Source organism: Acomys russatus, chromosome 3 (assembly GCF_903995435.1).
Source record: "Acomys russatus chromosome 3, mAcoRus1.1, whole genome shotgun sequence".
Lineage (NCBI taxonomy): Eukaryota > Metazoa > Chordata > Mammalia > Rodentia > Muridae > Acomys > Acomys russatus.
In genome coordinates, this window is record NC_067139.1 from 24,950,003 (window position 1) to 25,094,181 (window position 144,179).

Sequence of the window (144,179 nt, forward strand, 5' to 3'; positions counted from 1 at the left end):
TTCTAAAGTACAAGGCTCTAAAAGAACAATGGAGTCTGGTTTTGGGGGTTCGTTTCGTTTTGTTTTGTTTTGTTTTGCAAATTGAGCCCATGTATGTTCAGACAGTAGTGTGATGGGAGAGTTAATAGCCCGCCCCATCATTTCAGAGATGCACTGCCTCCCTGGTGCTGGGATTATAAGCATGTACCACAAGTCTCGCTTGTTCTGGAGACTGAATTCAGCTCCTCTTGTTTGCTCGGCAAACACCATATTGCTTCAGCTATCTGGAAGGGCGAACACCAGCTTTCAGAAACTGCCAGAGGTTACGTTCAGGGCACACTGATGGGAGGGGCCAGTGCCAAGTAGAAGATAGCTACTGAGACATCTTTTAGATCCTATGTGACCATGTCTCAGGAAACTGCCTCCCTTACTTGACTACGCATGCTCTGATGGCCACAGGAATGCTGGGAATTATTTACTTGTTTGCAGCACATATATCCCAAAACCAAGCAGCCAGGGGTGTCTTCTTTGTCACTAAGAACTTGGATTACTGTAGAGCAGATATGTAAGGGTGTTTCCTAAATTGCGACAGGTACCATGAATGTGGAGCATCATCCAACAAGTTGTTTGCTTTCACTCCGCTGCATACCCGTAGGTGCATCCTTAGACCCTTTCTGAGCTATTCCTTCCTGGTGCCATTGTCTGTGCTGATGGTCCCAGATAAATACATGTATGTAAATAAATAGAAACAGCTTGCAAATCTGTGTGAAAGTGAAAACTCATTAGTGACCAGATGAATCAGAACATTTAGAAGCCAGTGGAGGACCATTTCCTGGAACTTTAAAGGGCTTATTTAGATTCAAAGTGCTTGTCTTCAGTTGAACTCCTAGGTCAAATGGAGAAACCCCTGTGACACCTACAACTCACACATCTGCTACTGAAGTGTCTCCTTCTCCAGGGAAGATGGCTCGCCGACCACTCTCTGTCGTGAACTGGAGTCTCATGGATGTGCGTTCTGACAGTTGACGACTCACATCTTCCCCTGCAATAATCGTGAACTGAGGGCAGCACATATGTTCGCAAACTCTTGCATCACTGCTGTGAAAGGCACAGGCTGGGACTGCACAGCATAGGAAGCATCACCTGGGGAAACAAACAAACCACCGAGCACTGCTTTTTAAGAAGCCCACTGTGTTTGTCAGAGCCATCTCATCTACGGCAGGGTTAAGTGGGGGGGGGAAGGGCTGAAGCACTTTAGGCACTTGACTTCGCACAATCCTCACTATTAACACCCCTAGATTTTTATGGTGAGGTTTTGTGGACATCAAAGTTTGGCCTCAGATCTGGTTAGTCCTGATTTGAATTAATAACACCTTATAGCTTTTGTGATTTCCCATAAAAATGATGCTTCCAGTGAAGGATTATGTAGTTTCACTATTTAGGGACACAAACGAAAACGGAATGTAGCCAAGAGGAGGTCAAAATGTACTCCCTGGTTAATGTGAAAATGATGAGACTCTAAGTAAGGTGCTTTATGTTTAGAAGCATTGATCAGTATGTGTGGTTTATTGATTCACGGTACTGGAAAGTCGAGGCTGTAGCTTCTAAACTGGGGTCTTAAGGTTCCAAGAGGGGAAAGGATACTGGTGTTTGACTTACTGCTAGCAGCGAAAATGACCGCTGCCAGGGGCCTCTCTGATGGACATCCCGGCTGCTTAATGACCTGTGGCTGAGAATAGAACGGTGAAGTCTGATTATGGAAAATCACTCACCTACCCAGGAGTGACTAGTCACCCAGGGCAACGTTACTGATAATTGTCAACTTGAAAACATCTTGAAGCACTAAGGGGATGGGCCTCTGGACGCACCTGTGGGAGGTTATCTTGATTGCAGGAAGTGAAGTGGGAAGACAACACTCATCCCATCCTTTCTGGACCACAGGAGCTGCGAAAGTGCTGAGGAGCAGCACGCTTGCATCGCTCTCTGCTTCCTGCTTGTGGATGCAATGGGACCAGTTGTCTCCAGCTCCTGCCACTTTCGATTCCCCACTACGTGAGGCTGTCTTTGTAAACTGTGGGCCAGAATGAACTCTTTTCCTCGTAAGTTGCTTTTCCCCTTAAGTGCTTCATCACAGCAATGGGAAAAGAAGCTCAGATACCCAGGAAAGAAAATACAAACAAGAGGCATGACTTGAACAGTCAGGAGAAGCAGCAGTAGCTCTGTATTGAGCATTGATTTACCGCTAACTCCAGTGGGAAAGCTTAAGACACCTACAAGCTTTCACTCTTCAGAATACGGTAGAACGGCACTGTCATTCCACAGGTTCACAGCATCCTACTCGCGGTCACACTATAAGTGGCCAAATGGTGCCACTAACTGATTATGTTGGTGGTAATAGCAATGCTCATGAGATACCACCTTGCATCAAGCTTTTCTGTTAACAGAATAAATTACAATCAGTAACTATATAGTAAGAAATGTGGGTCCTGCTATTACTGCTTTCATCTTTGGTGTGTGTGTGTGGGGGGGGGAACTTGGATTGAAAATTCCTTTCGAGAGCAATAATTACTAAAAGAAAAACTCAGAGTGCCTTCTTTATATCTGCTATGGGCACACCGACTGTTACTTATTTGTTATTTGTGTGTGTGTGTGCGTGCGTGAGTTTATATGCAGCACACATGTTCAGGAGCGCATGAGGGCCAGTGGAGGGCACTGGGTCCCCTGGCACTGCCGTTAAGGGCAGTTAGGAGGTGCTGTATGAGTGACGGAAACCGAACACTGGTTCTCTGCAAGAGCAGTGAGCACTTTTAGCCACTGGGCTTTCTCTCTGCTTCTATCAAAACCCCAAAAAGGTGACGCTTTGTTTGCAAAGTACTTATCTGCTGCAAGACTTGTCTCCTCTTATTAGTTACTAATGATACAAGAATGAGAGCAGTGATTATTAAAACAATTTCATAGTGTGAGGATTCTACAAACACCAGCCAATCCTGCTACTAGTGTAAGAGTTCATGTTTTTGTAACCATTTCCTTGTTTTTATATTATTTTGAGACAGCTTCTTGTTATGCACCCTGGGGCTGACCTCACATTCATCATAGTGTGTACCACAATGTCCAACCTTTCTTGAGTCTTTCTTTAATATATATATATATATATATATATATATATATATATATATAATATATATATATATATATAATGTCTTTTTAAAGTACTGCCATATATAACCAAGGACAAACTGAATTAAATAGGCAGTCTGCTTTTTGTCTTTAAAAAATTATCCTAACTCTATTGACTTAATTCGTAAGTGCTATTGCTATCTGTGTGCATTTCACTGTGCAAGGCATCAGAGATAAGCTGATGACCCACACCTGTTCTCTATTTTCAAAGGCTGATAGTCCAAGGGGTTAGCACTTATGTGGATGATTCAAAAGTGTGGTGAGCACAAGCTGGCTTGTTGTTTCACCCCTAGGTACATCAAGAAAAGAGGAAAACATCCATCTTCCAAAGGACTTGTACAGAAGAGTTCATGGCCACATTCTTTATAATAGCTTGAACTGAAACTGACCTGAATGTCTAGTGAGAACATAATCGGTTTGTGATGTACTCGTACATATGAAAAGTAATAAAAATGATGAAATGTGGATGGGTGAGCCTTCGAGAATATCAGGCCTGTGCCAAGACAAAGCCGCCAAGTAGCCCTTGCACCTCTATAGTGATGTAACTCATATCTGTCCTCAGCTGCAGATGGAAATCTGCCTTCAGGCTGCCTGGGGCTGGAAGTGAACCTTAGGAGGAGTCTGAGGAGGCTGCCTGGAGTAAGGCAGATGGTGAAAGGTTTTACTTCTTGACTAGGCAAGGGGGTTTCAGGGCAGAACATAGGGCATAATCTGGCAAGGATCAAACTAACACTTAAGACCTAGGCACTTATCACGTACAAATTGTACCACAGTAAATGCCTTCTAAGTATTTTGCTTTTGTACCATTAGAAATTGCTTTTAAATTTTTATCTTTGCTTTTAATGATTTTAATCTTCCAGATGTTTATATTAACATATAACAATGCATTTGATTTTAAATAGTGACCATATATTGATTCACTAATCAATTCTAGTAGTTTACACACACACACACGGTTCTAACCTCATGTATCCCTTAGTGTTCTCTTTGACCACATTTTTCACCTTTTGTCTCTCTCTGTCCTGCAGTTGGAATCATTTCTTTGGGTCATTCTTTTAGTCCATGGTAATTTTATCCATTCCCCCTTTACAAACACCTACAGGGCTTTTAATTATTGTATCTTTTAGTTCTGATTCTACAAGTCTCATTCTGTTTTGTTTTTGTTTTTAATATCAGCAAGGTCTTTTCTTTTTATTTTTACCATTCTCTGTTCACTTTAGATAATTTTTGTTTTTGTTTGTTTGTTTGTTTCTTTGTTTGAGACAGGGTTTCTCTGAGTAGCCCTGGCTGTCCTTGAACTTGTTTTGTAGACCAGGCTAGTCTCGAACTCACAGAGCTCTGTGCCACCACTATCTAGCCAGTCTGTTCTTTAAATACTGTTTTCTAGATCTCATCAGCTTCCCTCCGAACTGAAGTCTTCAGGGTCTGTTAATAGTGCCTGTCACTGCTTCTGTTTCTCCATCCTGATCACTCACTTCCTTACAGCCACATATTTGTGTGCTAACCATGCAGTGTACACTCTACAGGAAGCATGTACTTGGTGATGCCTTGTTGAGCTAGCCAGAGGGAGTAAGGCAGAAAGCAGTGTTCCTCTGTGGGTTCTGTTTGAAGCTTGTGCCTTGTCTTCCCTCAGTGGTAGGCTATACAGTCTGTAAGGTGAACAAGTCCTTTGCTCCTCCAACTTAGTGTTGATTAGTGGCTTATCACAGCAACAAAAGACAAACTAGAACATATGCTATTTTGTCTTAGTTTAGAAAATGATTTTTTTCTATTATTTTTAGTTGATTTTAGCAGGAAGGTTGTCTCAATTCTTGGAAGTGGGGTAATTTTGAAATAGTTTTTCCAAATATCTTTTTCGTCATTTCCAAGTAGAGAAGTAATCCCAAATCGGTGTTTTATTATGTAAAATGTAAATAAACATCTTTGGGGCAGGCAAGGAAGGAAAAAGGAAAAACTATATACAAAGGAAACCCATAGCCACTCAACAGATGAGGAACCTCAAAGTTTCATCAGTAAGCTGAAGCATAAGAAAAATGACTGTTTTTTCAATATATTGAGAAATAATATTAATTGACCATTATGTATATATATATATATATATACTAATACATAAACTGATATATAAATACATATACATATTTATATATCAGTCAAGACCGGCAAGCATTTTTTATCTCACAGGACCAAGGGCAGAATCTGGACACTGCATGGCTGGATGGTCCTAGGTCTAACGGAGAACAGCTCATGAGCCCAGAGGACCACTCACTTCTGGGGTCATCTGTGTGAGATGTGGCTGAAGGCCTCCTCTGTTCATCACTGGAGACTCTTCACATGCCTCCTCATCTGTCTGCTCATGTCAGGCTTGCTGAGTATCCAAAGCACTGTCTCAACACAGCCACCAAGGTATAAACCAAACACTTTTTATAAGCTAACCTTGAAAGTTACACACCATCATTCTTGCTATGACTTATTGGTCACGCACCACGGTACAATGTGGGAGGATATCACATATGTGTGTCAGTACCTGGGTTTTGGGGGATCATCTGGGCACATCTAGGAGCCTACTACCTGCTAGAAGCTTATGGGGGACCATGAGGATGCATCATTTCTGTTCCTGTAATAGAACATTTTGGTCAAATATAACTTAGGAGAGGAAAGGGTTTGTTCGGCTTACAGTTCCAGGCCATAGTCCACCACTGTCGGGGCGTCCAGGCATGTTCACAGTCAAGAGCAGAGAACAAATAAATATGTGACTATTTCTTGCCTGTTGCATTCTCAGCTGGTCCTTCCTACTCCCATCCAGCCTGGAGCCCAGGCCATGGAATGGTGCTATCCACATTCAGAGTGGGTCTTCCCATATTGATTAACAATCGGGACAACCCCCCACAGACATGCATACTGGGCAGCCCGGTCAAGATAATTTCCCATTAAGACGCTCTTCCCAGGTTATTGTAGGCTATGCCAAGGGAAGGAGGGAGGGAGGGCAGGGGAGAAACATATAGAGAAAGCCTGTTTACAGAAAACTCATACATGTCTGATGTGTATGTAACTCAGTGGCAGGGCTTTTGATATGTGCTTGCCTTGCATATGTGAAGCCCTGGATTATTTTTCCAGCACTGCCAAAAAATGATTATAAATAAATATGAAGACATAGCTTAATACTTTAAAAATATTCTTATGTGATGTTTAACTTCAAAATCAAAATAAGAATAATTTAAGTTAAAACTCTATTGGGATTCTGTTTCCTCCCATGGGATTGGTAAAGATAAAGCAGACTTACAACTATATTGCTGTTGATTTTTGAAATCAGAACCCCACATTCTGTCAGGACGGCTAGACTCTGATAAAGCCTCTCTGAAGGATAATTTGGCAGTAACTGTCAAAAGTAAAAATATACACATCCCTCTGCTCCAGCAATCCCACTTCTAGGAATTATTCTAAGTATATTCTGGCTTGTGTGCAAAATGATGTCAGTATGAAAATATTCACTGCTGTGCCAACTTGTAATAGTAAACAATTGAAGATGGTCTAATTTCCACCAACAGGGAACTGATTAAATAAATTATGGTAGTAAATAATAGACTTCTATATAGTTCTTTTAAAAGGAAGAAATAGCCTGTTTTACACTGAGTTAGAATTTTCAGCAATGTACATTGAAAGAAAAAGGTTAGACCAAAACGACAACATGTTATCATTTTTAAAAGAGCCTACGAGTACCTCTTTCAGTACACTCAACTCATGTGAACATATAGTTGCTTGGAAGAAGGGAACTGGGTGAACTATGGTTTATGGAGGTAAAACAAACAAGCAAGAAAACAAAAAGCATTTCTAATGTAGTCACTATTATACATTCTGAGTTCTACAGTGTGTGCTGTACTGACCACGGGGCTCCAGGTGCGTGGTGTCTGCTCAGCTTCTGACCAGGCTTTTCGCTGGGTCACAATGTGAAAGAGTGGAAGGACAAGCATGCCTGTGCCAAGAGGAGGCATGCCAGCAAGATAAAACAGAAGGATGATGAGATCTGCACACAGGAACTAGCCTAGTTCTCTACAGAAGGACACCGGTCCGTTAGCCCCCACGGCTTCACTTCCCATCAGACCGCATGTTTTTATGGTCCCATTACTTCTTAGTATCATTAGACAAGGGACATTTCCAAACATGAATCTCTGGGGAACAGTCCATTGCAGATACTCAAAACTAATGTCAAAACCCAAAAGTTAAAGGTATATGTTGGAAGGATCTGAAATGGTGGTGCTTGGAGTAAATTAAGCCTATGTCAACTGGGATGGAAGTAAGTAACTTACAAGTTGTAAACCGTGCATAGTTAGATTGGAGAGTAGGAAAATGATGGAAGGCAGAGATCCTGGAAGCGTAGCTCTGATAAAAATATTTACTTGGGATGGGAGAGAGAGGGCTTAGTGGTTAAGAGCACTGACAGCTTTCCCACAGGACCCAGCTTCAATTCCCACAACCCACATGGCAGCTCACAACTGTCTGCAACTCCAGCTGGAGGAATCTGACAGCCTCACATAGTCATTCACGTAGGCACAACACCAATGCACATAAGATAAATAAAAATATTCTTTAAAAAAGGAATATTTACTCACTTGATAAACAGGTTGGTTTTATAGAAAAACCATATCTTTTAAAACCTCAGGGCCGTTCTTTTCTGTCGTCCTCTAACATAAGGTTCTCAAGGGCAGATGTTACTTAAAGTTCCTCATATTTTTTTCCTATACCTAGTTGGTGTCAGACTTTTTACAAATACCCAATAAATATTGTTAGATAAACATCTGGGAATTCATTACTAAAATGGCAGTTTTACTTTTTCGGAAGGTGCCTCGACTATTTGCCTATGCAGAGGATGGGCATCAAACAAATCAAAGGTGTGATACCACTGAATCAACCACTAACAAAGTAGATTTGCTAATGAAAGCAAGGTATAGGAATTTCACAACTCAAGATAATGTCTTGCTACGCTTCTAAGAAATGAAGTTAATTCAGCCACCAGAGGGCTCTCATCTTCTCATGTAGGCTTGGAAAGAAAAGAAAAGAAAAACACAATTGAAGCCCAGAAGGAGACACACACACATACACACACACACACACACACACACACACACGAAGGTGGAGAGGCAACTTCCCTCCTCCTTGTTAAATTTATGCAACAATTTAAAAAACATCCTGCCAGGGCATCTTCATATAAAATGAGAGATTGAAGCTAAACGAACGTGCTGTAAATATTCCATCTCCAAAGGCTGGGCAAGGGGGGGCCTCCTCCTTGTCTTTTGTTAATTGCTGTTTGAATTTATTTCTGGAGCACTGTGATGCAGGAGCCGCCTGGAAACTTTGTCCATATGTTGGGTGGGAAGAGGCAGGATGTGGCAGTGAGCTACTTCCCTTTAGGTAAGCCTACTAGAGCTGTGTTAATTACTGAAAATTTAGTGCTCGGTGAAAACCCACTAGAATCTCAGACTGCTGGAGCCCATAATATTTGTTGTTTCCATCTTTCCTTATTTTTATCCAATTTGGATATATGATGTGATGCGATCTGAGATCTTGCTGATTTGATGAATGGGGGATAATACTAAGCGAGGTTTCTTTCCTCCCATCCACATATTACTCCTGGTGTCAACAGTTGTTCCTTCGTGTACTGGGATTTAACACCAAATCTACCAGGCTTGCAAGTTACAACCAATAAAATCCCTTATTGCATTGATGGAGCCCTTGGATGAGGAGCATGGAGTAGGAACTAAATGTAATCGTGCGAGTTCTGAGAGTGGGTCTCCTGTTACTGTTATCCATCTCCCAGTGACCAGCAGAAAGCAGGCACCATGCTCCCAATTTGCATAAGAAACCAAACCCTGCAGAGCTGAGTCACCCAGAGCTCTAAGTGCTGTAGAGATGGAACTAATTGGATTTAGAGTGCTTAGAAAGTCTACATTCTTTCACCTTGGCATTTTAGGAGCCTGCATAAAGTGAACTGAGTAATTCTGGCTTTTTTTTTTTTTTTTTTTTTTTTTTTTTTTTTTTTTTTTTGACATCACTCTTTCCTCAAGCCATTCGGGATGGTCAGGACAGTAGCTCCTTGGAGGGGCCCCAAGGTCACATGCTCTGCAGCATGGCTACCTTCTGAGAGTGTGCCTCTTTGATGGCTGCTGCACTACAAGAGCTCCTCCTGGTGTTTGAGAGGAAGGGGAGGTGTCCAAGTCCCTCACAATCTACAGCATCTGGTTGGTCATCTTTTGCAGTGTCTGCAGTGCTTCGGCCATAGCTACTCTTCTCCCTCCAACTACTAACGTCCTCTGAACTGAGTTTCCTGACTATGAACACAGGTCAGGTTCATGGACCTCCAGACACAACTGTGCTCCTTGCTGTGGATGTTAGGAAGTGCTCACACTGAGCTTATCATAGGCCCCGGATCCTATGGTGAAGCCACCATGGTGATGGCCCACCATCAAAAGGATTTGCATTTCTTCAGAGTTTTCTCTGACTCTCCCTGGCTGCCTCACTCAAAGGTAAGCAGTCCTGTGAGTAGGGTGGTGGCAGACGCTTGTCTTTGCAGCCCATCATCTTTACAGAACAATGGCTTTTAGCACTCCTTTCCGAAAGCCATGCCCAGGACCACAGGCTTATGAGTGGCATTAGCCACTATGGACGAAAAGACTGACACAAGGCTGTGGGGCAGGGACAAAGTGTCTTGTGAAGCAAGCAGTCTCTATGGCTTTTTGGAACTCAAAATTCTCTTACGGTCACGTGTGGGACCGTCTCAGAAATTAATTTCCAGAAAGCACCTGTGTAGTCACTTTCTCTTTGTTAACTCTGTTCCGCTGATTGGGTTCATTCTAGGAAGGACAGACTGCTCTTCCCTTGATTGGATGATGTGGAATCTGGGTAGACTCTTGAATGGAGAGAGAGAGAGAGAGAGAGAGAGAGAGAGAGAGAGAGACACGGAGCTTGGCAAGCGAAAGCTGGAGGATTATTATAGGCCTATGAGTCACAGGGACTGCAGGCAAATGATAGTGAGTGGGATGAGAGAGGGAGTGTGGGTACAGAGCAGGCATGAAGCAGACTGAGAGGAGGGGGGTAGGCCAAGGAGCAAAGCTTCTGGAGTGTATTAGTCAGGGCTCTGCGGAGAAATGGGGCCAATCAGATTCGTGCACGTCTCCAGGCAGGTTCATTCAAGAAATAGGCTCGTGTGATGGCTGAGTCTGGCAAATCTCAAATATGCAGGCTGGAGGCCCAGGGAAGTGTTGATGGAAGCCAGATGTATTCGTATTCCCACAGGTGACACCACCATGGCGCCCGCAGCCTGGCACTCGCCACTAGGAAAGCATATTGGTTCGTGCCTATAGGGAGGTGTGAGATGTCTTGACCAAGAATCTCTATCGATGCTTCCAAACCTCTGCCAGGGCTTGGACCCATGCTATGCCTCACACTCACCTCTACTGTGTACCCAAAGAGGCTGGGTAGCCAGTTCTGCCACCTGCTCTCTCAATTGCTCATCCAGCTTGCCACTGGCTGCTCAAGGCTGCAAGGAAAGCAGCCAGTGGCTTGGGGACTTAGTTGCTGCCTTTTAAAGGACAGCTACAGCAGGACTCTCATCCATCAGGGGGAGTCTAACCTTGAGTGCATATTAGAGCTATGTGATAGGGTTTGAAAATACCCAGTTCAGGATTCATAGTGCAGACAAACTCAGAATCCCAGAACTTGGGCCAGCGTGTGTGTCTGGGAAGTTGCATTTCTGTAAGCTCCTTACTGGCTGCTCATATGCAAGGAAGGCTGGGAGAAGTGTCCACTACAGGGCTGCCGTGACAGGATAACACACTGGCTCAGGTCTAAAGGAGAATTGGCGTCAAGGTTCTGGAGTCTGGGAAATCTCGAAATGTAGCATTTTTACATCTTTACAGCCTCTGGGGAGGGCCCTGTGCCACATCTTAATATGGCGGCGTACGTCCACTAGTGAGCTCACAGACATGGGCTTTTCAGTCTTAATCTAACTATAAAGTCATCATGAAGGCTGTGTGACTCATGACCTCATCCTGTCCAATTACCTGCCAAAAGACTGCCATTAGCATGGACATCTTGGGGTTCATTTTCTAACACATGAACTCTTGGGGGACACATTCAAACCATAGGCAGTCTCAGGAGCTCTGAGTTTCCTTTTCCAGGCTGTCCTTGATGTCCGTTTAGCCCACTTTTTCTCTTTGATGGCACTGAGGTCTCACACAGGTGAGACACACACAAGAGTGCCTTGCTGAGTTGTATCACTGGCCCTAACTTACTTGTTAAGATTGCTTGGGTTCAGAAAAGCAGTCTTCCACAATGGTACTGTTTCCACTAAAGGAGCAGCTGTCACATATTGGCTTAAAAGATTTGAAAGGAAAAAAAAAAGGTCTAATTACATTGAGCTGGATAGTATCCTCCTGTGTTTACAGTCTCCTAGACCACCAGAAAGGGAGCTTGGTCGGAATTAAGACTTCTCAGGTGAAGTGAATCATGGTGGGCTTGGAGTAAACATCACATTCATCCAACGACTGGAATTTTTATGGGAAAAGAGAGGGACACTTGGGCCTGGAGTCCAGATTCTCTGTAAGGTAAGGAAGCAGAGATCGTACTGTTGCTATGATTAAACAAGAGCCACTGGGAGCCACCAGAAGGAAGGGTTCTTCTTCACAGCCTTCCAAAGGGACTCAAAACTGATGTCACTGACACATAAAACCACTAACCTCCACAACTGTGAGGGAATACACCTCCGTGGTGTTTAAGGTACCCAGTGAGAGGCAGTTTGCTACAGTAGCTCTAAAGACCTGAAACAGTCAACAGCCATGCTCTTCTAAGGTATTGTGACTGTAAGTAACTCATACTGCAAATGGGATCGGACTTAGGGATGATAACATTTTAATGAAATATTTGCCAGGACCATTCGATGCTAATATAATGACAGCCACCAAGCCCACTGACTGGTACTTAACAGGTCTTTCAAGAATGACTCTATGAGGAGGGCACAGTGAAATGATGGGTGTTGAAAGCGGCAGGCAAGGGGCAGTCAGGCAACATCCAAGAGCTGCAGACCCTCCGCATCAACCACAGAAGGAGAGTGAGTTGTCCTTTTTTTGCATGTAACACACTAGACCATGAATAATTCAGAGTTCTTGGTGCCCCCCCCCCAGGGACTTACACTTTCAATCTCTTCATCAGTAAGCACTTACAGAGCCAAGGTTTGTGTGCGTGAGAAATTTCCATTAAGCCCCGCTTAGGGCGTGTGTGAGTTCCTTTCAGCATAGTACATTGGTCTTCTCTTGCCTTTGTTTCACTTCTAAAGTTTCATTTATTTAGCCATAACTACCATCCCAAACCAGAAAACAGAAAGTTCCAGAAATAAACAACCTAGCCTATAAGGTTTTAGTGAATCTTACTATAGTCCATTTCTACATTGTCCTATTTTATTAGTATTATGATGGTTGATCACCCACTGTGGCTGATTTATTAAACTTCACCACAAGTGTGCATGCACAGAAGAAAACAGTGTGTCTATTTGGGTAGTAGTAGCCCAAATGTTTCAGATATCCACTGCAGGCCTTGGAACACATTTCTCAAGAGAGAGCAACTGTGCTGTCAGAGGACTGGTTCTTGTCTTACATGGCTCCCCATGGACTGAGAGTTCTCTGTATGCCCCAAAGCCATTTTGCCATGGGTCCTTTCTTTCTCTTGATTTGACCGCTACACCGAAATGCATACTTCTCAGTAGGGAAAGTGATGGCAGTCTTGGTGGCCTGTGGTTTTCTTGTCTTATTCCCTTTTAGTGTGGCAATGTAAGGAGGGGACAGTCAAAGGTTGCAGTGGCAGAAAGCACCTGGCAGAGGCAAACACCAACACACTCTATTGTACAACAGAGAGAATTGGATTTAACCAAGTGGATTTTGTAAGTTGACAATGTTAAGTTAGTACCATACATAAAATGACAACACAATTGCCTTTTAGGTATACTTAGAAGTTTTTACATGCAAAAGCATGTCTCAATCTCTCCTCCCCCCTCACCCACCCCCCAATTCCCCCAAGATCACATAGCAGATTCCCAGCCGAGTAAAACCCAGGCGGTTTATTTTCCTAACTTAACATCATCTAATTTCATCATTCAGTTCTTCATAAAATTTCATGCTGAATGTGAACAAATCCCCGAAGTGTAATAGAATCTGTCTGCTTGGGCCGGGCTGAGGCTTCAGCGTGCAGTCCCGAGGTTCTTGTGTGGAAGCAGACATGGAGAGCCTGTCAACATCTCGGAGGTGCCGGAGTGCTAGAGCAGCTGCAGGTGCAAGGTAGGCAACCCAGACTGAGCTCCGCCTCTTCCTGGAGGAACTGATGTGAACCTTCAACCCCAATGCACATGGCTCAGGGAGAGGACACCGAGTCCCTAAGCAACCACGAGAGGCAGTCAGCCATGGCTATAAATAGAACAGGCATTTCATAATGAGTTGATGAATGAGTGAGTGCATGAGAGAGCAGTAGAGTGCCAGGTGGCTCAACACTGAACTAAGTTGAACCCTATCACTGCAATTAGTGTTGTATTGTAAAATACATTATTTCTATAACACTGATTGGATTAGAAAACCAGCAATGGTTGCAGAGTTTAAATAACAGAAGATAAAAAACTGATGGAAAATATAGGGGGCGCCACATACGTTTTACAGAGAATATGACTTTATGAAAGTTCTATTTCAGTTATGTACGGGCATGTTTGCTTTTGTTGCATGTGCATTTCTTCTGAGACCTGATGGAAAAACTTATTTCGGAGAGTATCTCTCAGGAGCGATTGAACGATGCTGTTGGAAACTACTGGAGCATGTGGGCCAGATGGACCTAGAGCTGAATTTTAATGCCTTTATGAGTCAATGAACATGCTACTTAAATTTGACTGGGTACCAAACATGTATTCCACAGGTGCCACGCAGAAGGCTGTAGGCTTTGAAGGAATTTGTGATGATAACCCCCTTCCCTACAAGAAGCACAGTGTCCATCCTTCATATCTGATTGGTCAATAAGGTGGGTATTTGGGAAGAACGACCATGGGAAAGTCCAGTGTTGCCTCGGGATCCACAGAAGCCAATGGAGTCAGCTTTCTTTGCTCTGTGTCTCTTCTCCCTAAGAATGCTGATAAGCCAACACCAATTCTCTCTCTAGCCATGATGCAAGGTTAAATCCCTATAAACTAAGCCAGATCATCAACACTTGGGACTCCAACAGCATAAGACAGTTTTGCCTTTTCTGTCTACACTTCTAAGAGGACGCATTATTCTGTTGACCCATCAGCTGCCAAGGCTACAGGCCAGTGCCATTTTTGGGTACTGTAATTATCACTCAGCTCTCTTGGGAAGAGGAGGGTATACGTAGGCTACCATATCTTGGCAATTACTATGATGAAGAGTTGTAAGGTTTGCCCTTGGAATTTACAGCTTATTTCTTTCATGCCCTCCTTTCCCCCCCTCCCTCACAAATGGCCATTTTCACTCTCTAAAGTTTTGCTCCCCTGTGTTGCAACTTACTCGGGAACCAGGTAACAATTAACCAGGCATGACTTTAAATCAATAGGACACAGTTGCAAACTCAAGTTGTTTCTCCATAGAGAATGGAAGGCTTCACCTCTGGTAAAGGTTTTTATTTTCTTCTCTTAACATTAGCAAGATATATGGTCTGGCAGTAAGAACAGAGGCCTTTCATCCTCAACTCCCATAGAATCAGACCATGCTAATGAGATCCTGCTGGAAACGATGCAACAGAACCACACTAGATATGGCCTAAGCAATAGACGTGAACAGCCACGTACATGAAATGAGCTCTTTTGTGTTTGTGTGTGAATGTATGTGGAGGTCAGAGGTTGACATGAGGAGTCTCTTGCAGTCACTCTCTTTCATTTGAGATAGTCTCTCACTGAACCTGGAGCTTGTGGATTTGGGAGCTGACCTGGTCAACATGCTCCGAGATCCTTCTGTTTCCCTGTCCCCTGGGCTTTGATTATAGGCGTGTGCCGCCACACGCAGATTTCTATATGGGAACTAGGGATCTAAATTCAGGTTCTTGTGCCTGCATGGCAGGAGCTTAACTGAGGCATTTCTCTATCCCAGTTCGTACATAAAAAGATTTGTCTTTGATCTTCTCTTTCTATCTCTTCTTAAGAAATCTTGCACTCTACAGGATCCTCTGTGTAAGCAAGACCATCTAGTTGTTCTGGTGCATTCCACCTGCAAGCAATCCTGTTGGGTAGCCATTTCCTCTGAATTTAAAGGTCACAAAGTTCTGAATTGGGGAAGGCTCATTAAGAGGAGGCATTCTGTCTGCATGTGATCCAGCAGGCCAGAAGAGGGCACCAGATCTCATTATAGATGGTTATGAGCCACCAGGTGGTTGCTGGGAATTGAACTCAGGATCTTTGGAAGAACAGCCAGTACTCTTAAACTCTGAGCTGGACAGTAAGTGGCACATGCCTGTAATCAGGGAGGCAGAGGCAGGTGAATCTCTGTGAGTTCGAGGTCATCCTGGTCTACAAGCATCCAGGACAACCAGGGCTATACAGAGAAGCCCTATCTTAAAAAAACAAAACAAACAACAAACAAAAGAAAGAGGAGGTAAACAAAACTCACAAGGCTAAGGAGTCCCTGAAATTTACAAGACCCCTGAAGTCTTTCCTCAAAGTTACACAAGCAATAAGAACTGCTGGAGAGAGAGACTCTCCAACCTATTGTACTGCCTGCACACCATCCAGGGGGCTCCAAAGTTGTAGCTTTCATGAGTTGTTGTCCTTGCTGGGGTGGGCTTTTCTGTGATGCTGCTGCTGCCTTTGAGTCTTCTATGCTGCTGTAAGTAACTCCAGTAAATTCCTTGGTTCACCAAGCTAGTGTAAAAGCATCTTTTATTTGCCTGATTTAGATGCCACCTCAGAGGAGTACTGCCTCCATCTGCTAACCTAGGCCTAGTCCTGGAAGCCTCTAGCCTCTGTACAATCTAATCTAGGCCTAGAGTGTGTTCAGCCTCTGAGACTTACTGTTTAATAAGCTCACCCTTTCTTGTTCTTTCTGAGCTCTTGCTGGCTGGTTCAACTCAGCTGTTCTGGCTCAAACTCCTCTCTCAGCTGACTTACTCAATCTGGCTCCACCCAGCCCAACCTCAGCCTCTGAATTGCTCTGCTTGGCCTCAAACTAACTTGAGCAATCTGTTCTAATCTTCTTGCTCCTTCTCTTTATCTGGCTTGTTCTGTCTTCACCTGTGTCTAGTTTGTTTTCTCTTCAATCTGTCTGTAAAACTGCTTCCTCTCCTCCTCATTTTCTGTGCTTCTCCCTTAAGTAGCTACCTTTTCCTCTTTCTTCTCCTGAGAGTTGGACATATCTTATTCTGTCAAAATTTTCTCTGATTTGTCACTTTGCCACTCAATTAGACATGACTTTCAAAAATAAGGGTGCTTTCTCTACAAACTAACTTTACCTTCATTGTCTGGGATTAAAGTTGTGTACCACCACACCTGGACCTAAGCTTTTCTTTACCTGAAACTTACTCTTTACCAGGCTGGCCTTGAACCCAGATATCTGCTTACTTCTGTCTTCTGGATTAAAGGTGTATGCCACTACCACCCAGCATGCCTGCATTCCAGATGGATCACATGGATCTAGAAGGTCTTTGGATCTCTTGCCATGTTCTGAATTAAAATTCCTCTACCAGCTAGACTTTGGTGGAGTTGTTTCCTTGGCTTATCCTTGGTTCCCTCTCTGGGTGAGAGGACATTTGTTCACATCTCCCCAGAAAAAAAAAAAAAGTCACACAAGAAATCCTTATGGTGAAGGCCCTTCATGTTTTTAAAAATAAAAATCCATCTTGCATCCCATCCTCTCCTTGACCCCCTCCATTTGTAACCAGGTCACAGGAAATTGTAATTTGTTCATTGGTTTGAAAGAAATACCGGAAGGTCACTGATGAAGAGTATCTTACAGATCTTACATGAGGTGGTTGTCTGTAGTGCCAGGGAGTGGTCACAGCTTTTGGGGAGGCATTGGGTAGAGAAGACAATGAGATGAAGAAATTCTGTGTGACCCTCAATCTGTTTATAGAGCCACTGTTTTATGCTGGTATAAAGCTAGGCTTTGTTGGGAACAAATGTAGACATGGACCTTTTCCTCAGATATTTGCCATGAGTGGGGCAGGATGGGATCTTAAAAGATTTATTTTATTTATTATGTATACATCACTCTGCCTGCATGTGTGATTGCCCACTAGAAGAGAGCACCAGGTCTCATTATAGATGGTTGTGAGCCACCATATGGTTGCTGGGAATTGAACTCAGGACCTCTGGAAAAGCAGTCAGTACTCTTAACCTGTGAGTCATCTCTCCAGCCCCACAATGGGATCTTAGAGACCAGGTACTTGGACCCACCATTTAAAGCTTGCTAATATATATATATATATATATATATATATATATATATATATATATATATATATAAAACTTTTTTTTTGAGAGAGAGAAGGGGGAGGCTCACTATGTAGTCATGGCTGGCCTAGAACTCCTTATATAGGTCAGATTGACCTTAAACTCAAATCTGCCTATTTATGCCTCCAGTGCTGGGATTAAAAGTGTGACAAGATGTTATAATCTTATTTTATCTAATCTTGGAAGGTATTACACTATTATCTGCACAGACAAGGAATAAAGGCTCAGGGAAGCAAATTGTTTTCTTTAGCTTCAATACAGACTGTAATCATGGAGTCGGAATTGAGATTCAGTTCTTGTCAGTGTTATAATAATTTGCCACCACAACAGATTTGCTATAAAGGAGGTCTATTGTGGGGAAAGGGGAAGGGGAGAGAGAGGATGGCACCCATGACAGAGAGAGAGAAAGAGACTGAGAGACAGAGAGACTGAGAGAAACTGAGAGACTAAGAGAAATAGAGTGACAGAGTGCTAGGTGGACTGGTCCTTAATATCCAGCACACATCTGGCAGCTCATCTGGCAGTGGTGGCTGGTGATGTCAGAAGTTGCTGGCACCCTGAAATGAGGCGAGTGGGACCGCCTGTATGCTAACAGTCAGGGCCCGAGGTAGAGTTGTTTTCAGTACCCTATCCTATTTTCCACCAAGTAGAAAAAGCCATGGAACACTGTGTGTGACTGGCTGGGACTACACGTATTCAGAGGGCCAGAAGCCTGGAAGGCTCATCCAAAGAGTCTTCAGGAAAGCCTAGGAATGGCCCTCTGAGAGATCAGTGGTGGCTCCAGATGAATTAGCTAAAGAGAAGGCCGAGAAAGGGACAACTGGAAAGTAGAGGCTGAAGAGAAGGAAGTAGCTATCACCAACTACCAGACAAAAGTCAATTCTAGGGAGGAAGGCTTTATTTTGTCTTATAAGAAGGTAGGGGGAATGGCCATGACCAGAGTGTGGTGCACCAGTAGTCAGGAAACAGATTTCCAACAGGAAGTGGGACCAGGCCATCAAACCCCGAAGTCCACCCCCCCCACCCCCCCCACATGACTCACTTCCTCCAGCAAGTTTCCCGGTAAAGGTTTCACAGCCTTCCAAAGCAGAACCAGCCGCTGGAGACCAAGTGTTCAAATGCAGGAGCTTATGGGGACATTTTACATGCTACCCAAACAGGAGAGGTGTCTGTGGGCCTCTTGGACTTCATCACTGTTTCATTGTCAGAGGGAGTCAAAGGTAGGACACGTCTCCTTAAAGAGACAGAAGTAAATTCACACACACACACACACACACACACACACACACACACACACACACACACACACACACACCCCAGAGCCCCAGTCTTCAGGGGAATGGGTGTTCATTCCTTGCCCCTGGTCTGGGGTCATTCCTCAGAAATCCCTAGTAGTAACAGGGCTGCTTGCAGGCCTCTAGGGCCTGAGGGAGGCCCTGGAGCCAGGTGGTTCTTCTTTCTTGTTTTAGAATCCTGGCCCACTGCAATTTACATAACACAGCTTAATCCATGAAAACAGGAGCTGCAAGGCAGGTTCTTTCCCCCTCTCTCTTTCTTTTTCCTCTCCAAGACACGGAAACCTTTATTTTCTCCATATACCACAAGCCGGTGCTGTTAAATAATATTGGATAATTGCACCTGTCGTACCTCCCATATTGTGCCAAGGAAAAATAATTGCTGGTTTTCTGCTTCGCCGTTTAGCTGTGACTCTGTCATTTGACTCGGAGCATGTCATTTTCTCCCGTTTTAGACTGTGTACAGTCAAACTGTGTGAGAGGACTCACAGATAGGGGCCCTGCGCGTGTGAGTGGGCGCGGGCCTCATTCAGCAATGATTTCTAATTTATACAGCATTGAAAATCTGCAGCTATAAATAAACAGCTGACTGGCTTAGCTGCCTACTCAAAATCCTTTATCAAAAAAAAAAAAAAAAAAATTAAAAAGGCACCACCAACTGCATGAGGAAGGAAAACAAGGCCGCTTGGCTATGAAATAAGTTGAGATTCTGAGTCTCAGCCTTGGAATGGGACCAAAGGCTCAGGTCTCAGGGATTTGGGGGTGACCTGGCATCCCCGCTTTTCCCTCAGCCGATTCACGGTCCTCACATGTACCTCAACGTGCTTGAGGATTACTGTATATGAAACTGGCTTCCTGTTATGAGAAATACATCAGGCGAGTAGGTGCAGAGTTGCTTAAAATAGCTTGTGGAACGTATGACTGTTTGGAAGGAAGAGGGGGTGAATGTGATGCTTAGAAGGGAAGGGTAGCATTTCCTGGATGGCAGAAAAGGTTTCCCTGTGAAAGTGACCTGGAGACATAGCTTGGGTATGGGCCAATCAGCTGTGGGTCTGGGGGATGAGAGGGTGGTGTTCTCTCTCAGCCTGGATAAAGGTCCCTAACCACTCTGGGGGCCACTTGAGCACTTTATCCTGTCTAGCACTGCAAGGTGAGATCAGTCTTCTCTTTAATAGCATTGCCATTTTGCTCGGCAATGAAAAGGGAAGGAAGCAGGCTGGGAAATTGGCTATCTGTGTGAACTTGGACCTGCAGTCTACCCTTTCTGTCCCACCCAACCCCCTCTGGATGCAGAAGCCTGCTGGAAACAGGCCCTCTGGGACCAAAGGGTTGAGCACATCTCTTGCCAATTTTGGTAGCACCTTGGGAGCTTAAACAGGATGGCTGAGGGGAGTGTTTATCCCACAGAAAGGAGCCAACATCATGAAGCAGGAGCTTAATTTGTTGTTGGTCATTAAACATATACCAGCACACCACTAGCAGGAGGTCAGTTTAATTTATTGTAAAATGGGACCCAATACACTTTCCATATATCTAGTATTGTAAGGCTAAAATGGGATTGATTAAGAATTTCACTGTTCAAATGTGACTGCTGGCATCACTTGGCTAGTTATTATCCTATTGTACCCACTAAGGCCCCTAACATAGCACTGCAGGCAGCAAATGCTCTATGTCTTCTCGTGAATGTTTACTCAGCATTCAGTATAAGTGTCTTTGCTGCTCGTAATTTAACTACACCAGCTCCAAGGAGCACCTGTCTGCTTATTATGCATGTGCCCAGTGGGATACCCGGCTGAGGTATTTCTGGTGTCAGAACAGAATTGCACAGTGGCCCGCCACACTGCTGTCAAGGTTTAATCTGGTGCCAGGACAGTAAAGCCACAAATAGAGCTGGGCTCCACTGGGACAGAAGTGTGCATGCTATATGCCCTGAGAAGAATGCAGCACAGGTCATTTTCAGGGTGTGGAAAATGTGGGCGATCCCCTGTGAGCTTCACATTCGGGGAGTTTCGCCCTGACAACTGCTCCTGGGCTGGTGCCCCCAGGGAGTTAAGAACAGCAACAAGTGTGAGCGGGAGACAGAACTCCCATTCCAAGAGGGGGAAAAAGAAAAAGAAAAAGAAAAGAAGAAGAAGAAAAAGAAAAAGGCTGGAAGCTCATAGTCCTCCCTCAGTGAGAAAGAAAACACAAAACAGGATCCTTGGTACTTGCCCTTCTCTGGTAGTCTTTCCTTGGGATGCGTGCTCAAAATACAGACGACTTCCCTCATCTGTACTTCTCTAACCCTGGTGGTCTTTTTGGTGTCCGTTTTTATCCAGCCTCTACTATATAACCTTAGGTCGGGAAGCCAAGGTACACTCCACCAGCGTGCCACAGCCCAAACCACGTGAGCTTAGAAGACTCAGTCATGCTTTCCCACCAGACACTGATCAGTCTGTTCTCAGAAGGTGACCCTAAAAGGACAGTGGCAGATAACAGCCATGGCTAGAAACTCCAAGAGGTAAAATGAGCATAATGGTGAGAGCTGTTTGGTTGGAGCCCCTGCGCATCTTCTGCACAAGCTAAGACACTCCGCTTGCTCTTCTTCCCCCAACTCCGCCCACAAGGAGAAACCTCCAGACTAACATCTCTCCCCACCTCTGCGTTTCCAGCTACTGACCCACGAGTGGCCTCTCAGGGGCTCAGCTTTTTAATCTTATACGGGCATAATCCCAGCTCCCAGCTCCTGTGTCATCACCCTGTGCCCAAAACCCATAGAACGCCCTTGCTTTAGCCCAGGCTCATGTCTTTATTGACCTCCACCTGTGAGATCGGTGAACTTGCCGGGAGCTGCCTCTCAATAAACCTGCCTTTATACTTTAGCCTTGGCCTGAATTGCTTCATTTCGTTGGCGGAAAAACTTCTTAAGAGCAATCATGGTACGAGATGGGTGCTGGGATGGCGCAGTGGTTGGTTAGGAGCATACACTTCGCTTGCAGAAGGCTCAAGTTCAGTTTTCAGTCAGGTGGGTTCTAGCCACTCCTAACTCCAACTCCATCCCCCCTCTGCTGACACTTCACTTATTTGCACTCGTGATCGCACGCGCATGCGCACGCGCACGCGCACGCACACGCACACGCACACACACAATTTTAAAAACTATAAAGAGAGAAACTCAGAAAATTCACATCAAACCATCCACAATAGCAGTAGATATTTAAACACCAGACAGGGGAGAGGCATGCAGTAGCTACAATAGTGGGAAAGGGAGAGGGAGGGTTTGCCAACAAAATCCTCTCCTCTTGGCACCTGACAGGACCTGAGGCAAAATGCCATTTTAAAAAGCTACTAGGCAGCTTTAGAGGTGACAGTCCCTCCATGCATAGCTCAACTGGGAAGTGAGTGTAACAAATCTACTGTGACTTGGCCCTCGGGACACCTACACAGAAGACTTGTATGAGGCAGAAGCCTTGTCTTAGCTACAGTCTGGCGTGGTCTGTATAACAACAAGCCTCGGTCCGCTCACATAAGGGCTACTACAGAGGTGGCCCCAGTACTCACAGACCCACAAAGGACAACATGGAGGCAGGCTTAGTGCTCACTGTCTGCCCTCCTGAGGGACTGCACAGAGGCAGGCTTGGCACAGGGTTTGATCGCATATGGCTATATTTTCATAGGAGCCTGTCTACTAATTGTGGCCATTCTGAATATGATGGTCTTCTCTCCTGGTCTTAAGGCTTCTACTGCTGTGATAAAACACCATGACCAAAAGCGACATGGGGAGGAAAGGGTTTATTTTGCTTCTACTTCCAGGTAAAGGTCCATTGTTTCCTGGAAATCAGGTACTGAGGGAGTCAGTGTAGAATTCAAGGCAGGGCCGGAACCCGGAGGCAGGAACTGGAGCAAAGGCCACAGAGGAATGCAGTTTATGTGGATTCTAGATTACATGTAGATACATGGAGCCATGCACATGTGGGGGTGGGGGGGGGGAGATGATATCAGAGGGGAAGCTGGTGGAAGGAGAAGGAGTTGCACAAGTGAAAGAGAGGGGAGGTTCTTGGGAGGTAAATATGTTTAAAATACATGATCTACTTTTAGGAGGAATTGCTCTTATAAGGCCCAGTTCTATGTAAAGTGAGCATGCAGCAATGACAGAAATGGACGTAAAAACCCCAGGAACGTGAAAGGGTTCATGAGTTCTTGCGAGTCGAGGTACCCTATCACAGTTGTATAGTACAGTAGTTTGTATAGGAGCAAGCTCAGCCCTTTCACGTTTACCCTTGTCCCCAGCTATGTCTCCTTTGCATATGGTACACACATTGATTTCTCAAGAACTCATCCATGCCTCCATCCAAATCTGTGTTCAAATGGAAGAGCCACTCACAGCTCGTTATGTTCCATCTTAACTGCTAATCCCTGCCCCAAACGTTAGCACCGAAAAAGCGTGGGTGGACTTACCACCCTCTGTTATGTTAGTCTAGCTGCCCTAGTGAATTTGGGGTTGTACCTGCAGACAGACAGACAGACAACTTCAGTAGCTTTTATTTCATTATACTTCTAAATCAAGGGAAAATAGGCGAGATATCACTGAAAACAACTAGCTTATTAAAGGTACTTAGTTTCTAGAAAAGCTGGCACTATTGAAAAATGGGCCAGTACTGGGTATTGGGAAATCTGCGAGTAGAGGCCATGGTGTTCATTGTGACAGCAACTTTTCTTTCTTTCCTTTGCTTTTTTCTCACTCTGCAGCCCAAGCCATCTTCCTGGGAATGCCCCTGTGCCTGGCTACTCCAACTTGGCAATGATTTTGAGATATGCAACATGTCATCTGGGTCTTCACTCTACCCATTGAGGGTTATGTGATTGTCTGTCTCTATGTTCCTGTCCCCACATCCATCCTCCAAATGATCCAGCAGTGAGTTTACACAAGCTTCTTTCTTTGTTCTTGGTCAAAAACAAAATCCTCATGGAGGTCAGACAACTGCAACAGATTCTGAGATGTCAGGAATTGTCTGTCAGCCTCTCAGAAAACCAACCGATCCCAAGGGAAGCTCCCTTCATACCCTGTATTAAATTATGCATAAATTCTCCATCTTTCCTATCTTCCCATGCCATTCCAGCACTGATCAAAAAAGAAATAATTCTGAGAATAATAGAAATATAACTAGTTCTATGTTTTTTCTTCCATGGCTCTTGGAAAATAGTGTGAGGTCACTTCTTCTTCACCCATGGCTTCACTGTGGCACCTGTACAAACAGACAAAGAGACATATCAGACACAGGTCTTCCTAACTGGAGTTCTTGAGTGGGTAGAGAACTCACCCTGATGGGCAGTGGGTAGTCAAACTTTTTCTCAACAAGAGAAGAACTCTGATAAACAGCCATTACTGCCACAAAGACAAGAAGCAAGCTAGTCTCCTATCTTGGAGGTCAGTATGTGGTTAGGCAGTGATGCTATCAATCTTGGAGGGTCAGTATATGGTTAGTCAATGGTGCTATCGGTTTTAGGGGTTAGTATGTGGTTAGCCAATGATGCTATGGTCTGCCTGTCACTCTCAAACCAGCCACCAATTGCTGCTGCTTTGGATGAGTGCTATGTGCTGCTAACATTCCCAGGAAAATGCAGAGATTTGAAGACAGAGACAAAGAGACTGCATCAAATTAGAGAGGAAGTAGAGGAGTGAACATCCCCTAAATTGGAGCCTTCCATGGCTTCTCCCAAACCAGTTTATATCAGAACTGGCACAGGATTTGTTTTGGGTAAGCACATTATAGGATCATTGTTCTGTTGAAACCCTAGTGTGACATTTCTAGAATGTGTTCCATTCAGCCAACAAGCTGTTATCTCCATATTTCACGACCACTGATGCTGGCACAAGCCTTCACATTGATAGCCTCTCCGTAGCTCCTTATCCATCATGCCATTGCCAAATGTTATCAGCTCTTTTTGAATTTTTCTCTTAGCGTAGTCTCTTCCTCCCTGTGGGAATCAGAGCTGGCGTAGTTCTGGTCTGCTTCTGCAGAGCTCTCATGCTCCAGACTCCAGCACACAGCAGCAGATAGCAAGTAAGTGAGCAGACAGCCCACAGAGTGGGAGAAAGCCATGGCTGGCCATGCTTCGGCTGGGTTAGTATCTGGAATATATAAAGAACTCAAAAAATTAACTCCCCCATCCAGAAACAGAGCTATCAATTCACAAGTAGGCTAATGAACCAGACAGTTCTCAATTTTAAAAATTGCTCAACATCCTTAGCCATGAAGGAAAAAGAAAAATAAACTACAATTCTATTTCATTCCAGCCAGAATGACTATGGTCAAAGAAACAACTGACAACAAATGCTGGTTAGAATGCAGGGGAAAGGAACCCTCGTTCACCTCTAATGGGAGTATGAACTGGTGTCACCATTATGAAAACCAGTATGGTGCCTTCTCAGTAACAACAAAACAATTCTAAAAATATAACTATCATATGATCCACTGTACCACATCTGGGCGTTTACAAAAAAGACCCTATTTTATCATTGTAATACTTGGGTACCCATGCTGGTTGACATTCTCATCACAAGTTAGAAAATGGGAGCATTTAGCTGCTCATCAACAGATGAATTGATAATGAAAATGTGGTGCAAATGCACAATGGAATGCTATTCAGTTGTTATAAAAGAAAAGAAGAGAAGAAAACTTCCAGAAAATAGGTGGATCTGTAAATTATATTGAGTGAGGTGACCTCCACTCAGAAATACAAGCCCACATTTTCATGTGTAGATCCTAGTCTCTAGTCTTATACACGTGTGGGGTGTTTGAGAGTGGGCATAGGTGTTGAAATCAGAAGAGGGATGATGAAAAGGGAAAGGAAGGTTCTAAGAAAGGGAAGAGAGTAATAGAACACGCATGACATGGAAGCCGGAAGTGGAATGCTGGTGAGGGAAGGGTGCAGCCAGGGGTGACAGAGGGTGGCAAGGAAGTGACAAGGAGGATCAACACAAACAAGGATGTATGAAAATGCCACAGTGAAACATAGGGCATTGTATGCTAATTCAAACACAAACAAATACATTAAAAAAATTCCAGGCTGAGTCCATCCTTCAGACTGCTGCCTCCAACACTTCTATTTTTGACCAATATACATTATATCTGGGAATATAGCTCAGAGGTAGGGTGTGCCAGTCCCTGCCTTCAATTCCAGCTCTGCTAAAAGTAAACTCAAACAAACATATGAAAAATAGTATAAATTATGGATCTCCTATTTGCTTTAGTCTTCAGAGCCTATGGTGACTGGGCTTTGTTTTCTATTTTTAAGTTTTTATTTATTTTTATTTTATGCATACTGTATACCATGTGTGTACAGTGCTCCCAGAAGCCAGAAGAGGGTACTGGATTTCCTGGGGCAGGTATCACAGCTGCACCATGTGGGTGCTGGGAATCGAACCTTGGTCCTCTGGAAAAGCAGGGAGTGCTCTTAGCCACAGAGCCATCTCTCTGCCCTGGTGACTGGTATCTTGAAGTCCTGCTTGTGGTCTCTCAGTCACCTTAATTTCCTTAAGATACCATCTCCTGATCCCAAGGCCCTTATGACATCCTTGCATGCATCCTTCTCCTCAGCCCAGATTGTTGCCATCACTTCAGCAACACTTTAGTATCTACTGAGCCCTGCAGGCTTCCTAGTGCATTCTTTAATTCTCTTCATTTTTCATTTTTATGTGAATCACACCAACTCCCAGTAAATCTTCTCTGGTTGTTGTTGCTTTTTCTGTTTAACTTTCTCTTCTTTCTTCTTCCTTCCTTCCTCTTTCTTTCCTCCTCTTCCTTCTCTTTTTCCATCTTCCTCTCTCTCTCTCTCTGATATTTTTGAGACAAAGTCTCACTGTGTAGCATTGGCTGGCCTGCCTATTTATGCTCACAGTGCTGGGATAGAAAAGTGTACACCACCATGCCCTGCCTAGTAAGTCTTCTCCTTGCTCTGAGTTCAATCGCAGCTTTAACCTTTTAATGTTCCTCTGTCAACTAAGTAGCAAGCTGCTTCCTTCACGTTCAAAGACTTGATCAATATACATTTCTCAAATGTGTTTGCTCTGCGCTCTCTTGGCATTCTAAAGTTCTCCCTATCCGTGTGTTTCCCAAGCTTCACTTCGTGCTTATGACCATAATCATAACCTCTCTCCTCAGGTCCAGTGCCCCCATTTTTGTTTAGGAAACAGAAGGATATGAAGACTCAGAGAGACATAGAAATGATGGCTAGAGCTCTGTTGGGAGAGGAGGATGTCTCCTTCCTCTACATCAGACTGGTCTCCATACAAACTTAAGCAGCTAGGTGGAGTGTTAGGAAATTGTTCTGGGGTGGGAGTGGCTTGAATTAGTACCAAGCATCCACTGTGATTACATGCTTAACCTCAGGGTGGTGTTGTTGGGAGGTCAAGGGACTTTTGGGAGGTGGAGCATAGTGGGAGATTTTTAGGTTATTGGGGTTATGGAGAAATTCTCGTAGGGCTGGTAGTTGCCTTGGCTTTGAGCCCATCAATTACTTCCTTTGTAGTGTGAGATGTGTTAACTTCCCTGATCTTTAAAAAGATGCCTATGATCTGCAACCTTCTACCTTCACTTGAAGCCAAATCAATAGAGCCTCCTCCCAAATTGTGAGGTACATAAAAATTTTCTGCTTCTTAACATTAACAGTCTTAGGTGTTTCATTACAGCAATGAAGAGCTGACTAATATACTCACCAACATGGAGAAAGCATCATCCTACACAGTTCTGTGTGGAAGACTCAAGAGTCATCACATAATATAATTACATGCTGTGAATAGCTCAGAAGTAGTGTTTTTCTTCTTGCTTCTAGCACATAGAGACATGAGATGGCTTTTTAGTTCTGCATTCTCACAGAGTTGAGCACTTCCCAGGCTTGCTGTGTCTTTAAAATTTATCTCTGACCATGTTTCTATTGCATAGAAACTGCCAACATATGAATAGGCCATCTATCCTATATAAATGAAGTCTACAAAGTGGATTTCAAACTCTGGCTGGGAAGCAGTGTCTACTATAGTGCTTTTTGGTTGACAGGAATGCTTCACTGTGGAGAAAGTCTGCTAGTTGTCAGCCAGAGAGTTAGATTCGACCCGGATTTACTCTAGTCTTTTCTTCATCCTCTTTCATATATGAGAGAGTTTAAGACTAATATGTAATTTTCATCTTCTGGTGTGGCAAAGACAGTGCTTTAATCTACATGGTTTTATGACTCCTATAATCAGAATACAAGACAAAGTATTAAAAACAAATGTGTTCCCAAATACTGACAATTGTATATCTACAACTACATTCATCTGAGATGTGGAGTTGAGATTGTGAAGAGTATTTGCTGGGTTTCAATGGACATTCTTGGAAAAGCGCAAATCAAAGTGGCTATTTCAGTGTTCTTGACTGCTTTCCATTACTTGCCTCAACATGCACCCCTTTCTCCAACAGTTCTTCAACGGGCACACCACCTCTTCACCCTGCCTATACATCAAACTCCTGGTCTGATGTCTCATTCTACAACTGTTAGAGCTACTTTCTTGACTGCTATTTCCAGGACACCTTGGTAAGAATTCTCACTTCCTACCTAGAAAAAAAAACACCCCCTTACCCCTTATATGAAACCATCTGCTCTGATAGGGTCATTGGGAGAGCTAGCAGAAATGAGAATTCGAAGATAGCTAAGGCATCTTAACCCTTAAGAAGCTCAAGGCCTCCTGCAAAGACAAATCCCTAAAGCTATAGCAAAAGTAGTAATGCCAAAATGATAGGTCTAGTAGTTAAAAGATAGAGGAAGGCCATGGACAAGTTGGAAAGGACACTGAGTCCAACCTGGACAGATCAGCACAGCCATCTTAGAGGAGGTAAGTTGAAATAAATGAGTAAATATTGAGCCAGGCAAAGGCTGGGAATAGGGTAGGGGCATAAGTCCATGGAGGCCAGAAGCAATGCTAATGTAGAGGGAGGGGAAGGAAGAAGCTCGGAAGAGGATGAAAACACATCAAGATAGGAGTCGAGTACTGGAATCTGTGTATTTTGAGGACCCGGCCATTCTTCTGTAAGCTTGGGAAAGCCATAGAGTATAAGAAGAGAATAAGGGTCTGGGTGCACATAGATGGTTCTGTTGGGCTTTAGTCACTTAAAAGCATAAGCTGTCACTGAAATTCTGAGGGATCTAGTTTCTCCTCTTTGAGACAGTAGCTTGGGTTGGCCCTTGACTTGCGATTCATCTCGCCTCAGCATCTCAAGCAGGAGCATTGTTAGGTGTGTGTCAACCATGGCTCACCCACATTGCATTCCCTGCCTCCTCTAATCATTTGGTTCTTTGCAATGAATGATAATTTGTTCAGGACGTAACTCCTAATCTATTCTGCTGCAATGTGAGGCTTTTCATCTGTTTTCTTTTCTTTTTCTCAGAAATGCAGACCTGGGGAAGTATCATTGTCTGTACTAAGCTCCATCTTGCACATTATACGTACTCTCTTGGTAATTACGAACTTGTATATTGATGTTGTCTTGCTTACTCACTGAGACCCAGCTGTGAGAAAAATTGGACACAGTGGGCAGTGGTGGGGCCTATTAGTAGCTTGCTGCTGTGGGCATTTGAAGAATAATAAGTACAAAAAGATTTTATTTTATTAAAATGTATTTGTTATTTGTACTTATATGTGTATGGTTATGTGTAACCTTGTGTGTACCATGTGTTTGCAAATGCTCTTAGAGGCAAGAGGGTGTTGGATTCCCTAGAATTGGGGAGTGACTTTTTGTTTTGTTTTGTTTTAATTCAAGGTGTTTAACATTCACTCTTGTAAAGAAATAACTTAAAACATCAATCAGCATCAAACTTAACACAGCTGATTTAAAAATCCACTGTTCTTGATAATCTCCGTAATTGAGTTTTCTTTATCTGCACTTCTACCCAACGGATTAGTTCCCTTTCCTTCCCTTCCTCCCACCTGTTTTCCTTAAAAAAAAAAAAAAAAAAAAAAAAAACTCAGATTTTTGAAAGTCATCAGAAATCTTAACCATGTGTGGTGGCACACACCTTTAATCCCAACACTGGGGAGACACAGGTGGGGGGATCTCTTAAGTTTGAGACCAGCCCTGTCTACAGAGTGAGTCCCAGGACAACCGGGGCTACACAGAGAAGCCCTATCTTTAAAAAAGACAATAAATAGATGATAGATAGATAGATAGATAGATAGATAGATAGATAGATAGATGATAAATAGAGGAAAAAAAAGGAAATCTTTACCCAGAAATTCAGGTACCCACAACATTTGACATCTACCCCCTGCCCCATGTGAATTCCCTGTGGATTGGAATCCTGGGTTTGAAATATTGATTTTAAAAGATTGGCTTTTTTGTTTTTGTTTTTGTTTTTGTTTAGATTTAAGTTAGTTTGCTTATAGCATCTCATTTTAAATATTTGCTTTCCCAGAAAATGCCTCCTTAAGATTTTCATGAACTAAAGCTTCCAAGAGAAGTAAGTGTGACAAATCCAAGTTGAACATCTTTCTCTGAAGTGTCTGCCTCTCCTCACTCTGGGCCCCTGGGGACTGACTGCCTGCTTTTTGCACCCACAAATTTATGCTTTCTATGAACTCACAGGATGGCCTAGAGATGCCCTTTCTGTTTCAATGGCACAAAACTGCTGGTGGCTGAATGGAGGGAGATGTTTATATACAAACCAAGGTGGAATTTCTGTGTGTCTCTTTGCAGAGTTAAAACATAAGACATCACCCCCAAATTCCAGGAATGTTGTACCAAAATTATCCTGGGATGTCTTCACTCCCTTTAATAGCCGTTTGTGCCGACATTGGTATCTGGTCTATCCTCATCCTTTCTATTGTCACACAGAACCTTCAGATTGGATTAACTTAGCAGACTATTGCCTCCCACTATCCCCAAAGCTAAACATCATCAGATAATATCTGAAACCTAAAGCGGAGTTTTCCCCATTTTGCTGTAGCTCATGCCCCTCCCCCACCTGCTGTCTCCATCAGTGTGTAAGTATTTGGTTAAATGCATTGCTTTTTGATTGCCCTTTGTTCTGTGACTATGTGTATATGTCATTTGGGGCAACCTGAATCCATGTTTCTGGGGTCATGTTCATTCATATTTGTCACAGAATAAACTATGTCTTATAGCTTAGAGTGAGAGTCACTTTTTTGGGGAGGGGGTTTCAAGATAGGGTTTCTCTGTGTAGTCTTGGCTGTCCTGGACTCACTCTGAAGACCAGAAGACCAGGCTGGCCTCGAGCTCACAGCAATCCACCTGCCTCTGCCTCCTGAGCGCTGGGATTAAAGGCGTGCGCCACCACCACCTGGCTAGAGAGTCACATTTTTGTGTGGGCAAAAGGAATACATTTTTAAGAGTTCATGTTCCTTAAGCCCTCACTGGAGTGAGTAAAGTCCTTCATGAAACCTCCCGTCATGCTGGGGGAATACCACTTTGTTCTTTGAGTCCTAAAGTTTTTTGAGACAGAGTTTCTCTTTGTAGCCTTGGCTGTCCTGGACTCACTTTGTAGACCAGGCTGGCCTCGAACTCACAGCGATCCGCCTGCCTCTGCCTCCCGAGTGCTGATGTATTATTTGAAGGAAGAGGGGAGTTACTTGGAGTTCTCTGAGGGAATGCTGGTTTGCATCAGGCTTTTGTTCTGCCGGCTTTCACAGGACCCACTTTAGCCCTATGAACAAAGGCAGTTGGCCGTGTGGTCTTCTGATCTGGATTAAGTTTTCCTTCGGTTTTGGGGGTTAGTGGAGGACAGATAAGAAAGAAGGGGCTCTGTGAACTGAGGGGGACCCACTGACCCCATCTCCACTGATTGATCTTCTCTCCGAGCAGGTAGATGCCGACAACCAGGAGGGAATTGGCCGAGAGGAAGACGGTGATACCCAGTGGGCTGAGGGCGGCAAACACAGGGTATACCCAGTTTCCAGTCTTAGCGTAGCGCCACAGGATGCTGCACGGACAAGAGGTCAAGATGATTAGAATCACAGAGGCCAGCAAGCTGTTTTCACCTCAGGTTCAGTGGGACACTGGAAGACAGCAGGGGAACGTTTGTAACACCTGAAGTGTTCCCCCAGATCTACAGAAGGGAGTCAGTCTTCTGCTTGTGCCGTTTCTTATCTTAATAGGACATCTTTTCTCATGGACCAAGTGGGCTTTCTCCCTATCTCAGTGATCCATCTTGGTGAAAGGGTAGGAGACCCATAACACAGCATCAGTGAAGGCGGGTGTGTGAGTATATGACTGACTTACTGCTTTCTTTGAGATTAGCAGCCCGCTGAGACACTGGGCCTGTGAAGATGGGGTCCGTTTGGCTGCTGCAGCTGAAGGAGTGACACGCGCTGCCGCTGGCTTTGGTACCTAAGCAGGCAGTACAGCGTTTGTCAGCTCTCTGAGTCTTGTTGATATGGGAGGGGGGAGAGATGGCGCACTGTCACTCTAAGACAGGATGCCCTGTTGTCCAGGCCTTTAGCTCCCAGGAATCCTTAGGGACAGAGCACTAGGTAGGAGTGGATGAATTGGTAGGAAGGCTCAGAACGTACTCACGCCAGGCTAGACTGTAAGTTGTTTCTGTGAGCCAAAGGAAAGGAAAGAAACTCTGGGAGAGAAGCCGTGACATCTAAGCAAAGCCTAAAAATGCGGTTTGCTGGAAGCCAACTGCACCAAAGATGCCCAAGTCTGGAAAAACTTAAAACACAGAACCCATGGTAAGGAATGATGTCGCCTCAGCTGAAGCTTACAACTGTTAAGTATGTGGGATCAGGAAGAAGAGTCTGTGACTTAAGTGTTCAATCAGCCATCTATTAACTGTGTGATTTTCAGCAATTTATTAACTCCGCTCGTGTAGACCGGGGATCCAAAACACATACACCGCATCAGGATGCTGCAAGGATTATTGGAGTGAAACATGTGTTTGTTGCCTATCTATGTCATGTGTAAGATGCACAAGATACTGCCTGGCGTGTAGGAGTTTGACAGGACTTCCTGAGAGGCCATGTTCACAGAGAGACTGCACAGCAGAGCTCTCTTGTAAGAGGGAGCATAGGCCAGGTCTGAGAAACAGAACTCTGGTGTGGCTGTCTATCGACGGAGTTCAGGCAGAAAAAATGAAGCCTGGTACCGAGCGTTTCGTGGACAAGGGCTAATGTTTGGAGCCAGGACGAGGGTGAAACAAAGGGAGATTGGGAGTACGGAATTCACAGGCTCATCACTGGGCATCAAAGGATACTTACTGTCAACTGTGTAGAGGACTATCTATGGGATGCCGGGAAATATGTGCAAATCACATGTATATTAATAGCTAACATTTAGAATATACAAATAATTTGCCTAATTCAAAAATACTCCCAAACAACCTAATTAGAAACAGACGAGTGACTCAGATAGACATCCCACCAAAAAAAAAAAAAAAAAAAGTAACAGGACCGCATCAAAAGATGATCACATGTCACTAATGTCACTAGTATCTGGAGAAAACAGATCAAAATCATGAGTATCACATCATTACACAGAATGGCTACTATTAAAACAAAACCCCAAACAAAATCAAACCGCAGAACATACATGTTTGTGTGGATATGGAGATCTTAGATCTCTTCTATGTCGTTTGGGTAGGAAAACTGTATGGGAGTTCTTCAGGGAGTTAAGACAGGTTATCACCAGCTCCAGAAATTCTACCTCAGTGTAATACACTCAGAGACTAGAAATCAGGGACCCAAAGGTATCTGCGCATTGGGATTTATGGCTCAAAGGTGGGAACAGCTCAAGAGTCCATTGATGAATGAATGGCAGGCTGAGTAGGGTCGGTCACATGGCAGCTGGAATCCTTTCTTCGTGGCTTTCTTAAATATAGTGAGAAAAGAAGGAAGTAGAGGGAGGCGTGTGTGTGTGTGTGTGTGTGTGTGTGTGTGTGTGTGTGTGTGTGATGATAGTACACCTTCCTCGCATCTCCCTCTGTCTCCTGCGTGGGCTGAATTTTGAAACACCATCTTTCAACGTCAACTTTGGATGTGAGGCGTTCTCCTTGTTAGAAGACCATAGGGATTCTTGTTTGCCTGGTCTCAGAGGTCTGCTCCCTCAGCTGCCCTCATGCCTCATCTGATCATGAGAACAAGAGCATCCCCACCCCCTGTATTTGCTTCCTGATTCTTTTCCTTATCTTCCCCTCAGACTCCAGAAATCTCATCCTGAGAGATCAGCTACCTGCATCTTCCAGCACCCATCTCTCCAGAATGCATACAGTGAGATTCCTCTTTGTGGGTGGGTCTCACCCTTCTCTGTAGAGAGGAACTGTTGTGTGGGGTGGGGGTGGGATGTGGGGGGTGAGAATTACTTTCCTAAAGCCTAAGATGTATCCTAAACAAACTGAACCGGCATTAGATTTTACTAGAACCTAAATATGGTCTTTTAAACAGGCTATTTTTAAAAACTATATTCTAAGCTATTTCTTTCACAATCCATCTCTCTTAGTGAAAGCATCATCTTTCCTGGCCACTGTGTGACACTTCTTAAAAGTATCCCTCATGTGTCCTTACCATTTGCCCATTACATGCCAATCAATCCATAAACCTATTCCATTCCTTCAACAATACATTTCTGGTAGATTCTTCATTTCAAAAGAATATGGTACCTTCCTTATGCTGTTGTTATATCTAGTTTCTGTTATGAGCATTGAAATTGCTTTTTAATCCCCCCATCAGAGCCCCACCCGTAAATGCTGATAGTAGAAGTGCATTGTGTGACACCTTGGTAGTTATTTTCATGCATCCGCATGAAGGCTGGTGAGTGTGGCTATGGGAAATGGGGCGGGCATTCTCACTCTTGCTAAGACTTGAGTTTAAAACCCATGTTTGACCATGATGGTTCTAGATGAAGGATGCATTTCAGAAACAGCAAACAGGCTCTTGCAAAGACTTTAGCATGGTGCACTAATTGAAGAAGGAGAGACCTTTCAGTGCGGGGGATGGCCGGCTGCTCTGAACTCAGATTGACTCAGTCTTTAGCAACATAAAATATATTCTTGGGATAGGATTTATGACTGTGTGCATATATGAGGAGCGGATTTAGATATTGTTATTCTTGAGGAATAAGGTGATTAATGCTGACTTAGAGAATCTGGAATTATCCAGGAGGCAAGCCTTTGATGGATTTTCCTGACTTGCTGATTGTCTTAGGGTTTTCTTGCTGTAAATAGAAGCCATGGCTACAGAAACTCTTATAAAGGACAACATTTCATTGGGATTGGCTTACAGTTCAGAGGTTTAGTCCTTTGTCATTGTGGTGGGAAGCGTGGTGGCATGCAGGCAGACATGGTGCTGCAGAGGTAGCGACGAGTTCTACATCCTGATCCACAGGCAGCGAGAGACTGCCACAGTAGGCCTGGCTTGAGCATCTGAGACCTCAAAGCCTGCCCCCAGTGACACACTTCCTCCCACAAGGCCACACCTATTAATAGTGCCACTCCCTGTGAGACTATGGAGCATGGGGCCATTTTCAGTCACATCACCACTGTTAGTTAACTTCTTGGGCATGGTTATGAGGGATTGTGTTGATCAGGTTAACTGAAGTGGGAAAACCCACCCTAAAAGTGAGTAGCACCACTTACTAGTCTGGGGTGCTAGACTGCAAAAAGGGGGTTAGCTGACTTAGAAGCACTCACTATCCTCTTCTTGTTGACTGTGGATGCAGTCAGCTTGTCCCACTTCTAAACCTGCTTGGTCTTTGGTCCAAGATGCCGTCCCATGCCAACTCCTTCCTTCTCTGTGTTCTTGCCGCTCTTTGTGCTTTGGTCACATTTTATCACGCTCCAGCCCAGGCTCCTGTAGTTCATACATGGCCCTCACTTCCACTTAGTAAGAAGCCCCTGGAGGATGGAGCCTAGCCTTATATGACTTCACTTTTCCTAGCAGGACCAGGTCTGTATTAGGGCAAATATGTGTTCAAATGCTCCTTTTAAGAAGGAATAAGGCCAGGCAGTGGTAGTGCACACCTTTATTCCCTGTGCTTGGGAGGCAGAGGCAGGCAGATCTCTGAGTTAGAGGCCAGCCTGGTCAACAGAGTGAGCTCCAGGACAGCCAAGGCTACACAGAGACACTCTGCCTCTAATAACCAAACAAAGGAAGAGGAGGAGGAGAAACAGAAGGAGGAGGAGGAGGGGAGGAAGAGGCGGAGGAAGAGGAATACAGCCAGCAGTAGGAACTTTCCTTTGCCTACCCACCACCATTGCTTCAGACAGAGTAGGGTGAGGTGTTTCAGGGGTGAGAGAGTAGGAAGGAATGAGAAAGCCACCAGATAGAAGTATAGGTGACTAAAGCTTGCCAAAGGAAATGAAAGGGTTTTAGTCATTACTCCTCCACGGGGCTTTGTTTCCCCTCTGCAGGGCCAGATCTCTAAGTTCACAATCTGAAAAGTAGCAGAAAGAGAACAGCACAGGGGAGACAGTCCCCAGAACGTGGCTATTCTTAGGCCACTGTGCTATGGCTTCATTGGGATGATTTGTCTCTGGTGCAGAGTATGCAGCTCCTTGCAGACTCATGGTTGTTTCTCAGGGTCCCTGTGGTCCAGCCTGTGTTCAGAACCTCATTCTTGCTATGTTATCTCCCCATTGGACCATCCCAATTGGCATACCCCAAGGGCTGACCTACAGCACTTGTCCTTGAGTGTCTAACCCTATGGCCTCAAGTTCTCATGAGGGTCTGGGGGTACAGTTTGGTTAACAGGGCAGGGCTAGCCCACAGATAAGAGTCTCAAGTCCTCTTAATAGGGACTAGACTGAACTATGGGTGTGGCTACCCTCGGACAGGAACAAAATGCCCCCAGGAATACTTGTATTCTACTTATTGCAGTACAAAGCTGAGTCTAAAGCCACCTTCAACTGGGGTCTCTTATTTCTGAACCTAATTCTTTCTTCATATGCGCATATGGCCACACGTCTGCTCAGTTCCCAGTGTGTACAAAAGCGCCATGCTGGGGACTGGGTGAGGGAAAAGGTGGGCATAAACCTTACCTTAGTCTCAGCACTTTACAATCTTTAAGGTTTTGTTCCCAACTTTGTTCCTTCTCCCAGTAGGTCCCTCTGCCTTATGACCTCATAACCTGGAACATGCCATCTAACCACTGGAATGCCAGTGTTTACAGGCCAGTTGATAATCTGTTTAAGTCACCATCCTCCATTCATGATCTGAGATTAGTTTTTTGAGCATTTGGCTGGCAACAACACTCCTGAGTCTTGACCTCTCTTCTCCCTCAATCCAACTGCCACACTTTAGCCCTGGCCACCTTGCCTTCCTTTGTACTTAACTCATGGTACTTTCTGTGGCTCTGCTTAAAACTTAAAAAAAAAAAAAAAAAAAAAAAAAAAAAAGAGATTTATTTATTTAATGAGTATGAATGCTCTAACTGCATGTACACCTGCAGGCCAGAAGAGGACATCAGGTCGCAGTCTAGATGGTTGTGAGCCACCATTTGGTTGCTGGGAATTGAACTCAAGGACCTGTGGAAGAGCAGACAGTGCTCTGAGCCATTTCCCCAACCCCTGCTTTTTAAAGCAGAAAAGCACTCAGTCTGTAAGTACAAGTTTGCTGAGATGTATTCATGACCTAACTTCTCCCTGTCCTCCAAATCTCCTGTGCTCTTGGCTCCGTTTCTGCTTCAGAGCTCTTATTCCTGCTCTTACTCTTTCTCTGGATAACAGCCTAAAAGAATCTTCCCCTTAAAAAGCTATCCCTAACTGGGCGTGGCAGCACACGCCTTTAACCCCAGCACATAGGAGGCAGAGGCAGGCAGATCAATGTGAGTTCGAGGCCAGCCTGGTCTACAAATGAGTCTAGGACAGCCAGGGCTACACAGAGAAACACTGTCTTGAAAAAAACAGAACAAAACAAAGCCAGCCCTGTCCATCAGCCCACAGCATCCCAGTCTCCCTGCCATCAGTTTTATTACTGTGTCTTCCTTGTTCCGTGGCCCTTCTCATTTGCAGACAGTCCCTAAGAGCCACAGGCTTCTTGTACCACCTGTGTCCTCAGTATCTAAATCAATAGGGCTTCAGGATCCTTCTTAGCACAGCAATCCTACACGTGGTCCCCGGCGACAGCTTTGTTCTCTTAAAGTGTCCCTTTGCTAAAAGTCAAAGATCCTCAGGGGTGGAGAACAGTGCAGAACACTTAATTCTTGTGGAAATTATATTATGCAAGAACTTTCTAGAGAAAAGCAAGAAAGACTTTAGCACTGAGGGCAGGGGATGAGGAAGGGTAGGGAGAAGACAGGAAGATTATGGGAGAGAAAGAGAGTTCATGGAGTTCTGGGTACCAAACTGGTGACTTCTATGACAACTGTGCTGCTAAAGGGCTTGGGATGTTCCCTCCCCCATGTCCTTTGAAATGTCATCTTCTGCTTTGCTCTCATCACTAACAGAGTACTGCACTAAATGGCTTCCCATATAGATACTGAGGTGATGATGCAGATTGCTGCATGGGTTCAGTATTCAGGTCCTGTGCATGGATGATTTGGCCCTTTCAGGCATGAAATGCTGTCATAGCAGAAGGCAGTGGAAGGTATGGCTGTGGGTACAGCACATTGGTGGGGTGCTTGCCTACCATGCATGGATCCTCAGTTCAATCCCAGCACCATAAAACTGAGCAAGGTGACTGGGATGGTTTGAGTGAAAACGGCCTCCATAGGCTCCTGGAGAGTAACACTATTGGGAGGTGTGGCCTTCTTGAAATAGGTGTGGCCTTGTTGGAGAAAGTATGCCACTAGTGGTGGGCTTTGAGGCTTCAGATGCTTGAGTCAGGCCCAGTGTCGCTCTCTTCCTACTTCCTGCAGATCCAGATGTAGAACTCTAGGCTCCTCCAGCACCGTGTCTGCCTGCGTGCCTCCATGCTTCCCGCCACGATGATACTGGACTAAACCTCTGACCCTGTAAGCCAGCCGCAGTGAAGTGTTTTCCTTATAAGAGTTGCCATGGCCGTGGTGCTTCTTTAATGCCACAGAAACTGACTAAGACAGTAGCACGCTTCTGTAATTCTACCACTTGGGAAGTAAAGACAGAAGGATCAAAAAAGATCATTGGGTTATTCTCAGCTATACAGAGAGTTTGGGGCTAGCATGAACTACATAAGATGTTGTCTCAGAAACAAACAAACAAACAAGAAAAGAAGGAAAGAAGGGAATCGGTCGTTCTCAAGCACCAGACAATCTGATTGCAGACCACTGGGCAGCATTACAAAGAGTGAATCATCAAGTGATTGAATGAAGAAGTCAAGGCCAGTTACTTGATTCATTTCCCATCTTCTGCAGGTCTCTGGCGACTGACCTCTAGGTGCTCATGTCTGAGGCGTACACTTATGAAGGACAGTAACAAATGCCTTTTGAGATGGAGTGCATATGGATGCCTTGGATCATTCATTCATTCATTCATTCATTCATTCATTTACTCTTTGTTCATTCAAACATTCTAATTGCAAATAAAATTGAAAGCAATATATCCTTGGAAACACATGCTTGTGTGCTATTTAGCAATAATTACTTTTTATAAAGGGGAACAAAGAGGTTGTGGCTTACTGTGTGTGTGTGTGTGTGTTCAGTTATGTTTGTGTGCCCTTTGACTATGATATTTTCATGAATATTAAAATAAAACAATAAGAACCCTTCTCCCCTGGAAATTTACAGATGGGTTAGATCACCAATTAAAGCAACAAAAGGACCAATCTAATGGTACTTTTTTGGAATGTCCCTTTGGGTCACGATGACAAGTTTCAATTGTCAGTTTTTACCTGGAGATGTAGGCAAGAATACAAGTCACCAGCAGGGTAAGTCCTAGCTTCTTTGATGGAGGCCGGTGTGGTCTGAGAATGAGTTCAGCAAGTGACAAGGGAAATATGAAGGTATGCTGTAGAAGAAAATATGACAAACTGTAAGGCGGGGTTCTCCAGCTGCTCACAGTGCCCACAGTGCCCTGTCTCTTTCCAGTCTATGCACTTGTATGCTGCCAGGTTGACCTCCAAAAACTTGAGTTAGATCATTCTCCTTGGATGCCCAGGGTCCTCTTGTGATGCCCTGTTACCTGCTATGTTGCTCTAAACGCCTCTGCCTGGGTTCTGAGGCTCTTTGAAATGTCCTTCCTACCTCTCTGGCCTTGCACGCTGCCTTCTGTGCCCTTATAACACACACACACACACACACACACGTGTACACATGTCAGACATGCACTCACACACACATGTGCACACACTACAAGCATGCACACTCACACACACTCACATACACTCTCATCCACAAACATAAGCTCTTTCTTGTGTTTTCCTTGTGTATACCTTCTTTTTCCACTTGGACAGGGAAGTGTCCCCCATTCTCCTTTGTACTCTGCATGTTGCTCTCCACCCAGATGCTTCCTCATTGTGTGTGGATCCTCTGTGCCCTTCAGAACTAAGGCAACCTTCTGTGGTCCTTTCTGTAAAATTTCCCTATTGCTAATTTCTCTTAGATCGCTGCCATTATATTTGGTGCCATGTAGTCTCACACATATAGTGTGCATCCATAAGTGGGGGTGGGGCAGAGAACACATCCCACATTCTCTATGTTCCCCACTACAGTCAGCACTGAGCTCAGTCCTGCCCGGGGATGGTGGGCACTGCGGAGTATGCACAAGGCTCCCTCCGAGACTCCCTAAGCTCACTCCCATCTTCCCCTCATCTTCCTTCTTTATAACCATCTGCTTTGCCATATCTTTCAAATACTTAAAACTCCATTAAAAATAATGCAGTCAAAGAAGGTGACTTTATGGAATGGGGCTGTCATTACAGAGTGCTGGGGTCACTCCCCTCTGCATTTTAGAAGCTGCCTAGGATAGGTTCCTGGGGATCTCCACACCACGTTCCCCTCGTTTGCTGGAGACATTACAAAGCTTGCCATTCTATCCTCTGATTTACACAGTTCTTCACAGTGCCTTGCTTCCAAAGCCTCCTGCTTCTGAGTCACAGTGGCTGTCGGCATCCAAGTCACAAAATTCTTAGGCTTTGAGAGGGTCTGTGTGCTCCTACCCAGTCTGTGGTGCTGGAGCCCAGGGCACTTCTTATTGTCAGTCCCACAAGGCTTGTGTTCAGGAGGAGTCCCCAAGAGCTGGTAGCCTCTTTTGTCCCTTGTAGTTAGAGCCTAATCAGGAGATCAAGATGAGCTTCAGGTGACAAAAAGTGTGACAGGTTTTGTGACAAGTGGCACTGAGGTAATAAGGAGCAAATGTTAAGGATAGGGGTAGGGGCACCATTGGCTGGAGTGTTCCAGACAAGGTTATAAGTGGGTGACACTGAAGAGCTGAGTATCCTAAGGGCTTAGGATCCTGTGTTGTAGAATAGCAAGGCATGGTAGACAGGGTATCTTTTATGCTCTTTGCTGACGCTGAACGCACTGACTGGTTAGATGGACATGCAAATGGAGAAAGTTCTGTGTTCTCTTTCATGCCCTGTATTTTTTCGTGGATTTAACTCTAGTTTGGTGCTTTTGTGTGTTCCTCTGATGAAGAAACATGGTGTTTCTGGGTACAACTTTCTGAATTCCACCTTGGGGAATTAGCCGAAGACCTCTGGACTTGAGCTTTCTTGCTGTCAAATGGGGGAGTACTTTTGCTAAGTGCATGCGAACCACTTAGTCCTAACAGTGTAAGATGCAGATGCAGTCTTGACAGCATCTGGTGACCACCTGCCATGGTTGTCACTATTATCATTGCGAACTCCATCTTTCTGAGTGGACTCAGGGTAGAGAGCAGGTTTGGGGTATTCATAGCTCCAGGTGCGTGGATGATCCTGGCCTGCGCTTGGCAATCAGCTACAGCACGCACACTAGAGGATGGGACCACAGCCATCTTGGGTCATCCTGGATACTCCCTCCCGTGCCCACCACAGCTGCCAAAGCTCCATCACATGGCAGACTCTGATTCCTGATCATACTCAGTGACTGATCCAAAGGCTGTCTCTCTCTCAAAGCCACAGAGTTGCCTACCATGCAAAGACCCCGCCTCTCTGGCCGCCTCTGCTCTGCTCTGCAGCACTTGGAAGGATCCAGCTTCTATTAAGAGTCATTAACAGGTCCATTATACTGGCCATTCAGCTGACAGATTTTATTAACCTCGCCCACAACCAGAAGCTCCCTGTTGTCTGCACTAATGATCACTGGGAACAGAATTCCTGTGGAATAACGCAGTGTGTTTGCATTAGGACTAAATGAGTTCATGGTGATTAATGCTTTAACAACCAACAACTCGGGGACGCATGACTGGCCACCTCTGTGAGGTTCCTGCCCTTTGCAAGTGACATTCAATTGGATTTCCAAATGAACTCTCCCTGATGGCTTCTGGGAAATTCACTCCCATGATACTATTAGTGATGGTCCATAGCCGGCGGCTCCACACCAGTGAAAAAGCCTTTAAGAGATTCACATTTTCTCACAGGGACTCTTGGGGTGGGCAGGAGCGAGGCAGGAAGACTGCATTCTGCAAGCTTTGTAAATACCGAGCTACTGAGCAGAGCCAGGCATGATGCAACAGACCTCTCGCTATTTCAGATGTATCTGTTTCACCTCACACTGACATAAATTACATAACCTTTGCCTGAGAGCACATATTTTTTTCTTAAATAGGGAAGAAAAAGAATTCAATAAGAGAAAAAATCAAATATGCTATCTGCCTCCAACAATATCTAATAATTAGGCTAGGATTGACACAAATTAGAATGCTGCCAAAAATTACCGAAAACAGTGACTCATTCTGTATTTCAATTAACAGTTTCTCAGTTTCCCTTATAAACAGCAAAGCTGACAAAAATTAATTATCTCAGAGGGGGGAAAATATTTCCTTCGGAAGTAAACAAAACATCACAGGCTGAAACAATGGCATATGTAAACACAGTGGGTGGAGCGACATTATCTCTCCTAGTCAATGAAATTGTCATTTAGGTGGATTCTCCTTTCTTTTCTCTTTTTTCTTTTCTTTTTCTTTTTTGTTTTGTTTTTGTTTTTTGTTTTTCAAGACAGGGTTTCTTTCTCTGTGTAGCCTTGGCTGTCCTGGACTCACTTTGTAGACCAGGCTGGCCTCGAACTCATAGAGATCCGTCTGCCTCTGCCCCCCCCCCCCCCCCCCCCCCCCGAGTACTGGAATTACAGGCATTCATTACCATGCCTGGCCCTTGCATCATGTCTTTGTGAATGCAAGGAGAATGCTGCTCTTTTCCTATTATTCTCTCCTGGTTTATTCCTCCTCCCTATTCTCTCTATATCGCCAACTCCCATTGGAATGCCTTGGAGGCCGAGCGATACATGTGAAATATTAATTTATGTATTAGTACAGTAAATTGCAGCTTAGATTCTCTGGGGTTGTGAATAATGACCACAATGTCCTGGCCCATAGAACATTCTTACAAGACTGCAAGAGTGGCAGCTGGGGCGACAACGATGATGGTTTGCACATGTGCTCCTATTTGCCTCCTCCTTGCAGACAAGCAGCTGCTGCAATGACCCTGCATAGGAACTAAGCCTGCAACGGATGCCAGCTCTGCTCGACTCTCAAGAAGGAATCCTCAGCCACTCAAGTAATGAGGAGAGCTTCTTGTAAGTAACCGTGGGCTTCTTGGTTTCTGTTTGTTCGGGTTTTGGTCTTACTCTGCAGTCTGGGAGTTTTAGCCTACGCAACTTTCATGAATGTCCCAAAGACACCTACGGCTAAATCACCTAAGAGTCTGGGGGTGGAGTAGGGTCGGGGAGAATATGTAATTTTCTCCAGTGAAAAATACTGGGAGACTACAGGAGTTTAAAAATCAGATGATAACTTTAGAATGTTTGATCTTTGTTTCTTTACTCTGTTTCATTTCCTTGCCGGACTCTTTCTTGTGTTGAGTTGACTCGATCAAGATTAACAAGCCAATTTCTGCCCTCGCAGGGCAGCCATTAGGTAGTTTCTCCTTTAGATACCCTTTCCTACCTCAAACTGCTGTTTCATACAGGCCCCAGCGCTCTCATCATCTCCTCTGTCAAGACAGTGCCTGCTTGTATCTAAGAATCACCTCCTGGTGTTGACTTTTCCCTCCCTCAAGGAGGGAGGGAGCTTCTGAATTAGGTTAAAAAGGAGGGAAGACCCATTCTAAATATGGGCATACCATTCCACAGGCTAGGGCCTCACAGTGAGCTGAGCCCCACGTTATTGCTCTCAGCTCCCTGACTGTGAACACAGTGGGGTTCAAGCTCTTCCCACCATGGCTTCCTGGTCTTGGTGGATGGCCTGTCCCCTCAACTGTGAGCCAAAATGAACCTTTTTCTTCCTAAATTGCTTTTGTCAGAGATTTGGTTGTAGCAACAAGGAAAGTGACTAATACAACTCTTTCATGGTGTTAATGGGTGGATGTTTTGAAATAAACTTTAATGTGCTAATAAGAACTCATTTTTGGACACATAGAAGACGAATCTCATGATAAACCAGATATGCTGTAATAAATAAACAGAATCTGCACAAAAGCTCCTTGGGGACAAACAAGACAAAAGCATCAATCTCACTTTTAAACATGAATACAAGAGATGGAAGAATTAAGGCCAAGCAAACCCTACTGAAGTGTTGTTATTCCCAGGCTTGTCACGTGGCTCATGATTACACTCATGGCCTTTCCCATGCAGTGAGAGCTGATTGGTTAATTCTATTAGGGCAGTTTTGTTAACACCATACACCCCACCCACCCCCAGCTAATAGCTTTGACCCCATTCCTCAAATAAGTTCCCTGACTTTCTGCCCCCAATCCCATAAGACAATGGTGGAGGTCTTGGCCATGCAGTTGGGAGTATGTTCTGTTCCCAGACTGAAGCCATCTGTGTTGTAGACTCCTTTCTAGTGTTACAAAGGTGCAGTTTTGTTTGAAGTAAATCTAATAATAGGGTAATTCAGAAGTGTACACACAGGTCATTTCAGTTTCTGCCTCTAGGGCATTTGGGTTTTAGCTCTTGTAACTCTTCTCCAGTCTATTTCAGTTCTAAAAGAAGACTGTACTTGTAAACCAAAATTCTCTTTTACTTTCTAGGAACTCACTGGCAAGACTCCACTGTAATTACAGAGTCCATGTCAATTTGCCTTGGGCAGGGGGTGGAGGATGTGGGGACGTGAACCACCCACAGACAGAGCTACAAGCTTTGGTTTTCTCTCCACTCTCCACCTAGGTAGGCTGACACAGGTTGCCCACCTGCAGAGTGAAGTGGAAAAACTAACTGTCTCATTTATGGCAAAGGAACCTCAGGACCACTCCTTTTTATGCCGAAATGCACCTGAACCAATGAATTAATGCAGGCAGAGATGGACAGATGGACGCTAAAACTAAACTCGTGAAGCAACAAGTACAGAACCATCGGTTCCCACTGAAATCCCTTCTTTGTTATGCTGAGGAATTTTTCATAATAAGACACTAAGGAGATTGAACAGCCTTCACTGAACTGGAAATAAATGGCCCCATTGGGCAAGGGAGGAAGTGTGCTAGTATTTATTATGCATGTGTTACGTTAACTTAACCGGTAGCTGAACAACTTGGGAAAGCTTTGTAAGTCATCTTCCACTTGCAGACTGTTATCCTTTGGGTTGACCTGTAGTTAACCCACCTGGAAGCTAGCTGATTTTAGAAGGGTCTGGCCAGGCAAAGTACTGATGATTTAGAGTCTACTTGGTTAGGGTCAGACAAAAGAGACATCTGAGATCCTAGCACTATATTGTCTGCATACTCTGCCTCTTTATGTCCTTTCCTCTGTGCTATCTGCAAAACTGGTTCTTGTAACCACTGACTGGTTCCTTTAGATCTTATTTTAAACCATCTATTTCCTATAGCTGCTTAGTTTTTAACTCTCAAGCTTCAACTTGCTGCCTTTTCCCCTATTGTGGTGGTAAGAAATGAAGAAATGCCCCCCACTGATTCATGTATTTGAGCACTTGGTCCCCAGCTGGCGGTGCTGGGTAGGGAGATTAGGGAACACTGGGAAGGAAGGGCCTGGCTGGCGGAAGTATGTCACTGGGTGCTGGCTTTGAGGTTTTACAGCCTGCCCTCACTCTCCCTCCCCCACTTCTCTTGTTCTTTTGTTCTCTCTCTCTCTCTCTCTCTCTCTCTCTCTCTCTCTCTCTCTCTCTCTCTCTCTCTCTCACTCTCGCTCCGGGCTGTTATGCCTTCCTGCATGAGGGACTATCCAGTATTCCATCTGGAACTGTAACCTAAAATAAGTCAAACCTTCTTCTCATATAAGTTGCTTTGGTCACGGCCTTTTGTCATAGAGACAAGAAAGGAAGGAATATTCCTAGAGGGAGTGTATTTTGCTACATTGTAACGGGGCTGACCTTCTAAGTCAAGTCTCATGTGACCACTTCTTGCTCAAAACCCTTCTGTGCTTCTCCTCTCTATGTCCGGCTTCTCACACCCACACCTTATTCTCCAGGGCATGTTAGCAGGCTGTCTTCACACCCAATCAGCTTCTCGCTTCTGACTGTCTCTCTTCCAACGACTCTTCACTTTTCTTTGTTTTAAATTTGTTCTTCATTTTTTTTTTTCCTTTCTTAACTATCCCTAAGAACCTTTGAGATACCTTTCATCTCACGTCTGTTAATTAACATTGGAAAACATTAGGGAAAAATAGGACTCACCTTTTCATCTCAGGTCCGTTAATTAACATTGGAAAACATTAGGGAAAATAGGACTCAAGAGAGCAGACACAATAAACCAGCCAGAAAGCTCACTGCACTCCTGCCAAGTCTCACACTCCTCAGCGGAGTGTTTCTAGATAGCTGATTGGCGCATTTGGAGGGGGTTTTGTCTTGTTTTGTTGTTGTTGAGGTTTTTGTTTGTTTGCTTGCTTGCTTGCTTGTATTTTGAGAAAATAAAGATTTACCATTGCACTTCATTTAGGGGGTCAGAAGTGACAGAGATTTTAACAGTAGCATCATAGCTAATGGTGCAGGGGTCCTGAATCTACGAACCGATATCACCGGAAGGCAACATGACAAAACACTAATGGGGAGACTTTGCCATGCAGATCATTGGGCAGCATTTTGTGACAGAGCAGCAAACCTTAAGCAAACCGTTCTTCTCATGGATATTTTTGCTTTAACTTTGCATTGGATGTCACTCAGCCTCTTTGTAAAGCCCAAGTCCTCAGCAGTTCCTGCCTCACAAATGTCTGTCAGATATATTGGGTCAGAAGGCTGAAGATGATGCTCCAGCATTATAGAGAGTTTTGGGTGACTGCTCAGGCAGCAAACTGTCTCTGTCATGTTCTCATTTTGGAAGCTGCTAACCTGCACTTCCAGTCCTTTCAGATAATTAATTTTATTCCTTCTCAAGTCTCTGAAGGGGTTGAATTCCAGATAGTTTAGTTTTACAATTAAGCTTAGTTGTTAGGGGTTAAGATGTTTTTAGATATAGATAGATGTTTTAAGTTGATAATGATGAGATAAGATAGATATTGATTTGTATTCAGAATTTTAGACGCGCCAAGATAGGAAAAATGTTTTTTTCAAGGTTGCCAAATACAAATAGCCAAAACACTATGAATGCAACATTTATATAACTCCTGATTGTTTTGTGGTTCTTCTTACTGTAGGTAGTTAATTGTATATATGTGTAATAATATAAATGTATATGTAAAAAATTAAAAAATAAAAAATAAAGCCCAAGTGCAAGAATTATCTACTGTTGGTGATTCAGATGTAAAAGCTCAGAGGGATTTTTTGAAAAGGCCATTTATAATATTGATATCTTTGTGTTGCAAATAAGTCTTCCAAACAAATAAACCTCCCTCTTTCTCTGCTACAGTGTGTCCTTAGAGCCCCTCCACTGTCCTTCTTGCCTCCCCTGCCCAGACACACCCTTTCCTGAAGTGCTTGCTTCCCTGTCCTCCCCAGCACTAGATTCAGTGTTTGTCCTGTTGATGTGTCTCCCGCTCCTATTCTCAATGAGATGACACATGCTTTGAGGGCAAAGATCTACTTTACTTTCTTCTGCACTCCCCTCCAGTAGGATCAATAAATATTTGACTGATATTCTTGTTATAGAGGAAGGTAGAGTCCTTAGTGTGGCTTGGTCACCTCTCTTCTCTTAACCTCTACACCCAACGTCCCCATCACCTTTTTCCTGGTTACTCTGCACCCCCTAAAGATCCCTGTGACCTCTCTTAGCACTCATACATCATCTCTTTGTCCCTTCACTTCCTCACCCTCTTCGCCTCCTCCCCATTATTGGGGGCTTAGTGACTCCTGGGTGAATCCCAGCAATCCAGCTGGTAGTCTTCATGACTTGCCTGGAGGCCTCTGTGCTCCTTCTCATCACAGCATCTTTCAAGTGAAGAAGAGCATCTTCCTGAGACTGAAGCATCTTAGGCTTAGGCCACTTAATACCCATGGTGCCCACGCCATGACAACTACACTGTAGGCTCAACCAATCGTACTGACATTTAGAACCAACACCCTTGCAGGAAGTTGGAAGACTCAAAAACATACAGAGTTCTTGGTCTGTCCTGGGACTACCTGGGCTGTATTTATCCTGAGGCTGGACCAGGTGGCTTTGTTGAATAGTTTTTCTATCCCTCTTCTCTTACTGTTCTTCTTCCATGATCTCTTGCCTGGCTCCATGGGGCACACATATACATAAAGCAACAAGAGACAGACAGGAAATTCCCTACACGGCTGCTCTGATTTGATGACAGGTTGCTCTTAACACAGAGGGGAGTTTAGCAAGCATTGGGGTTTGGCTTGCTTTGTAGGCACTGTGTCCTCCAGGCAACATCATTTCCTCTCCAGTATCCCATTACCCCATCATCAGCAAAGAACTCAGGACATGAACACAGGTGGTTTCCTTGGGAGACAACAGTGATTGGAGAAAGCACCCTGTAAGCACAGATTTTGGAGCACAGTCCTAAGTCCTCCTCAAGGCAGATCTCACGAGCGATCCACTCCCTCTGTTTTTCCTCCCTTCCTCATGCTGACTGATTGATCATCCTATTCTGATAGAGTTCTCTAGCTGCTCTGCACGAATAGCCATTGCTCATTGCTGATTTTCCTAAATGCACACAATCAGTTGGTTTAGGGTTAGGCTCTGTCTATGTGCTTTTTGTTGAGGTCTTGCCAGTGGAGAGGAGGAAGGCTGAGAGTGGGGCCTGAGGAATGTCGCCATTCACTAGCCGTCTAGTATCTCAAAAGATACAGTTCTAAATTCAACCTTCAAAGCAACTGAAATATAATATTAATGAATTTAAACTTGCACTTGTTTCAAACCTACCCTGTCACCCTAGCGCCAGCCTGCTTTTAAACTCGTATGTAGTAGAAGCTCTGAAAACATTAGACAGTGGTAGGAAACATGGCAGTGAGTAATTGGAGACCACAACAAATGGACATGTCTTTGTTTAATTCAAAGACTTGCTCACTTCTTGTTCGAGGCTCCCTGGGTCAAAATCTGTCTTAAAATACTTGGGGATCTTTCTTCAGTAGTTTTGGCCTCCTAGCCAGATCTTCAGAAGCCATTCAGAAGTGGTTACCAAATTGTGCTTGGGTTTTTGTCTTGTTTCAAAATGGTTATATTAGATAACTACCTTTCTTAAACTATTTTTGAAATTATAAAGGCTTTTTTTTCCTCTGGAAAAAAAAATTTCTCAAAACAAAACAAAACAAAAAATGGCTGTGTATAGGATATTAAACTGAAGCTACACAGTCTGATGTTGGGTACTCAAGAAACACTTAGATAAAGACAAATAACTGGGACTCTCGGTATGAAAAAGCAAATTTTTTAAAGTTACAGTAGAGAGAGAAGGGATGAGTATGTGGAATGAGGAACAATCACAGTGAAACAACACTGCTCAAGCTCCACACTATTGACATTTTAGGGAAAAAAATCATCCTTATGTTGGGGGTTCCCCTGTGCATCACAGGATGCCAAGCACCAACCTTGGCTTAAACACACCAGTTGTCAGTAACACAGTCCCTACTCCCCGTGGAAGCCTTCTATTAAGGCCTAAGTCTGGCATTTCCAGAAAGCTCTGAGTTCTGTATAAAACTCCCTTTCTCAGCCGGGTTCCCTCTCCTACTGATCTGGGGAGCCTCAGATCCCCTAAGGAGAGTCACATCCCCTCAGAGAAGATTACAGGCCTCACCCTTTCTTAATAAGAAACCTATTCAGCAAGTACCTTGGGATTCCTAGAGATACACACACTATGCGAATAAGATGTCTTGGTGTGTTTGTTGCATTTCAACCAATGACCTTTTACTGTACCTGGAGATCTTCCTCCATGCATAGGATAATTAAGTAGTGCTTTTCCCTCTTATGATAGGGCTGTTTTGTTACCTGTAGATCAAGCATCGCTCTCATCCATAGCCCCAGCGAATCAAACACATTCAGGCCCCAAGCCTCTCCCACTACCCAAGGTTTATAACACCCTGATTCTTGAAAGAAAGACTTGCTTGCTCTCTCACTTCATTCCTCCACCATGAAAGACTGAGACTTGTCATTTATTCTGGGGAAAGGAAGGGCTCTCCTCCTCCTTGAAGGTTGTTTTGAGCCTCTGGATCTCACCCCCACCTCCCAGGCCTTGGTTGCCTCTGCTCTTCACCAGCATGTCATGGGCAGGCAGCAGCTGAAGCCTGTCCCATCACTGTGAGCTAGGTGCTTGCTCACTGGACCTGCATCTCACTGGACCTGCATCTCGCTGGACCTGCATCTCACCAGACTTACATGTCGCTGGATCTGCCTTCCAGTTGCTTTCAGGCTTCTGCCATTTATACAGAAGCTTAACTGAAAGGCTGTAACACTGGGGTACCAACACAGGCTTTTGGAACACCCAAGTTTCCACTGCTGTCTGGTACCAGCAATCTCATTTTAAAAAAACTATAACACCTAGTGGAAAACTCAGTTTCCACCATCTGCCATGAGACTGGTAGCCTCACCTAGTGCACAGGCATTTCCCTGAGTGCTCTTTGCTGCTCCCAAGAAAGAACTAGTACCTTTGATCTTGAGGTCCCTCTTTTCCCAAACAGAAGCAAACAGTGCCTGGACTGGCCTGCCAGTGGAGGAACCCAGGCTACCCAGGCTACCCAGACTACCCAGGCCTGACACAGAATGACACTCCCCATGTTACAATCAAAATTGCCTCCAGGCATTATTATATGTCCTCTGGAGAGCAAATTCCATAGTAGCAAAGAGTTAAGGGTCAGATGGAGGTGAGGGTCAGATGGAATAAGCATTAGGATGTGGATTTAGACCCCCAGCATCCATACAAGTGGGGTACAACATCATAGGCTCATGATCCCATTGGTGGGTCGAGACAGGAGAATCCCTGGGGCTTCCCAGCCAGTCAGCTTATCCAAATGAGAAGGCTCTAGGTTCAGTCAAGACCTTGTTTCAAAAGCTAATGTGAAGAGTGATTGAGGAAGAAACCCTCTGGTCTCCACACACGTGCACACATTTGTACATGCAAACTCAAATGCGCACGCGCGCGCACATGCGCGCACCCGCACACACACACACACACACACACACACACACACACACCATACCATACCACAAAGACACAGCACCAAACTGACTGGGTACAGAAGTAAGAAGACTGTCCTAAGTTGGTGCCTGCATCCCTACGCTGATCGTCGTCCCTCCACAGTGAATCCTACCCTTCTTACGCAGAGGACCACTGGGTGTCAACCTCCTGTTTACGGCACTCTTAGATATGGACCACTGCCACACTGTCATTTCCAGCTGTCCCATGAACCCTGAGACTGACTTCACTCTTATTTGTGGACCTATGTGCAAGTTAAATTGGTGACAAGATTGCTTTCAGAACCCTCCACACTCCTGAAAAAGCATGCCTGGGACACTGGTACCAGGATCCGATTACCCAGAAAGTTGATTTACTTCCCTTCTCCTGGTTTTCTTAGAGAACTCGAAAGGCTCCAAAGGTTATGAAACACCTGCTCAACAAAGAACAGTAACATGTACCTCTTAGGCGCCTGCATGTGTGTCTGGAGATGATATACCCAAAACACACTTGGTAAGGTGTCTGGAATACCCCATGAACTTTTTGGTTTCCAGATGCAGGAAACACAATTCAACAAAAACTCCTGTGCAGTCCTCTGCGTGCTGTGTGTTCGGCTTTCAAGTCTGAGTCCTCACTGGTAGCATCTGTTCCTTGCAAGGGAAGTGAAAGGCTGAACTCTTGTGAGGCTTTTCTTAAAATTCTGTTCTTAAAATAAGAAGTCCTTGATGACCAGGCAGTGGCTCTGTGGAGGCTACCAAAGAACTGGTTCCTCCCGGTGAAGCTGCATCTGTCAAGGGTTCACTTCCTCCATACAACATGTCCCCACAGGTTACCCATTGTTAGAACCCCTGCTTATATACGGAGTACAAGCCTTAGTGTCAGTTCTGACCCAGCCATTGCCCAAGGGAAGGAAATGGGCTATTCACACCTGTTCACACACAGAGAAAAGATGTTTCTACTTTCAACCCTTCGACCACATCTCATTAATCTGGTGACCTCCGGGATCGTGTTTCCCTTCTGACTTTGTTCTCAGTCACTCCACTTCTCTTCCTTAACGGCTTTTCGAACTCTCCTGGGCTACGTGAATGTTGCTTCCTAGTGTATACTGGGCAATGGTGATAAGCAAGCCAATTGGAGATCAGCAAAAGTCTCCACTAAATGATCTGCCTTAGAACCACGATCCAAACCACCATGGATGCTATTCTTCTTTCAACAAAACGGATGCTGTAACCATGGCATTGTTCTTGTCTTAAACATGAACCAACCTCAAATATACCAGGTCTCACTCAGGTGGAACCACAAAGTATCCTTAGCTATTTCAGGGTACTAGGGAATTTAGTAGAATTTTATTACAAAATTTCTGTACAAAAGGAACAACCCCTCTCCCCAACGTCAAAACTATCAATTGCCTCCACAGTACAACTTCTATTCTGCCTCCAGCACTACTTGATCTCATCACACCCTACCATGTCCACAAAGAAGAAGACTCTTGAGGGTCAGTCAAGATTACAAGGAAGCAAAGAAACTAAGCAGTAACATCTTCTTTCTTACGTTCAATACCTTCATTGTCTATTACGCATTGCATGATCTGCAAGGTGCTTAAGATACAAAGGCAAACATCGCCACTCTTGCAGACTTGACAGATGGGCAACACTCTCTATATACTGTGTGTTGTGAAGAAGACTGAGAAACTGTGCATGGGAACGCAGGCAGAATCAGGGGCGGCCATTCAGACGTCAGGTTTAAGAATGTTTGGGAACATAGACAGCGCCGTGCAAGAGCACATGAGAAGGATTCCAGGTAAGAAGGACAGCGTGGGAAAAGGTCCTGGTGTAGGAAGGACTTCAAGGACACCTATAACTCACCAGTTACTGGTGACTCACACTGGTGACTACATCCAGCACTTGGAGGAGAGGCAAGAGGGTCTTTGTGAATTTGAGGCCAGCATGGTCTACATAGAAAGTTCTAGGCAAGCCTGGACTTCCCCCAGCTTTTACTTCTGCTTTCATGTCATATATGTATATAGCTTTTATTTATTTAGAATCTAGAATCCACCGATGAAGGAAAGTATACAACTTTCTGCATCTGGCTTATTTCACAAAACATGATGACAACGAATGACATCTGTTCTCCAGATAGAATGTCATTCCATGGCCCTGGTTTGTCTGAAACTCATTATGTAGCTGAGAGTGGCCTTAAATCCACAGAAACCCTCCTGCTTTGGCCTTCTAAATGTTGCTATTACAGGTATGAGCCTCTCTCCGCAGCTTATTTTTGTCTTTATAAGACAGTCTTACAATGTAGCTCCAGAAAGCCTTAAAACCATAATTCCACTTCTGGATTCTGCCCTAAGCAATTAGGAGAATATGGGTGCAATTCCCAAGTTGGAAAGGCCCAGAATAGGCTTGGGTATGAAAATGGCCAGTCTGGACATGTCCACTCAGAAAGGGAAAGGGACTCATGACCATTAAGGCATCATTGAAGAAGACACTCAAAGAAACCCTACAAAATGAAGGAAGAGACGAACATCCATAAGAGCACAGGATGCAAAGCCTGTTCTAGCAATGGAAATACAGCAGTTAGTCTCTGGGAAGCCTCAAATATTACAAAAGGAACAAATGACAGGAACGAATGCATGGGTTTCAATATTAACTCTGGATTTAATGACCTCAATTCTCCCATCAGGCTGGTTTTAAAAATAAGTACCTCTATTTGTTGCCTACAAGAAACATCCTCCTATACAACCCAAGAGTAAATAGGAGGAGGCTGGAAAAATGTACCTAAAAAAAAAAAAAAAAAAAATGCAGCCATAGAAATCAAGCAGATACCATAGTATTAACATTGGACAAAGTAGATTTCAAACCTAAACGAGAAGAGATGAAAAAAGTAGCTTGATATTGATGATAGGAACAATCCATCAAGAGGGTTCATAATCCAAAACTTACATATATGGGGTGGTGATGCAACAGGCTTCACACAACAAACTCTACTTGATGTGGAAGCACAGATTAGCGTCACACAAGAACACTGGGTCACATGGAGACCTCACTCACACATACTAAGAGCACCCGGACAAAATATCAACACAGGAACATCAGAGCTAAATGACACATCAGACAGGTTTAACAGACACACTAAGCACTGAATCCATATTCTTCTCAGCAACCTGGGGAGTTTTCTTAAATTCCCCTTCTGAGCTCTCATTCCTTTTCCATAAGTGCACCCTTTGGTGAGGGTATATGAGCACTTAGTGCCCGTGCTATCTTTTTTTTGGGGTGGGGGGGAGCTCCTGTTTGTGTTGTTTTGGTTTTGAGACAAGGATTCGCTGTGTGCCTGGTCTCAAACTCACGGTGCTCCCGCCTCAGCCTCCCAAGTTCTAAGGTGGCCATTATGTGCCATTTTAGCAGGGCCCCAAAATGGACCAACAGGTTCAAGTCCTGAGGATATGGAGACACCAGTGATCCAACCTGACAGAGAAGTGGCAGCCAGGAGCGAAGAAATACAGCTAGACAGGAAGAGGGCCCAGTGTGATGGAGAGAGGAAACAGAACATAGCCTTCAAGGGCTGAAGGTCCGACTGCTTCCCTAACAAGAGTGCCTTAGCCCCTGGCAGAGGCTTTGGTGCAAAGGGAATCAATCCGGAAGTCATAGAACCTAGGAAAACTGCTTTTTGCAGCTAAGCTCTTACTACTCCACTACAGCAGAGGCAGAAGGCTAGACCCAGACTTGTCTGGTAAGTGCTCTTTTTCTCCTTCTTCTTTTCTTCCAGGTTTGATAGCTCTTTCTTGATTGGTTCTATTTTTTGCCTTATTTGCATACAATCCCATTCATCTAATAGGAATTCACTTGGCTCTATACAGCTCAACCCAGGAGTCTTAGGGAAGCAATCTCATTGACATGCACAACAGAGGAGGAAGAAAAGGAAGTTTAGACCCCACTTCCAGTGGAGTCCAACCTTTCACTGAATCCTGCCTTTAGCTGAAGGCCAGGATCTCAGAGGCTTGGCACCCACAGGTTCTCTAGGGAAGGAAGAGTGGCTTCAAGCTCTTAAGGGGCTTGCTGCCACAGGCAGGGAACTCAGGCTCCCATTGGCCCAGCCTCTAGGACTTAGCCTGCAGCCACAGGCAGGGGGACTACTGCCTTGGCTGCAGAAGAGCATTTGTTCCTACAGCTGTCTCCAGCCTTGAAGCCTTGCCTTAGAAGAAGGCCTGCCACTCCCGCCATGCCAACGGACGACCTGCTTTCTTGTAGACATGCTCTGGGTTGGCAACCTGAAGCCCTTGGATGTCTCTCCAGCTATATAACCTGTAGACTCTGTTTTTTTAACCAATATATTTTATTACAACTTATTAACCGAGCGTACGTCACTTATAACCCGACTAACCACCACAATAGGAAAAGAGGATTAAGGAACACAATAACAAAACTGTAAGGATATCAGTTCCGAGGAACAATTCTCCTGGCGTGATCAGCAGGATTTCTTCTGCTGGAATCTGGAGTAACCAGAACCAGGAACCTCAGCAGGAGCCGGAGCCCCGAAGCCTTCCCTCAAGCGGTTCTCTCTAGGAGCGTCTCGAAGTGGAGTGATGAACAGCCAAAAGTATCCGAAGTCTCCAAAAAGCCTTGCCTCTAGTTCTGGGCTCATTTATATATTTCCTCCCTGAGTCTGTTCATGGGATCTTTTCAGCTGGCAACAATCAAGCTCCCGCACGAGGTGGTTGGTCTTCTAGTGGATTAATATCACCTGTTCTCTCACAAGACCATTCCAATCCTGCACTTGGGATCCTAAAAAACAGGTTTATCTCTCCTTCAATAACCCTCACCAACATCTCTCCATTGGCACCTTGAAGCTTGCTGAGAACGCAAAGCTGTGACACTTACCACCTCTCTTGACTGCCACCCAAAGCTTGCTGAGAGCACAGGCTGCAATGCCCATAGGTTCTCTAGGTTACTCCCTCCTGCAGCTGATGGTCTCAGTGTCCCTCTATCGTCTGCCCACTACACTCTTAGAGGGGGCAGGTAAGACCCCAAGACAGGAGACTCCGCACCATATTGTCTTAAATCCATTTTCTTTTCTTTTCTTTTCCTTCTCAGGACCAGAAAGCTATTATCCTATCTTTGTAGCTGAAACACATCCCCAAATCTGACAGTATGCTGGTCCCTCAGTGTCCACAAGACCCTGGCTACAGGACCTCTTTGAATACCAAAATATTTAGACACTCAAATCCTTTGCCTAAACAGTGGTTCTTGACCTTCCTAATGCTGTGACCCTTTAATATAATACAGTTCCTCATATTGTAGTAAGCCCAGCTATAAAATTATTTTATCATTTCCTCATGACTGTAATTTGCTACTGTTATGAACCATAAGGTAAATATTTGATATATAGGACATATATCTGACCCCCCCCCCCATATGACATTTTCTTTTCTTTTTTTTCAGTCTACTTTTTTCAGGGGAGGTGTGTATGTGTGTGTCTGTGTGTGTCTGTGTGTGTGTGTGTGTGTGTGTGTGTGTCGGGGGGGGCGGTTGGTGCGTGCATGCGCAATGCTGTGTATGTGGAGGTCAGAGAACAACTTGTGGGAGTCAGTCACTTCTCTTCTTTACCAGATGAGACATAGGACTGGAATCGGGTTATAAAGCTTGGTGGCAGTCACCTCCATTCAGAGTCATCTAGCTAGCTAAAAAAAAAAAAAAAAAAAAACTATGACACTGACTTGGAATGTATGTACAACATTCTCCCCACTTTGAGTCATATTAACAGTACTCACAATAGCCAACACAATGTAAATCCTATGTAAGTAGCTGCCATCCTGACTGTTTAGGGGGTAATAATAGGAAAGAGTCTGAGCATGATTGGTACATAAGCGACCTCCCCCAGCTATTTCTAGTCTTCATTAATTGACTCTAGATTCCAAGACTGGAATGACTGCCCAGGGCCTTCCTTCACCTGAGGTGGTGTGGCGTCATGTCACTCAGGGGCTGGGGGAGAGGCATCTAGCCTGCCTCTTAGTCCCCTGTGGAAGTCTCCCTCCCCTTCCCCGCCCCCATGAGTCATTGTTCTTAGACTCTAAAACACAGTAATTGTCTCTTCAAATATTGCCTTTATCTCACTTTTTTGTTATCTTTTCATTTTATTTTAGCTTTGGGAAATTTCTATTACTTTCTTGTCTGTAAGCCAAGCATTTAAAAAAGATTTATTTTTCCGAAATGTTTTATTCAACATTTGAGGTGTCTTTTTCTTAATGAGAGTTTTTCCTGTTCAGGCTGCTTTTCTAGGATACAGCAGAGATGAAAGTTTGGGTTCTGGTCCCTTTAACTGTGGATCCCTTTCTCCATACGCTAATAAAACCCGCTATTCTGTAGGTTAACTTTTAAAACGTAAATGAATAGTGGGGCAAGGTGGCTCGACAGGGAAAGTGCCTGATTTTAGGTCCCACCGAGGAGCTGAGCTTGGATGCCCTGAACCCACAAAAAGTCAGCCGTGGGAGCAGGTATTGGGAGGAGACAAGAGGTTTGGAGGCTGTCTGCTCAGCTAACCTGCTGCACACAGCAATGAGCAAGTGCCCCTGTTCCAAGAAAGGTAAAAGGGGGAAGTCCAAACTCTCTCTCTCTCTCTCTCTCTCTCTCTCTCTCTCTCTCTCTCTCTCTCTCTCTCTCTCTCTCACACACACACACACACACACACACACACACACACACACACACACGTGTAGCCATACTTACATACATGAGTAAGCACATCTGTGCACGCATGCACACTCAAGCCCACATGCACATGCACCACCACAGATTTTGGAGAAGTGTAAAAAAAAGATTTAAAACACCACGGATATGATTTAGAAGTGTGCAACAGATCATGTGGCAACAGGATTCCCCTGAGAAAGATGAAAGTCTATTCAAGGAGTCTAAGCCTACAAGGACAGGAAGGTTAGGCAACTATTGTAAGAACACAAGATGGTAAAATCAGGGAAACGCCTATGGAAGAGGGAGTTCTCCATCAGATGCTGTAACTGAGTGTCAAGGCCTCCATGAGCTGCCACCACGGCCTCAGCTGCCCGCTGTGGGAGGTGTGTCTCCTCCACATGTTTATCCAGGAGCCATGGTTAGCCTCAGGTCTGCAGTATTCCATACACCTGTCGTCCACTTCTGCTGGACAATAGTGAACTCTACTTCTTTGGGTCCTGTGGGAAGGCCTTTTGCTCAGACATCTTGGGAGAAGGGATGTTTGGAACTGGGTGGTTTCCAGCTCTCCGTGCAATGTAGAGAACAGGGAAGAAGCTGTGTTGGAGGTTGGTCTGGTGCTCTGTGTATTCAAATGCTAAATTCTGGGCCCTGAGATCTATAGCTTCAGTTCAGATGAGGGTATTGTCACGTCATACACTGATCAACGTTGTGTAAACTTTGTTCTCCAATTATCTCTGATTGGTCAATTAAAAAAGCTGGACAGCCTGTAACTGGGCAGAAGAGAAGTAGGCAGAGCTTCTGTTTTCAGTCTTTGAGTCTCAGGATGGGACCATAAGAGGAGGAAGGGGAGGTGAGGAAGAGACGAAGGACGTGGCCTGATGAAGCAGAAACACCCCAGGGGGGACCAGTATGCTAAAACAACTTGGTCTGTGTGACTGGGAAGTAGCCAGACTGGCTTAAAGGATATATATAGATCTTATCTGTCCCATTATTGAACCTAAAGCTTATTAATAAATCTAATAGGCCTCTGTGTCATTTATTTGGGAGCAAGAGCAGGTGATTAGAAAAGGTCCACCAAAATATAAATTATTTTTATCGAAGCTGGGCAATTCCAAGTTGACCTCAGTTTGACTTCATTCATTACATAACTATAATCCAAGTGTTGCACATATTATTGGGTGTGTCAGAGGGTATATGTATGTGTATGTGCAGGTATGCTCACCCATGTCTGTATATATGTAGCCAGGACTCAACAACAGCAACCTTGCTCTATCCCTCTTCATCTGCCTTTCTTTCTCTCTCTCTCTCTCTCTCTCTCTCTCTCTCTCTCTCTATCTATTTATCTATCATCTAGCTAGCTAGCTATTTATCTATCATCTATCTATCTATCATCTACTTATTTACTTATTGAAACAAGGTCTCTCTTTTCAGCTAGAGTTGCTATCTATCTATCTATCTATCTATCTATCTATAATCTATCTATCTACCCTTCTATCATCTAATTATTTACTTATTGAGACAAGGTCTCTCATTTTTGGCCAATGAGCCCAAAGGATCTGTGTGCCTCTGTCCCCTTCCTTTCCTCCACTGCTGGGGTTACGGATGTGTGCAGCCACACTACTCCGATGTTCACACTGGTACTGGGGGATTTGCACTCAGGTCCTCACGCTTACACAATGTCCCACCCGATGAACCATTTCTCTGGTCCCGTATATAATGTTTCATTTGCTCTCAGTACATTTCAGAGGCTTAAAGTGGGTCAACACACTTCCCTTGCCTTAAGGAACCCAACACTCTGACGAATTTAACAACTTTCTCAAAACCAGGCAAGAAATGGCAGAAAGACCATCATGTTGTGGCTTGTAAAAATCTTCCCCCATAGGCTCATGTGTTTGAACACTTGGTCCTTAGCTGGTGACCTTATTTGGGAAGGTTCTGGAACCTTTAGGAGGTGGAGCCTTGCTGGAGGGCCACAGAAGACAAACCTTGGGGTTTTACATTCAAGCTCCATTTCCTGTTCACCCATTGCTTCCTGACAGCCAGTGCAGGGTAACCATCTGTCCCGCTCTGCCACTGTGCCTTCCCCACAGTGACGTCATATGACCCCTCAGACTATAAGCCCTAATACACACTTATTGTAAGGCATTTGGTTATATCAATAAGAAAGTGACTAGAACAGATCAAAATCAAGGTTTCTTAGCACTTATCAACTTCTTTTTTTATGAGAAGAAAGATAAACTTGTAAGTGCTTGAGACATTTATTTCCCTGTGACTTAGACATAGGGGGATTGTTTTCATTGGCCTTGGTGTAAACTTTAGGGAGTGACTGAGCCACACTGTTTTCATTCCTAGTGATTTATCCTTTTCAATCTCTTCGCCCAAATACACCTTTAACGCACATGGAGGAAGGAAATCAGTTTATCGCACAGCCTGTTTCCTAATGACTTGTATATAATGATGCTCCCATATTTACCTCATGTTCTACACGTCAAGAAAACACCTCAGTGCAAAAAGAAAAAGGAACTACTAAAACCAAAACCCACCTTCAGTCGGACATATAACCCCATACTACAGCTGCCAAGTATCCTTCAACAAATATTCCTCAAGCAGCCCCTTTTGCCAAGCTTCCACCTTCTGTGCTCACAATGACAATTTAATGCTACCATCTCTGACACAGGATTATGAAGTATTATTTTAAAATATGTCAGCATAACTGTGCATATTAATTAAAATGTTCCCACATATAAGCCTTGAACTCGACTCTCTGTGCTGATTGGAGACAAAGGGCCTTTATTAAATGCTGTTTGACAGGCTAAGTGTTTTAATATCTCTGCCAATCATTCCTACCAAAGAATACTTATTGTTGAGCATGAACTAGGCTAAAAAAAAAAAAAAAGAAAGAAAGAAAGAAAGTCTCATGACATGCTCATCTGCTAGCATCACGTGACCCGAGGGGTGGGGGAGACAAGCAGTAGTGGTCCCTGCAGGCAGAAGTCCCTGCCTGTTTGCCATCCCTGGTTGGGACCATTAGCGTTCCTATCTCCTTTGTACGGAGACCAGCAGAATTTGATAACGGCTTCTTTGAGGGGAGGCTTCAGCACATACCTGAGGGATTCGCATTGATGGAGGTACTCCTCTCTAAGTGTAGACTCCTGTTTGCTGCCCGTGGCTGTTAGAAGATGACAGGTGTGCACGCAGCACTCTAGAGAATCCCCGAGCTTATGAAGAAAATTCCAGGCTGGAGCAGTTCTTCCTCACACTTCCCAGCCTCTGGCACACATTCCTGTCTTTCGCATGGCTTAGCATGCTTCCCGGGGAAAGTTCTTGCCCGTGCCCCGTTTCTTCACTCTTCTTGAGCTTTGCTTGAATCAAATATTCTAGAAGAGGATGGATCCAGCAAATAAGTGAAGATGCTGGGTGAGGGGAGAAGCCAGCTGTCTTAGCCATTTGGTATTTTTGTAACAGAATCCCAGAGTCTGTGTAACTTATAAAGAAGCTAATTTCTTACAGTGCTTGGCTCTGCGTCTGGTGAACGACTTCTTGCTATATCTATGAAAAGTAGGTGGGAGAGGGGGTGAAGGAACACGCTAAGGGCAGAGAGGGAAAGCCAAACATCCTTTTTTAGGGACCCATCCTCACAGTTCACTTGGTTGTGTTCTTACTAAGTCCAATGGATGCATTTAGGAAGTGTCACTCTCACAGCTCAACTAGCGCGTGAAAACCTAACCTCTCAGTGCTGCTGCACTGGGGATTGTTTCCAAAGTGGGCCTTAGAGTGACCATCTGAACCACAACATCAGTGGAAGGAAGGCTAGCAGTGATCTCAACAGAGCTGGTGAGACTCGGCCACGGGATGGCAAAGCGAGGCCATTTGTGCAAACGTGAGGTATCTGAGTCACAGGTTAGGAGAAAGCATGAGCTGGGAGTTGAGAAACCCAGGTCACAAAGCACGGAGAACTATGAACCCATGCAGGCACTGGGATCCTCTGGCAATTCTTTTAGACCATCCAGGGGCCTACTGGGTAACGCTCAGCAGGATTATCCTGCTGCCTGGCAACCCAGGAGAGGGGAGGAGGTAGAATTCCCAATTAGGCACAGTGATGTGTGGTGGGCAGGGGAGGTGGAGAGGCAAAGGTTGGGTGGGTGCTGTGGTGCGGTAGGTGAGGGGCAGCAGCAGCCATGTTCAAGGCTAGGCCTCTGCAGCACTCCCAGCGTGCCTGTCTCTGGGGACATTAAGCTTTGAGAGTGAATTGGCTGCTTATCAGGAAGGGGTGGGGCGTCCATTCAAGTCTGGCTGGGGAGTCTACCCAGCCCACACACCAGGCTGCTGCTCTCTCTTGGGCACTTTCACTTGCTTCCACATTGTGGGACGTTTGGTCTCTCCTACCTACTTAGCTTGTTATTTTTGTCTCTTGGTATTTCAGAGAGGTCCAGGATCTGCTGTTGCAAGTGTCTGCCTCCTGGTAGACTCCAGCAAAGTCATTCTTCCTTTTTTGGGGGGTGTCATACATGGTTGCCATGGAAGTGGGGCCTGGTTGATTCACACAGGAGGAGGCCTCCACCAGCAAGCCCTCAAGCACACTGAAGGATTTCAATTACTTAAATTCCTGCAGTTTCTCAGAAGACATCTACATGGTTTGGATGACTTTTGAAACCCTTTGACCTTGATTTTGAAAATGAGATGCAGTTTTTAAAAACCTGTCACTTGTATGAAAGCAGCCTGTTGATAAACACGCGAGAGTCATTTGAACTTTGAAAGCAGGCCACTCCAGCACAAATTGGAAGGTCTCTGAATTGGGATTAAAAGAGAAAACAAACAGGGGGAGAAAAAAAGCAAACCAACAACTCCAAAGCAAGCAAGCAAACAAACAAACAGGCAAGCTGATGCTCTCCTGGCTTCTGCTCTCCAGAGATGAAGAAAATAGGCCTAGTGAATGCCTGCTTGATTCTAGTGACAGAAATCCTGCAGTGGACGGTAATCTTGAGGCAGGCATTAGTAGATGCCCTTCCATTTGCAAGTATGGTATAGTTCTTGCCATACAAGCAACTGTTGCCAAAGGCAAGTTGAGTTGCTGGTGTCACTGCTAAGTTTGTAAGTGCTCATCTGGCTTCTCAAAGTCTCTCAGGTGGATGCTGGGGGACAGAGTAACCCACATTAGGTTGGGAAATCAAATAAAAAATGGAAGGAAGGCTGGTGAGAAAGTGTTTCTAAGCAATGCTCAACCCTAGCCACACCGCTGTGACTAGGCCTAAGGTACTGTTGGAATAGCTGTTGGGGCTTGGTTAACAGCGGGACTTCTCTGAGCTAGGGCTCCCGACACATGCTCAGCTTTAGGCTCTTCCCGTCTTCCCTGTGGTGTGTCCTGTGGCCTCAGGAGTGTCCACTCACAGACTCCACCAACGCCCAGTCTCCCGGACTCACAGAAGGAGTTCTTTCATAGCACTGCTGTCTGCTCACAGTTTAAGTCGCATTTCCTTTTCACAGCGTAAACACAACTGCTGTGCTTTGAACACGCCCCTTCTTGCCAAAATGCTTGTGACGCCTGGTGCCCAGCCTAGCAGTGTTGGGGCCTTTGAGAAGGATTCTACTCTTTCTCAAGTGACTGGACTGGCTCTTTCAAGAGTGGATTAGTCTACTCTTTGTAACATACATTCATACAATGTATCTGGAGCCTGCCCCCCATATGCCGGGTTGCCAATTTCTCACTCAGATTCATTGTTTGATGCTATCTGTGTATGTTAGCCTAAGGCCTTCACTAGGTACAGCCACCTAATCTTGAACTGCCCAGTCTCCAAGACTGTGGGCTGAATAACCCTCCCCCCCCCCTTTTAAAATAAACAGCTAGCTTAGTCTCCAGTGTTCTGTTATAACAAGGGAAAGTAGATTAAGACACTAATCTAGAGTAGAAAATGGCCAGAAAACATTTTAGAATTTCGTGGAACAACAGATTGGGAGCAGCAGTGATTGTGAAATGGTTGCCTCTGAGTTTATGACTCAAAGACAGTCCACATTCTTCAATAGATGACACATTTAAAGATGCATGGGGGCAGAGGGTGACTGGAGAGAGGGCTCTGGGTGCAAGTGTAAGGGCCTATGTTCAAGTCTCCAGAAGACACACGTACAAGCTTGTCACACATGGTGGAGCACATCTGTAATCCCAGCGTTTTCAGGAGATGGGAGGCAGAGATAGGAGAACCCCATATTCAGAACCAACTAGCTCAGACATGCAGAGCTGAACAAGAGCCTCCTTCAAGCAGGGTGGACACTGAGAACAGACATGAGAAACATGCACATTACAGCACACATGCACACAGGTCCACAGGGATGGATACACAGCAATACACACACACACACATACACACACAGAGGGAGGGAGGAAGAGAGAGAGAGAGAGACAGACAGACAGACAGACAGACAGACAGAGACAGACAGAGACAGAGACAGAGACAAAGAGAGAGAAAAAAATACCCCTTGTGGAACTGGGCAAAAGGTACTAAAGATTTGTAGCATTTCTTGCATTTGTATGCAAATCTGTAACTATCAGAAAATAGTTTTAGTAAGAGCAAACCAAGGAGTAAAGGAAAACCATGCAACACCTATGGACTGTGCAGGGCAGAGAAACAGCTCTTCCTAGTGACTGATGGGCCTTGAGGAAAAGATGTATTAAGTGTAAAAGTGTCAGAGAAAACTTATGTTTATGGCTCAGGGTGATGAGCCAGATCTAGCTTGTCACAGCTCAGCTTCAGCTTCCTCGTCTGCTCCCCTTTTGCCAGGTGTTCAGCATGGAGAGTTGGGGGGCATTTTAGTTCTGATTCTACACCACACTTGTTCCTCCAGGAAGCAACACAAGGCAAGATGAATCATCACTATTTGATAGCAGCTAGCTGGCACTGTGACGTCACCAGCAGACTATAAGCAAATGTTCAGCAACACCATATTCATTTAAGAATAGGACCACGGCTGCTATTTTAAGAATGTCATACAAATAGATTTTTTTAGTCTCTTGTTCTTTTCTCTGGAGTTAACAAGATTTAATACAAGACCAAAAACAAAACCAAAAACAAACAAACAAAAAACTGTAGTGTCTCTTCCCAGAATTCCCATTAGAAAAACAAATGTGGAATCTGAGATTTGGAGAGAGCTTCTGAGTCTTCTAGATGGCCACATTAGAGTTCCCCATCACAAACTCACCATGTGTGTTGACAACACCTTTGAAGAACCCCTCCCCTTTATTTAACTCTTTAATGACTAAGACTCATGTACATGGACCATTCCAAGCTCAAAATCTGCTATCAATCTCCTTTGCCTATAGGATAACCACCCAACCAACACCAAAGATACCCAGTTCTAAGCATTAAAGTTCCTCAGCACTTACCACATAGGACTCTCCACCCGCAACCCAACTTCAAGCATTCCACATGCCAGGTAAATGCTCTATCGCTGAGCTACATCAGCATCGCCCCCCCCCCACCTTCTTTACTTGATCCTTCTGTTCTTGCCAAGATAAATAGTATTTACTTAGTTTTGTTTTGTTTTGTTTTGTTTTGTTTTTTGTGGAGTCTCAGGACATGGTTAAACTGATCTGATCAGTGACTGTATAGAAGAAGAGATACAGAGGCACATGCACAGAGGGGAGGTGATGGAGGAGAGACAAGGCCACTTCTTCACTAGGCCTTTCTAAGGCCACCTCATGGGATGCCATGAAAGGCTTCCATTAGACCTTTGGAAAGCTGACAATAAACAGTTCCCTTTAGTGAGCAGGGACTGGTAGGCGAAGCTGAAGGAAAAAAGAAACTTCTGGAGGGAAACAAAATAAAACAAAACAAAAGAAAACAAACTAGAACCTGACATTATCAACCCATGCGATGGGAGCTCACTTTAACAATATCCCTCAAGATTCAACTTCCCCCTTCCCAAGCCAGTTCCCTTTTCTTCTGTCACCACTTTCTCACCTGTACCATCGTGTCATTGTCAAATTACGCAGCACCCTTTCTTCTTTACATGGGCAGTGTGCGAGTTTTTAAAAAGACGGTATCTGACTACAGTTTACTAACCAGAAGCTTCAACAACGCCGCTCCCTTTGTCTAGCTGGGAGAAGCTTTGCAAACTCGAGAGAGTGTTTGCAGTAAGTGTGTTACCATCCTAAAACGTAGTGATGGAATGATGGTTCCCCAAAGATGTCTACACCCTATTTCCTGGAAGCCTTGGGGGCTGTTGCTTCACATGGTCAAAGGGCTTTGCTGATTGTTATGAGTTGTGTGTTATTTGAATGTGCACCTCACGGTTTCATATGTTGGAAGTTTCGTCCCACCATGTATGGTGATGTGCAAAGTAGTGGGGCCTATAAGGCAGTGGTTCTTACGTCATTGGAGGTTCTGCTCTTTGGAGGAATTAAGGCCGATCTCTCCAGAGCAAGTGGAGCTGACGGCTGACTCTCTGTAGCTTCTTGGCAGATGACGTAATGCGCTTTGGCACACAAGCCCATTACTTTCAGTGGAGCCTTCACCCAGAATCTCTGCTCTGCTGCTGGAACTTCCAGCCTCCCAAACTGTGCGCTAAACCAACCTCTTCTTAAAGAGCAGCCCACCTCAGGTATTTTTTAGTCTCTCCTCGGGTTAAAATCAAATGCCTTGCCTAGCATTATGTTTATTATCTAGAGAATACGGAGTTGTTAGACACAGTGCGTGTATTTTAAATTTGTCAATATTAACAGCTTTACTTCACATTTCTCATGCTGTTCCATGATGACATAAAAAACAAAACAAAACAGTGCTAAGTGTATAATTTTGATATTTTTAAATAAATGACTCTTGATTTTTATCTTTGTGTTTTGAGCCACTTTTTGGATATCACATGAGGCTCTGTTCCTAGCATGTGTTCAGTTGTTGGATATTCTCATGCAGAGGCCAACAGTCACTGCCATGGTGATGGTCTGAGGCCTCCTTAAATCGTGCATTAATTTAATAGATATTTATGTCATTCCTGAGACTCAGGTTCACGGGAGATGTCCCCGAAAGTTCGAAAACAAGCAGACATCGAGAAATGTCCAGGCTGTGGGTGACCTGTGTCCAAAGAGGGTGGGTGGATGTAGGGTGAGGAACCAAGAAGGGAGAGCCAGGAGTTTAAAAGGCCTGGAAACCAAGGTCAGCCAGCTGTGGCGGACATGCCCACGAGGGATGTCTTCACTCCTTGGGAAGCACTAATGGGCACTTTGTAGCCCAGACATCTCCTACGAAGCTTATGGGTGGGAGAGAGAAATAGGAGAAAAAGGTCTCTAGGCTATCCACCTGGGCTTCCGGTGCCCAGAACATACTTGTCAGTCAAGAATTATATACCAGTACATGTCACCATTTAAACCAGTGTTTTGTGTTAATGTTTACTGCTGTTTTCGCCCCTCTCCTCTCCTCTTCTCTCTCTCTCTCCCTTCCTCCCTCTCTCTTTCTCTCCTCTCTTTCCCCTCCCTCCTGCCCTCCCTCCCTCCCTCCTCTCTCTCCTCTCCCCCCCCTCCTGTACGTAGTAGGCTCAATCAGAATTCAAAAAAAAAAAAAAATCACTGAATGGCAAAACTCTTGTCAAATATTATTCATATCACCTGTGTTACTTAACTTCATTCACCATAACAAAATAGGAGAGAGAAGCAATTTAAAGGATGAAGGACTGATTTGGGCCCATGTTTTTTTACTCCACGGTGACGAAGCAGAAGATCATGGTAGAAAATTGAGGGGGCAAGCACAAAATCGCCTCCCTCGTAGCAGCCAGGAAGCAGCGAAACCAAAAGCAGCGTGCAGAGACAAGATCTTCTACAGGGCACACTCTACTGGTTTACTTCCTCTATGTTCATCTCCATGAGCTCAGGAATCTCTTGATGTAGGCAGCCCTCTGCAGCACCATACCCGAGGGCCAGCCCATCAACACACATGTCCTCTAGAAGTACACTTGATAGCTTAAACTCACCAGTACCACACACATAGCAGTGTTTAATGATCATTTTCAAATGAACAAAGGAGCACATAGCCAGGAAATAAGGAAGTCATATTTGGTTCTTCCTCTAGTTCAGAGAGCCAGCTCTCTCTGACTGGGAGGAGGTTGTTTCTAAGGCCCTATTCATACGTACTGAGCCACATGGGTCTCAGACTATGGGAGTGGAGAAAGATTAGTGTGATGGGTCCTGGCTGGGATTCTCATATTTTACATGATAATGGCTTCCACGTGTGCTGTCTTTGGCAGTTTTTACAGTACTTGGGCACTACATTCTAGATAATTATGCATGGTTTCCTAATGCAGCAGCGGGGGCTTAGGCAGAGCTCTGATCTATTCCACTCTTCTTTTCAACTTGAACAATTCAGGTTGATTTCCAGAGAAATACTTTCTCTAGCTCCCCTCCAGTGCAGGATGGGGTCATTATTTCTCAGCTTCTGAATCCTCTTCCTGCTATTTAAATCTGTCTGCTCTGGTTCTAATTTTAGGATGCATTTAGATAAGACCTGAGGAGTTAGTGCTTCCCTGGCAGGCCCTAAAGGAATACTTACTTTGCTGTTCCTGTCCTTCTTGTACAAAGGCCAGAGAACTGCTCAGCACTAACACAGTCTGGTTGATATACTTCATCTAAGGCGACCAGGCTGTCCCCAGCTCAGGCAATCTGACCAAGGGAGATGCGAGCATCTCTCTGAGATTATTATTTGGACTGAAAATGTAACGGGGACAGGAAAATGTCTGTTGACCATAACAGAAACCACACATTTCCAGTAAGTCAGAACCTTGGGCAGGAAGATCCCAAAGACTCAATTAGAGTCCTAGAAATATACGGGGCCAGAGGAGAGTGCCACAAAACCAGAGACAACATCACAGAGGAGTGGACAAGAAAACAATTGCAAAAAGAAAGCTAACATCGAGTCAGCATAGGGGATACTGTGAAGTCAAAGAATCTTTCAGGACTACAAGGCACTGGTGATGCCATGGTTGTCATATGGCCGAGAGAAAGGCGGGGTAGTAAGGGAGGGAGCAGTTTGGTCCCACACAGAAGCACCTAGGCCAAATGCCCCTCATCCCTCTAGTGCGCTTCCCAGCAATGAGTCCTTTTCTTTGGTTTGTCTTAGAAGGGCACTGGGGAGACTGGGAGTGTTGACAAATTAACCTGCAAGCTACTCAGCTCCCCACTGCGATAACAAATGCCTGAGATGGCAGCTTGTAAAGAGAAAAAGGTTTATTGGGGCTCATAGATTCCGAGGGGTCTTTCAACATAGAAAAGCAACATAGCATGCCAGGGAGCATGTGGAGAGAAAATTCATAAATATCAAATCTCCTACTGCTATCTCATGGCCAGAAGAAAGAGCCCAGAAGCTAGGATTGTACAATCCCTTCGATGAGCATGCTCACCAGTAACCTCATGGCCTCCCACCCGTACCCATCTCTTCAGTGCTCCATCCTTTGCTAACAGAAAGGCCCTAAGTACCCAGGTCTAGGTCGGTCTTTGGAGACCATTCTACATATGAACTGTGTGTGTGTGTGTGTGTGTGTGTGTGTGTGTGTGTGTGTGTGTGTGTGTGTGTACCTGTTAGTGTATGTGCATGGAAGCCAGAGGTCAGTATACGGTTACCTTCTTCAATTGTACTCCATCTTTCTTTTTGGTGATTGGGTCTGTCAGTGAAGCTAGTGCTCACTGATTGGCTAGACTGGCTCCAGGAATCTTCCCATCTTTGCCTTTCCAGCCCTGGGTTACAGGCATGTGCAGCAGCATCCGGGGTTTACTACATGGATCTCGGGATCCAACTAGATCTTCATGCTACTGTGGCAAACACTGTGACTAAGCTATTTCTTCATTCCCTTGTAATATTTTTCAGTGTTTTGACTGGAGGGCATATATGTACATATTCTTATAGATGTGTACATGGGAATATACATATTTGTGCATATGCATGTGAAAGCTGGAGGTCCATGTTAGGCATCTTTCTCATTTGGATTTGGCTTGTCTTCAAGTTAACATTGCTATGATGAAACACCATGACCAAAAGCAACTTGGGGAGGAAAGAACAAATTTGGCTTATGCTTCTATATCATCACAGAAGGAGGTCAGAACAGGAACTCAAGTGGGGCAGGAACCTGGAGGCAGGAGCTGACAGAGCCCATAAAGAAGTGCTGCTTACTAGCTTGCTCCCCATGGCTTGCTCAGCCTGCTTTCTTATAGAACCCAAGACAGCCAACCTAGCATTGGTACCACCTACAATGGACTGGGCCCTCCCTCATCAATCACTAGTCAAGAAAATGATTTATAGGTTTGCCTACAGTCCAGTCTTATCGGGGAACTCAATCAAGGTTTCCCTCCTCTCAGATGTCTATATCTATAGCTTGTGTCAATTTGACATAAAACTAGCCAGCACAGCACGTGTTTTTGGGGTTTTTTGTTGTTGTTGTTGTTTTTTTTCGAGATACCATCTCTCACAGAGCCTGTGGTAGTGAGGAATGGAACCGAGTCCTCATTCTTTTCAAGCAAGAACTTCACCAACTGAGCCATCTTGCTAGCCCTTAACCAACCACCACTGTGTAAGAATCTGACAAAGAGCATCCTTGAAGCATCGGGCTAGAAAGATGTACTAGTAAGCACAGAAAATAGCCAGAGGAGACAACAGTCTGGGTACATGAATGAGATGTAGCTGCAAAGACTCAATTTGGAGCCAAGGCTAAAGAGAAGCAGGATGCCTGGAGATGATTCTATTAGGAACCCCACGAGGCCTTGCTGATTGTTGTTGTTGTTTTGTTTTGTTTTTTTTGATATTTTTCTCCAATTAAATGAAGAGAAACATGGAAACATCGGTGTTTAACCAATGGCAGGCTGCCTCCTCCTCTTCTTCCCTAATTCAAACTGTCCACCTCCTTTGGTACTTGCCAGGTCTCCCTAAGGGAGGAAGATGACTAGGACAATCAAAGGCCAAGGGGCAGATTTCTGACACCCCTCTTCCAGGTGGGACAGGCACAAAAAATACTTAAGCATCTCTACAGTACAGCATCTGTCTTGCTGTTAATAATTGGCTCACGGATATGATGTACTGTATCATCCAGTTCTTCACTTCTCAAATGATCAACCATCCATATGGCTGTTTACTTATCAAGGTCACTAGGGTTGGGCATCACCATCTCAACTGACTGGAGAGAATCTAAGCAGAAAGTGGGATTCAGAGAGGGAGGGAGCTGGGAGTCATTGTGGGGAAACCAGCTGAGCTTACAAAGCCTGGGGAGTGTGCTCAGTGAGTGGGTTTGGCTCCAGATAAAAAGAGCATTCAAGACTCTGCCTTTCAACCTGTGGGAGCAGCATCCAGCCCCAGCAGGTGCATGCTTCCTGCCCCCTCACTCTGTCCCAAGTTTTGGTTATTGGCATACAAACAGGGAGTCACGATTTTTTTTCCTAAGTGAAAATTCTCACTTTTCCATATTAATTAAGCTTTTTGATTTTTTTCCCCCCCAGGGAAATGTAAAGCTGAATCAGAAAGTGCAAGTTCTAGATTTAACTGGTAAAAGGCAATAGCAAATTAGTCTTGTATCACAGGATCACCACCCTAGAAGAGCCATGCTTGACAGATTGCTGGCCCCAGGCCAGTGACATAATAGTCTCCCAGATTTCCCCCCCCCCTTTTATTTGTAAAACTCAAAATTGTGGTACTCATCTAAAGAAGGGCATGTGCATTAAATCAGCTCATATTCAAGGAACTTGACATTTTAAAAAATGGAACCAGAGATGGCTCAAGTTGGCAACTCTGCGCTACAAGCATGAGGATCTGAGCTTGGCTCCTGGGCACCCACAAATAGGTGGGCAGGGTAGCTTGTGTCTGCAACCTCAGCACTGGGGGCAGAGAGTACTAAAGGCTGGGGTTGGGGAGGGGTGGATCCCTGGAAGCTCATTGGCCAGTCAGCCCAACTAAATCAGTGAGCTCCAGGTTCTGTCCAAGACCCTGTCTCAAAAAACCAGGTGGCAAGTAACTGACAGAGACGTTCGATATCAATCTCTGGGCACCACAGGCATGCACACACACACACACACACACACACACACACACACACACACATACCCCACAAGCTCACAGGTACATATACATGAATAAAAATACCACCCCCACCATCTATCCACATTGGAAATATTCACTATGAAGGCTTCCCAGATGAATACTAACAAAAACTAGTCAAGACAAGACACTGGGAGGAGGGGCAACTTAATATGTAGATTTTGATCTTGTACACTAAATTATTCCAGAAACCAGAGAACAGTACTCAGCCAATAGTCAGTGTCTCTCACAGCAAAATATTAAAACAGGTTTTTTTCTGAGTGTGGGGTATATGGGGTAGTAATAGTGGGCAGAGAGGCTTTTCCACGTTCATTGCCATGAGGTTTGAAACAACAGGATCTTTCAAGGGCAGAAAAAAAGTCTTTGGGTGAACTTGGGAGTTTTACACCCTTATGGGGTCTCCTGAGTTTTACACGCCTTGTTTCTTAGAATCTAAGCTCTTCCTATTTAAACTGCCCAGTAATGTGAAAACACAGCTGTAAGTATTGAGGAGTTGATCCAGGGTTGCCCAGGGAGACTTTATATACACAGCTCTAAGAACTCAGGCCCAGCACTGCAGTGGAGGATGACACAGCTTGCTAGCCCTGCTTGTCTGGGTCACAGATGAGTCTTTAGACTCCAGTGACCTGACCATCTCAGAACAGGTAGGGCTTTCAGTTTAACTCCTCAAGAGCATTGGCGTCAATGAAAAATACATGGCGGGTAAAACACAGTGAAACCTGAAAATACTAGTTAGCTGTACACAGTCCTGGAAAAATCTTGGTGAGTGGCCACTGTTTTGCCCTTTAGAGTAACATATTATTTGGACATGGGAATAGATTTTTGTTTAAACATTCCTTTATTCCATTCCTGGAAATGAACTTCATTATTAGTCATGGGCAAAAGTCACTTCTTTTTTAGAATTGCCAAAGGTCGCCTTTCTTGGTAGCATGACTTTTAAATGACTTCCCTAAGCAACATAACAACTGTTTAGCTCTTCATCTCGGCTTTCAGTAGACCCCTGTGTGTGAAATACTAGATTTTGTCCATTTACATCATCTGTATGCTTTTTAAAAGATTCATTTTTATTTTCTGTATGTGAAGATTTGCCTGCATGTCTGTATGTGCATCACATGCATGCCTGATTCCCATGGAGGTTAGGAGATGGCATCAGATCCCCTGGAATTGTCGATTCAAGCAGTTGGAAGCCACCACATAGGTTCTGGGAATTGAACCTCAGGTGTCTGGAAAATCAAGTTTTTTTTTTTTTTTTAATCACTGAACCATCCATCTCTCTAGCACTCCTCAGGATACTTTTTAAAATTGTGACAGGATAAAGAGACAGGAGTGAACGGGAGGGCATTGAAGAATACCTTGAAAACATACACAGGCACTTTAGTGGTCAGTATGGAAGCCACTGACTTCTGTGTTCATTAATTTCCTTCCACTCACCATTGCATGGTTAGTCCATGCTGGGAAGTAATCATCCAAGCCCTGGGGGTAGACGAGACTCCGGTCATAAATGAAGAGGGTCCAGAATACCAAACTCACAAACTGGAAAAGAAAACACAAAAATATCATTATTATGTTTGTTTTTCATCAGAGGTTTCTAAGCTAACAAAGGAAGTAGTAATGTAAAAATTGATGGCAGTTTGAAGGCTATGGTATATACCTCTTATAGGCATAAAGGGAAGTAGGAAATGCTTATTGTAAAAGAGCTGTGTCCTGGCTCTCTGAGGATTCTTCTATGAGTGCAATGTGTGAGAAAGCCATGATGGCCATCATGGCTGGCAGAGAAGACACAGACACAAAAGATGCACAGAGCACAAGTCCTTCATTGTCATCAATGATCTCCTCATCTGAATGTGTGTGTGTGTGTGTGTGTGTGTGTGTGTGTGTGTGTGTGTGTGTACTTGCCCCCTCTTCCCTTTAAGTAGTCATGGCAAAGAAAAACAGAAGGCTTGGAGTAGCGCTAAGCACTAGATCATTTATAAGCTGGTACAGTGGGAGTCAGATCTCTCCATTGCCCAGACATTGGGTTTACTTGCATTGACTGCACCCTTTGTATGTCATGTCCCAGCATCTACCCTCTGTGTTCTGTGATGAGAGGATGGAGCGGGCTATTAACTCTCCCATCACACTACCTTCTGAACATGCATGGGCTCAATTTGCAAGCAAAAATGAACAGACTCCATTGTTCCTTTCAGAACCTTGAACTTTATAGTTCCTGAGCATAGAGGTGTTGGCATTCCACAAAGAACCTGGAACACTAAGTGCTCTCTTCATCTGAGCACTCACAGAGGTAGGAAGCTTCCTTCTGCATTTAGTGTTGAAGTCTCAGAGCCACAGGAAGCACTGAGGGAGGAGTGAGGCAGTCATCTCTCATCCCAGGCCCCACTGCGCAGCCAGCACATGCAACCTCAGTCTGTTTCCATCCTAGCTAACCAACAGAAGCATGAACAAAGCAACAGCAGTTGGGGAGCACCAGAACACAAGCTTCTGTGTGTACACAGCTTGCTTTGCCCGATTCCTGTCCACTGGACACAGCGAATGAAGCACCTGCCCCATGCTCTGCACTGACCTGTCACTCCCTCCTAATGTGTCTCTTCTGTGGCCCAACTTTGAGGTCTTCTTTTCTTTTTCTTTGTTTCTTCTTTCCTTTCTTTTTTTGTTTTGTTTTGTTTTGGGGTTTTTTTTTGTTTTGTTTTGTTTACAAATTTTATATTTTATAGGTTTCCGGATGTATAGGAAGGGAAGTGGGTCATCTTTCCCTCTTAGGATTCTCCTTCCTGTCATCATGATGGAAGCAAGGCTGTCCCTCCAAGACAGTCATCCCTTACCATCGCCAAGGATACTACAATCCACAGATGCTCAAGTCCTCTATATGTAATGGACTCATGCTTGCATAGGGCCCGTATACATCCCTTGTGTGTGTTAGATCATCTAGAGACTGTTTATAATATCCAGTATGATGCAAATGTTACATCGTTGTTATAAGTATTTTTAGTTTGATTTTTATCCATTTGTCAAATATTTTTGATTCATATTTAGTTGAACTTGTGGGTGCAAAACCCACAGCCACGGAGACCTGATTTTATTTTGATTAAGCTTTACCACCAGGCTGCAACAAGGGCCATACATAAAACCTTCACATAGATAGGAAGCTAATGCTATGGCCATCTGTCCTGCACCCTGCTCCCTGGTGACGCTGGTCAATGTAGTCAGTCCCCAGGAAGGAGCCTTATGGAAATGTAGACTGTCTGGTTATAGTAACTAGTCCCCAGACAACCTTGATGTCCCAGGAGAAGCATCCACCCATTTTATATGACGATGATGTTGGATGCACATTTGGGCACTTACTGTGGATATAGGGAAAGCCAATGTGGCAAAAAGCAGATCTCTGAAGGATGTGATGAACTTGATGTCTTTCCTCCCGCTGATTCTTTTCAGCACATCATCCAGGGAGGCGACCCCAAAGAAAACGGCCTGTAAGAGCTAAATTCATTACAACAAATGAGCATCTTCATTGGCTTTAATTAATACATCCTTCACTGATGTAAAATCGCAGCCCTCTGGGAGCAATGCTGACGCCAGAAGGAGGGGATGTTGGGTTGTTTGGGTGCAGAGCCAATTCAAGGGCTGGGATTCTGGCTCATTGGGCTTTGACCTTGCACACTAAAACTGATTGAGAAAATGCATTTAGGAGATAATAATGTGTACAGTATTTAATCTAATGGTCTTCGGCTAAAACGGAAGCAAAATAGAGTTTAAAGGGATAGTGTAATGAGGAGTATGAGTGGCTGCACAGAGGTAAGAGCCAAGCATACAGCTTAGGGTGAAGGGCGAGGCACAGTGGTGGCACGGTCAGGAGTCCTTTCCAGAAAGATAATTAGGGAAAAGCTGGAGGGCTAGAGATCCAACCCAGTCACTGGAATGGCTGCCTCGCAACATGAGGACCCATGTTCAGATCCCCAGCACTTGTGTAAAAGCAAGGTGTGATGCAGTGTGAGTCTGTATCCTCAGCACTGTGGGGTGCAGGCAGAGACAGGTAGACCCCTGAAATCACTTGCTGGACAGTCTAATCAGCGGTGAGCTCTGGGTTGACCTCTGGCCTCCACACATATGAACATGCATGTATACATGCACATACGTACATGAGCATGTTCCCTCTCACACACATACACACACACACACACACACCCTGAACTCACACTAAGAAAACCATCATGGACAGCAGGACAGTGCTCTGTCCTGCTCCAGGAAAGCGCAGATTGTGATGCCACCCTCATCAGAGCAAGAAGGCAATGCAGCCCCCTGACAATTGGAGGCTTTTAAATCACGGGATCCAGGAAGTAAGGCTCCAGAGTTCTGGCAGCTGCTAAGTTCTGTGAGGTCCCTGAGGCAAGGCAAGAGAGAAGCAGAGCCTCTTTCCCTCAAGTAAGACTGAAGGCCCCTTATCCAAAACGCTCGGCACTAGCAATATTTTGGATCAAGGGTTTCTTGTCCAGATGTTAAAATATTGACGCATAATGGAGACAAGGCTAAGCATCCACACAGAAGCCATTTAATTTTTACTTTTACCTCTTAAAAAGAGCTTGGAGGTAACCCTATAACCATATATTTTAAAAAATAATTTTGTGTGTGAAATCAAGTTATATAGTGTGAAACTTTATATTTGCAATGTCATACTTGTGACCAAGAAGCTTGTGTTTTAGAGCCTATCGGGCCTTTGCATTCCACATGCTAAGCCTGCAGCATGGCCTAGAAGTTGAGCCTTTTGTGGTCTTGGTGTTTTGTACAATGTTATGGCTGCTAACTTAATGGCCGGTTGGTGCTGACTATCTAGAGATTGGGCTGAGTTTGAAACATGTTTGCCTTAGGAGTCATCTCAGTTCTCAGATGCTCTGCGTTGGCATGGGAGGGGCAGTTGGAGTCTAGCCTAGAGTATGAGATGGGAAATTTATGGTGCTCAGGGAGCTGGGTTAATAATTGATCCAAGTTGGCTGTTGGGGAACAGTGTCTGAAGTCTAGACTTGGGTAAAGATCTAAAGTTGGCTTCAGGACACTCCTGGCCAAGGCATGAAGGGGGGCCAGGGGAGGGGGGAGAGCAGGTGTGGATATGACTCACAGCTGTGCTCTCAGACTGGCAGCAGGTATGCTGCCTGGAGCGTTTCAGAAAGCCCCTGGAAAGGTGTGTGTGAGTGGCGATTTTTAAAGCACGCTAAGGCATCCTTATGTGGGTAGGTCTCTGGATTAGATACCCATCCTTCATGGGTCACACAGATGACTCAGAACTCCAACAGCTGGCTTTTTGGTCATGGCTTGTTACCTGCCAGACTCGAGACTCACTTTCAATTCTCATGATGTGCTAGTATTAATCTCCCAGCCCCACCTTAAAGACAGGAAAACAGGGTAGAGAGAGAGAGAAACAAATTTGCTTCAAGTCCCAAGGCTGTAGAGCCTGGTTCTTGAACCAGACTTAAGAAACATCAGATTTCTTGAGCAGGTCCCACAAAATTCTGTCAGAAGTCAAAGGAGTGACAATTCTACATGACTGGGGTAATTAAATACAATATTAAAAAAAAAAAGCAATACCCAGTTTCTACCCCAGAGATTCCCCTTTAATGGGCCTGGGGGTGCAGCCCAGGTACGGGGGGTGGGGGGGCTATAAATCTTCCCACGGCTGCTTTATTTTCTTTTGGATGTATGTGGTGGTGGTGGTGGTGGTGGTGGTGGTGGTGGTGGTGGTGGTGGGGTGTGTGTGTGTGTGTGTGTGTGTGTGTGTGTGTGTGTGTAGATGCTCAAGATGAACATTTGGTCCTTACCTTTGTGGTCAGGCACCTGACCAGCCGAGCCTTCTGCCTAGCCACATTCCTGGGTTATCCTGATCCTAGGGAGCTGAGACAGAAGCTCACCTGTCTAGGAAAACCTCCTCTTGGGAATACAGACCAGGTGGTCCCAAAGAGATGTGGCTCGAGGGAGAAAATCTAGGTAGTCAAGGTGGAATGAAATTGCTAAGGGAGCCATGAGCAGCACACAAATGCTAGGAAGTTTCTTCACGTAAAACTCAGGATGAGGTAAGGGTTATCCGAGGTAGCAGAGGCAGATGCAGTAGAAAACACAACCTGGGTGACAGTCCCAAGGCTCCTGGCCTCCTAGGTGAGGAAGAGACTTCCCAAGGGCAGAGGGTGTCAGGGAAGGGTGGGGGAGGAGGGAAAGGGCCTAGCTTCTAAATGCCAAGCAAAGGTTCCTTCAGAATGTTAATTCCTGCTGGTGGTGCTCTTGGCACTAAGCCCAAGAACTGTAGAATTCTTGGTGTGCAATCCTTTGCACACGGTTAACAGAAAGGTCTCTCTTCTCCCTCCTCCTTTCCCCATCCACAGAGCTCTCTCAGCCCCAGTTTCGCTTCCAGATATTCAGGCCTCTGCAGCCCTTTGCTGCCTTAACCTGCAGAAGCAATCCTGGGCTATAGGCTCTGCTGAGCAACACAGCAATTCATCACACACACAGGTCCTCCTCTTTGAGAGGTTCTCTCCACCCATAGAGGGAAATCCATACTACCCAATGTCCAGGAAGCCATGCCCACCCTTTTCCTCACCCCTCTCAGCCACCAAGTGCGGAAGTCAGATTGAGGAAGAACACATGTTACTCAGCTCCTCCGTGGTTTCTCCTCATCAAAACAAATTGGCTCCCTACTGTAAATGTGTCAATCACCTCTCCCCCTCCACCCCCAGCTCACACATCATCTTGCAAACATATGCCACACTGGCATCTCCCACCGCCAACTCAGTGCCACCATTGATGCAAGGCCTGGCATGCACATCAGTACCAACAAGGAATACTTGGGTGGCTGCAGTTCCCACAGGGGTGCCGGAGAGGATGGCACTAGTGTGATATCAAGGCAGACACTGGCTAGAGTGGGGTGGAAAGGGGCTGGCCAGAGTTGGAGGATAAAGGGTGTGAGAAGCCAAGAGTTCTACGGAGTCCTGAGAGGTTTCAAGGACACACTTGAAGCAACACGGGTCATCCAGAGGAATAGTGATCTACTCATCCACAAAGGAAAAAAAAGACAATGTTTACACACACACACACACACACACACACACACACACACACACAATCCGTATATACACACACATACACATAAATTCAAGGAAGTCTTGAGGGGTGTTGAGGGCACATTGGATCATCTCCAATGCTCACACAGGTGGATAGTGACCCACTCATGTACTATCCTGGGACACTGGCTCCCAGGAAAGCAGGCTTCCTAATGTCCTGCTAGTCAAAGCCTATTCATAGCTGATGCTTTCTGATTCATCTTTTCTACTGGCTCTTCCCTGATTCTATTCCAGTGGAATGTTCTGGGCCTTTCCACGAAATGCTGCTGCTCTAAATTTGTTAGCTGTCTCTTGTTTCTGTTGCTAGCTAACAAACTTACCACCAGTGACAGAGCTGAATTTACATTAAAAAAAAAATAACTAATATGATTTAAAAAAAAAAAAAACCTGTAGCTGAAGGATATTTAGTTTATACATTCCATGTCTTCCCAAATCCACAAGCATCTTAAAGTCATGGAAACTTACCCTCTCTAAGTCAACAAGTTTATTTCCTTGCCCTGAAGCCAAAGCCCTTTTAAACAAGCCCAGGAAATGAAAATTTCTTCCATTAAGAAAAAAAAAAATAATTCCAGAGAGGGAGATTCCACAAGTTCCCTGAACAAGACATTATGACTCCTGCTGGATGAGTCAAGCAGTCCAGTGCCAAGCTCGAGGCTGCGGGCCTGACTCGGCCACAGTGGGACTTTCCTTTCCCTTCGTCAACCTGATGCAACCCTCTCACACTGAAAGCCTATTCCAGAATTAAAGAGAACAGAGGACGAACCAGGACAGATGCCTCATCTGGAGGTAGTGGAGAGGGCGCAGGTAACTGGGGCCATGCACAGGATCCTCGGCTATCTGGGCTATCTGGGCTATCTGGGCTATCTGGGCTGGTGTGAAGTGTACAATCCTGCCCACTGCTCATGTGCATTTAGGTTAAGGAAGAAGCCGAAGTTTCACCTATGTAATTGCAACAATACAGCTGTCTTTATAAGGTACCCACAGTGATACCGACTGTTGACATGCCAAAGTGGGTGCGGGGAAACTTCACACGGCTGGCCCCACCCTTAGGTGAAGAACCACAAGTGATGGATCCATCAGTGGGTGCTGAGGGAGGGGACATCCGTTCTCTCTAGGGATGAGCTCCCGGAGAGGTTATCCTATTCCAGCTGGTCAGCCCTAAACAGATCTCCACATGAATTTGTTGACTCAGTGGTGTGGGTGGGTGTAAAACAGCCATAACTCAATGAGTCGTGGGTTTGAAAGGGAGTGGCAGTGGGCGTGGGGGAGTTGGAAGGGGAGAGGCAGTGGCAAATATATAAATACAGTTATTCATACATAACAATTTCAAAACAGCCAGGCTTGGTGGCGTGCATCTTTGATCCTACACTCCAGAGGCAGAAGCAGAGGCAGAGACAGAGGCAGAAAGATCTACGTGAGGTCTACAAAGCAAGTCCAGGACAGCCAAGGCTACCTAGAGAAACCCTGTCTTGGTGGGGGGTGGGAGGGTACTCAAAAAAAGTAAATGAGAAAAAAGAAGAACTTAAAACAACAACAACAAAATTCCCTTGAGATTAAACAAGGGAGTTTAACAAGCAAAACCAAGAGGACAAATAATATAAAGAACACAATTTAGAATAATGAGGAGGAAAATAGAGAGACCAAGAGTGTTGTGAAATGTGTTGGTTAAGAGTGTATAAGAAGCCTTGGCCAAGGCTGTATAACTAATGACAATGGCTTTCATATAAGCAGCAGGGTTTCCTGGAATAGAGCAACCCACAGGGGGATAGGTTTCTTGGCAAGTGGCTCACACCAACTAGAACTACATTCTAGTTACCAATTCATTCAGCCAGCACCGCCTCCCCCCGCCCACCCACCCCCGGGAGAGCCAGTGGGAACCCAGAACTGTATTAGTGACAGTACAGGCCAGGAGTGGTTCTAGGTCAGTTTGCCTTTACTGGGAATAAGGAAAAGAGAGAGAGAGAAAAAGAGGACTAGGAGGAGGAAGGAACACTTTCTGTATGTTGATATTCATGGGTTGGAAGGCAGGATGAGTAGGAAATGGCGTGTGGTTCCCACATGTGTCTATAGGGAATTCACTGAGGATAATGCCTTTGAAGTATCTGTGACAGGGTGGGAGAAGCACCGGTGCTAGAGGAGCTCCCATACTGAGCAGCCGCGTGGAGATTCCCTGGAGTGGGTCCTTTGGCGACGCCCAGGGAAGGAGCTAAAGCCCCTAGGAGGCAGCTTCCTTCTGTTGAGAGTTCTTCGGGGAGGAGAGATCACCTGTGACCCATCAGAAGCCCACACACCATCTGGGAGCTGTGGAATGAATCTCTCAGCTCTGGGGTGGTGGGAGGACACGCTTTCCTTGGTGGCACACAGGAACAAACCGAGATGTGGAAAAGTTAGGTAACTCACTTAAAAAAAAAAAAAAAAAAAAAACACACAGTAAGTAAGTAGGCAGCCAGCGCTCTGCCTCCAGAAGCCAGGCTTCTCTTCCCAGATCTCTCCATCGGGTTTAAAGAACTTACCAAGATGCTGTCCGCCCTGGCTACTCAATACATTCTAGGCACTTTACTTGGATGCTGGGGGATGTTCTTGCCCTATGGGCTATCAGCTCTAATCCCTTCCGCTACCCAAGAGAGCTAAGCCAGTCACTGTAAGCATCCCTGCCAGTAACATCACCCCCTCGTCTTTTGGACCCTGTAAAGCTAAAGGGCTTCACAGACTAAGATCTAAACTCAGTGATGGAAACCAAGGGTTTCCCTCTAGGTATCAAAGTGGACGTCATAATATAGATAGAACCCCACCTTTCTACTGTTTGTAGGCTGCCTTGGAGCTTGTGCCAGCAGGGAGGGGGAATTCTCTGCCTCTGGCCCTGAATCATCCTTTCTGAGGACATTTCCCATGATATCACATGGCTGTCACCCTGAAAGCTTGAGGGTTCTAGGTTTGGGCAGCTTTATAAGAGGGGAGGGAAGGGGAGGGAAGGGGATGGAAGGGGAGGGGAGGCTCGTGCCCATTGGTGCAAGAGATGTGGGCAAGATGAGGGGCAGACTCTCAGAGTTTCACCTGGAGGCTCCTAAAAGTGGGAAATCTGAACGAGCCCAATGAACCTGCACAACAAGAAGTGGCTGACAGGCCCCCCCCCCCATCTTCACTAAGTGTCCCTTAGGGCCGAGGACAGTTCTTGGATGAAAAGGGAGTGAAGGAGACAAGGAAGCACACTTGTGAAGGACTTGGGTACTCCGTGGGCTGAGCCAACAGAGGCAAACTAAAATTGTGCAGGGTTTCCTCGCTTGGTAGGACTCGCTGTTCTCTGCTCGAATCTGAAGCTGTACCTCTCCCAAAGCCCCAGTGTCAAGGAAGTCTACCCAAACAGCTCTAGCAGAGAGAAGGGTGTCTCAACAGATAGCTTCTCCCAGCGAAATGGCAGAGAGTGTAGTGTGGGGAGGCATCCACAGGAGCCATGGGTAATGTAGTACGGATGTAGCACGTGTGGTTGGCTTTCATGTCGATCCATCACCCACTAAGATCTTACCCAGGAGACCTGTGTTGCACTAAGTCACTTCATCCTACACTGTCCATGCCTGCCTGCCAAACACGAGATGACTCCAAGAACTCCAGGTCTCTTCTGTCTTCTCTCCTTTCGGCTTACACCACGCTGCTGGCCTTCTAAGATTATGGCCACGCTGTTAGCTTCTGGTTTTGTCCCTACTTAACAAAGGTGGATATCAGTGGCATCGAGTCCTTAGCCTGGGTCCCAGGTGATAAACAGTAGAACTGAGGAACCACCACTGACACAAATACCAGAGCACATCCCCTTTCTCTGCGGTCAGCTCTTTGTCCCGTCAGCAGTGACTTTGTCTGTCTCGCCCTCCATCTTTCCCTTCTTAGCTAGTGCCCCTCTACCAGGCACCAACCTTCTGGCAGCTTCCATGGCTTCTTTACAGACTCCCTGGGGGCAGTTTCAGGAGGAAAATGGCTCAGTGATCTGAAAGCTGACTTGTGATAAGACAGGCTTTGTCATTCATCAGGGACACGGAAGTGCATTCAGCCAGTAAGAAATTAAAGATGTCTGAGAGGAAAGGTATATCAGACTCAGAAAGACAAATGTCACACGGTGTCCTTCATTTACAGATTCTAGATGTTACTGTTTATCTGTATGGGTGGAGCCTCTAGGTCATGAAACTAGAAATGCTCAATGAAAGATTGGGGGTGGGGAGGCCATGGGTCGGAAGAAAAAAGAAAGAGAGGAAGCAAAGTGAGGTATGTGACAGGAAAGGAAAACGGGAACTCCTGGTGCCAAGCAGGGCGAGGAGTAGGAGGACAGAGCAAGTGTGGAGGGGATCAACAAAAACAAAATCTGCATGAAAATTCCATGGCACCCATTTTTGCGTGTGTGCTAACATGAAAAAAAGACACAGAAGATTAACGCGGCATATTACAAAGCGTTAGAATAGTTATGTTTGATTAACCAAAAAGTATAACAAAAAGAGGAGATATGCAATCCCTGCTACATTGATGGGCTACAGATGTGACTCTGTGGTTAAAGAGCATTTGCTGCTCTTACGGAGGACTCGGGGTTCAGTTCCCAGCACCTCCCTACATGATGGTTCAAAACTCCAGTTCTAGAAGATCTGATACCCTCTTCTAGTCTCTGCAGGCACCGCACACACGGAACACATTTAAATATGCAGATAAGCAAAAACTCATACATTTAAAATAACATATAATAAAATTTACAATTCCTGCTACATTGGGTTGGATAATGACGCCACCAAATTGAAGCAAAATAAACATGAGAGCTAGAATAAGTTAGGAGGCCTCTATAACCTGGTCGCTTGACTTCATTGAAATATGAATCAGTTAAAAACTGATACGCATAAATGAACACATGAGATCTCAAGAGGTAGGGGTTTTGAGGCTCAACCATTATTAATTAAGCTATTTGAGATCTACCCTTAGATGGGCTCCCTAAATTATACTCAACCCTTCTTTGTCAGGAGGGGAACACTGCCAAATCATATTTTAAAGAGCATGGTGTTAATGGGTCAACAGGGTCCTTTGCTCACACACTGGGGCCAGCAGACTGAGTGAGCAGTCTAGCATGTGAGCGCCCTGTGCCCTGTTCTCATGGCAAAAACACAATGGGGAATTGTGACTTGGGTTGATAAGGGCCTATGAGGCAGAACTGGTTTTGAGCTGGTAAGAGTTTAAATGTTTAGTATATTCACATAAAGGTGAGGAGAAGGACTAGAAATCATTTCTCTACATGGGACCTCAAGTGTTCTGTGGAGGCAGCAAAACAGAGAGGAACAGGCCTTTGTTTGGGGACATAGGCAGAGAAATGAGGAAGAAAGGCTGCAGTAAAACCCTTCTCTAAAGGATACTAGCTCTCCTGGGAAGAAGGGGACCTGAGTGATGAGTCTGGGTTTGGTTGGTTGGTTGGTTTGGTTTTGTTGTTGTTTTTTTTCCCCCAAAGATGTTATGATGTTTAAAGGAAACCAATTGGGGAAAAAAAAAAAAAGAGCACCAGAAGATTAGCCTGAGTATTGGAGGGGTGAGGACATCGGATAAAAAAGGACTATGCAGAACTAATATGGTCAGTCCTAACTAATATGGTCAGTCCTCTTATGCAAATTAATAAAAGTTTGGGATGAGGCAAGCAGAAGTTTGTGGAGGGAGAGGTGGGTCCAAAAGTAGAAAAGCAAATGGGATTTGATTTGGTGGCTAGTTTGCCAAGGCAAGAAGTGGGATTAAACTGAAATGATTTGGGTCATGAGACCCTCATGAAGTAGGCGCATGTTGCGCTGCCTGAGTTCATCCTCAAGACCTAAATGGTGGAAGGAGAGAGCTGATTCCTAAAGGTTGTCCTTTGATCTCTACCCATGCAGTGTGGTATATATGGCCCCAATGTGCGTGTGCACACGCATACACACACACACACAGGTGCGCGCACACACGCATACATACAGACAAAATAAATAAAAGCATTATACTTAAAAAAAAAAAAAAAAAAAAACAAACTAGGAGGCCTGATGGCACTCAGAGGAAGGATAACAGGTCACCAAGAAGAGACTCGATACCCTATGAGCATATATAAGGGGAGGAGTTCCCCCTCAGTCACAGACATAGTGGAGGGGAGTAGGAGGAAGCAGGAAGGAGGGAGGAATGGGAGGATATAAGGGATGGGCTAACAATTGAGATGTAATATGAATAAATTAATAAAAAATGGTTCCTGTTGGGAAAAAAAAATTAGGCCATTCCATAGACAGAAAATGAGGAGAGGAAGTGGCCTTGAAAGCCAGAAGGCCAGGGAGGCAGCTTCTGAAGCTATGTGGTAAGTGTGTCCTGCTCTGCGGTCCTGTGCAGTAGAATGTCCATACTGAGCCTGAGTTTGATTAGTGGATTAAACACAGATAGCTATGTGCCCTTCCCCTCCCCTACTCCCAGTTTACTCAACACAGATAAAAATCTCATTGTTTTATACTTATACATGTTCTTAGAGTTCTACAAAATCAGTCTTTGTTTTCTTTTCCGATTATTCGACTTTTTCCCTTATAAAAATCTCAAGAATGAAACAAACAGCACCTTGACACTTTCTGGCACAGGAGAGCTGGGTCCAGAACTCAAACTATTCAGGCCAATACCAAGAGGTGAACACAAGGCCAGAAAAAAGCAGACAGAGCCACGAGGGCCTCTTCAACCTGCGTTCAACCTTTCTGCCTGCTCAGCTTTGCAGCGTCTTTTCTCACCCTGCGTCTTGTCTGCTTACAAAATGAGGATGCTGCTGCGGACGATTCTGAAGGGTTAGCATATTATGATCACAGGGCCGAGAGATAGCACAGTTGTTAAGGTTCCCTGTTGCTGCTGCATAGGCCCCAGCGTCAGTTCCCAGCATCCACAGGGCAGCTCACAATCCACTCTAGTTCCAGGAGATCTGATGCTGCCCTCTGGCTTCTAGAGGCACCAGACATATATGTGGCATGTATGCACACATGTAGGCAATGCAGGAAAAATTCTCATACTCATAAAATAAAAATAAATACTGAAAACAAGAATATTTTTTGCAGCTTCCTGAGACCAGTTGCTTTCATGGAGCTGTGCGTTTTTGTTGTTGTTGTTTTATTTTGTTTTGTTTCTTTGTTTTTAGACTAGATTTCTCCATGTAGCCTTCACTGTCCTGGAACTCTCTCTATATATAGAGATCAAGCTGGCCTTGAATTCAGAGATCTGCCTGCCTCTACCGCCCAAGTGCTGGGATTAAAGGTGTGCTCCACCACTGCCCAGCAGAACTTTGTATTTTAGCAACAGCAACAACAAAAGCTGAAACATCAATTCCCACGTCTGAAGGAGGAGCCATTTTTAGCTTTTAGCTTTACATATACTTCTTACAAGTCAGTTTTTCTCCCATTTATTCAGACTTTGTTCATTAGCTCAGGTTAGGGAGACAAAAGGAAATTAAGTTATAAATTTGGTTTTGAAATAGTCGAAGCTGTGTCCTGGCTGTTGGCTCTCCTTTCAGATGGAACTTCAGCCTATAAAAAAATATATAGTGGGAGACGAAGGTGGCAAAATGTGTTTGCTTTTCTTGGATAAATCTGTGAGTCGGTGTGTGCTGTCAAATTACATTATTCCTCCATTGGAAGTCGCACTTCCTACACGACATGCGACACTCTGCCTTCTTTTCACAGACTTTGCCAAGCAAGGTTCAAAATCTCTTCTGTGTTTTGCACTCGTGCCTGTGGTCCCCCAGTAGGACTCCAAGAGTCTTTTATAAAAAGAGCATTTAACAATTAGACACCCCAGTAGCTAAAGAGAATTTGTTGAATAACAGGGGAAGCCCCAAACTCCCCAAGCATGAAGACGGAAGACATGTAGGGGACTTGTGTTCAGTTAAAGTGGCTAATGGGAAAGCTCTCACATTCCTGCTAATAACTTGGTTCCAGACACAGACTTACCAGATTAAGGATCGTCAGGTACTTCCAACGTGTACCATCGTGGAATTCTTTTAACTTCTCTTCACCCTTTCCAATATTTGGGATGTAATAATAGAGGAAAATGTACCAGTTCATAAGAAGGAAGTGATAGGTGCAAGTGGCCGTCTTCGTCATGGCTTCTGTGTATTGGAGCTGTGTCGCTGCTCTCTGCTTTCTCGATGAGTCCTGGGAGTCACGGCTGCACTCTGTTCAGGCTGGAGAGCTGAAGAAACAAAGCCCTCTGGGAATGAGAGTTTCCAACACAGGCTTGATTTTGCTTCTCCCTTACGTACCTTTCCTTATAAGTTTGGACGGAAATCTTTTAGATAGCTGCATTTAGATAAATGGACAGTTTATACTCATTTCAAAATAGGGTTTTGAGGAGAGCAACAAACAAGAGCTGTACTTCGAACAGGGCATAGCCTGATAAGTGAACTGTTCCAAACGCTATCTTGGTGAAAGGTCATGCCTCTGTTCTTCCTTTTCATTTGGTCAGAAAGGGCAGAGGTAGCAATGGTGCCACTTCAAAGAATGAGAGGTAGCTTTTAAACCAGGAAGTAAAGGCTTGGATGTGTTTATGGCCAGAAGATAAGGAAACTGGGCAAAGTCATTCTACTTGTGAAGTGTCTGAGGCATTATCAAGCTTGAAAAAGCCTTTGATCCTCCAGGAATAGACTCAAAGGAGTCTCTACCCCCACCTCCTTACACTAGAGAACTAAAGATGTGCAGACATCCATCCCCACAGCATCTCAGTGCCCAGAGGGAAGAAACGTAGGAAGATAACCGTAGCCAGAAAACCATCATACCTGAGTGCAGATGTGGCTGACGGAAAGCAAGCACCTCTGTACAGCCCTGGGGAGCACAAGACATAATTGGATTGGGAGAGCAAAGGACAGGACCCTACTTCCGACTGTGCAGAAGGGGACTTAAGAAGAACCGCAAGTGTCGTGCCTTGTGACATCACCGGCTTATTTTCCTGGGCAACCCACTTGGAGGGTTGAGCAAAATCCTAGAGAAATGCTCCTGGCGCCATTTAGGGAAGTCTGCAGTTGAAGCTATTGATGACAACACCAGGGCTTATTAGAACTGAGAAAAAGAACCACAGAGCGCTATGGGAACCCAAATAAGTCCAGAACAGACCTATCTACAAAAAGTCAACTAGACTGAACCTTCGGACATACAGGCAGGAAGACAGTGGCCCTGAGCTGGCAGGTCTGCTGGGGAACTATTTGCCAGACTCTTGCAAATGTTGTTACAAAATATTACAGACTTGCAGGCTTATAAACAAGAAATGTATTTATCCTTTTTTTTTTTTTTTTTTTTTTTTGGTTTTCAAGATAGGGTTTCTCTTGGTAGCCTTAGCTGTCCTAGACTAGCTTTGTAGACCAGGCTGGCCTCAAACTCACAGCGATCCACTTGCCTGCCTCTGCCTCCCAAGTTCTAGAAGCACTTTTATTTCTTTTCCTCATTCAATGGAGACAAGAGGATGCTGTAGGTTCACTGGCCTCCCAGTCTGGCCTAGTAGATGAGTTCCAGGCCAAATAAGAGACCTTGACCCAAATCAAACAGATATGTTTTAAAGCAGGTATTTCTCAACCTTCCTAATGCTGTGACTCTTTAATACATTTTCCCATCATAAAATTATTTTCATTGCTACTTCATAACTCTAAATTTTCTCTTGTTTGTTTGTTTGTGAGTGACATGGTTTCTCTGTGTAACAGCTCTGGCTGCCCTAGAACTCGCTCTGTAGACCAGGCTGGCCTTGAACTCACAAAGATCTGCCTGCCTCAGCCTCCTGAGTCCTGGGATTAAAGGCATGCACCACCACTGCCTGGCTCAGCAGGTTCTTATAAGGCTAGCCTTTAAAATAGGAAAAATAAGCCGGGTGTGGTGGATATCTGATACGTGACCCCTGTGAAAGGGTTGTTCAAATGCCCGTGGGGTCACGAGTGACCCGTGGGTTGAGAACCACTGTTCAAAAGGACGGCATTTAAGATTGTCCTCTGGTCTCCAGAACACAGGAGTACAAATAGAAGTATACCTGTGAACACAAGTGGACCCCTCCCCTCAACCTACACTTTAAAAATTCACTATCATTCTTAACTACATCTAACATTCCAGGCCAACCTGGGATCTGTCTTACAAACAAACAAACAAACAACAGCAAAAAAGGTGGCAAAACCTCTACCTGTTATCATTGCTAGGAACAGATATCAGACTGCTTCATGAAAATAGGCCTGGCCATCCATCCCGGAGTATACATTGTGATGCAGATAGGGCTATGACGTATATTTCCTTTTGGTGATGGTTTTGAGCCAAGTTTTATTAGAAATGCAAAAAATTAGTTTAGAAATTACATAATTTTTATATACATGTAGTCCACATTCCTATTTATTTCAGTGCTGACAATTACTTGGATTTACATTTAATAAAAGGGAAACATGATTGCTCTGAAGGGGTTGAGGTTTTTATTACAGATATAAGGGAGAACACAGGCAGAGGACTTTGGGTGAGTTCAGAGTGAACATGGTCAGCAAACTGTACCAGGCCATGAGAGGAGATCGAAAAGATGGCAAAGCCAGGAACCAAGAGGCCAAGAGAGCAGGAATCAAAAGCAGCTGCCAAGAGGCAAAGAGGCCAATAGGACTGACTGCGAAAATGGCCGAGGTTATACAGGCAAAAGCAGCTAAAGGAAGGGTAGCCCAGTCCAGCCTCTGGACTAGAGAAATTTAGGGCTGGGTGTGGGGTATGCCAGCCAAGGAGACCCTGTAACAGGTAAGGACTGAGGGATGCTGGGAGTATCAGGTATGTTAATTGGCACCTCAGTTAACTGTTTGCCTGGGTTTGAGAGCTAACATCTGTATCCCCAACTGAGCTATCTCCCAGGGTGACTTTGAACACCTGAACTTCTGTCTCTATGTCCCAAGTGCTGGGATTACAGGCTACCACACATAATTCTTTTTAAAGCTAGGGATTAGACCCAGGGCCTCATGCACACTCACGTCCACAGCATCCAAGAGCACTTTAACAAGCAATAAATGTTACCACTTAGCTACAGATTTTCAACTAACTCAGATCTAGTCTGCTCTTTTCCTGTCTTCAAAAATTAGAAGCTACATTTTATATGGAGAAGAAAGAAAATAATTATAATTTATTTTTAAAAACTGGTGGGAATTTAGCTTTTGAGAGGCATTAATGAGGATTCCAAGATGGCACCGCTGAGCACGCACTGTATCTGACCTACAGGGAGGAGATCAGGGACCTTACTGGGAACCACAGACTACAAGAACTGGAGAAAACTAGGTGAGAGGAGTCTACACAGTACAGGCCACAGGCAGGTCTGGCCTCTGGTCATCGAAGGACAGGAGCCCAATCCCCAGAGTCTGGACCAGAACCCATCAGTGAACTATGAACTGTATCCTTGCACTACAGCATGAACTCACTATATGGGAGTGAATCCCAGACATGGGGGCCCAGGCGGCTGTGGACACGTTATCCACCCACAGCTGCACGGTCTGTAAGGGATCCCGCAGAAACCTAGCAATCCGCCCCAGCAGACTGGTCCTGCACAATTGGTCATCTTAGCCAGGCTCCACAGCCTAGCAGGGCCTCCCACACTCTCAGAAGAGGATGGGCAGGCCTGAGGGGATAGCACAGAAATCTAGCAAACCAACAACAATCAGAAGGCAGTAGCTGCTCTCTCCCTGGTGGGCAGAACCTATGCCCAACTGCTTGGATGGATCAGACAGAAACCTAAACAAATACTAGAAGCCAGCAAGGGTTCAGGCATGCTAGGGTAATCTGAGCCTAGGACCCAAAACCCTAAGGCCCGAGGGCAGAGTATTTAAAGCCCAGCCAAACACAGGATAACCTGCTCTACCTACACTACCTTGAACTGATCCTGGGGCTGCAGAGCACCAGCACCTATCTCTGCTGACCCAGTGGGGAGCCCAGGGTGTGGAGCAAAGTCTCCTGGAGCCAAAACCATGCCACCTGCCTGTCCCAGGGAAGAGTTTGCTGATCCCCACAGGCAGGGGCCCTCCACCTACAATCACTAATCAACAATCCGCTCTCAACAACAGTGAAAGACACCAGAAGCTACCTCCCTAACATCAGAAACAGCAAGATGACTAAAGACCAATGTAAAAAACACAAACAACAAAACCAAAATATGGCATCTCCAGATCCCAGCTATCCCAAAGAAAGCAACCTGGAGAACTCAAATCTAATTGAAATACAAGAAAAATGACCTCAAATCCTTAGTAATGAAGATGATAATGGAGGAAACAAATAAAATCCATAAGCAAATGCAGGAAGATACAGGCAAGCAGGTTGATGACATAAAAGAGGCCTGTGGAGAGGCACTGGATGAAATTTCGGAAAATACAAACAGTCAGATGAAAGAAATTAATAAAACGGTTCAAAATCTGAAGATGAAAATGGAAACAATGATAAAGGTACAGACAGAAAAAACAGAAACAAGAAAACTTAGAGAAGAAAGCAAGCAACACAGGCGAGCTTCTCCAACAGAATCCAAGAGATAGAGGAGTGAATCTCCGGACTAGAAGATACAATCATAGAACTTGAAACAACCATCAAAGAAATTGCTAAATCTGAAAAATTCCTGACACAAAACATCCAAGAAATCAAGGACACCATGAAAAGACGAAACCTGAGGATAACAGGCAAAGAGGAAAGAGAAGACGCCCGACTCCAAAGGCCCAGAAAATATTTTCAACAAAATCATAGAAGAAAATACCCTCAATTTAAAGAAGGAGATGCATATAAACATACAAGAGGCCTACAGACCACCAAATAGAATAGACTAGAAAAGAAAAACTTCCTGCAACATAGTAATCAAAATACAAAATATACAGAACAAATAAAAAATATTAAAAGTGGCACAGGAAAAGGGCCAAGTAACCTATAATAGCAAACCTATAAGAATCACATCTCACTTCTGAGCAGAGCCCATAAAAGCCAAAAGGGTATGGACAGAGGTCCTGCAAACCCTAAGATACCACAGATGCCAGGCCAGACTACAATACCCAGAGAAACTATTAATAGCCATTGATAGAGAAAACAAGATATTCCATGACAAAAACAAATTCAAACAGTACCTATCTACAAATCTGGCCTTACAGAAGTTACTATAAGGAAAGCTCCATGCAAAAGTAACAGGCTACAACCAAAATTACACAGGAAATAGATAACTACACCATCGCAAAAACATAACCACACAAAAACTTTACTGCAACCACCATCAAAATCAAGGGACTTAACAGTCACTGGTCATTAATATCTCTCAACATCAATGGTTTCAATTCTCCAATAAAAAGACACAGACTAACTGAATAGATACATAAACAAGACCCAACATTCTTCTGCATTCAAGAAACACATCTTAGCCACAAGGATAGACATTACCTTAGGGTAAAAGGCTGGAAAAGGGTATTCCAAATGGACACAAGAAGCAAGCTGGTGTAGCCATTTTAATATCTAATAAAATAGACTTTCGACCAAAGTTAATCAAAAGAGATGAGGAAGGACACTTCATTCTCATCAGAGGTAAAGTCAACCAAGATGACATCACAATTCTGAACATCTATGCTCCCAATACAAGGGGACTCACATTTGGAAAAGAACTATTAACAAAGCTTAAACTACACATTGATTCCCACATATTTATAGTGGGAGACTTCAACACCTCACTTTCACCAAAGGATAGGTCATTGAAACAGAAACTAAACCAAGAAATAATGACACTAACCAATGTCATGAATCAAATAGATCTAACAGATATCTATAGAACTTTTCACCCAAACACAAAAGGTTTACCTTCTTCTCAGCACCCCAGGGAACCTTCTTCAAAATTGGTCATATAGTAGGTCACAAAGCAAGCCTCAACAGATTCAAGAAGATTGAAATAATACCTTGTATCCTATCAGATCTAAACTGGACTTCAACAACAACAGGAATAACAAAAAGCCTACACACACATGGAAACTAAACAACTCTTTACTTAATGACACCTGGGTCAGGGAAGAAATAAAGAAAGAAATAAGGACTTCCTGAAATTCAATGAAAATGAAGGAAAAACATACCCAAGTTTGTGGGACACATTGAAAGCAGTGCTAAGAGGAAAATTCATAGCACTAAGTGCCTTTATAAAGAAATTAGAAACATCCCATATAAGCAACTTAGCAACACATCTGGAAGCCCTTGAAAAAAAAAAAGAAGCAGAAACACTCAAGAGGAGTAGACATCATGAAATAATCAAACTCAGGGCTGAAATCAATAAATTTGAAACAAAGAGAACAATTCAAATAATCAACAAAACCAAGAGCTTGTTCTTTGAGAAAATCAATAAGATTGACAAACTGTTATCCAATCTAACTAAAAGGCAGAGACATTATGCAAATTAACAAAATCAGAAATGAAAAGGGAGACATAACAACAGACACTGAAGAAATACAAAGAATCATAACATCCTACTTCAAAGGCATATGTGCCACAAAATTTGGAAATCTAAAGGAAATCGAACTTTCTTATTTGATTCCACTTGCCAAAATTGAGTCAAGATCAAGTAAACAAACTATATAGTCCTGTTTCCCCTACAGAAATAGAAGCAGTAATTCTACTAGACCTTCAAAGAGGAGGTAATATACTGAAATCCATCAATGCAATACACCATATAAACAAACTAAAAGAAAAAAAACCTCATGATCGTCTTCTTAGATGCAGAAAAAGCATTTGACAACATCCAACACCCGTTCATGTTTAAAGTTTTGGGGAGATCAGGGATACAAGGCACATACCTAAACATAATAAAGGCTATATACAGTAAGCCAATAGGCAACATTAAATTAAATGAAGAGATACCCAAGGAAATTCCTCTAAAATCAGGGACCAGGCAAGGCTGCCCACTTTCTCCATGTATCTTCAACATAGTACTTGAAATTCTAGCCAGAGCAATAAGAAAACAAAAGGGGATCAAGGGGATCCAAATGGGAAAGGAGGAAGTCAAACCATCCCTATTTGCAGATATGATAATGTATACAAGTGAGCCCCAAAATTCCATCAGGGAACTCCACAGTTGTGTGGAGAGTGGGGACTGACTCTGACATGAACTCTGGTGCCCCATATTTGACCACTTCCCCTTGGTGGGGAGGCCTGGTGGCACTCAGAGAAAGGATAAGCAGACAACCAAGATGAGACTTGATAGATAGCCTATCTATCAGGTAGGGGAGGAGGTCATCTTCTGTTGTAGACCTAGGGGAGGAAAATAGGGGGAAAGAGGGAGAGAGGGAGGAACAGGAGGATACAAGTGAGGGGATAACAATTGAGATGTAATCTGAATAAATTAATTAAATAAAATAAGAGGCACTAATGATATATACATACACGTGTTTTATACTTCAAACATTGCACAGACAATTTGATTCACAAAAGGGCCTCTCAAAGCTATATGCTCTCAGGAGACAGGGGTGTAAGCTTTTAATTTCTTAAATTTATATTGGCATTGAACAGGTGCATATCAAGTAATTGTTTGTCAGGTACTAACTAGGTCGTGGATGTTTCTTTTTTTTCTTGTTTTGTTTGGTTTATACATTTTTCAAAACTTTATATATAAATACTGCATCTACATCACTCTTACTTCTCCACCCCCAGCTCCTCCAGGGCCCCTCTTGACAAATTTATCATCTTTGAAAAAATTACTATTGTTATATGTATGACCTCTGGGTCCATTTAGCTTTGCTTGTTTATACATGTATCCATGGATGACCCATATGAGAATGCATCCCTGGAGGAGACTGGTTCTCCAACTCTTCACAGGCAATGACCACTTGAAGCTCTTCACTCAGAGGTTTCCCTTAGAAAGCATATCTTTGACCTCAGGAAGTGTACAGTCTTGAAAGCAGAGACAGACTAAACAGGAACAAAACCAGTTAGTTCACCTCCTAAATCAGGCTCCAACAGTCTCTCTCTTCCACCCTTCCTTGGCCTGGTTCAGGTCTTCATCTCTTGCTGGTGACAACAACTGCCTCTTCATTGATTTTCCTTCCTCTAGTTTTGTCCCTCAACTCTGTTCTTCACAAGGTCAAGGAGTGATTTTTTTTTCTGAAGTACTACAGTCATTTTTCCCCACCCCATTCCTCCAGAGACAGGGTTTCTCTGTATAGCTCTGGCTGTGCTGGAACTCGCTCTGTAAAGCAGATGGACCTGAAACTCAGAGATCTACCTGCCTCTGCCTCCGGAGTGATGGGATTTAAGGCGTGTGCTGCCACCACCACCCAGCGGCTGCAGTCACTCATGATGTGCACACCTTGGATATATGAACATCGCTTACGCACGGTATCTGCATTCACAGGCTTTAGTGACTTGCCCACTATAACCTGGCTTTGCTTCTTTCTCCCAGCCTCATCTTTTGTCTGTCATACGACGCTCCTGTAAGAACAACAACCGAACTAAACTTCACACCTATACCCACCCAGGTTACAAATGCCCTCATTCCTAGTCCCTAACGTCCCCTTTCCCTGAAGCCTTACTGGCTATCTCAGAATCATTCTCTGAGCTACAGCCTAGAAGACTCTCTTCTCTGGCACACTACACATCTCTGAAACTCACATAATGGCTGGGAACTCAACTTGTTAAAGGGAACAGGTATGAAGATCTCTGAGTTCTAGTCAGTGCTGTTTGGGCAGTTTGGTTCATGGAATTCAGAGGCATTCTTACCAGGAGAGTTTTACATAGACAGGTTGAAGAGAGAACAAGCCAGACAAGGGTGAAGACAGGTGAGTCAGAGACTGAGAAGTTTAGAACAGATTGCTAGAGGCAGTTTGAGGCCAAGCAAAGCAAAAAGTCAGAAACTGAGAGAAGCCAGATTGAATCAGTCACCCAGGAGAGGAATCTGAGCCAGAACAGCTGAGTTGAACCAGCCAGCCAGAGTTTAGAAAGAACTAGAAATGGTGAGCTTATTCAGCAGTAAGTCTCAGAGACTGAAGACATTCTAGGCTTAGATTAGATTGTATGGAATCTAGAAATTTCCAGGACTAGCCTACATTAGCAGATGGAGGCAGTAATTACATCAGGACAATTATATCAGGAGACAATTACTTCCAAGACAACAACTACATCAGGAGAATAAAGTTACTTTTACATAAATGTATATATGAATAGCAGGTGTATTTGGCTATTGAGCCTCTCAAAGCTGACTCATTCATTAAAAACCTACTATATTCAGAGCCTTTAGATGCTGTGTACAGAGGAGGAGAGAGAATCTAAGATGAGTTAAATCATAGACTAAGTCCTGGAGAGCTCGAAGCCAAGTGGAGGAGACAGATATGTAAACAAAAAGGTACAACAAGATGTGATAAGTGCTAAAATGGGAATATGCATTGAATTATGCTGCATATTATTCTGCCATTTAAAATATACCAAAGATTGAAGTAGGGTTGAAAGCATTGAGGAAATCATCAGAAACTCAGTCACTGTACAGGAGAAGAAGAAGGTTACAGTCATCTCACGGCTACCCACATAAGAACGTGTCCTATCCCAGTTTCATCAGTCTTATCATTCAACTTTTCTTTACATGAGGGGCCACCTCAGGAATGCAACTGGTACAGCCAATGGGATAGTGAGCCTGGCGGTGGGGTCTGACCCATCTGGTGTCTTCAAGGGGACTCATGGCAACAGGTAAGTTACAGATGATAGTGAGAGCAACAGTTCTTCCTAATAAATATAGGACCTATGTTCAGTTACAGTGAAAAGGCAGGAGGAGGAAGGAGGGAGGGGACCCAGACTTGAGTGGGAGCTTGTGTACTTACTTACTTGAAATGTCTGACACACCTCTGTATCTCTGGTCCAAGCAGGTGGCAGGCTAATTCTAGGTGCTTATAAGGATTTGTTGTGAACGTAGCCATCATGTGTTACTGATAATCACCAAGGGGGTGTTAGGCTTACAGATACTATGCTAGCGTCACCCATGTATCACCTTGTGTTCTTCTATAGTAGCTCTGTCTGAAAGGATGACTATTCTAGAATAACTTGTATATGTGTGTGTGTGTGTGTGTGTGTGTGTGTGTGTGTGTGTATGGGGGGAAAGAGAGGGAGGGAGAGAGAGAAAGAGAGAGAGAGAGAGAGAGAGAGAGAGAGAGAGAGAGAGAGAGAGAGAGAGAGAGAGAGAGAGAGAGAGAGAGAGAGAGAGAGAGATGATGTGCAGCTGAAGTCAAAATCCAGGGAGATCAGTATCTCCCAGGGAGAAGGAGTTCCACAACCCTAAGAGCTCTTATCTGTTGCTAAGAAATGAATTGGACTGGCATGCTAGCCCACGGAGCTGTATTTTAACCACAACCAAGAGTGCATGGTTCTCTGGGTGGCCAATATAAATGCTGTCTCTTAAAAATCTATAGCCTCTGATAACCTTCTAAAGTCTGTTTTGAAAAGGACATGTGTGCATTTCTAGTCACCAAATTAAGCTGACATTGAAAGACACAGGCACTTGATACTTGGTTTTTGTTTTTTGTTTTTTTCTCTTTTAAAGTTAATGACTTTCTCCAGCTTCCCTCTGCCTGCCGCACTGAGGACACTGGTTCAAATGGTCCTTTTTTGCTGCTCTCCAGCTCTTTGTTTTGGAGTAGAATGCAGGGCTGTGTGTGCTCCCAGAGTCCTCGAGAGGAGATAGAATCACTGTTAGACGTCTCTCGGGGACCCTTGGAGCTGGAGGTACAAAGAACTCATCTTGTTTATAAGTATCAGACTGACTCACATTAAGAGTTTAGATCGGGAAATAAAGCGTTTGCAATCAGTCAGTCCAACCTCTTGATCGCTCCTTCTCTCCTTTCATTTGACCCCCTTTATTGTTCCTATTTTTAAATATAGTAGTCTTGTCTCATTTGGTGCTACATCTTTTAATTACTAAGCAGAATTTACAAGAGAAGAATTACTCTTATTCTATGCATAACTGAAGTGGCTGTTGGCTAGAGACTGTCTCTTGTCACCAACCATAGGCTTGGCTCTGAAGTCCTCATATGTCTCTCTGTTGAGTCCACCAGTGGAGGAAGGGTTGGTATTGAAGCCTTAAGTAGGCTGAATTTCCAAGAATCCACTTGGTAAGGGTCAGTCCAGTGTGGGCATGCAAATAAGGTGAGGCCTATGACCAAACAGGGAAAGCCTGTGAAAGTGGCAAATAAAACTTTTTGGTTGCTGTGCTAATCTTAAGCTTCAGTTTGCTATTTCTGACTTTTCTGGACCTGGTGGTCAGTGAGGTGTTGTCTCCCCCCATCTCCCTCCCCTGTAGTATTTTTCACTCAGTTATTGTTTGAAGTTTTCATACATTATACAATGTATTTTGATCATATCCAGCTACCTCCCCTATGTCTACCATCACATCTCCCTTCCAAGCTTATGATCGCCTTTTTTTTAATACAACCCCCTGAGTTCAATTAGTGCTGCCCATATGAAAATAGGGATGGACTGACCTCTAGGACTTGGGCAACCTCTTGTAGGCCACAACAGTGAAGGAGAGTGACACTCCTTCCCTCAGCAATCATCTAGAATTAGTATTTTCCCCTCTATGGGTGGAGCCTCAGGGGCCCCTCCCCATATATGTTGGAATTTTGACTGGTTTGATCTTGTGCCAGTCTTGTGCAAGTGACCACAGCTGTTGTGAATTGATAAGTTCATCAGCCATGTCATGTCAAGAAATCTTCATTTTACAGCTCTTCTCATCCTTTCTGCCCACTGTTCTGGAATGTTTCCTAAGCCATGGATGTGGATAGGTTAACATAGATATTTCAGCCATATGGAAGTGTTGGAAGTTGGTCTGGTTGCTGCCCAAATGAGCAGACTCACATACCCCAAAATGTTTGTAATCTTGCCTAAGAACTTATTCCTCTTTGACCAATAAAAAGTCAATACAACTGGGCATGGAAAATGGGATAGGCGTGGCTAAGGGTTGCAGGCTTTGGGACAGGGAAGTTCTTGGGAAAGGAATCTGTCAGAGACCAGAAGAGGATCGATAGAGGAAGTGAAGGAAGGAGGCCTCCACCATGGGGGGAGGTGGAGAAGAAGCACATGGCCGGCATGGATGGAGATTTGGCTCAGATGAAAAACCTTAGCAAGTATTTGGGGGTTACGGATGGGAGGTAGCTCGGTGGAAATTATTAGGAGCAGATGGCATGTGATAGGGCCAGAGAGATATGGGAGATAGTTTAGAAGATTAATATTGGCCCTGCCCCAGGTGAACCAAAACTATTTTAAAATATAACAGGTATCTGTATTTCATTGGTTGATAGCAGGTTAGAAAATACCACCATAATATTTATAGCCTAATAATAAATATTTATTAAGCCATACTTCTAAGTGAACTACAACATGGGTGTGCTTATAGCTATGTATGCTTCTCATTTTGACTGTGTGTCTTGGAATCAACTACTGAAAAAAAAAAAAAGTTTCTCTAACCAAAGTTCAGAGCAGCACAAACCTATGGTTATAAGCTTGGATATTTAGAATGCAGTTTGACAGCAAGTCCATTTAACATAACAACAGTAGGTTCTCCTTTGAGGTCTATGACTTTCCCAGCAATGAGATTTTAGCCAGGTTTGAAATCCATCTTGTGGCACAAGCCTCCTATCCAATCAGAATGTGCTTGGTTAATCCTGTAACCTGTATGCCACTATGGCAACAATGAAAGTACCTCGCAGAGTAAGTCGGTATAGTATCATGCAGGGTCCAGGGCTGAGTGGGGTCATTTATATATTTTCTGCCCCAGAACCCTGCACAGCAAAGTTTGACACCATATAAGCTAGCCAACAAGCTAGCAAGGCAGAGTTCCCTGGTCAGTCAGGGTTAATTTCTATGTCCTGCATCCAAAGTTAGTGATATCTTCAGCAATAGGGTCTTACTGTCTAGTTAAGTTGGGTAACCGAGACCAAGAGCAATAACCTGCATTGCTTTGTGTTTTTCTGGGCTTCTCTGATCAAAAGCTCATAGGGAGGTATCCTGTGTCTGGTATTGAGATTTTTCATTTAGTAACTCATCCAGTCTCTGGGAGACACACTGTCCACTCTTGGAGTGTGCTTTTGCTCAACAACCTTTACTATGTATTATAGTGTTTTATTAACTTACAAACGAGTTAGTTCTGAAAGGCTTCAAACACCCATAGTTTTGGTTAACCTACTCATCCTCCATACTATCCCCATCTCCCTGTCCCCATCCTTACTTCAACCTTTTGGTGGATGCTGCTGCTGAATTAACACTCAAGTAGTCCACTCCTTGTCCTCAGGGCTTGAGTTTTCCACCTATTTGGGAGCTGGGCAGTGAGTGGGAAACTCGGTGTCCAGTATCCCTCCTGCTCCTGTCAGTTATTTCTGATTTTCATACGTGTCATTTACTGTCTCCCTGATGTTTTAAATTCCCTTCTTGCATACATGTCTTTGAGTGTGTTTGAGTACCCTTCTGGTGCCACAATGCATATGTGAAGGTCAGAAGACAACTCATGGGAGTGGGTTCTCTGTATTTCTTTTTTCTTGGTTTGGTTTTTCCAGACAGGGTTTCTCTGTGTAGCCTTGGATGTCCTAGACTTGCTTTGTAGTCCATGCTGGCCTTGAACTCAAAGAGATCTACCTGCCTCTGCCTCCCAAGTGCTGGGATTAAAGGTATGTGCCACCACTGCCCAGCTTGGGCTCTCTGTATTTTATTTCTGAATAATTCACTTGTGAAGTTGAATGAGTCCTTGGACACATTTTAAAGGCCACATGTTCTTTCCTTTTGGCCCCTGTGGCTCCAGGTAGAAATGTGCAATTATTTCATTTTCATTCCTTGGTTACCATATCATTTTCTTTGGCTGCCTTTAAAGACATTGTCACAGGTTGATATAAGGTTATTGTGTAATTCAAATGTTGATTTCTGTATCCTCCATATCTGGTTGCAAGGCTTGTTCTGGGAATCTCCTGTCTCGGTGTTGTATAAAGTCTGGTCCCCAATTGTCCCCTTGTATGCCAATAAATCAGTTTACAGCCAATTGCTGAGCAGAGAAGAGTATAGGGCTGGACTTCCTGCCAGGAAGGGGAGGAGGAGTTACAGGAGAAAGTAAGGGCCTCAGACACAGGCTGAGGTGCAGGGGAGAGGAAGAAGATTCAGCTGGAGCAAAGAAAGAACTTAAAAGCAAGTAACTTGGAGATTTTTGGCAAAGATAGGGTCAGGCTAACATGGAGGGTTAAGAAAAGACTTAGATTGCTCAAGAATGAATTGTAAAGCATTATAAACAAATAAAAGAATCTCAGTTATTTTTGTGATAGCCAGGTTAAGACCGAAACTAACAGAAACAAACACAGTTAACCCCAGCAATCATAGGCATTCAGAAGCTTAATGACAGGGTACTAAGATATGAATTTCTCTGGTCTAATCATATTTGAGTTTTCATTTTCCTAACTCTGTAGGTTTACATCTTTCACTTAATTTAGGAAGTTGTCAGCCTTTACTTTTTTTCAAATGTTCTTTCAATCCCATTCTTTCTTTCCTCCCTGTTCAGGGTGGGGCTCCAATGAGATTTTTTTTTTAAGTTGTTTATTAATGTCTGACAGTCCAGCTAAGTTTCCATTTGTTCCCTCAGTCTATTTTTTCCTCTGGTTTTCACGCTGGCTGGCTTGTGCGGGCACCATGCACCTCTCTGGTTCTGCAGCTTGTCCTCTTGGCTCCATCACTGCTCTCATGTAGAAATGTTTTGGTCCGGTCATTCTGTTTCTCAGTTCTCTACTTCCTACTGATTCCGTTTTATAATTTGTACTTCTCCAGTGATATTTTCTATTTTCACTTATTTCAAGAGAATTTGCAATTATTCATGGAAGATTTTGAAAAATAATAATTGTCTTAAAGTCTTTGTCAGGTGACTGTAGTATTCTGATTTAACTATTAGTTTGGGGTTGTTGTTGTTGTTGTTGTTGTTGTTGTTGTTGTTGTTGTTTTGTTCTAGATGTAATTTTTTTTCTGGCTCTTGGCATGACTGCTTCATTGCACTTCTATTCTGTAAATTTTGGTTATCAGGAGACGTGTGTGTGTGTGTGTGTGTGTGTGTGTGTGTGTGTGTGTGTGTACTTGTATATTCCAGTGAGCATACCCATGCACACACACACAGGCCAGAAGAGGAAAATGAGTATTTCCCTCTATAATTCTTCAACTTACTCCCTTAAGACAGAATCTTCATTGAACTCAAAGCTTGCTGTTTTGGTGACAGTGGTTGACCAGAAAACTCCCAGAATCTGTCTGCCTCTGCTCCTGACCCCATGCTGGGGCTGCAGACATGTAAGGCCATGCTCAGCCTTTATGTAGGCACTGGGGATTCAAACTCAAGTCCTCAGACTTGCACAGCAAGTGCTCTTACCCTTGTGACATCTCCCTAGCCCCCAGCTTAGGGGACTCTAACTCCTATTTAAGTCTTTCTTCTAACATTCAGTCACTCTACATAAGCTTGGAATGTGAGTCCTTGGCTGACTTCTGTAGGTAATGGGTCTGATGACAATTTCATCATTTGAGTCTATTCTCTATGGTGTTTTGATCCTATTGGTTAGTCTAATGCTACTGGTATCCCTAGTATGACCACCAAAAATGTCTCTAGATATGACCAAAAGTTCCCCGGAGGGAAAAGAACTTCTAGTTGAGGATCCCTCTTCTTTAAAAGTCAAAATAATCCAGTATCCTCACTGTGGAATAGAACATAGTTCTGTAAGGAGAGGAATGGCCTTTCCCCCAAAGCAGAGATGCACTTCAGGATCCCATCCCTTTGTGAGCCAATGAAAAATCTCCATTCTCCTCATCTGCCCACACTTGTGACTAGGAAAGGATGCTGGCAATGGAGCAAGCTCTGATTTCCTTAATAAACCAGCTCCAAGGTTGACTTAGCCCTTGACAAACAAGTGGCCCCTTTTAAAGGGATCATAGCTATCAAGTTTCAAAGTGACATCCTTCTAGAATTGCACATGTACCTTTGTAGTCAGCTTGAGACACATTGCCAAAGATTACCCTCAGATCTGTCCTTTTGGCTTGTTAGTTGCTATTTCTTTACTACTAAAAGCAAAATCACATACCCTTTCGAAAGTTTTTTGCTTGTCTGCCTAGAAAGAGCAATTCTTTACAGAAATAAGGAAAGGTGTTGTGCTTTTACCAAGCTCCTTATCCTAAAAACTGTTCCCATTCATTTGGTCAAGAAGAGTTGCTTTGGTTAGTTGTTCACTGTAGTGTGGATAGAAATGCCTTTCTCCACCTACAGGAAACAGAAATGAAGCCAGTGTACAAAGCAGCTGAGGTTGAAGCTGTTGGCCCTCTTTGGCAATTTTCTGCCCTCCTCCTGATTTTTTGGCATTGCATTTTAATTAATGAATGAATCAATTACTTAATCATCATGCTTCTGATTGACTCAGATGCATCCATGGTCACTGACCATTTTCCACCAATCTCCTCTAGAATGCTCATGGTATTTGAGGGCACTCTGAGAGAATCTAATTTGTTTCCTAGGTGCCCAAAATAAATTAGATGAAATCAAACCGAACTTTCTTTATTACTTCTAACAAAAGTAGGCTTCTTGGAAACTTGGTTTCCTGGGAACAAGTATGTTTTACAAACTGTGGATTGCTTGGACAGAACCATACCTAGTTCTTAGATGTTCAGAGCAAAAATTTCCCACAACTCTGGCCCATCCCTGCATCTTTGTTTTGAAAGATGTCAACATCTCTGCCATGACCTTCTTTCTGCCTTTCCTTCTTTTCTATCCGTTTCTTAAGATTCAAAGAGAACTCGTAACAAAAAGGATATGAAAGAGGTGCAGATATGGAGTAGATAAAGCATAGCTATGTGTCTTCAAAGTTGGTTTCCATAGAGGTCACTTTTCTTGTGAACTCAGTTGGATAGCTTGGGTGGTGATTTCTTTTCTGTTCTGAGATTTAATCTCGTCTCCACTGTGCTTAGCGACAGCAGCCTAGGGCTCTGCTGCCAAAGACACTCTTGCTACCACTGTCTTAGCAGGGAGTAGATTTTATATCCTCTTGGATTTTCAGTGGCATTAATATGAGCATCCATGTTTTTATCAGCCTGGCTCTCTTTTCAAAGTAGCTATTTGATTGGAAGCTGAGAGAGAACACATTAGGCCCAGCAGTCAAAGAACGGGTTAGGAAGCTTTAACCCTCAGCCTGTGTTCTACTGCTGCTGGTCAGAGCTGATTATACCCAGTGACACTGCTACTAAGATTCTGAGGGTGAGAAGAGGACCGAGGAAATGCTAGCGAGTAGCTGGACCACACTACACTGTTAGCGTGGCCAGGCTGCTGGCTTGTAGCTTTGTGTTGGCTTCTGAAAATGTGTGCGCTCCAAAGAGAAAATCATTTTTCAAAAGTGGTCGACAGTGTACTCTCTGAAGTCAAGTTTCTGACTTCAAATCATGGGTTTGGTTCTTCCCACTTGTGTGGTCATGTGTGAGGCAGTAAAACTTTACACCTGCTTCCTTGACTGTGAAATGAAGGCTGTAATATAACTCCCCATTCACGGTTGTGCTGGCCACATTAGGTGAGACAATCCACATGAGTTGTAAGTATTCAACGTGTACTAAGTTTTCTGATAAGAAGAGCTTTTAGAGCAATGGCTCTTAACCTTCCTAATTCTGTGACCCTTTAATACGGTTACTCATGTGGTGCTGACTGCTAGCCATAAAATTATTTTTGTCGCTTCTTCATGATTGTAATTTTCTTACTGTTATGAAATGTAATGTAAATATCTGTGATTGCCAATGTGGTCTTAGGTGACCTCTGTGAAAAAAGCCATTAGACCCCCAAAGGGGTTGGGAGCCACAGGTTGGGATCCACTATTCCCTATTCCAGAATGAGAGTGGTATTGCTTTTGGCTATCAACTAAAGGAAAAATCCTAGGAACCTACAGACATGCATGGCTTTGGGAGCTGCACCTACGGGAACAACTTAGAGATATGTTTTCTGTTAACAGCATGGTAGAAGTAACAATTCTGCCATGAGACTGCCCACTATTAGCTTTATGATTTTTCTCCAGAAAATATTCAGGGGGAACAATTTCCAAGAATATTTCACAGTTGTCTTAAGGCCAATGTTAGCTTCAAACTGAAGAAAAAGCTTTCTTCTTAATTTGGGGCTTTCCATTTAGACTGCAATGACCCAGAATTTCCCACTAGCCTTGACTACATTTCCCAGGAATTGAAAAAGGCATCTGAAATTGACCTGAAGTCTGAGCTTCGTAAATTATTATCAAGTCTGAGAGATAGAGCAAGACAGCATGCTACTGAGTTAGAGTCATAAAAATAAGAGGTAGGGTAAGAAAACGAGCAAACAGTGTTGAGTTGATATTTGTTTTAGGTAAAACAGAGACCAAATTATAGTTAGGAGTATTTTCAGTGGAACAGAAAGGAATACAGAAAATCAAAATGTACCCAACAACCTATTAGATTCTTAGGACTCAAAAAAAAAAAAAAAAAAAAGATTTTCAATATATAGCGCAAATATGATCAGTTAAATGTTTTGGTTTTGTTTGTTTGTTTTTTGTTTTTCTTGGTGACTCTTCTTTGAGGAGACCATACTTGTGCTTTTTTATGTTTTATTTTCTTAACCCTTGTTCTGAAGAAATCAGGTAGTGGGCACGACTATAAATCAATGATGAAGGAAACACATATTAACTAAATAGACCCCACAAAAGAAGATGAAAATAGCCCTCATGACTTTAGTAAACTAATAAACACAAGGAAAACATGTACTGTGGAAGTTTCTTGGTTACTCTAGTTTCTCTACCTCACTACTCTTTTCTATAGCTCAGCTGTAGACAACAGGACAGGTGGTGGTCCTTTAGTAACTCGACAGAAAAGACAGCTACTGTTCCCGTGTAGAAGGAATCTCTTGTGTCTGTATGGAAGTATCACCTGTCAATAAAAAGCTAAGGCCCTACAGCTGAGGCAGGAAATAGAAGGTGGGACATTTGGCAGGAGAAAGAATTCTGGGATAGAGCCAGGCACAGGGGATCCAGCTGGCAAGATGTAAGGACAGGCACATCGCACCTGAGCACATATAACGAGCCATGTGGCAAAATAGAGATTAGTTAAATGGGTTATTTTAAGTTATGAGCTAGGTATTTGTAAAATAATACTTTGAGTCTCATGAGTCATTATTCTAGGATGGGAGGAACCCATCACCCTTCATCCACAAGGTCATTAAGTAGCTCCACTGAAGGCCACTGTTCCCACACTCAGAACTCCTAAGACAGTAGTACCCAAACTGCCTCCCTTGCTAGTGAGTCCTTCAACAGACCAGACCAGACCAGAGCATTTCTGCCTCCTGCTCTGCATGAGTACTATGGACTATCTGTGTCCCTTGTCCCCAAATCCATGTGTTGGAACTCCTAAAGATGGGGTCTTTGGGAAGCTCTCACAATGGGATTGGTGCCACTATAAGAAGAGGCCATAGAAAGCTTTGTCTCTGCACCATGTGAGCACGTGCCCGGAATGAGCATCTTCACGGATGACTGACTGGGTAGGCACCTTGATCCTGGACTTCCCATCACCCAAGGCTGTACATCAATAAGATTCTGTTGTTTAAGCTACTTGGACTACAGTCTATTTTATTAAACCAACCTGAATGACCAAGTCTAGCTTCCCTCTATCTTTTTAAATAGAAAAAAAGTCACCAATGGTTCAAGACAAAAAAGATGGTAGATCCATGTGACTTGGGGTGAACTCTAAAAGTTCCTTCTACCTAAGAAAGAAATAGAATTATAATAAGCATTAGTAGACACTGTTCTTTAACATTATGTATTACTTTCATAACATTATTAAAGTAGCTGGGTAGTGGTGGCACACCGCTTTAATCTCAGTACTTGGGAGGCAGAGGCAGGCAATTGCTGTGAGTTCAAGGCCAGCCTGGTGTACAAAGGGAGTCCAGGACAGCCAAAGCTACACAGAGAAACCCTGTCTTGAAAAACCAAAAAGAAAAACAGAAAAAAAGGGGGAAAATTATTAAAGCAAATATGCCATCCATAAAATAAAAAGAGATGGTTACTAAGCATACCAATGGCCTATGCATGTCTCTATGCATTGTACACAGTCTCTCATGCCTTTCTGTTTTACAACACTAAGGCACATGTTATTCTGTCCTTTGGCAATTGAAGATGCCCATCTGAGAACACACATGAGTTAAGTAACTTATCAAAGCACTCAGGTTGAACACTTGGCAGAAATGTCAGTTGAGACTCTTAGCTCAGCTCAGAGGCCTGCTATGCCATCGGAACTCTGTGTACTACTGTTGCAGTTTTTCAAAATCTCAAGATTTTCCAAAATGAAAAGATCATAGTTATGTATTTATATATTTTGTTTTATTTGGTTGGTTTTTTTTGAAACAGGGTTTCTGGGTAGCCCTAACTGTCCTGGGACTTGCTCTGTAGACCAGACTGGCCTCAACTCAAAGAGTTCTTCCTGCCTCTGCCTCCTGAGTGCTAGGATTAAAGGTGTGTGCTACCACCACCAGGCTGAAGTGATCATTTTGTTTTTGTTTTTGTTTTTGTTTTGTTTTTTGAGACAGGGGTGCCCTTGTAGTCCTGGCTGCGAAATGATCATTTTAAGAAGGAAAATCCATCATCTTCATTAATCTAAGATTCTTTCTCTACAAATAACTTATAAAAGTTGGTTTTGTTTTTGTTTTTTGTCTTTGTTTTTGTCTAAATGCCAATTTTGTTAGAAACATTCAGAAATAGAATGTCAGCTTTTCATCCAGGGCTCCTTTCAGAACCCTGATCTCCAAAGCATTGCCTAGCATTTCCCATGTGAAGCATATTGGAGGCTGCCCTAGAGGAAGCTTCCGGTGAGCACAGGAGCCATCATAGCCACCGTCACCACACTGTAGCCACAGCCTTCACAAATCTTCATTTACACTGTAATTTTAAAATCAGTAAGTCTGTCTGTCTGTCTGTCTGCCTGCCTGCCTGCTTGTCTCTATCTCTATATCTCTATATCTCTCTCCCCCTCTCTCTTTTCTCTCTTCTCTTCTTCTTCTTCTTCTTCTTCTTCTTCTTCTTCTTCTTCTTCTTCTTCTTCTTCTTCTTTTCTCTCTCTCTCTCTCTCTCTCTCTCTCTCTCTCTCTCTCTCTCTCTCTCTCTTTCACTCTGTGTCTCCCCCCGCCACCCCCCGCCGGGGCTAAATACCACAGGAGCAAAAACTGAAGTGATGGTCAATAAAATTTCCTGAAATGAACAAACCACTGGGCTCCCACTTCAGCACTGGGTCTCCAGACAGGCAGTTTACCCTGTTTCTGATTCTATTTTGCCTTTGCCCTAGAAGAGGGCTGTCCTCTCTGTGACTCAGCACCACTACACCCAAGTCATCTAACTGTAGGTCTGGGTAGGGTTGCAATGGACTTACAAATTAGCCCATTGCAAAAGGCGCTCTCCCTCATGCACGCCTCAGCTGCAAGCTACATCAGCCATCATGCCTGCAGTGCAGCACATCAAAGGAGATACTAGAAAAGGAAGAAAACGGATGTGACTCTCATACCTAGTGGACAATTTAAGAAAGGGTCAAGTGGTTTTGTTTTGCTGATACATTAAATATGTCAAGCTCGCGCTTCTACTAAGCTTCCATTCCTGGGAGATGAACAGATTGATGGCAAAGAGACAAAAACCTGATTCAAACTCTGAAAAGCAGTTATCTACAGGTTTCCCAATACAACAGGCTCTGTGTGCTCACTGGGTTGGTACCCTCGTCATATGAGCATGTGCAGTCTGTGATTAGCGCGCTGTTTTCAAGGAAGCTAGCTATAGGAAAATTGTATGAAGTGACCTCCAAATTCAGTACTACTTCACAAAACTTTCTGTAATGGGGAAGATTTCTATTTTTTCTTTGACCAACAGCATAGCAACTAGCTGCAAGTTGTCACCAGGGCCCTTGAAATGTAACCAGTGCCACCAAGAAAACAAAATTAATTTTTATTTAATTCCATGTGCCTAGTCTTATTGGACAATACAATACTAGGGTGGCTAAACAATCCTAGTTTACCCAGAACTTGCTAATTCTGAAGTCTTCTCAGGCAAGCTAAGCCAGTTGGGTAAATGAGGTAGCCAACCTTGTTTGGCAACTTGTTAGATGAAGAAATACACAGGACTTCAGTGAATCACATGTCTAGGTGTTCTGTGACAATTTCTCCAGAAGATATTAGGTCTTAAGGCCCTGCCTGAGTGACCAGAATAATCCCCTAATAAACTCACAAGATAATGATATTATTGAGAGGTGGCAAAAAAAAAAAAAAAAAAAAAAGAAAGAAAGAAAGAAAGAAAAAAAGTAGGTGGTGTGGGAAGGAGCTAAATCCCGTAGAAAGTAGCGCACTGGGGGCTTATCCTTGAGACCCACATCCTATGCTGCTGCCCTCTCAGCCTTTCCTTCTGTCTACTGCCTGTCTGCTTAGTAACAAAGAGCCTGCCCCATGACACAATTCCACCATCATGATGATTAAGCCCAAGGGTCCAGTGGCCACTGAACTCTCACGAAAGCTATATGTAGATCTTTCTTCCAGCTTGTTTTTGTCATAGCAATGCAGAAGTCACACGTCCATACTCCACAGTGGATGCCATTTTTAGACATGTTTGGCAACTGTGAAAGTAGAATTAGCAATGCAGTGCATGAAGTTTGGTTTATGTAGAATAGAAGGGACGGGTGGGGCAGACTGTCATGGAGCCAACTTCTCCTTTGCAAGCAAAATGCAAAGGACATGCGGACAGAGACATTGGCTCCCAGCATGGACGTAATCTGTAAGACCTCAGTGGAAAACCGTGAACAAGACACACTCACCAGAAAACCATGCACACAACTCAACAGTAACTAACTTGAATATATTTTTTTCAGATGACTGGAGAGTAAAGGGCCACTGGTTGTCTCATTAAAAATGTAACAGGTTTGTGTTCCTGATCCTATGCAATTTATGATTCACTGCAAGATTTTTTAATATTGAATTTCATTTTCCTTCAATTGGCTTGTGCATTCCAACAGTTTACCTATCTCCCAACTACAGCCCGAATCCTCCCACTAGAAATGGACCCTTTCAGTATTGCATGTGACTGTGTTCTGGTACCATATTTAATTATGTCTTGTTCTTTTCATTGATCTCAATTATCAGGGTCCAGAAGGAAGGAACTCTTTTGGTTTTGCATCATATCCCTATAAAAATCAGGTGTGCTCTGCTCCTTATAGATGTATATTGGTAACTATGACCAGTCCATGTTTCTGTTTGTTTGTTTTAGAGACAGTGTTTCTCTGTGTAGCCTTGGCTATCCTAGACTTACTTTGAAGATGAGGCTGGCCTTGAACACCCATCAATCCACCTGCCCATTCCTCCCTGAATGCTGGGATTAAAGGCGTGTGCTATCATGCCTGGCTAACCAATCCACATATTTAAAATCCTCCCCCTTTTGGTTTTTTTGAGGTAGGGTTTCTCTGTGTAGCCTTGGCTGTCCTGGATTCTCTTTGTAGACCAGCCTAGTCTCGAACTTACAAAGATCCACCTGCCTCTGCCTCCCTGAGTGCTGGGATTACAGGCCCAGCTGACCAATCCATATTTTGACAAGGCATTCTTTTCTATATGTTGAGGGAGACCTGGTTACTTTGAAAGTCTCCCATGTGTTGCTTTGTTTGCTGTTCTGAAATGGTTGGGACCAGAACCTTTCTGTCTTCATTCCAATTTGGGAATGTGACACAGACTTCACTGCTGAGGCACTTCTAACCTGAAATCTAGAACCAGGAACTTTCTGAACATGATGCCAGCCTGCTCAAAAATACGTCACATTTTATAGCAATTCTAATTGAATCTGATAAGTGTCACCTCAATCACGGTGGCCCTACTAGCATTTGGTCCTTTTGAGCCACGAAGGAGAGACTGGAAACATTTTGTTTTTAAAAAAAGCCCTTGTTGCTTAGATATTTCTCTCTTGCATCATTGTTCTGGTCACTGGAGGGTGGCAGTGGATACCAGCGTCACAGTCACTGGTAAAATTACAAATATAAAGCCAGAGCCCTGGATCTGTATCTCTCTATGCAGCACTCTGGCTTTCTATTCTATACTGCCCTCAGATTAGCAATCCTCTTTCCTTGCCTCCTTCATGCTACAGTTACAAGCATGACCCACCATGTTTGACTTATTTGTTTTGTTTTGGTTGGTTGGTTGGTTGGTTTTTTGTTTGTTTGTTTGTTTGTTTGTTTTTGTTTTGTTGGTTTTGCGTGGTTGTTTTGTTTTTTCTTTTTTTGTTTTGTTTGTTTGTTTTTCTGAGACAGGGTTTCTCTGTGTAGCCTTGGCTGTCCTGGACATGCTTTGTAGACCAGGCTGGCCTTAAACTCACAGTGATCCACCTGTCTCTGCCTCCCAAGTGCTGGGATTAAAGGCAAGCACCACCATACCTAGCTTTTTTGTTTGTTATAACAAACAAATTTCCTTTTTTTTTTTTTTTTTTTTTTTTGGCAGTCATTGCGTGATGCATTGGATGTACAGGAGTGTAATGTCTTAAAATAGGATTCCTAACCCCACACCCATAGATTCTGCTTTACTTTGTCTGAGAAAGAGTCTTAAAACAAACAAAGAGTAAAGAATCAATTTCCCCCTTGAGTATGGCCCCAAGAACTGTTGTTTAATTATTAAAAATATACAAAGGGGTCTGCATTAAAATAAAACTCTCCTTCTAATCCTTTAGCTCAGCATTAAAACTTTCCTCCCCAATGACAAACATTGCAGTTTACTACTTAAAAGAGGAGTAAAGGCATTTTAATATAGATTTTAAGCAAAAAGGTCAAGAAGGGACACTTTGAATGACAAACCAGAGAGCACAGGTATGGGTTTCTCTTAGAGAACTTCCCAGACATGATTCTTTTAAATAGTTTTGTTTATTTTTACAGAGACTTGCTTATTCCTTTCCAGATAACAATTTGAACAATTAGAGGGCTGTTGTGTTGAAATCACAGTTAGCAAAGTGCCTGCTCTGCTGATTGCCACAGCCAGCTTGCTTTGAGGGCAAGGAGACTAGTCTACAGAAACAGGCGAGGGCACATTTCCCTGCTTGCCCTTCAGCATGAATGCAGGCTTCTGAAAACAACCAGAATACTGTTCTGATGAAGGAAAAAAAAAAAAAAAAAAAAAAAAAATATATATATATATATATATATATATATATATATATATATATATGAAATAGAAATAAAATAATAGATCACAAAAAACCTATTGTAATTTGTAAATGCCCACCATCTTCATTTCTCTTGAAAAACGATCTTTTACCAGTTTAGTAAGTATGATTGGTCAGCAAGTTCAGGTTCCTCCCTGTTGTTCTATGTCATTGGTGAGCTGTAGCCAATAGAGTGAGCACCATTGTTTTGACCATATTCTGAATGTTTAACACATGTGTGCTGTTTCTCTTGCACATGCTGCCTGCAGCCTGTGCTGTAAGGTTTCAGTAATAAGAGCAGGGCTTTGGGGGGTGGGGGCTCCTTTCACGTTGAACAAAAGAATAATTTCCTGTTTTGCATTTTAATTATGTATATCCTCAAGTGTAAAACTGTATCTTCTTCTTATTGAAACCCGGTGCAGGATCCTGGAGATAATCCTAAAGAGATCCACAGGACACCTAACGCAGTATTCCTGAGGTCTGCCAAGGATCTTTTGTAAGAAAACCTAAAGCCTGGCATGGTGGTGCACGCCTTTAATCCCAGTGCTCCAGAAGGCAGAGGCAGGCAGACCTCTGTGAGTTTGAGGCCAGTGTGGTCTAGAAAGGCTACAGAGAGAAACCCTGTCTCAGAAAGAAAGAAAGAAAGAAAGAAAGAAAGAAAGAAAGAAAGAAAGAAAGAAAGAAAGAAAGAAAGAAAAGCAAGGACGATCTTAAATGTCACGTCATGATGGTAAATCATCCCTTGCTATCTCACTCCTTCTGAGGCTAGCATACACTCTGATCCAAACACATCCCCCTCTCTGTTGTGCTCTGCAGGTGTCTATCAGCTAATTTCACGTCCAGTGAAGAACCCAAGGAATTGTTATTGGTGTTGTAGACAGACGTGCATGTTTAACTGTCATGGAGCCAATAGCAAAAGCAGTTTCCCGGCAGTGTGGTGTGTGTGTGTGTGTGTGTGTGTGTGTGTGTGTGTGTGTGTGTGTGTGTGTGTGTGTGTTTGGGGGCGGGTTATGGCCTTCTCCACTCTCCCCTATGCTCTCAAATAGATCAAGTGTCATTGAAAGGCCAAGCATCACAACGCGTATAGATGATCCAAGGTCTTGGAAACGGGGCAGGCGTGGCTGCACTGACTGTCTCTTTATTTTACTCTTTCTCAGACTTCTCCCATTGCTAAGGAGGGAATACATTACAGTTGCTTTGCCTAGAAGAAAGGTGGGGGAAGGACCTAGCATCTAACTTCCCATGGGTAATGCTCATCCTGTGTGTCTGGGGACTGGAGTTGTAACTCTGGATGGGTGAGTTGTACACCACTAGTGTGGGTGTGCAGCAAGGCTCCAGGTGAAAGGAAAACCACACCTAGGTGCTTTGATTTGGCTGAGTTAGGTCTTCTGGAGTGGTCTGTTGCTCTGCAGCTGAGCCTGCTATCCAAGGTATATTTTTTCTAGGGCCTTCCTTGATACCATGAGTTCAATGTTGGTTGGCTACTGACAAAGAGTTCAACAGAGAGCTGGAGAAAGTTTAGGCTGAATTAGGAAAGGAGTGGTGCCCAGACAAGTCACTGGAGATGATTTTGGAAACACCCTACTGCCACCTATGAGTCTGTAGTTTTTATCTCTGGGTTGTGAGTCCCTGTCTGCCTTGGCTCTTTCTTAAATGAACCAGAAAGCACTGGTGTTGCTAGACACCCATAGCCAGCGGGGGAAACCTATGGAATAATAAGCAAACAAGAGTCCTTATGTAGTGTTTAATTAAAGTTAGGGACAGAAGATGAAGAGATATTTTGCCCCTGGATCGAACTTATCTAGTGGGCAGGCACAGTCTCGAACTCCTTTCCCATCCTTGCCAAAGCAGTTAATACCATTAAATCCTTCCCATGGCATCTCACACTTGAACTATATTTGAGCAGACACCTGGCAGTGATTTCTTGGCACATCGAAACGTTCAGAAAAACCAAGATAGAGTCCTAGGAAGCTACACAAAATCTACCTCCCTTCCTACCCACTGCAAAGTCTCACCCTCCCAGCGACGGACTCTTCATCTGCCAGGGACTCACAGCTGAACCTCATACAGAGAGATGATAAGCAGAACTCACCTTAGCTCCCTGGATCTTCTACCAAGGAAAACGCAGAGAGCTTGAGATCAAGCCTGATTTCCGGAGGTCAGGGCAATTTCCTGGCCCAGATCACCACCCTACTACGACAAGCTCTGTCTGGAAGATAAGAAATGTTCCGTGGGAGTGGGTGGTCCAGTGGCCCCTCCCCTCATCTTACCCATCCCACTCGGTCATGGCCAGCAGCCAGGCGGGGAGGAGAGACACTCACCCGCAAGCCTATTTCTCTTAGGACTTGGCCTCACCTGGGGAGCGAGGGCGGGGAGGGGGTCCTCAAGGATGGCTCTTCCTGGATTTCAGCCTCATGACTAGGGAAGGGGGCGGGGGTGGGATTGGGGTGGGGGGAAGAAAGCCAAGGCCTTTCTCAGGGGCTGGTGATAACTCTCGAGGCGGGCAGCTCTGGCTTGCGCTTGGCTGCTGAGATGCCTTTTGGAGGTGAACAGGCAGCATACCTGGCTGATGATAGTGACAGCAGGGAATGCTGGCAAGTGTGGGTGTGGCTTCTAATTTTCTTTTCCTAGTAAGTGGAAGTTTAGAGGCAACTCCTTCTAAGGCTGGCATTGTCCTGGACCAGAAACTGGCAGGAATTGGGGGGAGGTGGGGGGAATAAAGACAGGATATGAGAATGTGTGACTACATGAGCAGGTGTGGGTGTGCACAAACGCTACTTTTCTGTCTCAAAACTTAGAACTGGGTGTCCTTTATTGAAACTTTTGTTTAACGAGACGTCGCAAGAGTAGCATGGGTTCGCTGTGATTTTTTTTCAAACACTTTTTTTAAAGCACCATTATCCTCTTTCCATTTCTCTCGAACAAAATCTGACTCTAGAGCCCTAAATTATAGAACGGAATCAAAGTGAAGCCGCTGTGGTTGGGGTGCCTGACGGCTCCAGAGACCCAGACCTTCTTTGACCTCCCTTCCTGTGAGGAGAAATACCTCACAGGTACATAAAGGGACTCTAGTGCCCCCAAAACAACACTGAACAAAACGCGGACGGACTGGTCGAGTTGTCAAGTTGGACAGACTTGGGTTTGCATGCTGCCTCTGCTGTTCCAGCCAGCAAGGCTCTCGGACAAATACTGGAGTAATTGTTCCTCGGTTTCCCAAGCTGGAAAACAGAAGTGCTAGCACTTATGAGGCAGGGCACCTACAGATAGGAGAAAGGACACAGAGGAATGTGGCTCTGGGATGAGAGTCTTCACACAGCACACGTGGCCGCAGTTATCACAGCAAAGTCAGGTGTGCGCTGCTAATGAGAGAGCGAGAGAAGTGACACAAGGGGACCTCTCTGGCAAAACCTTTATGGCTTCACTCATCCCAGGAGCGTCTGAGTGCTTTTGTTCATTATCTACCCTTTGAAAACAGGAACGCAGGGGCTGAAGACACAGCTCAGAAGGTAAGCATGTTTTCGCTTCTTGCAGAGAAACTTTTTTTAAGTTCCCTGTACTCAACGTAGCAGAAACTTCTGTTCTCGGGTGTTCAACGTCCTTTTCTGGCCTCTAGGCCTCCACGGCTACCAGAAAAACTGGCAGCGCATTTATATACTTGCGAGTGAAACATTCATCCAAATAAAAAATAAAAACACATTAAATAAAAATGAACAAATTTTTTTTTGAAAACCCATACATTTTAATATAATAAACAGACTGACAGGTATTCTCTGCCGATGAAATGTACCAATTCAAGCCAAATTAAAATATAAAGGCAGGTTTATTGGGGTGCATTCACTGGCCTCACTCGTAGGAGAGGGTCAGAGAAATGGCCATGCAGAGGGAGACAGAAAAAGGGCGTGGCATGGGGAGGGGTGGGGCTGGGGGGGTCAAGAGAGAGAAAGCTTGCCTGCAGTGAGAGAGGAGAGACAAAATGCAGAGAGAAACAGTACAGAACCTGGATCCAGGAGGGAGTGAGGGGGGGAGTAATCACGGACCCACGGATCTGGGAAACAGACTCCTGAGACCCGCGTGGAGTGCAGATCTATTTTATTGAGCAGCAGCAAGCATTTATACACAGTCTTCAGACCAATGGGGAATCGACATGAGCTCTGAGACTTCCGTGAAGACAGTGAGACAGCCACAGCCCTGTTCCGGGCCCCATTCCCAGGTTCTAGTAGTTTGCTAGAATCCTCTATTTTGTGTCTTTCAGTATGCCGGCAGACTTGGGCGCTCGTACTATTAAAGCGATATGGGACCCCACCCAGGGTCGGGAGAGGGTGATTAGCACCCATAAGACAAGAGGGAACCAAAATGTCTGGATTATGTACTGAAAGCCTCTTGGGGAGAGGAAGCCCCGCCCCGGGCCTAGAAAGTTGAGGTTAGAGTATGGGGTATGCTAGTGCTAGCCATGCCCAGTAACAGGGAGGGAGTAAGGGATGCTGGGAGAGCCTGGAGGCCTGGTCGGCCTTGGTTAAATAGGCATCTCAGCAGCTTGTCTGAAGCCCAACACAGACAATCCGCAGAAATAAAGACTATTTATAAGTCATATCCTGATAAGGGCCTAGCATATAGAATCCGTGAATAACTACAAGCCAGGAGCATAGAAGTAAAACAAGCAAAGAACTTGAAAAGTCATTTCGGCAAAAGAAAACATACCAATGGCCAACAACCCCATAATAAAGGCACTCAGCACCCTTGCCTACCAAGGAAATGCAAATCCAAGGGTGTTGAAACAGCGCTGTCCACTGGAATGGTAACTATAGAGGCAGCAACGCATAAGAGGAGGTGTGTATTTCCCAGGATGCATCAGCCTCTGTGGAAAACAATTTGGCCACTTATTAATATTAAACATAGAATTATCCCAGGACTCATCAATTCCACTCTGAGCAATGGCCCAAAGAATTGATAATAGGAATTCAAGCACAAAGGTGCCCAGAAGGAGAAGTGGCACAGCAGATTCCCAGCACCAACACATGGTACACCAACCCCCGCCCCCCTAAAGCTTCAAAATGACTGGCCTCAGGAGTTCCTCTTTCCCATCAAAACCAACTTTAAAGAGAGCTATTCTTTGAGCCCAGCCAACAATCTCTTGGGGCCTGGCTGTGCCCTTAGGGCTTCTTCACTTTGACCTGCCTACCCTTGGCTTAGGAGACCTGCCCACATTTCAGGCCTGAGCCTGCCGTGTTCGAACCTTAAGCTCAAAACCTTTGCCCCAGTTCTTTCCTTAGAAGGGAGGAATCAGGAACTAATCCCATAGACACTTGGGATTTTGATGTGGCCTAGCTCTGGCATGGGCTTGGGGTCCTGTGGACTTTGTTGGGCCCAGATGCCACCCCCAAAGTCACCTTCGCTGCTGCTATTATGTTTAATTGAGTGACAATCTTTGTACCCCTTTGTATAGCTTTCATGTGGGAAATCTGAGAGTTCTTGGTCTGCATTGCAGGCCATTACTTCCCCTTGAGCAATGATTGGTCCCTTACAACCCAAACCAGAAAGGAGAATTTGAATTTGGGGAATCAAATGTCTGTCTTCAGATAAACAAAAGACAGACAGCCCTAGTGGAAAGATCTGGGTTTTCTGGTTGACCTAGCCCCACCTCTGCCTGAACCAGTTAAACACAGCTATCTGCCCTCAGCCTCAGACACCCTTTTCTCTCCTAGACCCTTATCTTAAAAAGACAGTTGGTTGAGCTGGGCATGGTGGCACACACCTGTAATCCCAGCACTCGGGGAGGCAGAGGCAGACGGATCTCTGTGAGGCTATGCAGGCCTACAAGGTGAATCCAGGACAGCCAAGGCTACACAGAGAAACCTTGTCTCAGAACAAAACAACAACATCAGCGATAACAACAAGGCAGTTGGTTATATTTCCTTCCTCCCACTCTATCACTTACAGCCTAAATTTAGGCCATCGTTGTATTTCTATAGTATAGATTCCCCGTGAGGCATCAGAGACAGAAGTAACTGACTGAGACAGTGGGGAGGGATGGGATGGGTAGTGAGAGCCAGTGGAGAAGGAAGAACTAACTGTCTTATTCAGTGACAGGGTTATAGTTACTCCAGACTGCCATGGGTCACACGGCAGACTCTCCTACCACCAAAGGCTCTGACTCTACCAGAGAGACCTCAGAGCTTCCTGCCACAAAAGACCCCACGAGTACCCTTCCTTTCCTACGTCTAGGCAGCAGTACGGTTTGTTGGCCATGCACAGCACTTGTTAACCACTCCAGGGGAAGAAAAGGCCACTCACTCTGATTAGCTGTCAGAACTCATTTTAAGCCATGTTATTATATGGTAAAGAGGAGAACAGAAATCTAAGGAAACTGTACTTAAAGCCAGCGCCTAATCAGATTTTTTTCCCCTTCATCTGTTCCATACAAAAGCTGCCTCGGATTACTGGGGTGAGCCATTTCTTTCCTCTCCTCAAGTGTTAATTAAATGTGATATTTTAAACTACACACCCATCTCTCCAGGTAGAGCAAACTGAGACCTTTGTAAATTGCTCGATCCCCGTTGGCTCCCCAACAGCTCTGCTCTATTTCCCTGTTGGACCACAGCTCCAGCAGCAATAAGTATACAGTAATTATTTTTACCACAAATATTTCCCCCTAAAAGAGATTTGCCTTGTTTTGGTGTGTATACATGTGCTCTTGAATGAAGGGCATATTTTCATATCGCGACTCTTTGTTTTCTGTATAACACTCATGAGTTCTCCAAGATGTGGATGGCAAACACAACACTATTTGCTTTTGTTCCCCTTTGAAAGTGTTTTCTGCTCAGGCCCCATCTTTCAGAACTGCTGAGCGTCTCGCTGTGGACAGCAACCATTGTATGCCAGCAGACTGAACCAGCTCAGCCAGTGTGTGTCATGTAGGACAGACTTGCTAGGGCCTTGGTCTGAAACTGTAGCATCTCGGAGACTTTTGGAAGACAACTCAGACCGTAGGCACATGCTTGAAAGGCAAGTGATCAAATCTCAGGCAACAGGGTTCATGTCAGAGGCGATCCTAGACCCTTCCCTTCCCACCCGCCTGCGAGTGAAGAGTGAGCTCTCCATCGGCTATATGAACAGGGGGATTTAGGTTCTCTGCATGCATTGTCCTTGGTTGGTGCATCAGTTTGTGCAGCCCCCCCCCCCCCCGCCCCGGGCCAGATCTGCCAGACTTGATGGTCTCTTTGTAGGTCTCCTGACCCCTCTGGGTCCTTCCACTACCACCACCCAACTCTTCCACACCACTCCAACACTCTGCTCTGAAGCTAGCTGCACTCTGCCCAGAGTCCTGTTGTGAGTCTCAGCATCTGCCCTGATCCCCCCACTGGGTGGAGTCTGTCAGAGGACATCTATGTTGGGTTAATATCCACTTATAAGTGAGTATATTCCATGTATGTCTTTCTGGGTCTGGGTTACTTCATTCAGGATGATTGTTTCTAGTCCCGTCCTTTTGCACACAAATGCCATGATTTCCTTGTTTGTGATAACTGAGTAGTACTCCGTTGTGCAAACGTACCACAAGATCAACAATGAATACATAAGACCTCATTAAACTGAAAAGCTTCCGCAAAGCAAAGGACACTGCCAACAGAACAAAATGGCAGCCAATAGGCTGGGAAAAGATCTTCACAAACTCGACTTCTGACAAAGGGCTAATATCCAAAATAAATAAAGAACTCATGAAACTAAAAACCAACAAACCAAATAATTCAATTTAAGAAAGAGATACAGAACTAAATAGAATTCTCAACAGAAGAATATTGAATGGCTGAAAAACACTTTAAAATGTTCAATGTCCTTAGTCATCAGAGAAATGCAAATCAAAATAACTCTGAGATTCCATCTTACACCCATCAGAATGGCTAAGATCAAAAACTCAAGTGACAGCACATGCTGGCGAGGATGTGGAGAGAGAGGAACACTCCTCCATTGCTGGTGGAAGTGCAAACTAGTACAGCCACTTCAGAAATCAATCTGCTGCTTTTCGGAAACCTGGAAATAGCTTTACTCCAAGACGCAGCTAGACTACTCCTAGGCATATACCCAAAAGATGCTCCACTGTACAAGGACATTTGCTCAACTGTGTTCACAGAGGCTTTATTTGTAATAGCCAGAATCTGCAAACAACCCAGATGTCCCTCAACCAAAGAATGAATAAAGAAATTGTGGTACATTTACACAATGAAATACTATTCAACGTGTATCATTCTTACATGTATGATTTTGCCTATAAGAACATAGTTTTCCTTCCCTCTTGAAGGACGCACTTCAAGGCCATATGTAGTGGTATATACCCATAGTCCCATCGCAAGCTACATAGTGAAAGTTCCGTGTTAGCCTCAGCTACATAGTAAGAAGGCACCTAAATAAATAAAATACCTTATATCTTCTTTTTAGCACACATGAATTGTCAGCAAGTCTACTATTGTGCTTTCTGGAGCATCAGCAAGAAATATAAGAGTTATTTGACCCAAGCTTTTGTACATTGCAGCAACTGATCTTACAACTGAGATGGCTACTAAGTTAAGTCCTGGGTGGCTACCATATACAGCATGGATCCAAAGCTCAGGCAGAACAGAACAGAGTAGCGTGAGTTTCCATCATGTTTATACTGAATGTGTAGAAAGTAAAACTTTGGGTAAGGAGAAACTATGGGATTACTATTTTTATTCTTAAAAAGAAAAGAAAAAAGTCAGCAGAACATGGTGGTTTGTATATGCACCCCAGCACACAAGAGAGTAAGGTCAAAAGACCTTGAGTTCTAAGATCAACACAAAAGAGTTCAAGGCCAACCTTCTGGCCCAGTAATTAATTTTATTCCTTCTCAAGTCTCTGATGGGGTTGAAGACCAGATAGTTTAGTTTTACAATTAAGCTTAGTTGTTTAGGGGTTAAGATGTTTTTAGGTCCAGATAGATGTTTTAAGTTGATAGAGATGAGATATGATAGATACTGATTTACATTCAGAATTTTAGATGCACCAAGATAGGAAAGATGTTTTCTTCAGGGTTGCCAAATACAAATAGCCAAAACACTATGAATGTAACATTGATATAATTCCTGCTTGTTTAGTGGTTCTGCTTGCTATATGTAGTTTATTTTATAGATGTATAATAATATAAATATACATGTAAAAAAGTAAGAAATGTTAAAAAAAAAAGAAAAAGTTCAAGGCCAGCCTTGGACACCTTTACCTGGACTTTTCTCTCCAAGGAAAGAAAACCAGAATAAAGGGGGAAGAAAAGTCTTACATATGTGTCTTGTGGTAAATGTTACTCTAAGACAGGGGAATGTTAAATGTGTCCAGCTTTCTGGATAGGGCTTCTGTGTCACATAGACTATCTTTAGATTTGCTTCCTTCATAGGAGTCTCTTACATGAGCTTTCCAGTCAGATTGTATGAGCGGCTGGAATGGTTTTAGCTTGCCCAGGAATAACAATAAGTCTGTTATTGGGATGGGAATCTGAGGGATTTACATCTATACTGGATTTGGAATAGAAGACATGCATAGACTACCTGGAGGTCTCTAAGGTAGAAGCAATGTGTTAAGAAGGATGAACAGTGACCTATGGGTTTAGGTTTATAAAATGGCCAAGTTGTACTAGCACCAAGACCATAGTCAGAGATATAGAACATAAATGGGTTGAAAAATACACCAGGGGTCCACACTTAGGACCTATCCTGTCCGTATGAAAACTGAGCTGGAGAGATGGCTCAGCTGTAAGGCTGCTTGCTGGGTAAACCTGATGCTTTGAGTTTAACCCAGAATCCCACAGTAGAAGGAGGGAATGAGCTTGTGAGAGAATGTCCTCTGACCCCCATATGTGGGTCATGGCACACACGTGTCCTCATCCACATACACACAATGATACTAATAATATTTCTTAAAACTGCCACTCAGTCACGTGTTGGCTTAGCATCCAGAGGCATGCCTGTAAGTCACTGGTGTGGCAACCTGCATAGAAAAAAAGAAATCTGACCTTTGCTCTTCTTGATCACATTTTATGTAGATCCCCTGCGGGGTCATTTTGTCCTGTAGAGTCTGAATTTCTGAGTTCTAGCACCTATTCTAAACAAGTTAAGCCTGAAGACAAGACTACATTTTTTTTTCAAAGACATCACCCACATCCAGGAGCACCCGAGGCTCTTAATCAAGTGCTCAGAGATTCCTCAAACATCACAGCATCCATCCTTGGACCCAGGGGAATGCCTGCCACAGGACTGCAGGTGATGGAAGGGCTGTGGAATTCTCCAGTCTCTGAAATCTCATCATTTGGCTTCCTAAAGAAGCCTATGTAAATTTTGTCAGGCAGAAAGGGAAGAAGGTCCCAGACACAGTTTTACTGAAATACTGTTACATTAAAGACAAAAAACGGGAGGGGCTGGTCACCCATGGCGGTGGGCAAGGGCATGAAGCAGAGTCCTATTCCCTGGGAGCTTTTGCTCTTCTCTCCTCTGCCTTTCCTGCTCCCTTATTAAGTACCAATTATCAAAAGCAGGTTTCGCTCAACAACAAGAAAAGTCTTACCCATCAGCATCTGCAGTAGCACTCCAGTTAAATGGATGCTCTCCAAACTACGTCAGCTAGGATTCCCATGTTAACAGAAATGATGGCCTGGTTTGTTTTCATTAGAAACCTTCAAAATAGTCACACAAACACTCTCCCCTGAGATAAACTGGGCACAGATTGAGCTTTTCTTTCATTAGACTTGGAAAAGTTGGAGAAATTTGAATCTTGGGATTACTGAAGATGAATAATAGAAAATTAAACTAAGCTTGCCCAATGTTCCCATCAGGGATGCAGGCATCTCATTGGATCACCCTATGTTTGACACCCGAGATGACATTTCCTTCTCCTTGGCTAGAGCCAGTGTTGTGACAGAGCAAGATGACACCACACACACTTTCATGTGCACACGGGTCATTAGAGATTTGGTTCTGAGGTACGCCTAGGTTCTAAATCATTAACCAACCCCCCCCCCCCGCAACGACAACATTCACAGATGTTGCTTGAACTAACAGAGACATGGTAGGTTTACTCCTTTTCAAACAAGCCAAAAAATATGGGTCCCAATACTGGATCTCAACTTTTTTTTTCACATTACCATCATTGAAATATTGTTATTTTTCACTAATTACAGAGCAAGGGACTGTATTTTTCCCCAAAAGTATTGTTTACTGAGACAATCGCCACAGGAACACATATCTCTGTAGCAGTTGGTGTTTTGGAGGCTTTCAAAGAGGCAAGGGTTGGATTATTAAAGTCCTTGCTCCCAGGAGGCAGAGGCAGGTAGATCTCTATGAGTTCAAGGCCAGCCTGGTCTACAAAGCGAGCCTAGGAGAGCCAAGGCTGTTACACAGAGAAAAACCCTGTCTTTAAAAAAAGGCTTTGCTCTCCACAAAGCATGTAGCTGGTCTCCTGTGGCCTTTTCTAAGCAGACCAGAGAAGGGGACGATCTGGAGAACCCAGAGGACAGCCATCGTCAGTGGTCCTTTGCCTCTAAGTGGAGGGGTTAACAAAGACTAAAGCTTACTGTGATTGTGCCACCAAGACGTTTATCCATTCCCTGAAAAGTGGGACAGTGAGTTCATTCCTCAGGAAAGCTAAGAACACATAGTTCTCCTGTGACTCTGCTTCTTATCAGAGGGAAGATGTGTTTTCACTAAGCTGTTCAAATCAATGCCTTTACAACAGATGCTGACTTTCCCCCTAAGATTAAAGAAAGTACTCACTGAGTAAAAGGACGCAGCCCGTTAAAGAACTATCAGTGTCAAGATGGCTAAGTTCCCACAACAGCTTCATTGTTGAAAAGGAGCTCTCAGGCCACAGGCTGCTCACGCTCAACTGGGAAAAATAAGATTTGTGATCCATTCAGATAGACAAGGCTCAACCAAGTCTCAAGCGGTTGAAGTTGGCTGGAATTGCATACAACGGCCATAAAGACTTCTTTTTTGTTTATTTGTTTGTTTTGAGACAGGGTTTGTCTGTGAAGCCTTGGCTGTCCTGGACTCATTTTGTAAACCAGGCTGGCCTTGAACTCACAGAGATCTGCCTGCCTCTGCCTCCTGAGTGCTGGGATTAAAGGTGTGCGCCACCACTGTTCCCCACTTCATGAGGACTTCTTAAGTGAAGTCAAAGGAAACCTACATTCCTTGGACTAATCACTGAGCTGGGAGTTCACACTGAGCCCCTTCTAGTGTTGTAGAAGGTTTCTTTGAAACCATTTTACTTTGGTTTCCTGCCAGGAATGGATGCAGATGCATCAACTACTTCAGGAAAACCTGTTCTCACAAGTTTTATCATACTACTTGGCAGACAAAAATGCTTGGGCAGGGGCTGAGAACTTTCACAGATATCCAAAGAGCTTGGGAATCCAGCCATCTTAGATTGCCCCACCCACCAGCCCCAGGGAACTCAGCTAACCTTCCAAGCCAGGATCTAAGATTTCTGCACTAAACAGAGAAGAGGGAGGAAGTCTACAGAGCTCAGCTTTTTCTTTGGAGGAAATGTCATACATTTTTTAGAAAACTAGGCCATTTTAGAATTTCTCAGGTAGTAAGGAGCATCAAAGACCAGGCCCACTGCTTCCCTAACTTCATAGTGCCTTCACTCACCTCCTTCCAATATCTATTGGCCAATGGTAAGTTCTCTGAGAAGCTGACAGCCCTAGGAAAATGCCAAAACAAAACTAGGAAAGATGAGGCTTGGTATGAGAAGGGTGGTGGGGAGAGAGAGCAGTTGTTTTTGTTGGGTCGTTCTGTGTTTGGGAGTCCATGAGAAGTATGAGAAAGGCTCATTCTAAAAGGCGAATGGTGGAGACTCTGAGACATACAGCTGGGATCTGCGGAGAACGCTGTCACATTACTCACCAGTTAATAATTCCCCCAGGAGGGGGAGTTTCTTGAGGATGCCCGAAGTTTCTCTTTTACTATTTCCACAGTGTTCAGAGATTTCAAACAGAAGCGTTTTTGAACCCACCTACCTTCAACAGATACAGAAAAAGTAGTTGGAAATAATCAAGCACCTCTCACACTCATGGAAGAGCTCAACGGGAACCTGTGAATTGCATGTGGGTTTTCTCATCTTAGTGATATGTTGTATGTGGACTCCCTTGTAGGTCTGGAAGGCGTGCACACTCTGCTCCATTCACTTTTTCCTCATAGTGGCGCTCACCCATCATGACTACTTAGGTCAAGTCACTGTTCGTAAGCAGGCACTTGGAAAATGTAAGTACATAAGTGAAAGGGGAGCTGGGCATGGTGGCGCATGCCTTTAATCCCAGCACTTGGGAGGCAGAGGCAGATGGATTGATGTGAGTTCAAGGCCAGCTTGGTCTACAAAGTGAGTCTAGGACAACCAAGGCTGCACAGAGGAAACTCTGTCTCAATAAAACAAAAACATAAATGAAAGGGAACTTGTTGTGAGTCTACCAGGTGGCCATCCCAGCACCGGGACCTGGAGAGAAATGCATCATCTGCAGAGGAGCTGACACTCCCCCAACTGGCCAAACAGGCTCCTGAAAATGAAAGGGAAAGATAAACTAAGGCTGTATCTGACTCTCCATCAGACCCACCCATGTTCCTCGGTTAACCAAAAGGAAAACAGACCACTGATGTTGCCCACCACTGATGACTTCTCAGAAAATGTTATTCCTAGCGTTTGTGGACCTAAAATACAAACACAGATGTAATGACATGGACCTAAATCAATAAAGCACAGCGCAGAGAGGGAACATGATAAATTGCCCCCGTTTGGATCTTGAATAACTCCCCCAAAGACTCTCATACTAAAAGTGTGGTCTGCACCCCAAGGCTTGATTGAGATGCAACAGAACTTTCAGAAGGTGGAGTCCGGGGGCAAGAAGTTAGATCACTGAGGCCTTGCCATTGAAAGGGATCCTGGGACCCGGCCCGGCCTTCTCCAACCCCATCTTGTTCTGGCCAGCATGACTTAAGTTTCCTCCTCTGCCATATATGTCATCATATCCTCTTACCACAGGCACAAAGGATCAGGGCCAAGATTGGAACCTCCCAAAATTGGAGCTAATTAAAATCCTTTCTCTTTCTAGGTTGATTATCACCAGGAATTTTATCACAGCAACAGAAGGCTGGTCAACAGACAAATGGTAGCTACTATCCCATTTGCATTTTCCTCGTCCTTATTGTCTTTTTTTTTTTAAGAGAAGCCTTCTAAACATAACAAGATAAATGACTCCCTGACTCTATTAGACAGAAAGACACAGAAAATGCACCGTATATATTGGTGCAATACCTTCTTTAGGTCATGATGTGTACATTGTGTGATTTCATTCTTCCTTCTTTTTTTTTCTTTCTTCCTTCTTCCTTTCTTTTTAAAGATGTATTTATTATTTAGACAGTATTATGCCTGAATGTGTGCCTACACACCAGGAGAGAGCACAGATCTCATTATTGATGGCTGTGAGCTGCCATGTGGTTGCTGGGAATTGAACTCAGGACCTTTGGTAGAGCAAACAGTGCTCTTAACCTCTGAGCCACCCCACCAGCTCAATTGTGTGATTTCTAAATAACTATCTATACCTGTAGGTTACTGTGGCTTCCAGCTTTGCTCAAAGCAGCTTCCTTGGAAGGGACTAGCAGAGGCTCATACCAGGTGTGTGATGAGAATAAATGGCACTCAGATGATCAGCTGTAAATGGACCTCTACCTCACATGCTGCCCTCTAAGGCTCTGGGGCTACATAGAAGGAAGGGTCACAAAGAGGTCAAGAGTCAGACACTAGTGTGGAGGGCTGACTGCAGGGAAGTATGCAGCAGAGCAGTCCTGAACTCATAACAGCTTCAAATCAACTGCACAAGGGCTTAGAGAGACTGGGCCACACAACAAGCTGTCGTGGAGTTCAAGGAACCCACAAGGTCCTACCCTGGCTTCCTGAGGACTTAGACTCAATTAATGTAGGGTGTGCATGGGGTGGGGGCTGCCTTGCTAACAGCTCTCACCTACGCTCCCATAAGCAGCTGAAATGTAACTCACTAGGTCATCCGAAAAACAAGAGACATGAAGGTTCTAGAGAGATGAGTTAGAAAAGAAGGGGGTAAGTGGGGTGAGGAGAAAACAAAAGAGGTTAACTGAGAGCAAATACAATCAAAATGTAATATATATACATATATATACATATATATATATATGAAAATCTTATAATGAAACCCATTATAAAATCAATATATACTAATATATGCTAAGTTAATAGCTTGGGACTACTGTAAGTGAAAAGCTTGTGGCTATAGTGAAGAAAAATTTATATAGGAGAAAGAGTGCAATTTCTGAGAAAAAAATGGAGGTGTATAATAATGGAAGAAGAGAATTCCTCAGCTCTTGATCACTGTGTGTCTGAGAGAGCCATTGAGTGAGTCTGGCAAGCCTGGTGTTTGCTCTTCCGAACAAGTACACAGCACAGGCCAAGACAGGTGGCTCCGAGGGTGTCTTAGTTTGCTTTCTATTGCTGTGATAAAACACCATGACCAAAAACAACCTGGGGAGGACAGGGTTTATTTCGCTTAGTCATCTCAATTACACTCCACTCTGAAGGGAAGTTGGGGCAGGAACTCAAGAAAGAACGGAGGTGGGAACTGGAGCAGAGACCATGGAACACTCTTTACTGGCTTAGTCCCCATGGCTTGTTCATCCTGCTTTCTTATTGCATTCCATGACCACCTGCCCAGAAATGGTAAGTCCTGCTTATTATGGCTTGTGTCCTCCCACATCAATCACTGATGGAGAAAATGCCCTATAGACTCCCCTATGTGCTAGTCTGATGGAGACATTTTCTCAGTTGTGGTTCCGTCTTCCTAGATGACTCTAGTGTGTGTCAAGCTGATAAAATAATAAACTACAATAATGGGTAAAGACAGTTGCCACTAAGACTGACAACCTGAGTTCAATCCCCAGAGCCCACATGACGGAAGGAGAGAACTGATGTCCACAAATTGTCCTCTGCCTTCCACATATGCTCTGTGGCACGCAAGCCTGCCTACAGGTGCATGCACATAAATAAAATGTCATAAAATTAATTTAGAAAGAATGCAACATGGTCCTGATTTGCTTTATAATACATTGGTTCAAACCACCTGTCCTGGGTTTTACTCAAAGCTCAAGATGTAGTCCATCCTGATAAATCAAGGCAGCAAGAACTTGAAGCACCTGGCCATACTGCATTTGGAGTCAAAAGAGAGCAAGTAGTCCATGCACGTAGTGCTCAGCCTCCTCTGTCAACTCACACAATCAGGTTCCTCTGTCCAGTGGATGGCCCCTCTCACCATTAAGATGGCTCCTCCCACACCAGTTCATCAAGCTAATCCTCCACCAGGCATGCCCAGGAGCCCATCTCCCAGGAGATTCTGTTGTTCCCCAGGTGTCTTTAGGTTTTTTATTCTGGGACTTGACATGTAATACTGTGGTTGCTTTCTTACCTCTTATCTTTATGGTTATTCAAGTTCTGAGTCCCTTTCTTATAGCCAGAACATAGAGTTTGTGAGCACAAATTAGGGACCAGCTTCAGGTTGCCAGGAAATTAGCGTCATTGGCTGCAGAGAACTGTCTGTTATCTAGGTTACAACAAAGAAATGGTGCTCAGCTTTGAATCAGCTGAGCCTTTTCACACTGTTGTCCAAGAAGAAGTTGACTTCATATAATTAGTATCTCTCATGTCTTTTACTCCTTATCCTTGAAACAATAGAACTGCATTTATTGAAGATGTTTGTTCATTCATTCTGTTTGTAGTGGACAGCGCAGAGCCTACATAAAGCACACTGTAGGTCTCCTGTTCTTGAGAAACCTTTGACTTACTAGAAATGACAGGAAACATAAGAGGAGGGAACACAGTCCAGTACAATAGAAATAACGGCTGTCCCATAGTAAGCTGTAAGCAAAAAGAGTCTTTCAGATTTCAGAGGGCAGGGGATCTGTGATGAGCAGAGTGGCTGGTTAGTGTCCTACTTAGGGAGCTGAGCAGAGACTTTGCCAGCCTTCATTGTAGAGCAGAAGTGCCCTTCCGTCATAGGACCAACTATCCGAAAGCCTTTAGAAAAAAAAAAAGCAAAATCACAAGTGGCCTCCTTGTCTAACGAAGAGCATCCTGTGGGTTCTTACATGTTTTCAAAGGAGGTGGCTACAAAGGCTGCGGCTCTGTGAGAGCGCTCATGTGCTCCCTGTTACTCTTGAGCAGAAGCTAATGATCAGTCGCCTTTCCCTGGGGAATTTGTCTGAGTTATCCTGTCAGGGAAGATGAAAGTTTGCTGTCATATCCCCATCCTTCCCACAAAGGAGAGGGGAACGGCGGCTCTCAGCTGAAAGGGAGCTGATCTGGTCAGTCTCTTGGCACTACCAGGCTTTAAAATATAATATATACCGTAGCTGCTCCCTGTTGAGAGCATGCTTTGATCTAACAGCACAGAGCGACTCGGGCCAAGCACCCATTTCAAATAATGATGGACTCTGCACTGGTTTCACAAATTAGCTTTGACTATGCGGAGGCTACAGTAACAGAACCAGGCCAAATGTGGATTAGGCTGATCCAAGCCACGCCATCTTAGATGAAAACCAATCAGTCTCTCTACCAGATGAACTATGAGTACTTCCCCTGGTCTCAGACACCACCTTCATGTTACTGCTCCTCGTGGGAGAGGTCTTGTGGCTGCAAGACATGACCTGCACATCACACATTCGTGGGAAAAAAATTTCATCTGCAGTGACAGAGGGCCAAACAGTCATCTGACGCCTGTATAAAGACTCCAACAAGAGAAGGCTGGATTCAAGCCTTAGGGCTGAGCAGCAGCCTCCCTGTTCCTTCCCTACGGGCTCCTCTGCCCATCCTCAGTGTACTGAAAACCTATGATCTGCATGGTACTGCTCATGTGCCCATGAGAAAAAGAGCAGCCATCATCTCTGAGTTCAGTGCCCTGGGAGATGGAGACAGAAAAACACAAAATCAGAAGGAAGTAAGATAGCAAAGTGCCTTTTGTCTCAGAAGGGACAACCGACTCCACATGGGGTGCAGCCATCAAGACATTTGAATTGGGTCATGAAGGATAATTTGGCGTTCAGATAGAGACGGTCCTGAAGGGGAGGAGGTCCTGAAGTGTATGAGGAATTGCAAACGGTCCCCTCTGGATGAAGTAGGAGGTCTAGGTTCATCTGGTCACCAGTCTGGCTTTGAGGTGATGGCCATATGGCTGTAAGGTTCGGCGGTGGGCACACTCTCACAGAGGTCTCCAATGTACCATTAAACTCTGAGTTAAATGGAGGAACTTGGGAGATTATTTCCATCGGGAGACTAGTATGATGAATGAGGCCTTTGTTTGGGATCCTGTACCCTGTGGTAAGCGATTAGGGAGAACTGAGACCAGAAGAATGCTAAAGAGGTATTAAGCTACTGCTAGCAGATCTGAGTAAGGCATGGAGAGTCTCCTAGCTTAAAGGGCCAGTACCGGGACAGAGGAAAGCTTAGCAGTTAATTCTTACCCCAGTATGATCCTTAGCATTCTCTCACTCAGTCACTCAGTCACACTAAGGATTGCTCCTCAGACCTTTATTGAAAAATTATCACATAATAGACAATGGGAATGCAAGAGCAGACTTCGCATTGTCCTCTTGGAGTTTGGGTTTCAATGGGAAGGATGGTAATTAAAGCAGTAATTGTGAGTGGATTTAATTTACCTGTATCCAAGTTAAATATAACTCTTAAAATTCCACAAGTAAAGGCAGTCTAAAATGGTCCTCTTCGAATTTCCTGTGGGAGGTATGATCTTAATCCTCCTCCTGTTTTTACAGTGATAACATCCCTTTCCGCTGGGAGGGGAGGCGGGGTTAGCACATGCCTGGGTACTGGGTAGGTCCCTTGTTGAATGGAGGAACTCCTAAAGAAAGAAGCACAAAAAGGAGATGCCAGCTGTTTGAGTTGCTTGCTTGCCTCTTCGACCTCCTCTGGGTATAGGACTCCATCTCTGTGTCTCAGTTCATAAGGGGAAATAGCCTAAAGCAATGGGAACTGTGGATTCTGGAATCCTAAGAACCTAATTGGTCAGCAGTAGCTAGTCGCTGTGCCTGTTAGCAGCTGGGGAGGTCAAGCAGGTTCGAGAGTCTCTCAGAGTCTCAATTTCCTTATCTTAAAAATAAAGCTGATAAAAAATAAAATAAAATAAAATAAAATAAAATAAAATAAAATAAAATAAAGCTGATGAGCAAGGTGGTGGTGCAGCAGCGGTGGCAGCAGCGGTGGCGCACACCTTTAATCCCAGCACTCGGGAGGCAGAGGCAGGTGGGTCTCTGTGAGTTTGAGGCCAGCCTGGTCTACAGAGTGAGTTCTAGGAGAGCTATACAAAGAAACCTTGTCTCAAAGAAAAAGACTGATCAAATCAGAAATCTACCTGGTCAAGATAAAATACAGATTTAAAGGATTAACTGTCATGCATTTCCATTCCAGGCTTTAAGGAACACAGAGGCAAAGTGTTATGGTTTTGCTGAGATCCATGCCCCCTTCTTACCTATAGAGAATTAAGAAACAGCTCAAAGCCAATCCATGGTTATGGCACTTTTATCTGCATTTAATTTTTAAAATATGCATTTATTTTTAACACGTATTTATTTGTTTGCCTGCATGTATGTCTGTGCACTATATGTGTACAGTACCTATGGAGGCTAAAAGAAAGCATCAGACCCTCTTCTGACTGCTTGCCTCCATGTGGGCACCTGGGACAAACTCAGCTCCTTACCCGGACAATGGCTGCTTTTAACCATAAAGGTCATCTCTCAAGGCCTCATGTGTAAGGTTTTAAGTTGTCTACCTATCATCTTTAAATAATAGCACATAGGGCTCCTGCTAAAGCAGGACATGCACATTAAAGTGTTGGTTTCCGTGGTGCTGGAGAGATGGCTCAGAGGTTAAGAGCATTGACTGCTCTTCCAGAGGTCCTGAGTTCAATTCCCAGCAACCACATGGTGGCTCAAAACCATCTATACTGAGATCTAGTGTCCTCTTCTGGCCTGCAGGTGTACATGAAGGCAAAGCATTGTATACATACATAATAATAAATAAATAAATCTTTAAAAAAAAATAAAGTGTTGGTTCCCACTGTAGGACTTTTGAAGGTTGAGACGTAAGGGACTGTCCTTGGGTCTTTGTAGGCTAGTGGGACTACAGTCACATCTCTTCCTTTTCTTTTGCTATTGACCGTGAGAAGAGTGGTTTTTCTTGGCCACACACTCCTGCCATATAGTGTGCCACCTTCGCCGGAGGCCCAAACAATGCATGAAGTGGTCACAGACTGCATCCCCAAAGCTGCTAGTCATATAACTCTTTTTTATTCACAAGTGGATTGTCTCTGATATTTTTTAATAGTCACAGAAGTCTGACAAACACAGCATGATGAAGTCCTGTCCTGATCTCTCTATATTCTTGGGCTCTCTCTTTATCTGTACTGGTTGCCTTGACAATTTGGCCTCCCCACCATCTCTCCTAGAATCTCCTCTACCTTGCACTGAAAGCATGGATTACACTGATCTCCTCTAAGTTAGACTTTTCTTTTCTTTTCTTCTTTGAAGCATGAAAAAGATATTTATTACCAGGCTATAAATTATGAGGCAATGTATGGTGTGGTGTAGAGCCCAGCAGTCACGTTTTGAGCATCTGCACTTTCTCTCTGTCTTCCTCTGCTTGTATTCAGAGTTCCTGTTTTAGGCGTTCCTGTGCACAGACAACCTTTGACCTCATGTAGAAGGAGCCACCCATGGACTTATCACTCACCTTAAATAGGTGCTCATAATTCCTCTGGACTTCCTCTGGCCTCTGCTGGGCTTCCTGGAGGCTGAGGCCAGAGAGATTGGATGCAGCTGCAGACTGGTGCCCAGCACGACCCTGAGCATCAGCAGCTGCCGAGCTTGTTGCAAACTCCTGCTTCAGGGCCCAGGCAGAGGCTCTGCCGGCCACCTGTACACCCATCACAAAGATCTGGGCCAGGTACTTGGCCACTGCGGCAGCTCTACCTCAGGGGAAGCGGGTGCCACTTCCCAACTCAGTGGGACCAGCTCATGGGTTGCTGGTGGGTAAGAGATCTGGTTAGATTTTTCTAATGTAAGGCATTATTCAGAGCTTGGCATTAAAAAAAAAAAAAAAGCCAGGATTGTGCGGAGACAGCTGTGCTCTGACCACCAACAATTGGTTCTCATGATCACACGTTTAGTCTCTATCCATAGCAAGCCAACAACTGTCACAAACAGAGGACCATAGTGGCACATTCATACACCAGTAGTGAATATCATGATCAAAATGGAGGCCCCATTTACAGTCTTGGCCACTGAAGCCACCACCATGTTTGGTAAATCAAAGCATCCATGCTATAAAGCAGTGTATAGTATGTAGGGGCTGTTAAATTCTTTTTCCGCTGGCCCTTTGCAAAACTTCCTGGTTCAAAGATGATTTGGTACCTAGACGCATGGTTGACAACAGCACACCTGGTTTTGACATCTGCTGTCCCCAGGGCCCCAACATGTCCCCAGGTGCTAGGCTGGCTTTTTAGTGATAAGACAGGCCAATCTGGTTTGACTTTAAATGGGACACATTGATATTCTCTAGTCTACGGGACCCCTAGAAACCTCATAGGCTTGATTTCTGTTATCTGTCATGAAAGAAGTATGTCCTGTCCTAGCTATGGAGTTAGTCCGTCAGCCTCGGTCCAGGAGTAAGAAGACACATACAGAGCTGACCTGAGCTGTAGAACACCTGTGAGAAGGCTTTGTAAGTGTGAGTCTGAGGTGTTTATTCTTGCAGAAACAAAGCAACCAAACCTGACTCACCTCACATTACCTTTGTCTCAGCCAGCTCTAACCTATGACCTTATATGCGTCTCATTCCCTTCCATTGTTATTACCTTGCTGGCAAACTAAAGTGTCTTTCCCCTTTTCTACACTCAAGACCGCTCACCAAGTCAGCAGTTAGCACTCTTACAAAGCCTAAGTGTAAATGCCCAAATCACGTCTGTTACGGCTGTCTTCTGGCTCATCACTTCCACCCGCATATTTTCTGACTTTTTGGGGCATGTCTGTTATAATCATGCTGGTTATTTCCCCAATATCTACTCTATCAGAAATGGTTAGTCTAGGCCAAACATTGTAATAAGAACATTTGGTAGCTAATCCTAGAACAACAACAACAACAAAAAAGGTATGGGAAAGTTCTGGAAGATATTAGGAAATGTTTCCTTGCTCTCATCCTTGCTCTCATCTTCCCCCAAAGAAAAGACCAAGGCAGAGACAGCCTGGCTCCTGTTCTTTCTCTATGCTGTCAACAATGTGGGTATTAAACAAACCCAAAGGAGCAGGGCTGAGCTGAAACAATCATAGCATGCCCTGTATTGCCTGGGGACCGACGTCAACAGTGAGCATTTCCAACAGCACCCAGCACAGACTCTGTCCAAGACAAACACTTAAATAAGTTGTTCCATCAATAAATAAAAAGGGAGCCTTTCAGACTGCTGTTGATGGTGAGGATATAAAATCCCCGAGTGAAATGTTAAAACAATAGCAGTTACTGGAGCATGGAAAGTTAGTGGGAAAACTGATGGGGAGGGTCCAGGGGAAGAGGGAGGGACTATGGCCAAAATATACTGTACAGAAAAAAAAGAAACTTCTAATAATTTTTTTAAAAGAAAAATACTCATGAACATTTTTTTAAAAAAAGAAAACAAAACTTTTGAGGGAATAAGAACCTCTAAGAGGGGCAAAGAAAGACTTGCTAGAACTAAGATTGCATAATCTTGAGTTTTGATGCCTTTGCAAACCAGGCTAAAGATTGCATAGATTCTCATCTCTACGGGAAGCCTCGGCTTAATCCCCCCATAAGATTCCACTGAGAGTGGCCAAACCAAATAAGGATGAAAAACCAGAATGACTGAGCAAAGATCACATGTTACAAAACAACCAGGAGACGTGCCCTAGGAAATACAACTGACAGCTGTTTCTGGTATCCAGGCCGCGATCACAGGCGGCAGTTCCAGTCTTACAGAGCACAGCACTGCTTGTCTCCAGCACCACAGGGGCAGGCCCCTCCCTCTAGCTTCTGATGACTATCTCCTCAGAGCCATGCTTCCACCATTTCTGAATTGAACAGAACAGTAAGTGGCACTGCTTTGGGTCTGTGGGCTTATGATAGTGAAACTCCAAATTAGGAGATGACCAATGTGTCTACACCCTCTGAACTGTTCAGCTGTCTGACATGGACTGTTCACCACATCTAGTAAGTGGTCTTTTTTTTCAAATGAGGCTCTGAAGACCTTTTGTTTTGTGTCAGACATGGTGAGAGATGCTAGACAGCGCTCCACAGACAGAGGCAGCTGAGTTCTCAAGCCTCGACAGGAAAATAGAGTCATTACCGGGTCCCATCCTATCTCTTAATCCCCAGCCCCTTTATTCTGGAAAAGAAGACTAACTCAGGTTTACCTTGATCTGCCATCCAGTTTCCTCCCCTACCGTAAATCCCGAATGCATGGGTGTTACCGAGGACAATAAAAAGAACAGGGATAGATTCTAACTAAAAGCGCTCATGTAAGGAACTGGTCTGTCAGGAGCCAGGAAAATCTGTCCTGCAGCTCTTTTGCCTCTGAAACACTGAAAAACCTACTTTGTTCAAATGAAATCCGTGTCCAGTATGACAGCACACTGAAGAATCAATACCCAATTGCAAACAAACAATTATCTACCTTCTCATGGACACGGGTCCTGATACAATCAGTTTGTAAAAGCAGTGCAATCTCAAGGCTCAGAAATGTTATATAACGTGTGTGTGTGTGTGTGTGTGTGTGTGTGTTTGTGTGTGTGAGTGTATGTTTGTGTGTGTGAGTGTTTGCTTGTGTGTGTGTGTTCTCTATGTATATATGTTCACGTTTGTGTGCATGTGTGTAGATGGGTATGAAGCCAGAGGTCAAGGTCGGATGTCTTCCTTGGTGGCTGTCCACCTTAGTTTTTTGTGACAGGGTCACTCTCTGAGCTTTGAGCTCACTAACCCAGCTCTGGTGGCAGGTCAGTGAGCTAGCTCCAGGGACCCACGTGCCTCTGCCTGCCCAGGCCTGGAGCTGCAGGCATGTGCTGCTGTACCTCATTTTTATGTGAGTGCTAGAGAGGCGAGCTCAGGCCCTCGTGTGTACACTTTACTGACTTAGCCACCTCAGCCTTTCTGTTACCTCTCTGACTGGTATCTACTCCTGCGGAAGTGTGAAAGTGAAGTACGCTTCATTCTGTGACTCGGTTTACTGCGTCAGGAAGACAGCACGTGGAGTTGCACTGTTTACCCGTAAAAATGGGCAGAGCCCTGATCTCTTTTGCAACACGGGTGGAGGTCATTGCAGCGGGCGATTTAGCTCAACCATAGAAGTGTATGAAGTATGTCCTTCCTCACTGTTCTTATTCAGAGCTAAAGAGCTGCTCTCAAGGAGGAACACAGTAGCACGGTGGTCACTGAAGCCTGAAATACATATAGCTGCTGCGAGGAGTGACTGAGGTTTTCTGCAGCACAGTAAGAGGAATGGAAAGGCCTGGAGGTTGACATGGAGGCAGTTTGTGCTGGGAGGGCTTTGTCACCTCTGATCACCATATGTTGTCATCTGTGGGGAGTTCCTCTACTATCTATACTCCATAAAAATGTATAAGTATCACGTCTCTACGTTAGAAGAAGGAAATGCTGAGTAGGCTATTGCTGAAGCTTACCACAGGGGAGGGAAAGGCAGGGCAAGCCAGCCTCTGCTTTTTTCTTTTCTTAGCAAATCTCTAAGTGTTAGCCTAGTTGGTACCTGTGAAAGCTTAAGTGGGCACTTAACAGATCGAAGGCTCTTCTACCAAACACACTGAGGGCCAATGGCTTCTGTTTGACTTTGGCGATAGATGTTTAAAAAGAAAAACCAAGCCACACAGCTTCGTGTTAGTGGGAGGAGGACGGAAGAGGGGGCTGGGGGCTGGGCTGCGTAGTGCAAGCAGCGGTTCAGAGAATGGGAGGGCACAGTGAGTTCCTTCTGTCCCTCCTTTATGTTGTCTTGTGTGTCGAAAGATGCTAAATCTACAGGAAGAACACAAGTTCAAGGTCAGCTCAGGCTGCGTAACAAGACTTTGTCTCAAAAACTTCGATAACGTCGCTGTCACCATTTTACAAGGGAATGAAAATACTTAGCCATTTATGACAAAATTAATTCCAAGCTGCTTGGATTATAGTCTGTTGCTGCCAAGTGACATTTTTAAGCGAGTACTGATACGGGTTTTCAGGTAGTTGACTAAACAGACTTTCCACTATCCTTTTATTCCCATGCTCTCCTTTGTATGAAAGAAATGTGTTGAGTAACAAGCTACAAATAGACCTGGGCTATGAGGTGGCCATGGTAATATGATCTTAAGTTGCGGCTGCTGATGGTGCCAAGGCTGTCTTGTAGAGGCATCCTACATCCCAAAACTACTTTTTGCCTTTTCATCTCCTATTTTTTCTTTTTAATGTTTTACTTAGGGCACTTTTCTTTCCTCGGAATATCCCTTTTCTGTGCAGGTCTACATTACTAATTAGTTTTTACTGCTGTGTAAATCCTGGAGAAGTTATTTAACACGTTTTAATCTTCTTATGTATACATTGGGAATGCCAGTGCCTACTTTGTGGGTTTCATTCATCATTCATTTGGTGACTCTGTGTTGGACACATGGTAGGCTCCAGGTGTTAAGCTCTGAAGACAAATTTTAGTAAAATACATAAACCCGGCAGTTCACAACTTGGCTGGATCCTAGTTACTCAATTAATTGGAATATTATTGATTTGTTATAACTTTTATCATTATTTGACAAAATCAAATTATAATACTGATTTTTAATCTGAGAGATGGTTTGCCTTTTTTTTGCTTTTTTTTTTTCCCCTGTCTTTTTTATCTGGTTTTTGAGACAGGGTTTCTTTATGTAACAGTCCTGGCTGTCCTGGAACACTCTCTTTAAACCAGGCTGGCCTTGAACTCAGGAACTCAGGAAGGTCTGCCTGCCTCTGCCTCCCAAGTACTGGCATCATCACACCTGGCTGATGTTTTGCACTTTAAAGCTGGTTTTTGCAGCAGGCATGGTACAAACATTTAGTTTAGCAGGTGATCTCTGTGAAATCAAAGCCAGCCTGGTTTACATAGGAAGTTCCAAGCTAGCCAATGCAACATAGTTGAAGGTGGTTTTGTTTTATTTTTGTTTGGTTTTAGTTTTTTGTTTTTGTTTTTGTTTTTTTGTTTTTGTTTTTGTTTTGTTTTTGGTCTTATTTGAGATTAACATTCATGATGTGAAAACTTTCTGTCCTTCCACGTCCAGGCTACTGCTGCCAGGAAGGAAGTGCTGTGGGAAAGGGTGAAGTGCCAAGCGGAGCCCAAGCCAGGCAGCACTGAGGCATGCTCAGAGCTCCGAAACTGAGAGAGGCAGAAGCAGGAGGCCAGTTATGTCCAGACAGGCAAAATGGCTACTTGTAGAACAGCCAGCTGCACTGTGATGGATGGAGCATTGCTGATACACAAGGACAAGCCAGTGAACAGCAGAAATTGGCCTTCAAGGAGGAGGGGAGAATTAGAAACTTTGGGCAGTGGGATGGGGTTTTGAGGGCGAATGTGTTTGATTCCATAGGCTAGGGTTACCAAGGATACTTGAGCCACCTGTAACAAAGAGCCCTATCATGAGAGGAAAAAGAAATACTTGATTACCCTGTGGGTAGGGGAGAATCTCCAGCTAGAGTTAAAGGCCACTGGCTGAAAGCCAAGACACCAAGACATCTTTTTAGCATAAGATGGGTATCTCCAGGAATCCCCAGGTGCTTGCTGAATGGTTTGGTTTGTTTGTTTGTTTGTTTTTTCAGCAAAGGGTCTGGCCTGTAATCGGCCCTGCGGGTCATGTGTTGCTCCTTAGGGGATCTGGGGTTCCCCAGATCAGGCAAAGAGGGAACCTTGCTGAGAAAGGGAATCATTTTATGGGGAGCTCAGAGGCTAACCAGAAACATCAGACTTCAACCTTAATAGCAGAGTTCCACAACTTTCCATTTCTCTATCACTTTATTTTCACATTCAGACTTCCTTAGAAGATTATCAAGACCCTGTCTCTGATTTTCTTACCCCCATTCATTCCTCAAATATCCCTCTTGTCAACCCTTCTGAGACCACTGTATATTATATAAATATATCGCCTCGGGCACCGTGTTGCTTGTTTTGTCATCAAGGGCTGCCATACTGTATCTGGGAGTGGGTGCTTGAACAATAGAAATTAATTTTCTCACAGATTTGAAGGCTAGAAGTTCAAGGCCAAGGTGTGGGCAGGGTGGGTTTTTTTCTGAGGCCTCCGTCTTTGGCTTGCACATGGTACTATCTCCCTGGATCTTCACAATGGCTTCCCTCTATGGTTGTGCCATAATCTCTTTCCTTGTCTTTCAAGGACATCGGTCATAGTAGATTAGGGTTCAACCTCATAACTTCATTTGATATTAATTACTTTATTAAAAGTCCCTATCTAAAAAAAAAGATACAGTGGAGTTTAATAATTCTCTGAGTTTTGGAGGAAACACTCTCCCTATCATGATCGGAAACTGTTTGCTTTGCTTATTTTATTTACCTTCACAGGACAGTTCAAGAATACTGTCTGCACTTACCTGTTTAGAATGTTCTCCCATATGAGTTTCAGCAAACAGCCAAGAGTTTGTCTCCTGTTCCTCCGTTGCTTTTTGAAATTCCCCATTCAAGCATATCTTTCCTTAAAAAAAAAAATTAAATATTGACATTTCTCAAGACTGAACTCCCCTCTCCGTGTTCTCTTCCTAGGTGATCTTGCTGGTCCACACAGCCTGGGTCCATTGCTATGAAGACAACTCAGCTGTGTGCTTGTTAGTTGGATTTTGTTTTCTGGGAGACTTGGAGCTAGATACTTTGTCTCTAGAAAATTGCCACTGAAGAAAATAATGTGACTGGTTTTGTTGTTGTTGTTGTTTTGTATTGTTTTCTTGTTCAGAGTGGTTTTTGTTTTAAAATATACCTATCTTAGAAAAATCACATCACACCACTAAGTTGACGCTCCCCTACTAGGGGATTTCCACGGAAATCTTAGATGAACTTGGTGATCCTCCGCAGAGCTGACACGTGGGATGTAACTGCTCTTGACATCAAGATGGCGGGGGAAGTGGGGGAATTCCAAGGTGCACACTGCATGAAAACAGTTCTGAAAAGTTGACAAATAAGCACTTATATTGCACATATTCTGCAACTGTCCTCCCGTGAAAAAGGACTTGGCTTGTTACCCCAACATTCTGTCAATGGGGAAGATGGACTTTTTTTTAATCTGAGTTAAGCTGATTCAGTAGCTCAACTACGGTGCGTGATTTCAGGACATTCACACTTCAAAAGACTTCAAATATAATTATATGGCTCCTGAGATAACACACTGCTGCTTATTAGTAATTAGAAATAAATGGGTTCAATCATTCACAGAGAGTGCACACCTTCAGTGTCCAGGGTCCATACTTGGTATCAAACACAGTACTTAGTAAAGGAGACAGGCAAGGGAGCTAGATGACAGCCAAGCCCAGGGCACATGAGTGCTAAGTATGTAGGGATGCCATTGCTGTTCATTACACTCAGCTCTCTCTGTTCACATTTGACCTAAGCCCTAGCTTGCTAACTTCAGAACAGATCCTACTCAAGCTTGCTGCCACTTCACCTCCTTTCTTAGCTGACTATATGGCCTCTCACAGAAGCTACTTAATTACATGCATCTGGTGTTTGTTCTGAGGTAAATGAGCATAGGTGGAAAGTGCCCCGAAGCTTCCAACTCACTTTTGCTTACGGGCTTCTCACATCCCTAATGTCATATGTATGAGCACATACGAATGTATATATCTAACACCTTTCAAAGACACTAACCCAAACTAGTTACAGTTGGCTTTTACTTAAATATTCCTTGGCTTTTTGTTGTTGTTTCTTTCCCTCCTAGAACAATTGGAAAGTTTTACAAACATAGCCATGCATTCCTTCATTGAAATAGGGCTCCTTGTGCAGCCCAGGCTGGCCTTAAAGTCATGGTTTCCCCTTCCTCAGCTAGAATTACAGGCATGTGCCACAGGCTTGCTTTCTTTTGAGCAAGAGCAAGCTCATTTTATTTAAAAACAAAAGAAAACTAAAAAAAAAAAAAAAAAAAAAATCCACAGATGCTAAGAATCATCTTCGCCCTGGGTACAGCTGAGTCAGCTCTGACTATAAGCCACGACATATAATGTAAAGCCAGAGGATAGAGATGAATGGAATTTGAACACACACACACACACACACACACACACACACACACCAAGTCAGCTGGAGGAAGACACTGGAAGGCATGAGGGATGCTTCAAGTGCAGATTTCTTAGAATACTTTTTGTTGAAGAAAATAATGAAGGGTAGTAAAGACAACCAATTTCTACCGGAAAGACAGCGGTTTTGCTGTAAGAAAAATTCTCTCCCTCATATTCCTGGTACTACCTTTGAGTGTCCTGTGTATGTGGTTGTCCCTGTGTTCAAGGGCACTTAGGAAAGTGTCCACTTCCAAGGAAGAGGACATCAGAGTGAGGTGAAAGCCAAACTCCCCACTTCAGCAGAATTAACTCAGGTGGTGAAGAAAGGCAGAATGTGACTGCTTCGCCTCTAGAATTAGCAATGTCTCCATTGAAAAGACATTTTCTGACTTCTCTCAGCCTCAATTTCCTCTCCAATGGCTACATACCTGTTAAATGACTTTGTAAATATTTATAAATTTCAGATTGGGTTGGGTGTGGTACAAAAAAAAAAAAAAAAAAGAAGAAGAAGAAAGGGGAAGAGGTTAATGACCACACATACAACAGGCAGCCCTTGGAACCGCTGGCCAAATTTCACAGCTGGAGTTTTATAAACTCCTTGAGAAGTTGGGTGAGGGACTGGTTCATGATATTGCCATGACAATATTGTGGGTTTATGACAAAATATTGGGACAGTGAGGTGGATGGACTGAGGAGGGACAAGCACAGTGGATGGGACAAGAAGAAAAGAATTCAAGACCCTCACTAAATATTTCATAGCTGAATGCCTCACTGGTCTCTCAATGGGTTTAATTAGCTGTGGAGTGAAGGGGGGAAGGGTTAACCCAAGGTCACTGTGGGGGTGGGTAGGGGGAAGGGAAGCTGTGACACATGCTGCTATTTTGATATCTGCTGAATGCCACCTTATAGTCAGGACGGGCAGTGCACGAGTCCAGCTGGGAAATGACAGGTGTCATAGAGTCTTTAAATCAATTTGATACAACAGAGTTCAGTGACTAAGTCGCCATAGGACTAAGATTCCTTCTGCCAGCCCAGGATTTTCTGGTAAAGTGTTTGGAGTGACTGCCAAGTAAGATAGTTTTCAATTTTGCCAGTTTTCAAGTTGAGAAACAATTTAATTAAACTCAATTAAAAACAATTGTTTTGTGCAATTGTGTTTTGTGCTTGAATTTGCCTCTTGACACTAGCTCAAGCCTTTGGTTCCCACCCTTCTCATTCACACGGAGGGCAACAACATTTCTTCTCAGAAACAGCTTGTTTGCTTGCATGAAATAAACCCTGCAGCCCTGTATAGGAGGGAAGGAGATGTGTCAGCCGTGCTGAGCTACCCACCATTCCGTCATCCATTCAACAGATAGACAACCTCTGCTGTGGGTCAGGAGTTTTCCAGGTGGTCTGTTCCCAGTGATCACTAGGACAGAGGGAATCCCTGTCACAGAGCCCAAGAACCAGGACATCTCCTCAGAGCAAATCACCCAGGGGCACAGAGGGTGCCCTAAAAAATGATTTAACTGTTAGTCACCTCTGCAACAAACCCAAGCCACAGACGTACAAACTGATCTGCTAAAGACAACGGGCTATTTTTAGTAATACAGTCACACGGTCTCTGAAGTCCCTTATAGCCACGAGATAGGAGCCCCATGGCATTTCACACACGAATGCCTTAATATACACTTTTATAAAATGTTTTAGTCACAGTTTAATGCCCTCCTCCTCAACCTTCTAGTCGTTTTAGTAAGAGTAAAACTTCACACATTCATACTCGGAACTGAGTATTTAATCTGTCTTAGGTGGCATGAATGAGGAGATATCTCTTCCTCGTTAAGTAGTAAGGGAGGGGAAAAGAAAAATCAACTAATTTTTAGCAAAGTCAGGGGACAGTTAACTCACAAGATGATCCTATGCTATGTTAAAATAAAAGGAGTCCACAGATGTGGAAGACGATGTAATATTTGTCTTTCTGTATTAAGCTTATTGTGTGTTATATAATGTCTTGGCTAGTCAATTAAACCAATTGTAGGATTTCCTTTCTTTTAATACTTATTATTATTATTATTATTATTATTATTATTATTATTATTACTATTATAATAATAATAATTATTATTATTATTATTACTATTATTATTATTATTACTACTACTACTTAGGGGGAGAAACATCTTTTTAGCCATTCATCCACCAGCGCATGTTTAGATGGATTATGTTATGAATAGTATTGCAGTAACATTAGAGATAAGGAACAAAGAAAACAATTATTCATCAGGTACAGTGTTACAGTAAGACTGGGAAATAACACATTTTCCAGCATCCTCTTGCACATTAGGTTGACCAACTTCAAAAATATTTTATTGTGTATTTTAAAATAGTTAAAGGATTTT

At 44.1% G+C, this 144,179-nt stretch overlaps 2 protein-coding genes across 4 annotated transcripts; both read right to left on the minus strand.

The window, feature by feature from the left end:
* Window positions 1-23,966: 23,966 nt before the first annotated feature.
* Adtrp (androgen dependent TFPI regulating protein) lies at window positions 23,967-114,660 on the minus strand. 3 transcript variants are annotated; one of them, XM_051170454.1, is made up of 7 exons: window positions 114,527-114,660; window positions 87,224-87,464; window positions 75,520-75,654; window positions 73,612-73,713; window positions 39,698-39,813; window positions 31,727-31,878; window positions 23,967-24,152 (listed from the first exon to the last, which is right to left on the minus strand). In XM_051170454.1, the coding sequence occupies exons 2-7, from the start codon at window positions 87,374-87,376 to the stop codon at window positions 24,118-24,120; spliced, it is 693 nt and encodes a 230-aa protein (XP_051026411.1). In that variant the 5' UTR covers window positions 87,377-87,464; window positions 114,527-114,660; the 3' UTR covers window positions 23,967-24,117. The 3 variants fall into 3 exon arrangements, with proteins under 3 accessions (XP_051026411.1, XP_051026419.1, XP_051026403.1); XM_051170462.1 differs by lacking the exon at window positions 114,527-114,660 and adding an exon at window positions 87,535-87,680; XM_051170446.1 differs by lacking the exon at window positions 114,527-114,660 and having other exon boundaries at window positions 87,224-87,661.
* An 18,501-nt stretch (window positions 114,661-133,161) lies between these two features.
* Window positions 133,162-133,440, minus strand: LOC127187010 (mitochondrial import inner membrane translocase subunit TIM16-like). The gene has a single exon (XM_051143274.1). It carries the CDS (start codon window positions 133,438-133,440, stop codon window positions 133,162-133,164), a length of 279 nt encoding a protein of 92 aa, XP_050999231.1.
* Window positions 133,441-144,179: the final 10,739 nt, after the last annotated feature.

What these genes read in the sequence shown, in the direction of transcription:
- Adtrp (XM_051170454.1), bottom strand. Translation starts at nt 87,376, where the DNA reads ATGACGAAGACGGCCACTTGCACCTATCACTTCCTTCTTATGAACTGG. An exon ending in TGGCTTTCCCTATATCCACA is followed by an intron (nt 73,714 to 75,519) that starts GTAAGTGCCCAA and finishes TTTCTTTTCCAG; the next exon opens with TTTGTGAGTTTGGTATTCTG. An exon ending in GATCAATCAGTGGAGATGGG is followed by an intron (nt 24,153 to 31,726) that starts GTCAGTGGGTCC and finishes CTGTTTGTACAG; the next exon opens with GTGCCACAGTGAAGCCATGG.
- LOC127187010 (XM_051143274.1), bottom strand. Translation starts at nt 133,440, where the DNA reads ATGGGTGTACAGGTGGCCGGCAGAGCCTCTGCCTGGGCCCTGAAGCAG.